We start from the raw sequence: 124,913 nt of genomic DNA on the forward strand, positions 1-124,913 counted from the left end.
AGAATTTACTTTGGATTGCTATGAAGAAAACAAAACTACACTTTAACTGCAGTTTAACTACACTGATTGCAGCTGCTGTTGGTCTGACAACTCAGGAACGTGTTTACACAGTCTCTTTAGATTATGTAGAAAGTGGATATCATCTATCTGCATGTGGAGCTTAGAGGAAATTGGTCAAAACATCCTAACTCATCTCTGAGGTCACAGAGTGCAAACACAGAACTGCTTTATACTGTAAGTCTGTGTTAAATGTTGCTCATGAAAAGCTGCCAATGTTGGTGATTGAGCCAAACTCTCATTAGACATGAAGTCACTGACCCTGAGATATGTAGTTTATTGCTTGTCTTAGTGTGAATATTTGATTTTCTGATACTGTAGGTCCTTCCACGTCTTCTTCTGAAGACGTTGTGATAGTTTTTAATTGCACATTTGTTGGAGAAAGTGAGGGCGTTGGTGAAACTCGAGTAACATGAGGATTAGAAGGAAACATTATGTCAGCCCGCTTCTAAATAATCATCATTGTTGTTGAGATAAGAAGAGATAAGAATTTAACTTATGATTACAATTGGGATGATGTTTTCATGATGATATGCATTGCCCTTATTACGTCAAATGTTGTGCTGTGTGTTATTTCCAAATAGTTCAATATAGTTTCATCAGTCCTCAAAACATTTTGCCATTACTGCTGTGGAGTGTCAATGTGCTCTCTGGCAAACTTCACGTGTGCAGCATTGTTCTTTTTAGTCAGCAGCAGCTTCCTTTGTTGTGTCCTGCCATAGACACCCTGCTTGTTCAATGTTTTACATACTGTAGACTCATGATCACAGATGTTCGCCAGTTTCATGGATGCCTTCAAATCTTCACTCTGGGTTGTTTCTTTACATCATTGGGGTCATTTTGAATGGTGCTCACTTCTTGGCCTAACTGTAGACTGGTGAATTTCTAAAGTGTTGCACATCACTTTGTAACCCATTCCAGCTTTATGTAAATCAACAATTCTTGAAAAAAGATCCTTTGAAAGCTCCTTTTGGCGAGGCATGGTTCACATGAGCGTATTCTTCTAGTGAGGAGCAAACTAAAAAGGTTTGAGTGGTTTTGTCAGTCAAAGTAGCTCTAGTCCACACCCTCAAAATAATTTTTTTTAACTTATTCTTACATCTGACTCCAATTATCTTTTTTGAGGTTATTATTTAAAGGGTTCACATACTTTATCCACTCACTTATCAATTTTCTCGCTTTTCCCACTTGTTCTCAATAAAGACATAAAAGATCAGAATTCTTTTGTGTCATTATTTTAGGCATTTTATTTGTTACGTATACTCTTGACTTAAATGTAGATCAGATCACATCTGAAGACAATTCCTAAATGTAAAATTATCCCTTAACAGGGAAGCTGAACATAATATCAATAGGTTCTTTTTCAGTGTTTTCTCTTTACTCAGAACATAGGGGCTAACATAAACTTTAAAAAATATTTTCTGCCTCAATGCCTATTTCATGACCTCAGTGCTAACGTATATTTTCCCTCCTCCTCTTCATCATGCCTGGCAGCTATCCTTCATACTGTAAAACCTGCTCACTGGTTTAATCATTACTCTGGGATATATCAAAGCTCCAATTCTTGGATGGGGTCCACGTCCAATATTTTCTGCCCGCTCAGTGTATTGTTCTGTTTGCAGAAGGGCTGTAATACTAAGTATGGACAAGGAATACCAGGGATCATGGATCAGAGAAATGTATATCAGCAATCTTAGTGATAAATGATGAGAGAATAAATCTATATCCATCTATAGGGACATTACTTACTGTCCAAATGTTCATAATATGTTTTCAATTTCCAAGCTTTAGTGTCTTTCTCAGTTTAGATCAAACTAACATCATAAAGAAGACAAAGGAGATTTTAAATAAGGGCAGAATTGTCTCATGAAGGCATATAAACTCGGAGTTATACACATCTTTGATTTCAGAATAAATCCCCTCAGCTTGCAAGGAAGCAACCAGAAGAATATTCCACTGAGCGCTGACTGATTGCTGATGACAGTGGTGATTTCAAGCCTCCTTTGTATCTGACATTAGCATGTTTCTCATGTCCAGATCGCCTCTAGATGTGGTTTGACTTAAGTAAGAGGAGAATCCTTTTCTAAGAAAGAGGTCTGTTAAGTTCAGATGTTCTCTCTGCAGCCGCGGTCAGTGTCACCACCATCCAGAGCTGGATTCAGATGTGGGAGTAGAGATTAATGGGAAAGAGCTGGTTCGGATACCATCTGAGGTCTGCTCTCCATGAGACCACAGAGCATGTGTGCCTTTGGAAAATTGTAAGAGAGGTAATGATGTCTGTTTAAAGGGATGAAGAGCATCATTCGTCTTACTGTCAGCTCTTTATTCTTAATGTAGTTATGTATATGTGGAAATGTCACTCAGTCCAGGATTGTATCGATGATTGTCCTAGAGATTATAACTATTATTTCCTGGAAGAAAAGCAGAAAAGGATCCTAAACAATTTGAAAGCCATGTGATGGGATGAAGCCAAAACGTAGGGAGACATCTTTTTGAGGCTGTAAGCTTTGTGTTAATTGTTAGCAGATAGGAACTGAGTTAGTGGGCCTCAAAGCATGAAACTTAACACAACATTTAGAGGTTCCCAGGTGAGGAAAGTTAATCTTGTAAATGAACTCATTGTAATTAACATTTTTAAAGTCCTGTTGGGCTGCATTTTGCAAAACCACCCCTGCTGCAACAGTTGTTTCCATATGGTTTAGAGCTAGTGCTCTCCCACTAGCAGAGTTACATAATATATCGTAAATCAACAGATGCACAGATATCACCCCATACACGAGTCATAAAAACATTTGATATTTACTTAATTTATGGTCAAATGTTGAGCCTGCTGTTAGACTCTGTCTGTTCCGTCATTGTTACACACTGACTGTTTTTACTTTATTTGTCTCTTGTCCCTGAAATAAAGCAGGGCAGGATTCATTTTTCCATTTTGAGCAGTCCATACATGGGGTTTAATGGTTAGATCATGTGCAGTAAAACACCAGGATACTTCAATAGGCTTCATATATAAAGAAATAGACAGAATAACCACTATATGCTTGGCCAATTTATTAAAATTTCTACATTGTCTACGTCCTATATGTTTATTCATGTTTGTGTAAACGCTGCAGCTGCTGGAAGAAAAACCTCTAGAGTCTATGTGTGCTGATGTTTCACATCCTGATTAATGGTAGTTACAGTGAACATTGCTGATCATAGTAATATAATCTCTGGAGGTGGTTCTCTACCAAATGTTATAAGTAAAAGAGAAAAATTGCTGTGTCCGTAGTTTCTGTTTTTTGGGTGTGTGTTAGGGCAGAATGAGTATTGGGTAAAGCAGGGAAAGTACTTTCAAGGGGAAATCTGATTTTATACACATCAGTTTAAATGGTGTGAGACAACCAGGCCAATGTCACCTGCTGCTTAAAGCTGTCAGCCTGAGGCTACAAACTGCTACTAGTCAAATCTAGTAAATAATATAAAAATAATTACCAGCATGATAACCCAGAGCTTTAAAATCTTGTCTATTGTCAAGACATAGGTTTAACGAAAACTGGACTTTCTGAATCATTTTTTTTTATGTCTCACCGATACCTGAAGTGACATGCCCCCACCGACACACTGAGTTGTTTTAATGGAAGGTTGTTCAGTCTGAGCGTTTGCTAAAAGAGCCTCATAGGACTTGATGTCAAACTCACACCTGCAGATAAATAGATGGTGGAGGGCGAAACTTACCCCAGACCCAAAACACCCTGTACTCCAGCCATCATCTCGAATAGAGTAAACCTCCCACACACCAAAAGATTAAAGGTTTAAGAAAGCTCTATAGAATATCTTTATTGAGGTAATTGAGGGCTTCAGTAAAGGAAAAATTACAGGACAACTGGTATACAGTAAGTACAAGATACTGCAGCAACTGCACCTTTATGTGCACATAAATAGAAACACTAAACTTGAATCACTATTTTTTTTTTCAAAGGGAGTTACTGATCCTTAAATTTTGTGCTGAAGGTTGTTCAGATCATGTTCTGTATAATGTTGCACCCTGTCTTCTTCTTTTAGGAAATTACAAAGCCCAAACTAGCCATCCAACAAAGCTTCTCGTGCGTTTTTCAGCACTTGTATTTTTTTTTCACAACTTTTTATGCCAGGATTTCTATTTCATGTGTCACACCATTTGTGTGAGTGCATCTCTACATGTGGAACCTATTTGATGTGAGCTAATGAGTTTTGCAGGTGGTTGGCGTGGTTGCGTGCTACACCGCAGTCAGGAACAGATACTGCAGTTAGCCTGAGGTAACTCTTCCCTGCATTGTTACCGAGGGCACCCATTATGTTACATGTGCACCTTAGGTTAAATCTTTCACCATCAGATGTTTTCTGCCAGCTCCCTAGTGGAACCTGCAGAAATCTGTGTTTTCATTGGAGTCTAAATCATGTCTCTTTTAATTAGATTGCTCTTTTTAAATAGAAATAATAATGTGTGTGTGTGTGTGTGTGTGTGTGTGTGTGTGTGTGTGTGTGTGTGTGTGTGTGTGCTTTCTCCAATCTATATAATGCAGGGAGCAGAGAAATCCAGAAAAAAATATTATAGCCTTTTGAGGTATACATATATAAGTGATAAACTGCTGCTGATGCGTGAATTTTCAGCTGAAGAAATGTGTGTTACACCACAGCTGTTTGAAGGCCATTGCAAAATAAATTGGCTCGCTTCAGCCTTGGGAAGGAAAAAAAAGTAAGAAATAAGAAAGGGGAAAATCGAATGTTCTGTGAATGAGTCACATTGTGATGGGCGGAGTGGTGTCGACCCACTCTTAACAGCTGACAAAGTGTGTGGGTGTGTGTTTCTTGGGGGTGGAGGGGGGGGGGGGGGGGGCACCACGAGGATCACTGGGGCCTTCTGGACCCAGCTGTTGTTCTGATCCCAGATTTTAAGAGTCATTTAAAAGAATGGGATGAATGGACGGTGTAGTGACCTTTGACCACACAAATCTAAGCAGGAGACGCCTATATACACATATACACATATAGAAATACATGGCATTTAAATTCCTTAGGATGAACATGTGAAATTCAAGTAATGCCTCTTTTAAGGAGACATGAAACTCCATTAGCATTAATTTAGACTCATCTTCACCTCTTCCTATTAACACTTTGCTCTTTAGTACTGGGCAGGAAGTGGACAGATCCATGTGTGCAAACCCTGGGGTTTCTAGATGGCTACATACCAACTGACCCACAGTCGTCTGAGAGGGCGTAGTAGCTCTGAGTTTGCCTCTTTTTGTGTGTCTGCACTGCAGACTTGTCTGTTATGTCCTGTGAAGTAGTTAAATATGACTGAAGAAGGAGCCACTGTGGCGTTCTTGGCACTCTCTGTAGGATAATTAGCCCATTCTGAAAACCTCAAAATACAGTATTTGACTTTACCAAAAATCATGTTAGATTAGGTTTTGGTCTAAGGACCATAGAAAGTCACTTCAAATACTTGACATGTTTAATATCCATCACTTGAAATTCTTCTATTCTGTGTGGACCATAATGCAGCCTATGCACACACAGAACCGGCTCTAACCGTTTTGGTGCCCTAGGCGAGATTATGGTTTCTGTATTTATGAGCATACAGTTTAGACTGAGACATAATGAGCTGGCTAACTGTAAATTGCCTTAAGATGACTTCTGTAGTGATTTGGCACTAGCGTGGGCTCAGCGGCAGCTTTGCACACACACACACACAATCCTTTTGCAGCGTGGACGCAGAGTGGTGTGGGTCTCGTCTCTGAGGCTACTGTGACTCTGGCAGCCTGTGAGTGCTTTGGGACAGGGGAGGGGTTCATGGCACCTGCTGCTCGGTGAGGACAGTAACTGCAGAACTTTCACATCAGAGTCTCTAAAACACCAGAAAAAGGTTTGTCGCTAGTCGCTTTTGACAACACAGAGCTCTGGCTCTATGCACACAGGGAGGTAGTAAAATGTAGTAAATAAGAGTCCAGCAGCAGAAATGCAAAACAGCAATCATTTGTAATATCAAGTATTCAGGAACTGGCATTAATGGGGAAATAGCTGTGAAATATGTCATTATCTCTTCTAGTATTTGTAGTGAAAACAACGACCCCCCAGTTCAGATTCAACAGCTTTTTACTGAAACACTAGCTCCAACAGAATTCAGCTTTTATAACTCGGTTTGATGGAAACAGCTGCATTTCATAAACTTACTGCGTGGCAGTGTGGTGACTTGGCTCCAGCTTTTTACTGTGAACATTGGGAGTTCTGTAGATGTCAGCTGATGCAAAAATGACGGTCAGTGATTTGTTCGGCGGTCACCAAACCACAGAACAAATTCAAACACATCCAACGTCACGTACCGGTGGCACACAGTGAGGGCATTGTGCGTTAATCTGTTGCCCTTTTTTAAGTTATCAACGACTGAAGGAAGACGGTAAAAGCAGGATATCCTCCAGGATGGTAATTACCTGCTGTAGGCATAGAAGCAGCTGCCAAAACAAAATAGCTTGAACAATATCCAGTTTTTATGCTTTTGTGGGTTTGAATGGATAATTCATTTTGTAGTCCCACTGCAACCACAGTCAATGAGTCACTTCTGAAGTGACCCACTTCTTTTTGCATGTGGTGAGCAACTCTGCCAGAGCAGCCAAGAACAGGCTGTTTCTAACCCCCAAAATTTATTTTTTTCTACCCACTCTACTCCATTTAAACAATTTCCTGTGCTTTCTTTCTGCCTAAATCCTCTTGTCATCTTTGAGAGGAAACTTGATGACATCCTAATCTCTGTCCTGCTGCTGACTTTGAATTTCATTGCTACTCTCCTGCTAATTGCTGTAATTTAAACAATAATTCTGACCTTTCTCTTATGTAAATGGAGGTTTATATTGGTTGGCCTCTTGCAGCATAGCAGTGGAAAATCTCCTTGCCACGTCTGGTTGATGCCTACTCCCCGTCTACAGATGTCTATTAACTGAACCTCAGCTACCAACTGTCAGTACCCAGTTTTAGAGATCTGCTCCCTATGTCATAGTTTCTCTGGCCTTGTGTGAAACTGTTTGCCAGCTGCTACTTTGCAGAATTGAAACAACTTTGTCTCCTGTCCAGAGTCAGTGTGTTTTGCACAGCCATTGCTCGGCTTTTTTGGCTAAAGCGAATTGTTCTGTGTGGAACTAATTAATTGTATATTGAAATTTGACTTCTGGACCAAATCAACAGGTTTCAATAGACCACATATGCCACAATCAATGATTCTCTGAGGCAACATTTGCATAATGATTCTTGCATGAGTTCAGCTTTGGTGAATGAACCAATTGTTGGTTCATTGACAGACCTCTTTGAGAATGTAACATCTGCTGGTGGTGGTTACAGCTTTATTAGGTGGTTCACAGTTTGTAGTTAGTCATGATGCGGAAGGTGATAGAACTATAACTTGGTGAATGAACTCGTAACTTACTAGCTGCTACCTGAGCATAAGAGTGTATCAGGATATTTCAGGACATCAGTCCCACAGTGGCCATTATCAAAGACACGTTTACTGAACTGAATTTACTTATGAACTCATGCACTGATGTCATCCTTTTATCTGGCACACTGGCACACATCCAGAACCACACCTGTATTGAGGGAAGACAAAGGCGTCTGCATGTTGAAAGGACCCTGAGTTGCTGTGACAACCAAAAATAAGACATCCACATCCGTTAAAATGAACTCAAATCTCTTTCTGACATACACTTTTGGCAGCCTGCCAGCCAGAGCCTGTGGGTCAATGCACTGCAGGAGTGTTGAGTGAAGCACCCTAAAAAATGAATATCCTGCTAAACGTGTTTGCACTTGATGTTGTTGCACTTGTAACTGTTTGAACTGACCTACTTGTAAAATAAACCTCTGAAGAACACAGTATGCAGCTATTCATCTGCGTCTTAAAGGATTTCTAATATAATAATTGGACCATTTTTTTATAACAGACAAAACAATGTTTCAAGCTAAATAAATGAATACAGTTTATTTAAGCCTCAGTAACATGTATTCTGTGCATTGGGACAGGATTGCTGGAAAAGAGGTGGAAATGTGCACTTGTAGCTGTGTTTGCAGAAGGGGGTCGTGACAGATTTCAACTTTGCAAAGGTGTGTTTGGATTCTGGTTTAATTTGTTTCAGAGCATGGATTTAAAGAGATCGTATCAGCTGCTTCTGTGCATCACAGTAAATTGTCTGCTGTACATGAAGTCCTTCATGATCCTAATTTGCTTGTAGAGATGTAATGGATTGTGTTAGTTTGTTGAAATTCAGTTTGTTGTCAACAGTGTCATTCATTTACAGCTACCATCTGTCGTGTAACATCCCTGTATGCTCACTCTGCAGAGGTCACAGAGCTCCTCATTGTCTGCAAAGTATCATTTCAGTATGTTATAGTTTACTTTTCAGGGGACTACATACTACTGTATTCTTTAATATTGACTTCTCAAACTATTTGAACACAAATTTATATGAATCACTTTGCATTCTTGCATGGCGTGCTTTGAGAGGGAGGAAGAGGAGGAGGACACTGATCATTGATCACAGTGAGTAAGTGTCCCAGAGCTCCACATCTCAACATTTATCTCTTAGACTTTGATGAAAACCAGATCCATGAAACCCTCTACGGGTCCAAAAGGCAGGTCTAATTTACCATGACACTACGTTATGATATTTTGTGTTCCTCGTGAGTTTGCGTTAATGTGTGTGAGTTAAGTGGAGAAATGGCAGAAGTAGCACAGTTTGGTTAATTAATGAGCAAAGTTTAACGTGGTCGATAAGATTTACTGTTGACTGACATTTATTCCCTGAGGTGTTATAAGTGCACAATACAAATGCTATTTAGCATAAAAATGCCAGAACTGCATAGATGTTGATTTGAAATAAGAAATAAAGAGGATTGTGGGTGTTGGTTTACATAGTTTCATAAGTTCAGCTATAAATTATTGCGTCCTTGTTTTGAAATGTTTTTTTTCTCCACAAGTTAGTCGAACTTAACTCACATTTTTTGTCGATGTCCAATAGAAATGCTATTAACAACATAAATTAATACAAAAAAAATGAATACTGAGATTGTGAGCTGATTTGTTTGAGTCTTGTTGATGGGAACAGGCTGGAATGTGAATTATTCAGCCACGACTACCTTTAAAACAGATATATAACCCTCTGTGTTGAGTAGGTTGCTGTGTTTTGAGAGGAAACAAAACTAGTTGTTATTGGAAATGAGTTATGTCTGTGATGAATAAATTGAAAATAGAAATCATTCAGGCATTGGATGATGTCCTTGGACAGGCAATTGGTTATACAATCTGCGAGCCATCAAAAATACCAAATGAATTAGTGAAATAAATGTTTTACATGCCATAAATCTTACCCCTTCATATATGTTTATATATTAATAAAACTGATGATGAATTGTAGTGTAGCCTTGGAGGTGCAAAGGATGCATTTGGGACAAGAAAGCGCACAAAAGGCTGAAAAATGATCAAAGAAATTCACTTTTAAAGTCACCTGCCATCTTAAATATGACATACAAAAAATGTGCACGTTCTGTGACACAAGCTTCCGGATAATTAAACATATTTTTGATACAATAAAAATCTTGTACACCTGGGCCCACAAAGCGCATGCTGGTCTCTGTGGCAAGCCAGACCATGTCGCTGGAATGTTTACTGGAATTTAAAGTCTTCAAGCAAAACAGTTTCCCAGCCCAGTGTGTCACAACCTTGACTCCAGGGACCATTCCCAGGTTCTCAGCGAAACCACAGACATCAATCATAGCTTACACTTTTAAAGAAAGCCTGGTGCATTGAAGGATCTCTGGCTATAGCTGCAATATTCTGACCACTAGACCTGCTTCTCATGGGACATTCATCAAACAGAAACGCAGTAAAAGCACAGAGGGAGACTCGCAGCTCGAGGCAAAGCTCCAAACCGCATTGTGGCCACAGTCATTTTTAATGTGGCTGGGAAGGTCCCACCAACACTCAAACACAATATCACATTAGTAATAAATATCACTTCTCAACTCATACGTTACATTTGCAGGCTTCAACTTTAATTCCCATTATCTCCTTTGAATAATGGATTTTAGAGCTGAAAGCTCAGATAAGATAAGAGTGAGGTAAGTTTCTAAAACTATAATCTTTTCAATATTAACCATCTCAGCATAACAAACAGAAATCTTCTTTGCCTGTGAGGCTAAATCAGCCAATTCATGTGCTTACTCCTCGCTTTCAAGGAGACAAATGTTATGAGACCCGTGAGTCAGAAGATTTCTTGACATAAAACAGAACATATGTCTGCACTTTGTGTGCAAAAGCGTTTTACTTTAAAAACTGTGCACTGACAGCAGTTCCACCATATCACCTCAGAGCTGGCTTTGGGATGGAGAGATAAAAGTCTATCCATAAAATCCCTGTTCACTTTCTCATGGAGCTTTATCTCCATTTTATCCACAGAAAACAGATAGACAGGCTGCAGCTGAGCTCTGCTCTGTGTCTCCTGCATCAGTGATGTTCAAACTGTGCAGCCAAAGACACGCCGTTGTAGTGGATGTACTGTAAATCATATTATTTTGTCTGGGTTGTACTATTCAAGCTTCTTTTGCAAGACTAAAGTAAACATGCATGTAGGTTTGGGCTAAGCATGAACAAATTAAAGAAAGATTAAATGTCCAACAAGAACAATCATGTTCTTGAGGCGTTCCTCACTAAAGTAGAATAAAGTCAGTTTCAGTGAAGTGGTAAAAAAAACGAAACGCTAATTTTGTTAGCACCTGAACTTCTTAAGATCTGCTGTTTCACTATAAATGACTACTAAAATGACCACTAACACCTAATTCATTCTTTCTGTTTGCCTGCCAATGGATCCATACAGTACCTACATCCAAGATGCACACACAGATCTGTTCATACGATATTCAGGACTCCACACGTGCACTCTACAAAATACAATGACAACCGTCCCACAGGGAGCTCCATTGTTTCTTGTACATATTAGTACATGTAAGTGCTACAAGTGTCAAGGACATTGAAATAAATGTAACAGTCAAGAACAGGTGTCTAAGTTACTTTTCTGGCACATGCACAGTGGGTGCACTGGCATTAAATACAGTCAGTGTGAGTCAGTCCCGACTCTCAGGATGATTTGACCTTAAGGATAACAATATGGGTTGGGCCTAAAATGAAACAGAAAAGCCAGTAGATAGCTTCACAAAAAAAGGATGGAGTCTGCATGCATTGTTTCCTGCATTCTTCATATTTTCTCCTGTTATTAATGCACGGCTGCAATGTGTTTGTAATATATCACTGTCTACTTGTGATAGTCAACAAGTAGCTCCCTTATTTTAACATATTCGTGGCAACATGTTCATACTTTCTTATTAATGTGGAAAGTCCTTCAGGTCTTCCAGTTATAATTTTGAATGTGCAGTTGTAAAACATGGAGGAGTGATCACTTACTCACACTCATGTTCTATTTGGCAGTGCACTTGGCAGTCCAGTCTCTATTCATTACAGGCCTTCGAGCAATAGGCTCATAATGTTTAATGTTTGGGCCTGTGTCCAGCTGGTGTTATTTTTCTGGACCTCGCTAACGAATGCACAGCACAAACCCATCAACATGTGGGAGTGACTGACAGAAAAACGTGGCCCTTTGTTGTTTTGCATGATAACTTGAAGATTATTGTCTTGTGACCATCTTAAGAAAACGTAACATTATGATTTATTTTCCTCATCAGTTCACCACTCCTAATCCTCCAGGTTTTCCTCTTCTTTCTTAAGTCTTTGGGATTCAATTCCAAACTCCATAAATTACCTATTATGCTCTGTCATGCTCAAACCATGCACTTATTAATAATTAATGCACTACACAATATAACAAGCATTAAATCCAGCATTGAGCTACAAGTGACAAGTACTTCTAGCTTAAAACACACAAGCATCATTTTCTATCTATCAGAACAGACAAGTGTGAGGTGAGGAGTTGTCTTATCTATCAGTGCACGCAGCATGTTGCATTGTCATATGTCTGTGAGCGTTACACATCCTGCAGGTTGAACGCTGAACTATAAAGGATTATTATAGCAATTCCTGATTTAATTACACTCCACAAATGTGCAGTCAAGTGGCTCGCGAGTCCCTGTGCCTCTATAAAAACATCACATGAAATCCCATAAAACCATGATTGTCTTCAAAACCCACACTCGCTCCTTGAAGCAGCACTGACTGTTGGACAGTTTGTTAAATGAGTAGTGCAGTTAGAAAAATAAAAGAGGGATTATCATCTCCATGTGTTGTTTTATTCTTTCTTTGTTTGTCATTAACCATAAATATATTGATGCCTCCAAGGAGTAAGTGAGCGTGTTTTAATATGTTTCGCCTGGAATGGTTCAAAAACTGCAGTGGAAACATTTGCTTTATAGCACAAACTCTCGGATTCAAACTGTAATGGTTGAGCAATTCTGGCTTCACGACCAGTGTGTTTTGGTCCCCTTTCAGTTCAGTTATGATAATCTCTTGTTTCACCATTAGCAACCTGGGTGGGGCCTGGTCCAGACTGCTCCATAACTGTTGGACGGCTTGGTAGAAATTGTCGTCAGAACATTCCTGGATCCCAGATGATGGATCCTGATGACATCAGTGATTCTGTGGCCTTTCCTGTAATTCACCATGAGGTTCGCATTTGTGGTTTTCAGTCAAATGTCTGAATAAATATTGGAAAATTTCTTATATTCATTTTATCCTTAGGATTAATTGTAGTATCCTTTGTGATCTTGCATGTATCCACTACTGTGGTTCAGGACGAAATGCCTGCAAACATAACATCCTCACTTGTACTTTGTGTTTCGTGTTTCTACATAATATAACACAATAATAATTTAATAATTGCACCATTTAATACACGAGGGCATGGCTATACTTTTGCTCTGAAACCTAGGGAACTCTGGTTGTGTTGAAAATGTGATTCTTCAACATGAGAAGCATTAAATTAGACTTCTGCCCTACATGCCTGGCACAACATGTCTGCACCTTCCTCTCTGTCCCCTTGGACCTGAGTATTTATAAGTTGTTTGTAATTCTGCACCCCAACCTTTTGGCTCTCAGCCACAATCCAGTTGTTGGCCCCCTTCAGTTGACCCAAATTATTCATCATCATCAAAACCATTACTCATGTAAGTGTTTTGCAGCTGGGGGATGATAATGTGAAGCTGGTTTGATAAATCAGAGTCTCAACACTAATTATCCATGGAGGCCAAAGCACCAAAATACAGAGGGTCCACCTGAAAATAATCTGTCAACTCCGGTGTCTCGCACTCTGACTCTCATTAAGTCTTTGCACATTTGCAACAGAAAAATAACTATCTTTTACATCTTATTAATTTTGCCACAGCTTGATGTGGTGAAGTGCATGAAAAGGCTTTGAGATCTTTATTTTTTTATTTCTGATGTGACTGGAGCTGGATCAAAAAAAAAAGAAAAAAAAAATAGAACCAGATGAATAATGAGATTGGAAACACGATGACGCCTGCCATACACTCTGGCAAAACATGAGACAGATCTGCAGGGACATTTGCTATTTATCCTCTGCAGAATTAATGACTTCACTTGCTCTGCTTTTCTGATATGAATTCCAGTTCACCCCGTGCTGACATTTAGTAGTGAACAGGAAGCACAAGCTCTGCTGCTCTTTCTCTCTTCTTATCTATTTTCTTTTTTTTTTTCACAAGGGCTACTTTCACATCAGCGTGTCGCCTTGACCTGAATATTCTCATCTGAACTTGTGCTGGTTTCTGTTCCTTGTGTCTGAAGCCACTTACTGACTGTTATGTGTACCTTTGAACAGATCTAATGTATTTTCCAGGCATCTTTAGGATGTTATGCACACAGCAGGTTTGGATTAGTGGGATCCTGACCTTAATTGCTCTTGTGAGTAAATCACGACTTATAATTAGAGCTCTGAACTGTTAATTTAGGGATTAAGGACTTACTTTTATAATGCCATGTTGTCTGTTGAACCTTGTCTACATTTCATCCAGGCAGAGATAACGTGGAATAAAATGACTTTGTTCTGGTTAAACACTCAGTTTTATAGGTTCATAGCATAACAATATGACATCATCCTCTCACTTCTGCCTTCAAAATGCTCAAACAATGAGAAATCAGTCAGGCAGATGTGGCCAACATCCAAACACACACTTACAGGCAGCAGGACTCTCACTAGGGTTGAGGTTAAAGGTGCAAATTAAAGTTTTAAATATATTAAAAACTCATATAAAGAATTTTTTGGCATTTTGTTTCCTTAAAATGCACCTTTATGATTCTCTGTTTTAACCAGGAGATGCAGAAAATAAGACACTCACAGCATAGTTGCAGAGAGAGGGAGGGTCTTTTCTGAAAGTTCCTTGCAAATGAAATTTGAACACATTATGTGATGTGTTTGTCTCCCCAGATAACTTTTTATTTAACATTCTTAAAACCAGAGAAAATGAACTACATTCATTTACAAAAACTGTAGCTATTGGTCATTCCCTGGCCAGCCACCACTGAACTCATCCCTGTCTTGCTCTGAGTTCAGGTTAAACAAAGGATCAAAAACAGCCAGACCACCCAAAATATTCAAGAGTAACACTATAAGCAGCCAAAGCACCAGCTTGTGTCCTGCACTACAGTGTTCTGTATACACTCTGTGACTTTGATCACAGCTCCATAATTGATGCCATATTTTTCATTTGCCTGGATTTGTCTTCGAGATCCAAATTATAGTGAAGACTAAATGTCAAACCACTAAAACAAGCCCCCCATTTTGGGGTTCTCACCATATTGCGTCTCATAAAGACGCACATGGTTCTACTTAATCTCGCTCTTCATTTTAGGACCTTAAAAACCTCTTGATTAGAGTAAATGGAATATAAAACCTCAGATCTAGGTCTGATGGTGTGCCTGTGGATGAGCAACTCAAATTAAACATTTAATTTTCTCATTCTTCATCTGGCTGCATGTCTGAACATCAACACATTAGATACACAGATGAGCAGGTTGGACTTAGCTGAACTTATCTATGAGCTTCCAACACACACTGTGCAATACTTTGATGCTCCTATAACACAAAATAGAAACCATAAATGAATTCATATTAAACTAATATGTACAGAAAAAAACATGACAGATCAAATTAACATTGGGGTTAAAGAGAAAAAGATACCAGTACCTGCATTGTTATGGCCTGCAGGATAGAATCTGCCTAATGCACATCCTTAATAACAGTAACACAATGTAATCCACTTGTAATCCACAAAAATACTCTTAAAGCTACATTAAGTAAGGTGTTCAGATATTTTATTAGCAGAAATAAGGTTTTTCAGTGAGACCTGCCCTTCTAACCAATCATAAAATATCATTTATTTCTCAATTATTCCTGTCTCCAAATATTTCAGTTTGGAGACAAGACAGGTAAAACATAGTTTTAGTTTATATCTGTTGTGTCTGGTGTCCTTGCTTGCACTGCCCCAGTCTCGTCAAGTAAGAAGTAATTCAACGAGTTTCTAACTTTTACAGTTGTTCCATCTAGTTGTGTCAACGGAGGTGTCAGAAGGCTTTCCTGCAGTGATCCCAGAGGTCTTTGAATGCATCAATAATGACTCTACATGTTAGCTACAAGAAATGAAAAAAGGCACTATTTTCCCAGACTCCCAGTATGTAGCCAGTAGTAGAAGCAGATTTCGTTGCCTTTGAACATGGTCTGTCTGACTCTGTGTCTTTTATTTGAGTTAGCCTCCAGCTTCATTCAGACATCAGTGGCATCAGTGTTCTCATCAAAAGTAAACACATTTCCCAAAAGTTTAGCTTTTCTTCAAGTTGCTTTTCTGGTTGATACTCAGTTCACTGGGGCAGCAGAGGAGTGAGTAATGTGTTCAGAGAATTGCTTTTGACTAACGAACCCACAACCGCACAATAAAATTGAATGTGTCAAAAAAGAGAGTGAGCAGAGGTCAGCTGTGGATCCCTCATCACTATTGTTTACAGACAGATCCTGTTCCAGCTGTAGTCAGCAGACCTCCTCAGAGATGCGCATTAATTAGGCTGCTTATAGGACCTCTCCATTCAGAATCACAAGGACTGCGTACAAAGCACTTCTCTGAGAGTGGATATCTGTAAAATGGTCTGTGGTGTGCAGTCCATCTGACTCAGCATAACTGCAAAAACAAAAATCTGCTGCTGATCAGACAGAAGACGCCACACAGAGAATTTGTCACCAGTCTCCACACTCCATAATTACCCCCAGAAACTCTGAGCTCTTCAATAAAGTAGTTTTACTTATTAGGGTTAAGCCATCGCTTGGTTGGGAAGCTATAAAATTGGCGCTAAAGAATGTGGAGTTATGTGTTATTTATTTTATACAGGAACAGCAAAGTGTTTTAACTCTAATCACTTGTTGAACTTTAACTATTAATTGTGGTTTTGTGTCAAATCCTTGCAGACACGAGTGAATCGGAACTTAAACAAAATCTATTCAATTAAAGCATCTATCTGCTTGTTTAATGTGAAGAATTGTTCTGTACATACTGTTGGAGCAGTGTTGTAGTATTTCTGTTGACAGCATTCAAACCTGGGACTTATTTTCATAGTTTTGATGATCTGTACTCACCAACGTAATTACTAAAATACACAATAGGAGCTCTCTACCGTGAAGTCTAACTAGGCAAAAAACATCATCAGATTGATTCAATCCAAGTTATGCTCCAGACCCACTCCTGTTTCCCCTTTACACAAATCTATTCACACAGAAATAAAATCTGACAAATATACATATACACTGAATCAATCATATTCACGTTGCAAAATACCCACATGGAAATTTTCAAAAGATTAACAAAAACAAACACACATGGGATTAAAGTTGGAAGTTTTGAACTTGTGGAGTAATTACGATGCCCGCAACCGCAGCCAGCTCGGTGTTATTCCTTTTTGGAAGCTACCAGCAGTACATGCAATAAGTATTTATTTTTCTTATCTCTTATTTCTTCAGGCAGTGCCCCAGCATGACTAACAATGGATTTCTTGGAAGCTTGGAACCAAATACTTTATTGTCTCCAAAGTATACCTATAGGACATGTTATGTAGGGAATGTGCGTAAATTGTTTGTCTGGAGTTTATTCTGGATACAAAAGGCTGGGTCACTTTTCCTCAATTATGTCAATTTGTAACTCATTTTCCTAATTTTGTTTAATATGAGCATGTTTGTGTCTTGACAATCTCGAATTCTACATAAATATTGTTTGACAAGGTAATTTGATTTTGTGATGTCTTCCAATTTTAGTGTTTCCAATAGGAACCATTTTTTACCCTGTTAAAATCTAGTTTTAACAGGGTAAACTCATTCAAATGTGCAATACTTGACAGATTTGACAGATCAACAGAGAGACTATATGTCAAGTATACTTCCATGTTTTTATTTTTAACCAACTGCCTAAGGCTGATTTAACATCAGTGATTACTTCTGTGGACAAACACATGGTAGTAGAGACTGACTTTCTAGAGTTTCTTCCCGTCATGTATCTGTTTTATTTGTAACTTCAAGGCCTTCAACTGACAGGCCCACTAATAATGCCTGAGGTCAGGGAGCACCAAACCACCCAAGGTTTTGGTAGCTGAAAAACCTAATTTGCCAAGTTAACCTGATGATTAAGTGAATCAGAGTTGTAAACACGTCTTTTGGTGGGTTTGGAAGAGAACTAGGCAGCTTGTTCAGTCCAATCTGCCTGATAAAGTTAGAGGCAGCAACCTGCCTAATGTGCTGTTATTTGTTTTTTTTATAACTTCATTTTGTTCTTATGTTTTATACTTTTTGTATTCTTGTCTTCATTCTGTAATACAAGTATCAGTTTTACCTAGAAACCATCTATCATTCCACCAATGATGACTCACTACAACAATGATTTTCTGTTTATAAAAAATCCACTATTTAGTTTAAAAGTGCAGGAATTTGACCTTTGATTGATTGAGAACTGTTAGATTGTGATGTGAGTGACCAGGTTTTCATGCTGTGGAAGTCTGGAAGGGTTTTTTTAGTAGGTTTGCTCAAAGTCCAAACATATTCTCCTTGTCTTCAGTTCAGTTCTCAGCATGCATATCCACACGTTGGACCCTGGAGGCATGAGTTTCAGTAATGCTTCTTCTAGTGTCACGGAACTCTTTATTCATCATCGTCTAGTCTCTTCACGGAGTGATTCAGTTTCGTACAGTCTTCTGTTGGTCTTCCTAGCTAAAACCAGTTCAGCATTTGTTCTTGAGGGCTCACTGAGTTTCTTCTTGCAACTTCATTCACTTATATCCTGATCAACTACCACTCCACCAAAATAGTAGATTTAGATGTGCGGTTCACAAAATTCATATAAAGTGCCCTTAGATGTATAGAAATGTGTTTTTACAGTATTTAACCCCCATTTGTTCATTTAAAAAAAATTATGCTATATAATAATAGGAATGTTGACCAAACTACCCAGATGTAGATTTTTTTATTGGGCAAATAACTAAATTCAACTTGTGCCATTCACTGTTTGCCCATTCTACACTGGGGAAATCATATTGCACGTTTTATGTTCTTATATAAAAGTTAGTAATGAAAGTAAGTAATTAAAATGTGATTATACTTGTTTGGACACTGAGATCATTAATCCTTAATTTTAAGGCTTCCTTACACACTGCATGTGATTTTTTTTCTCAAATCAGAAAATTATTTTTGATAAGAAGCCTGGCTCAATTAAAACCATCAAACCTGCAACAAGATATGACTATAAACCCAGACAAAAGGCAACTAGGGGAACAAGTAAATATTTCCATTGGCTCCTATCCAGATTTTCTTCTATCAACTCTAAAGTAGGTCAGACTATTCAGCCTTTTTTGACATATCGCTTCCTTCTTAAATAGTTTTAAAAAATGTCTGAAGCAAGGCCTCCCATGACCCTAACCTTTTTCCCAAAGTCCTCAGACATTAATAAGTCATCATGTCAAAGTTGCACAATTCAAAATTTCCACCTTCTCACACACAGCTGTGTTCATGGACTGGTTACAGACACAGACAGAAATAATGAGTCTACATCAACCAGTGGAAAATATCTGTAGTTGCATGTGTGAAATGTTGACCGTGACACAAATGCACGGCAAAAGAGGTTTTATGAGCTATGGTGAACTGCTACAAGGCATGCTGGCCACCCAACTATCATAAACACTAACTGTATCTTCAAAAGTATGCATTACTTTAATTGAAGAAAGTATTTTTGTATTTTAGCAATCCTGGTCCTTGAGGACTTAGCCTCTTTATTGTTATTTACACTTGATATGCCAGTTTATGTTTAAAAATGTAAATACCTAATCACAATGGCACCGTTGAATGAATCTGCACGAAACACCCGACGGGACTTAGCTGAGTTAAACCAGTAAACCACTGAAGCTAGCTAAACTAATACATCGCATATTTCTTAGATTCAATATTTTCAGTTACTGGGCATTTTCAATACTGCTACTTTTATTGCAAAAAACAAAACAAAAAAACAAACGCTGTATCAGTTATAATTGTTGAATGTCTTTATTTTTGGAATAAATACACTGAAGTCAATGACAATTACAAATGTTTGTGTATAAAAAGATTTTAAAGTATTTACAATAATTCTTAACAGAGCTGAATAAATGTATACATAGTATACAGTACAGCCCATGTAGGTCTTTGGTTTCTTTTGTTGCACAAAGTGCAAAAGCAGAAAAAACAAAAATAGTAATCCACCTAGTACAGAATCCATCCTGTAGTTGGATGCTGGACTGGCCCCTTTAAGAAACAAAACAAGAATATAATGGATTACAGGATTTCATCAAGTGGGTAGAAAGAACAGCTTGGCTCAGGCTGTGGGGCCATGAACAAGGAGATCCAGAAAAACACATCTTCTGTACAGAATAACAGAGGGCCTGCCAGTTTTTCTCCTCTCTCCTTTATCATCTCACTGATAATAAATTATCTGTGATAACTGTGCTAGACAGGCATGAGTTAACAGGCATTCACCACTGGCTGGACACTGTGAACTGAGAAGACAATGGATGTGGTCAAATGAAGGAGGCATGAAGCAAATATGCTGAATACAGACGTGTGGATTGAACACACCATGTGTGTGTGCAGCCTATTGAAATCAATGAGCTAGTGGCCACACAAACTGACAAGGAGCAAACCACTGATCCTGTTTTGTTTAGGTGTTATGAAAGCCACCTGACTGATTTCAGATTCTAGTGGGTGAGATGTGCAGAAAGTCAATGCTGAAAAGGTAGGGGATTTCTATCTAGTTATCAAGGAGGAACCTGTGAAGATGAACAATGCTGTCTCCACTGTTATGGCTCCTTTTGGTTTTTAGGAGTAAAACAGACTCAAAGGTTTACAGTTATTGCAGACATCTGTTCTTGAACACACCCACCTGGACTGATGAAAGTGTGTAGTTTTGAATTGCAAAATTGGTGCAGTGTACACAGCAATGTATGTTAACATTAGCATAGCATGAGTTCCAAGCTTTTCCCTGAAAAAAAAAAGGTAATGTAACGGATAGCCAGTGAAGTGTTGTGCAGCCCATGTGCATTACATAGTCCAGTTGATAGAAAGTTCTACATGTCAGTCTTGGTTCATTAGCTTTAGTATTTATGGGACAACCATTATGCTTCATTTATCTGTATTAAAGACACAACTACAACTTTAACATAGGTTCCAGACTCATAAGTTAAAATAGAGAGATTGTTTGCAAATGGACGTTGTGCATCTGCTGACAGTGCACGGGACATAATAAGAATTTATTTGATCTTCTGTTATGTTATTTTGCCATCATAAACCATTTCCAAATATTCACTGGAACCCTGAAGTACTTGAATAAGTTGTATGTGAGAACTCAAATGTCTGAGTTGGTCAGCTCGGACATTAACAGACATTACCCTACCAGCTCCCTAGTACAAAGTCTGAGTAGTAAACTCAGCAAGCAATCCTTTTCAGGTGATCTGCTCAGCAGAACCCCAGATATTATGGGAAATATGAACATTTGTATTTATAACAATTTAGTTTCAAATTTAACATACTTTGATATTGTTTTTCTCCTTCAGGAAAACAAGGTCTTATTTTTAACCATGTGGTCAGTACTTTGATGTGCTGTAAACAACACATGATGGTTTTTGCTGCATAGTTACGCCTTCTGCACACTCACCAGGGACCACCCTTCACCCAAACCAAACATATTGTTTCCCCAAGTGAGAATGTGTCTTCCAGAATTCATACTGCAGCTGACATGGTCCAATGTTCCCATTGTTCTTTCAAGCAAATGTCTCATAATGTAGGTAGAAATGTCTACACCTGACAGACATGGTGTGTGTGATAGTTAGCATGTGGTTTTGTTTCAGTCCATTTAAAACATTAGAAAGAGCTGTAGTCTATAGGTTTTATTCACTAGCAAGGCCTCAGACTACAGAAGTCCAGCTCCTGTGGCTTGCGTAGGCCAATGCATTGGTTCCTGGGGACCAGGTGCCCAGTTTTGGTTTTGCAGTGCAACGGTCGTCTCTTGAAGCCCTTACCACAGGTTCTGGAACAAGGTGACCACTGCCCAATATCCCACTCAGGACATGGGTCTCCACAAACCCTGATGGCTGAAGGTCTTTGTGAAGAATCACAGTCCAGTCCTGGCTTCCCATCTGGTTTTAGACACTGCACCATCCTCCTCTGGATCCCACTGCCACAGGTCACTGAGCATTCATCCCAGTTTGAGGATATCCATTTCTCAAGAGCTGGTTCCTCCTTGCTGTAAGACTTCTTCAGGTTGCCTCCTCCCTTTTCTTTAACATTATCCTCAGACAGAACGCTGTTGTGGGAGTTTAAACGACCCTCCCTCTTCACAGTCTTGTCCTCCTTTATTTGACGGGAAAGGTAGAAGGAATAGCGGATTCGTGGAGGTGTCATCTTGCCTGCACACAGAACCTCCACAGTCAAGGCTTCTCCCAAGGGCTTTACAGCCTGCAGGATCTCGGAGATGCCAGCTGTGCCGCTGTAGCGAATCAAGCTGTTCTTTACAATAATGTCCCTCTCCCCAGCTGAAACAATATAGTTCCCATTGAGCAGGTAATGGCCCTCGCTGTTCTTCACCGCCAAATAGTTGTCATCACTCATCATTCCCTTGTAGCCTCGCTGACGGATGTCTATGTTCGCTGCACCCACTGGTAGCATGACCACAAAGTTGTAGCCATGCCTACATGTCAAAACATAGTATAGTCAACAAGAATCTGTAATACTGGAATTGATTTGATAATGTTATTATGTTGAAATAGGAGTGAAAATAATGATGTAAGCAATACTCTCTAAAGACTATCCCAAGACATGGTGGGTTTTACTCACGCAGGCTTTGTGAAGAGTCCTGACACCTTCTTGCAGCCCTTGTTATCACCTCCACAGATTCCGCACTTATCAAACTTCTTGGTTGAACCAATTTTTCCATCGCAGCCAGCTTTAATGCACTTTCCTTGGACACACACTCCAGTGGAGTCTGGAGAGCATGGAGTTCCATCAACAACCTGTAGTGTACAAATGTACTCTGAAGTGAGCTTGGACAATTAAAAAAACTTTTAAAAAAAACATAATTTGTCCCCTTTAGATTATTCAACATTACATTATTTTAAAAGGTATTTGTTTGTTCCAGGTTCTTCAAATACTAAGGTATGATTTTTTTTGTTTGGGCATAAACATATAGTTGTTTTAATTTCATAGGTTGGTCATAGGTTGACAGGTTGGTTCCAATAGTTCTTTCACTACAATCTGTTGGAAACCATTTATCTTAATACATAGCACATACAGTAGGATATATTTAATATGTCTGCATGCTTCCTAAATTAAGGCAACTGAAACTTTACAGGTTTCCTCACTGTACATATAATGAAATACATAATAAATGAACAAAACGCCAGTTTAAGTTTTAGAATAAACTGGACACAGGAAAAACTATAGACTCTTTTTTATGGTTTTAAGTCTGGACTCTATAGTTACAACATCCATCTGCTCTGCAAGCAGAGCAATAGGTCCCCTGAGCACGCTTATCTACTCCTCCTCATGATGGAGTGAAGTGTGAACTCTGTCTCACTGCTGCAAAAGCTCACCCCACACTATGTTATCTGAAAGATATAAACTGCCCCCCTCCCCTTCTTCATTCCTTCCTCTACTTTTAGACCAGAGGCAGCTGGCTTATATACATGTTCGTATTCTCCCAGATGGACCCATTGTTATATTTGCCTCATATCTCAAAATCTAACCTTAATTTATTCAGACTTTTGTCTAATCCCTAATTCAATTATCTTTATAATTCTTCTGGTAAAACAGAACACAATTTTGTAGTACTTTACCTTGGATGCCAGGACATAGAAATAACCAGTGCCATTTGCTCTGCAGATGAGTTTACATCTATCATCAGGGGATATTCCAGAGTATTTAGGGATCCACACCAGAGAGGGGGAGATACGGTTACTGTTGAAATTGCGGCCACTGGTCTCACACTGCTCTTCACGATAAGTTTTACCTACACAGAGGGAAAGGAGGGAAGATAAAGAAAGTGAAAGCTGAGAACGCTATAGGGGGAAAATGTCGTTGAACCTAGTTTTCTTTTTTCTGAGTCACTCATACCTGTGTCAGGGCAGTGGTTCAGGTTGCAGGAGCGGTATTTGACTCGAACGCCTTGGCAATATTTACCCCCGTTTGACGGAACGGGATTGCTACACTCTCTTTTAGACAGTTGGATGCCACCTCCACATGTGCGTGAGCAGGAACCAAACATGCCCCACTTACCCCAGCGGCCATCCACCTGGAGACACATAAAAATAAATTCCTAATCACACTACTTTCAAGATTTATTCAATACTAAGAAATGAGGCTAAGTCGAATCTTACCTTCACAGTTTGGACTTGTTTTTCAGAGCAGACACCTCTGTCACAGACCTGTCCGTCCCCACAGTGTGTGCCATCTGCCCAGGGGAAGTGCCGAGTCATACACACTAAATGGCCATTGGACTTCCCTGTGCACCACAGACGACCGCATGGTGGTTGCATGAAGGGACAGGGCTTGGAAGCTTCTCCGAATGCAAGCTCACACTGACGGTCCAAGCTGTAGGATACTCCTGGCAGTAAATCGGGCAGGACCAAAGGTTTCTGAGGCTGATCGAGCAAACATTCCCCTATGAAAGACAAATTCACAGTGAATATATTCACAAATATATTCATGCAAAACAATGTATTCTGTACCATTAAATCCTATTTAATGTCTGTTTTGTATGTGGGTGGGATTGTGGGTTGGGGGCAGTTAACAGCCATTGCCCACATTGTAATTTGGGCTCTTTGAAGTGACAAGTAAAGCTTTCATGCATGTAATGTATGTTGTATACCACACACAAGCATGTAAACATGCTAACAAACAAGAGAATCCCACAGACAATTACAATTACCCCCATCTTCAAACCTTTGCTGTAAACCCACAAACTCATGTATGATCCCACACTTGTTGCATGACTCACAAGCATAACCTAGATAAACTAGGGTTAAACTAAAATAATATTAGACTTTAAGCTTGAAGTCTTAGTGTTTTCTGATGCTAGCAAGCAGTGCAAAGGTCAAAGTCACTGACTCATTTTACTGGAACCAGCTAGTTATCGGGAAATGTTTGATGAGGAGGGGTTTGGAAACATGAATGAACCATGTCACTGCGTAGGGAGGTTTCCAGGAGGACGAGGTTTATTTCCCCAGAAACACACTCAATTTCTCATCCGTATGGGGAATTTACACTTTCAAAAATATTTTTTACTCAAGAAATCTGACTTCCTCAGAATTATTACAATATGACATTTGTGTCATAACAGATTATAAGACAGTAAGTGAATTAGCTGGTTAGTTAGTTGTTTCCTCACATTGTAAAACAAATTTGCTTAAAGCAACACAGTGATTAACCAACAATAGGTAAACAAATTACTTTATATATAACAGCTAAACCTCACCTGTTCCTTCCTACTTATTACAAAGAGCAATTATGGAAAACAATGGCTTTTATGGTGTGTGTATGCATGTGTGCACATGAAAGCACTGCATGAAAACTGCCTCAAACATGTGGTAACATGTTTTTTGTGCATTCAGTGCATTTCCAAGTATAGATTTATGACAGATGGCAAAAAGGAACCAAGTTAAAATGTCAAAAATGTTTTTCTTCGTCTCACTGAACTTGTGTTCATTTGTTCGCAGATCAACTTTAAAACACACGCAGAAAGAAGCAAAGAGGTTTATTTGGAGTAAACCTGCATGGGAAACACTTGGAAGATATATGTTGCTGTCCAAACCACTGTGGTGACTCTCCCTCAAACAAGCCCTCTAATTTGGGACACATGTGAGGACAGTTTTAAAATAAAAGTTTAGCATTGCTAAATTGCCAGCCCTTGTGGTCTGGCCTGCTTGGCAAACAATCTGCATCCGACCAAATGAATTTCTTTTTTGGCTCTTCCAAGTATTTGCCATGAGAATGTTACTATAAGTTAGTAATAAGCAACATTTAGAGCATGATGGGCCTTTACATTAAATCAAGCTGCTCATCCTCAAGAACAGTCAAACTGTAACTTGATGCCCTGAACACTTCACTCAGCACCTAGCTACGTGTTTGTTGACTAATAGGGCCCCAGGATCCGTTAATAATTGTCTGTTTAATGTGCCTGTCTTAACTTTACCTTCACACCTCTTCAAACACACCATTAAGTTGTTTGCAGTCAAACAGAGGGGTCAGGGGTCATGGAAACTCACCATGTCCACTGTCTAGAAATTCAGTGATGATGGCAGCACTGCAGGGGGACCAGGGGCTAGTTCGGTTGATCTGAATAAGCGTTGGAGACATCATGTGGTTATCCTGCAATTTACCAAACACGTCCTCACATGCTTTCACGTTGTCATGTGGCATGTTGAACACGTGACCTGTGGACAGGGAATGACATGTCAGAAGTCTTTCATGAATAGACAGACATATTTATACATGATTGTGCACATGCGCTCACTCTACATGAACTAATACAGTAGTTATGTTAACTGAGTGATGGATGGTGTTGGCAGGGATTACCAAGCTCATGAGCAGTAGTGAAGGCTGAAGGTAGGCCATCGTCTTCGATCACAGAACAGCTCCTCTTGGGATCACACATGGTGCCAACATCTGCCATGCCAAGAGTGTCACAAGTGGAGGCTCCACATAGGTCCTGAACAGAAAACAATATTTGTAACAATGCACAGGACGTGATAAAAAAAAAAACGCTATCACAACATGGTGGTGTAACATGGGGTCACTGTATGTTCAGTTCTTTCTACATTGGACACCCTCACTGAGGCAGATGATTAAGCTTCTCCAAGACAGACAGGACAGGACTTAAATCAGCGCAACAGATGACTATAGAGGCTGTGTCAACATACAAAGTCCAAGAAACAACAGTTTTGTTGAATTAGAGCTAAAAGTAAAGCAAGAGCTCCAGAAAAGTTTGTATACATAACAAAAATGTTACAGTTCGGATAATGATTTTTCCGTTGTCTCTGGTTTTCTCTTCCAAACATTTGGTAAGGCTTTTGGTTTCTAACCTTGTCCGACTTTGGTTTGGTGAAGTCACCTTACTCCCAAACCTCAGCAATTTCTGCAACTTGAATAAGTTTTAATGAAACCTAATAAAACTAAAATGACTGACATTACAAAAATAAGACCCAAGTTGTAAAAGTTGTTAACGATTAAACATTTGAAATAATGTAATACATTTAACATTCAGTAACTCGTTTTCTTCATCAGCTATGTGTGCATGGTGTTTTGATTCAAACAATTCATGAATTGTCATCTGATTTTAAATTAAAAAATATTATTTAATCCTGATTGGTGCATAGCAGTATGTAACCTGTCCTTTTACTGGTTGAACCCTGTTAGACAATTACATTTATTAAACAGCACAGGGCAAAGAAAGAAGTAGAAATATCTCATATGAACAAATGTGCCTTAACTTGGCTTAATATTGTGTGTTTGTGTAGGAGCCCAACACTCAAAACTATGAGATAAAATGCATTTGTAGGGCTTTTAGGTTCTCAGTACCAAGATTTGTTTACTAAATAGTGTATTTTGAAAAGATCTGCTAATGCTAAGCAAGGCTTTCCACCACCCAGTGTTTAGTTCGGTTAAGTGTTTTAGTGGGCAGCAGTGTTTAGAGCACACCTTCTTCTATGAGGTCATTTAACTGTCCTCAGTCATAACATTTCCATGCCAGAACAGAGTTTCCAGATGACCTATTTCTCCACCACAAGTTTTTAAAACACAATCTTCATAAGCATTCATTTGGAGCTGAACCTCTTAATCACAGGACAACTTTGGCAGTAACTGCTACAAAGACCCTCTTATCTGCTTGGTCCCTAAACAGCAGTGTCTCTACATACCCCAAAACACAGAAATCCAATGACTGCCAGGTATTATAGATAAAGCACTGGTTTAATGTGATGCAGCCCCTACAATCATCTGTTGCGCTGAACGTACACGGTAACTTCAGGGCCAAGTGAAGACCTCGGGTGCTATGACAAATCATTCCTAGAATAAACCACAATTGTTGGTCAGTGTAAATCTAGTCCAGATGTGCTCATGTGTGCAGACAGCATCTGAACATGTGGGCCATTTCGACAATAAAAAAAGACTAAAAAGCTAGAAGAAATAGCAGTGTCAATGAGTTTGTTCTTTGCCATGACCTACTTGCTACATCTGTCATCTATCTTTGCGTTTTTTGTGTGCTTCTGCAATTTAAAACAACAAGCAAGCTACCTCAGCAAAGAAATCTTTCCATTTAATTTTGTGCACAGATTTCCAATTACTGTTACAATTGCAGTTTGTGTTTTGGGTGCAATATTCAAGTTTCATTAGTGCTTGAATATACAAACCACTGTATAAGGAGTGGAATAATAGGATTATACTGTAAGTATAATGTAAGTACAATCACCCTAGTCTTATAAAGGAATTTGTCAGATTTACAGTTAGATTTAATCATTTAGAGACTGGCTCATATAAAATTATCTTTGTTTGTAATTAAATGAAATGACTGATGTTGCAACATTTTTTACACAACATTCATGGAGGCTGAGTACAGACAATCACAGTTGCCTCTGGACAACACTGAGTTGGTCTTCATAAAACCTACAAATTACACTGTGGTCTAGTAAACAGCAGACAATGGTCGTGCCTTAAATGCCTGTTGAAAGCTATCTTAAAACATAACAATACCACTGACTGTGCTGACTCATTTTCTGAATTTCCTAACTACCTGGGTTTGGGAGGGGCGACTCTCCATCTGCATGTGAGTTTAAAGCCTGAATCTGAAAATGTTTGGTAAAAATGTGTCAGATAGATTTGATTGAACAATACATACACACTGGCACACTTGTGTTGAGATTGTGGATGTGATAATTCTTATCTGATAGATTCAATATTATGTTTATATTTATATAAAAAAATTAATGAATTGCCATTGTTCAATGCATGAAAAGTGAAAAGTAAAATGTCATTATTGGCATATGTGTGGTAGGTTCCTACAGTTGCACCTCAACAACTTGGTTTGATAGGTGGTAATAAATGAGGTGCTGAATGACTACATACTACAATTAAACACTGACAGTTTTGTTTGTCATAAACTCTAAATTCTGCCTGATTGTTTAGCCATTTATTTCAGATCTGTTTCACTATACAGTTAGGCAAGAAATTGCATCAGCAAGAGTCTATTTCCCACACATAAAGGTTAGAGCCAAGATGTTTTCTTAATTTGACCAATCATGGTAAATACAGCTGCTTCTGAAAACAGTACAAATTACATGTGTCAAACATCTGATTAAAGCAGCTTAGATCACTCAATGTAATATTAACGGTGACTGAGTTCCTTGACACCTGTAGTACTTCTTTATATAGCAAATTACAGCTTCATGACTCACCGTCCGTTGGCAGGTCTACTACAGTTGAATAGGGTCACCTACACTGGCTACAGAGTTTACATGGGGAGTTTATATGAATTTCGCATGTGGAGCTTCTGATCCCAAACATTTGTAAGACCCGAAAATTCTACCAATGTTTGAGATGATGTAGTAAACAGGAAGTGCACACTGTTCATGTGAATGAAAGAGTGAATGTGAGAGGAAGCGCATGACATAGTGAAGAATGTGTTGTAAACATGCAACTGTGCAGACTGTCTGCAGCTGTGCAGAACTGCCCCTCTGGAGCAGCTTGTTTTAGACGTAGGGAGAGCAGGTGGGGTATTAAACATGGTCTCCCTTCTGGGGCCTTTTTAACGAGGAGCAGGGAAGGTGGTGGGTAGGGCTGGAAAACCCACAGCTGGAGGAAGAATGGGGACGACTGGGAGAAACAAGACACTTCCGACCAGTGAATCCCTCAGGGCACTGACACTTAGAATATTTGGTAAAGTTATGGGTGTAACATATGTTTGTTTAAGGTCTAATGATCATGGCGTCATGTCATGTCATGTTAGCCAAAAACAATACATTACCTTATTGTGCTTTCATTGACTGCAATTGCATTAGCATCCTTGAACCCTTTGACTGCAGACTGAGCGATATCCAAACATTATGTTTCTCAGTAATTAGATATGTACTGGCTGAAACTTTTCAGCACCAAATGGAATCAACAAGGCAGACAGCTCATCATAGTTTAGTGGGTTACACACTAGCCAATGAATGTGAGTGATGACCTCATCTCTGACCCTGTGTCACTTGCCAAATATTTGGGAGTGCAGAACTCAGAGGTGGGTTCCAAGTCTATGAAACTACCCTCTGATGAGCCATTAAACGCAATCAAGACTGTTGTTCTGTTCAACATAAGTTATTGTCTTTGAGACCCAGCCTCTCTGTCAAAGCTGTGATGAGACTGGAGTGTCTGCTCTCCAAGTTCAGCAGAGGTGGAGAATATTTCAGATGAACGCAATTAACCGACACTGGAAGGAAACCTGTCACATAATGTTTACAACATAATCCAAGTTGCTGACTTATTCAAATGGGAATACATTTGCAGAGATTAATACATTTACGCATTTCTATGCGTAAACCATTCTCCCCCCTGTCGTAACACCACAGCCTGTAAAGTGAATTCAAATAAGCTTTTACCTGTCTAGTGAAGAGGATTGCTGTGTCCCAGTAATCTGGATGCTTGTCGTTGTTTTTGTTCATCTTTTTTTGCCACGTGCAAAAGTTTCGCAGCGTCATCGCTGCGTTCCCAGACACTTTGGGTCCTTTGTCCTCTTCAGATATAATCACGACCTTCACAACTACGATGCTGATGGAGTTGAGAATGCTGGGGTGTTTGTAAAGTTTCGCTGCCACAGACATCAGTGTCAAGAGGTAGTGTTTCAGGTCATCTCCGTGGAATTGCGCCATGGACTCGTCCGCCACTACGAGCGTCTCCACGTACCTGGGGAGTGAAGCGAACCTTTTGGCTCTCCCTAATCTTTTCAGCATCGTTTCAGTCACATTCTCGTAGTCCTTGAGTCGCCTGTATTTCTCCAGTGACTGAGCAACCTGGACACTCACGTCGCTGTCCACTGCGCACCTGGATGTTGAATTGAGCTTCAAGTTGCTGCTGGTTCTGCGCCGTATGATGTGCGCACTTTCTGCGCTCTTGGTGTCATTTTGCACCGGACTGATAAAATATTCCCATCCTTGAAAGCCAAATGCACCACGGTAACCTTTACAGAGGCTCAGAGCAGCATAAGAGTAGCGGTCAGCATTCACATATCCCGAGTAAAAACACCGGCTCAGGTCATTGGTGACATCGGTGTTGGAGAGCCAGAGTGCGTCTTGGTTGGAGATGGAAGGAGCAATAAAACTAGAGTCTTGGTGTAAATCAATAACAAATTCCTGCTGGAAAGCATGTATTTCTATCCTATGTTTTCCCTTAATGCTATCCACGTCGTTGTCAAAGTCGCTCCTGTCATGGTTGTGGTTATCCAATCGAATTGGAAAGCAAATGTCACTTTCCATGCATCTAGCAAGTTGTGAGAGTGAGAACACAAAGTAGAGGAGAAGAGTTGTTCTGATAAACATGACGATGCTTGCATTCAGTAAAGAATGCAGTGATCAACTCAGAAAACGATCCTGAATGTGGAAGCTCAGTGGAAGCGGTGACAGCCACAGATCAGGAGAAGGAGCATAATCCAACGCGAGGGATTCTGAGACAATGCAGCAGAGCAAACTCCTCCTGGTCATGACCCATTCCCATCCACCACCTGTGTGTGCTGAAACGGCTCCTGCCTTTTGTGGACTTTATGCATTTTCGTCATGTGTAGCTAAAACATGGAAACTCCTTTTGGAGGGGGGTGGTCTTTGGAGGAGCTCATTGGATGGACGTCTCCCCTAAAGACGTTTCTGCCGCCACTTGGCAAACACAAAGCTTATCAGCATGTTAGTGTCTCCCACTTCCAAACTTTGCGCTGAGACTGCCTGACTCCACATAATCTGCAGAACTCAATGAAGTCATTAGGACAATAATTGAATAAAAATTCAATAATTTCCCATAAATGGCAACACGCATTAGCTGCATAAATGCCACCAGATTAAACATATAAAAAGAGCATTACTTATCACCTGAGGACACATGTCACACACCTCCATCGTGTGTGTCGTTCATCAGCATATGACCCTAGACACCAGGTAGCTCAACGACCCCCAGGTAAACTCAAAAACTCCCCAGGTGTTAAGGTTATGCCTTTAATTCCCCTCTCTGAAATACAATGACTTGGATGATGAAATATCCACAGACCAAAATCACTCTAATATACACTATGAAGTCCCTGGGTATATCTTCAATCAGTTTTCATGTAATAGAGTTGCTTCTGTGCGCAAAGCTCGGATGACATCTGGTGGCCAATAGAAGAACTGGAATGAAAATTGTTATTAGGGTTCACACTCAATATATATTTTGTTATTAATCTGAGTCTGCAAGATGACTAGTTAAACGCTTCATAAGGTGGACGTACAAATACCTCAAAAGTGTACTGAAGTAGTTTTAGTAGGCCTACTTAGTTGCTCTCCACAAATGTGAATCCTTCTTCTCTATTGTTAGAGAGACGGATATGTGAAATTCACGCAAAAACTGTTTTATGGGACTTGTCTTTTGTCCCTTTCTGTAATTGCAGAGTGAGAGGCATGCTACCTCTTTATGCTCCTTTATAACTCAGGCTGTAACGTTAACCTTGTCTAGGGTAGTACCTGATGGAAGACTACCTAAATCTAAATGTAACTAAACCTCCCGTACAGTATGTGGTACGCGTTGGTTTTATTAATTAGTGATTAGTCCAGGGTGTGGCTCTCACGGCTCTTCACATGAGGTCACTTTCTTCCAGCCTGCTTTGTTTTCCGTTGTCACCCCGTTGCCAAGAACGCATCGCCGGTTGCTAAGCTAAGGACCCCTGTATATGTGTTGTCCACTGAAAAGCCTGTTTTGACTTTAGCACTAAAAAGTAAAGAAATTCTTAAAATAACAGTTCATTGTCAAAATACTCTTTTAAAAGGATATACACAAAAATATGGAGTGTAAATAAGTAGTAAGTCAAACTTTATATGATCTTTTTCTATTTTTGTGAAACGGCGGTTACACTTCCACTCTAGCGGTCATCATATTGTCACCGTATCTAAACAGTAGTGGAAGCTGTGCCGCTCTAAATCAACGCTGCAGTCGGATATTAGACATGACTTGTGAGTGTAAAGTTAGAATTTTTCAATAATAATATAACTTACATGTGCCATGTATGCTCCAGTGTGCTGTCCCAGCAGATAACTTAGCGACGCCAACAGATTGGAGAAGTTCAGTTTTAGTCAGTAACGTAAAGTTAGCCTCCAGCTGTCGATATGAATTCATATCATGTTTTGGAGCTGGTGGGAGAGGGTTCGTTTGGTCGAGTTTACAAGGGAAGAAAGAAATTTACTGGCCAAGTAAGTAGCTATTTTATATGAGCATAGTTTGGAAGTACTGTCTGCTTTGTTTGGCCACAGCGTTTGTCTGTCCATGTGCGTCCATCAGGTGGTGGCCCTGAAGTTCATGCCTAAGGTGGGTCGCTCTGAAAAGGAACTGCGAAGTCTCAAGAGAGAAATTGACATCATGAGAGGTCTTCAACATCCAAACATTGTCCAACTCTTCGACAGCTTCGAGACTGAAACTGAGGTGTGTACGTTATAACTTCCTGTTTGACACACAGAGTTTATTTTTTTACAAAACCATTTTAAAGTCCTCGCATATGAACATTGTTGTTGTTGTTGTGTAATAGGTTGTGGTTGTAACTGAGTATGCAGAGGGTCAGTTGTTCCAGATTCTTGAGGATGATGGGTTCCTACCAGAAAGCCAGGTACAGTCACTGTCACTACACAGTTGTGGCAAACATTACCTGCTCACTCTTTATGGTTTCATATAGTTAGATTTTTTTTTTCTTCCATTTTTACAAGGTTCGTGAGATTGCCTGCCAGCTGGTCTCAGCTTTGTATTATTTACACTCCCATCGCATTCTCCATCGTGACATGAAACCTCAAAATATACTATTGGAGAAAAGTGGGGTGGTGAAACTATGTGACTTTGGGTAGGTAGATGATATTTCTTTCTCTATCATAACTAATAATAATTTTTGCAATCACTTAATAATCACTGAAATAATTTTTGTTGTAGGTTTGCCAGGGCCATGAGTGTCTCCACCTTGGTACTGACATCTATCAAGGGAACACCACTATACATGTCTCCTGAGCTAGTGGAAGAGAAGCCATATGACCATACTGCTGATCTGTGGTCGTTAGGCTGCATCCTTTATGAACTCCACACGGGGGCGCCTCCGTTTTATACTAACTCCATCTTCCACCTGGTGCAACTTATTGTGGGAGACCAAGTAAAATGGCCAGACACTATGAGCGACACCTGCATGGTACAGTACAACTTCCATATAGTAGAGCTGTATTATGTTTGGATAAAACCCAGCATCTGCAATGTATGAAATGGAACGGGCTTTGAGGCAGGACTGTAGCATGGATTTTAGCTTATAAAGTCAAACATACAATTTTTGTTTGTCACATTTAGAGCTTTATAGGATACTTCATGTGAAGGTAAACTGCACCTCAGGGGCTCAAACCATCATACTGTAAACAGACATAACTCAGAATATGTCCTTGGAATCCTCAGTTATAGCAATAGGTCTTTGAAAGTTGTCAATGGAAAATAGGCATTTGGTTTTGTGTATGACACATAATATCATAGTGATTCTATGATGATTCCCTTGCAGGGTTTCCTTAAGGGTTTATTGACCAAAGATCCTCAAAAGCGGTTGTCATGGCCAGACCTCCTGCACCATCCCTTTGTTGCTGATGGTGTCCTAGGTGAAGTCTTATTTTACTGAGAAAAAATATGCATGACACTGATCTGAGATTTTTTTTTTTACATCAATTTTATTAAACAGTTTCTTCTTCTCATATTGCTGTGTTGACACAGTGCTGTCAGACACAAGCGTCAGCCCTCTGACAGTCACACCGAGCCCGGACATGGTGGCGCTGAAACTTCAGCAAGTTGCAGCAAAGACAGTACCAGCTTCTGGAGGGAGTATCTTATTACGAAAGGCCAGGGAACAGAGAGACAACAGTAATAAGGGGAAACTAGCAGAAAGTGCAAAAGTAAGTGACAGATGATTTTTTTTTTTTAAGTTAGTCATATGGTAATTTATGGAGGAGCTTTATGCATCTCTATGTACATTAACAGAAAAAAAACAATGGAGTGGAAAATGAAAGGGCCAACCCCGAAATGGCGGAAGCATCCTCTAGAGCCATGCCCCCCTCCAGTGATGTCTCTGTTATCTCTGGTCACCCATTCATGTCAGCTGACAATCAAATCCCCAAGCCAAAGATTCAAGCCTGCATGAGAGGAAAACACAGGTGCGTGGGATGGTCCTGATTAAAGATTCATTATACTATAAAAAACAGATGGTTACGGTTACTTTCTCTGCAGGGGCCAGATCAGCAGAGATTATGAACAAGAATTCCCTTCTGTAGAGGTCGGTCCGCAGCTAGTACGCAGATGCAATGAGGACAGTCAGACCACACTGCACAAGCAGGTCAGTGTGTTGTTTTGTTTTTCTGTTCCAGCTAATTCCAGCAGCGAACGTGCTGTGGAAATGAAGAAAGTGGTTGCTGTCTTAAAGGTAAATATGCCTTTCACAATCAGTACTTTCTTACAGGATGATGACAGTGAGGAGTATTGGGAGACATTGGCCCAAGAAACAGATCCAAGCAAACAGCAGAAAGAACTATTAAACTACAACACCATCATACCACAAATTAAAGCTAAGGTTCTGGCTTTTAAAGCTCAGGTAACTAGGTACAATTTTTTAAATGTGTGTAAATTATCCTAATTCATAACAATAAAACATACAGTCTTTTTCTTTTGTTTGGGCAGCTAAGGAGTGGTTTTGTTAAAGACGTGTGGCAGATTCACCAACCACTGAAGACCTTATGCAACCTGATTCTGAGCTCTGAACTTGAGAAGTTGTACCAAATTGGCCAAGAACTTACCTTACCCCATCTTCTCTTTGAGCTGATCCATGATACTGTAAAAAACCCGGATTTCATCAAGGTTAATCATTAGAATTGAAATTAAATTATATATATTGCATTTTTCTTGCAACAGTATTTTTTACTTTTTTTCTTCTACATTTTTTCTTTTTTAGCAACAATGGAGTGTGCCAGCACTTGGAGAAATTATAGTAGTACTCTTGATCTACTGGGAGAAGCACTGTGATTGGGTGGAAGAAGAACATAGGTTTGATTTTGTTCTTTTGTGAAACACTGTATACATGCACTGACTATCATGCATCATAGTCATTCAAACAAGTGCAGCTCATCATCTGTTCTCTTACTGTAGACTGGAAGAGTTTACTAAGCCCTTCCACACTATTCTGAGTCATCCAGACCTCATTGCTTTGGCAGTAAGTCCCCATTAAAGTTCGTTAATAGTTAATGTCAACCATGACTGCCACATATTGTATATTGTGTGACTGTAGCCAGTTGTATGACCAAGTTGATTTTGTTGTTTTTTTTTTTCAGCCCTTGGCCGCCTCTGTTTTGTCTCTCTTAACACAACTCATTGATATTGAGCTTGATCTGGACACTGTAACCTCCTTGCTGAGGAACCTGCTCTTGGACACATATGACGTACTGAATCTGAATATTCTGCAATAATTTGACAGCTTTTCATGCATTGGTTCACCATTGACTAAAGTCGTACACTCTCCTCTGCCTTGTCAGCCTCAACTTTCTCTTCCCTCTGGCTGGGGACACTGTGATGGTTTACTTTCTTTACTTCTACACACACTCTCTGAGGTCAGACAATAACTACAGTGTGATTCAAAAAAGTTTGATAAATGAATACCACAGACCAAACTATTTTTTTTTTTTAAATTTTACTAGCAAGAAAATGGCTCTCAGTCATCATGTTTAGATCCAGTTCTCTTCCTGGATCTATGGAAAAAAATTGGTTCTTCACTAACAGTGACTGCTGCAGATTCACGCTTCTGTACAGCAAATGGTAAATATGCATGGAGTGAAACCCACCATATTGAAAACAGGTTTACATGTCAGCGGTTGACATAGTTTTTCATTTTCTTTTTCCACCAGGGCTGTATTCATTTCTGTCCATGTCACTGCTTGTCTTCACCAAGGATCCATACTCATGCATTCCTCTGTTTTCTAAGAGTGAATCAAAATGTGTATACACTCTTGGCCGGCTGCTGGGCACTGACTGGTTAGTATACAGATTGACCTACTGTTTCACGTGTACCATGTATCTTGGAGCAGCACGTCCACTTTACCTGGAGCTAACAATAACCCATTTTATACCCTACAGTCTTCATTTGTTTGCAGAAGGCAGTCCTGGGAGACTTGAGTTGGATCTGAGTCATGACAGTGTGTCTGAGTTAAGCTGCCACTTGTTGTGTTTTCCATTTGCCTTGGACCTGTCGCCACACACCATGTCTACAGTTCTCCAGTTGTATGACAGCTGTGGTATTGTCACAAGTCTCATGCAGGTGAGGGCCTTCCTATGCTCCACTTAAAACCTCGCTGGCAAACATAATTCTCTGATGCAACACAGGATAACTCTTGCAATAGGCTCATGTCAGGCATACTACTGTACATCTTAACGTCTCTGTAATTAGGTTAGAGCATCATGTTGTTTGTTGTCAGCTGTTTGATCAATGACAGGTTGATGATTTTGTTTTATATGCCTTGGCAGGTAATTCAAACTCTTCCTCCTCCGCTACTAGAGCTGCCTCTCTCCCTGCTGAGCCGTTTGCTCCTGTGTGACCCTGAGCACTCTGTGTCCCACCTCAGAAAAGCTGCTTATGATTTTTTCATGCCACCCAGGAAGAGCCAGCTCACTGCCTCCACACACCAGACATCACTAGCGAGAACTGCCAGCTCCCTGCTCTTTAACTTGTTGCAGCTGGATATGTTGTGGGGCTCTGCTGTGGAGCTCCTGACTTTGATGTCCCAAATAGCCCGTTCTGCTCAGCATGCCTGCCTTCAGCTTCACCTGGAGGCCTCAGTACTCCACCAGGCACTGCATCACACTTATGACCAGATAAGGGTTGCCACATGCAGATTTTTGGCAAATTTGGATCCATTCAGGCCACCTAACCTGCAGCCTGATATTTTCGAAAGCATGATAAACTGTCTTCATGATCCCTGTTTGCCTCTCCGACGAATGGCTTGCAGGGCAGTTGGTAACTGGTTGGGATATATTGCAGCAGGGTCAGGGTTTAAAATAGGTAGGTCCAATGGAAAGGGCGGTGACTTTGTAGGGTGCGGCAAAGAGAAGGAACAAAATAAAAACAAGTGTTCACACAGTGGACGGGCAGGAGATTTGGCTTCTGTAGTAGAACAGGGAGTGGACAGTGAGGAGGGGAGCAGGTGGATGGCGGAAGCCAGGAGAACAGTGGCCTTGCTGGCGTCTCTGATCACTGACCCAGATGCCCTAACACGCCGTCACTGTTGTGCTGCCCTGGGAAACCTGGTAAATGTTGATGGTGCTGTGTTCATGTTGTTGGAGAAAGATGTGACGAGCTTACTTCTGAAAACTGCTTGCACGGATTCCCATAATGCAGTGAGACAAGCTGCCATAGGAACCCTGTGTCTGTACAGCCAGCAGGACACAATACGCCAGGTAATTAAACAAACAGGTTTCAGACAGGCAGATGTTAAACTTACAGAAAGCTTTCTTCATGAAAGAAAACAGTTCACAGTATTTCTTTTCATCCAATCAAGGTTTCCCAATTAATTTCATTAAGATTGTCTTCATTCATTTTTTATAGTTTTTTGCTTGTTATATATTATTGTATTTTTTAGTCATACATTTTATATAATTCAGTAATTGTGTATTTGCACTTTACACACAAATATTTGAATGAGTGACTTTCCCTTGTATTTATTTTAAAGGTCCTGATATCCCTCCATGCCAGTAAGAAACTTCTTGACGCTTCTCAACATGCACCTCCACAATGTGACTATGGTCAGCTTATTGAACTGCTGTGAGAGAGTCCAGACAGATCAGAAAGTAACTTCAGACCAAATGCCATGTGTCAGTGATTTTTCTTATCTTCAGACAATTCTTGTGGTTTCTTAGTTCCTCTTCTCTTAAGCAGTGGTATTGCACTACAGGAAATAATCATCCTCACTTCATTGCATAGTTCTGTTTTTCTGCTTCTGGACTTTTTTTAGGTGAACTAAATGTCCTGCTTAGTAAAAAAAAAACATTTTAATAGAATCAAAATAAACCTTTTCTTAAAAACTGAAGCCCTTCTCAAACTGTAGCCGTGTGCTGGGAAATAAAACCGTTTGCTTTTGCTGATTAATTTCACCACTTGCTCCACTTTGATAGGAAACTCCAACGCATCCTCTTCTGTATTTTTTACTTTAGCCTACATATATAACCGCTCTCAGCCAGAGCTGTCAGACGGTGTCGCAAATAAGTGGATTAATAAACGTGATTATTTCCATCATACATCTTCTCAGCGATGTAGTAAATCTAATATAGTTCTCTTTAGATTGACGTCTTTCCTGATCCGGATCAGTGGTCTCAGGGTGGACGGTCTGCCGGGCCAAATATTTCGAAAGACTGGCTGTTAAATTAAATGAGTCACGATTGAAAAGAAAAAGTAATATAATAATATTTATTAAAACAATAAATAACTGTCATTCATTCACGTGTCCAGGGCCGCGGGCTCGGATCACCGGGGTCTGTCGGGGTCTGTCGGGCCCTGCAGGTTTCAACCCCGGTTTGGTCAGGAACAGGAATTTATGGCATCGAAAAGCCAAGTCGGGTTTTTAATCTCCATCACACAGCGTGTGTGTATTAGTGACAGATTTTAAGAGTCGGCATGAGAAGGGAGAGTCCATTTCAGGTGGATGCTCAAAAGAAGCACAACGAACTGAGGTGATGACACACTTTATTTTCAAAGCAAAAAAGAAACTGACGACACACAGTCGATGTGTATTTATGATTAAATCAACTCGACTTTACAAAGCGTTATCATGTGCTTTTAAATGATTTGGAAATTGTGCCTTCGTTCCACATTTTTGGTTTTAACAATCGGAGTTAATTGTGCACCATTATACAATCTCGCCAAAAACTGAATAAACAATATAAATAAAAATATCCATACTTCGGCGCTTCTATTCAAGATTGTCTTAAATTACATATGCATAGAAAAAAACATCTATCCTCAGTGTAGACATGTTTAACAGTAACAGTTATTTTAGTAGAACAGCAACAAATGAATTAGAAAAAAAAAACCTCACAGTTTCCTCTTACACCAAAGCTAACTCTGCAAAAGCCTAAACAAATAATGGAATGAGGGTTTTTTTAGTTAATTTTCTACAAAGAAAAAGCTAACACACTCCACTCCCTGAATATACAAAAGTTGTTACAAATTAGTGCAGATCAGCCAGAGGCCTAGAAAACTTATTGCCTTAACAAGCAGTTTGGAGGAAGAATCTCCGATTTATTTCTGAAAACCAAAATGTTCTATTCCGGAGAGAGAGAATACATTAATGGAAAAACATGCAGAGGGAGGCTGCTAAAACTCCAATAGTTACAGTATTTGTACATAAGGAAAACCAATTTTTACATTAGGAAAAATGTCAGTCTGTGAAATATTACCATGTCTTCCGTCATGAGCAACTGAGCTATATTTTGTAGTATTTTAGGATAAACTGCATATCCTGAGCTGCAAAACAGTGTGCTTGCAATAATAACCAACTTCCAACAAGCACAACAAAATGTCAGTTTCCACCTTCCAAACAGTTCCAATATTAAATGAGTTCACTTTTGGTCATAAAAGCATCATTTGGACAATATTCGCCATCTGAAAACAACAGATAAATTGTTGCAATAAAAGTAATTAAATACCAGAAAAGTAAAACAAAAAATTAAAATGGACCAAATAGTGTTCCTAAAAAGCAGGGCAAAATGTAGATTCCCTTTAGTAAAAGGGATTGGGATCATATTAAACTTGAAGTAAATCAACTGCTTTGTCAAAAAAATTACATAAAATTTTTGCTCAGTTCGAGAAAATGTGTTTTTCTTTTCTGTACGACCAAGTTTTTTTTCCGTAAAAGTCAATACATATACAAACACAATTTAAATATTTTATAATGGTTATAAAAAATTGAAATATCATTTGCTGTTCCATGGTGGCTAGAAATTATTTTAGAAAAGTATTTGGTTTAAAAGATGAAGTGTTCAAAATGTCAAAATGAAAGGATGCTGTTTTGATTTTTGTTATAACAAAAACATATTTGACTACCTCTTCCATTTCAAGTCAAATGCATAAATAAATAATAAATAAACATAAATATAAAAAACATTAAGTTCTATTGCTGACATCAATTCCAATGTAAGGCTATTAAAAAGATTAAACCTGCATAACGAATGACATTACTTTTTCAGGAATAACTCTAATTCAATTAGAGTCACGCAGTGTGAGATCTATTAGAAATGATTGTCATTTAAAGCATTGCAATGCCACAGTGCAGGCTCAAGTGATTAGAGTGCGAAAGCAATGGAAGCATTGGATAGAGTGTTAATTTAAAATGTGAAAAATAATTCACATTAGCAAAGCATGCATTTACCCAGCCCGCAATGAAGAAAAAAAAAATAACATTCAATTCTGGACAATGACACAAAACCTTTTTCCCTGTTACATCCTCTATAAATGTACTTGCAGAAGCTTGGTGTTACGCTGTTGTGTCCTGCTTGAGCCTTTGGCTGCGGGCCTTGTACACTTCAATCAGCAGATCTTTCACATACTGGATTTCACGTTCTACAGACTCTGCCTTGTCCCGCAGCTCCCGGTTCCTCCCTTCCAGGCAGTGCAACTGTTCCTCCAAAGAATCTAACTCTGCTCTTTTTCGCTGGCGATATCTGCAATAAGCGAAAAGAAGATTTATTGAAGATGCTTACCTGTGTAATTACGTTAAAAGTTATGTTTCGTCCAGCAAAAAACTCAAACTTACCTGTGAGCGGCAGTTTTATTCTGATCTCTCTTTTTCTGTTTGCGCTCCCCGCCTTCAACTGGAATGATGTCCACTTCGTATTTCACAGCACTGTGGTCTTCTTTCAGCCTGCATGCTTGTCTGTGTCCTGAAGACTCTAAGTTCATACTCTCCCTAGCCATTAAAAGACACTCTGGGCCCTGATTCTCAAGGAAGTTACAGTGTAAATCATGTTGTCCTATCTGTAGACTCTCTGTTTTGACCTGCTCGTTGATGCTGCCTAAGAAGCCATGATAGGCCTCAGACTGTGGTGTTGCTGGAAGATAACAACCTTCATTGCTCTCACTTTTCCAAGAAACGGTGGCTTTTGTCACCTCCACACTAGTTTTGATGCTGTTCAGCACCTCGCTGTTACCAGTGCCTCCGCTGACCTCCCTCATGCTATACATCAGCAAATCCTCTTTTTTGTGTGGGACATCAAGTGATCCACCAAAGCCAAATCCTCCACCAACAACCTTTGCACCACCTATCACATCTTGACTGAAACAGCAATTTTTCTGTTCTTTGGGTAGAACGGCACATCTTCTCACCTCGACTGCACTGCCCAGACAGTAGCTTTTTCCTACCAGCTGCTCGTCCTCCACACAGCCATAATTACCTGTAAGGGTCACTGCTGAGTTACCTGAGATATTTCCTTTGGAACTCAACAAATTGGTATCATAGCCTTCACTGAACCTCATACCATCAACTCTTTTCCTACCACACCCATTGGGGCGACTGTAGCTATATGGGGTGTGTCTCGGTATTTTGGATCGCCCAATGGGCCCACCACAGATACTCAGCAGGTCCAGTTCTCCGGTTGCCAGGGTAACAAGAAGCGGGCTGGATTCTGATTGGTTGGACGAAGAGTATGATGCATATGGCAGCTGACTGAAAGGCTGAGGACCCGCCGGCAGTGGACCCCTGTCACATTTTCCCAGCCTCGGACCTTTATCTGGCAGTGGTTCAGACAGGAAGTAGTCCTCTAGTTGGGCAAGTTCCTCTTGCAGCAGAGAGGTCATGACCTCCAAGTCAGAGGGCACCTGGATATCATTCTGAAGGGGTGAAGGGGGAAGGGATGCATTGGTGGAGGAGGGAGGGGAAGGAGGGTTTGGGAGGTACGAGGAGAAATCCACTTCTTCCGTCATCCAGTCAGTGAGACCATCACCTATTTAGGAGGGTTTTAAAAAAATTCAGTCGTTAAAAGCTGTCTGGCAAAGAAAAACATTAAGGCTAAAAAATAGCAAATATAACAATATTAGTCATCCAACAGTGCAAGTAGCCGTTTCCTAAAAGCATAATCAGATCAAAAATAGTAGATGCAAAGCAAGAGTTTTTCAAAACAAAGTTAGAACATATCAGTGTTTTACATGTAGCTAGTTTATTACTTACTGTTCAAGAAGGACGAATGTGCTGCAGTGCCGAGCCCACCTGAAATGGGGAAAAATATAAAAAAGCGTACTCGCTGCAACTCACCAATTAAGTGCTGACTCTCCTCTGACACCTCCCCCCTGCACCCCTGTGATTGGCTGTGGTTAGCCTGTGGGTGAGAGAGAGCGAGGAGGTCTGCTGGGCAGACATGAAGAGTCTTCCAAACAGGAGCTGATGTTGCCATCATTTTGTCTGTTGGTGCTTTGATTCAGTCCAAGTCCAAGCATATGCTGAGAGCAAGCAGGGTCTGACAGATGGGCCACAGACAGCAGGGCTGGGTGAGCATAATGAAACCTAGACCGAAAACACAAACAGGGATCAGGAATGTGTGCAACTAAAAAAGATCGAACTTACTTATTTGACAAATGGAAACAGGAATATCGCCCTGACTGCTGTCAGTAGGTTTCCCAGAATGACTCAATCTGTTTTGACTACAATAATAAAACCACCAACAAGTTCTCGGCTTTGCAGCAAAGTGCACGTTTAAGCTCTATTAAACGTGCACTTTGCAGCAAATATCAGTTACAAAATAATATACCATCAAACAACAACCAACAAAAACGTAAAATGAAAACAACTCTATCGGTGCTGGCAGTCGGTAATACAGAAGTGAGAGCTGTGTCCACTGGGGACTGAAATGCCCCAAAGCAAAATGTGCTGTATGTTCTCAAAGCACCTGGGACCTTGTGATGCTGTACGGGCCCAACAGTTGACGAGAAGTACTCTAAGAGACACCCTGGTCATTCAATTGGATTAATGCAGATCACCTATTTCCAATGACACCATCCTCTTAAATTAATCACATCTGCTTGATCACTTAAGCAGTTTAGATTACAGTAGTGTGATATGTGCCAAAATATGTCACTGAAAGGGATGAAAACGTGATAGTCTCCAGTTTACAGGACATGGGAAGGATGCAGAAGTTATCATCATACAATCCTATAGCTTTCTAATATTAACCCTGATACACATTAATGTCAAAACAACCAAAGTCCGCATAAATCCTGGAAAGCAAGTCATTAAAGCAACATGAGTGAGAAAAAAAAAGTCTATTTGAATAAATTAAATTAGAACATCTTATGGGCTATGAAGCAGATAAATGAGGCGAGAAAATGGTCCACACCATTTCAGGTGCAACAAAGAGCTGTAGCAACAACAATAACAACAACAACAACAACACAGTAAAACTTGCACAGCTGTACAGCCAGTAGAGAGAGTTTCACTTACTCCATTCTTGCAGAAAAATAGTAGAGCACTTGAGGGTGCGTTGCTGAAGCAAAGCACGACTTCTTTTCGGTTCCAACAAGTACACGAACTTAAAGAGCCATATTTCAGCTCGGAATATCCGGACGAGTTGTTGCTTTGCTGTGGTCGACCTGTAAACTGAGGAACAGCTTAATTGTGAGAAAGCATCAGTTCACTCACACCTAGCAACCAAGTGCGTCACCAGGACAAACCGTGCCGCTCAGATCCCTCCGCCCCCACCCTCCCACCGAACGACGTCCCACCAGCCGCAGCAGTGCTGTGGCGTGAAAGTAGTGAGTACTCGTCGTTTTATAATTAACAGCAACATTTAATAAGAGTTGGAATCGTATTATTGGTCATAAACAGACGCAAACGTGGACTTTCCGGCACGTTTAAGGCAACAAAGGTCACAAAAATAAGTTCTGTTGAGTAACTATATATGTAGCGTTACACTTGGTATCTAATGGGCTACTTTTTTGGTTTTTTTGTAAAGTATTTAGGGAAAAAAGCCACGGCAGCACCATTTCAATGTCAATAATTTACCATAAATTGTGATAAATAATATTATAATAGTATTTAAGGGGTAAATCGATGAGAAATCAAGTTGCTAACTCGCGTTACAACCTCTCACTGTTTCTCTTACTGCCCATTGTTGCCATAGAGACGGGGCAGTGCCCGTGTCTTTGCCATTAGTTTAAGTACAGCGCTGCTTAAAAGCGAATATCTGCGACCTGCTGAGAGGCTTGATGTACGCGAACACGGATGTGTACAGCTCCGACGCTGAACTGACCTACGAGGCATGGTATTGTTTTGGAGGGGGACTATTTGATTCACAACGCACTTTGTTGTTCAGTACGAGACTGTTGCATGTGCGTTGCATCAGTGGTCTACGCTCCGAACGATTGGCTGCGCCTGCTCAGATTGTCCGCCTGTGATTGGTTGGACTCGGCTCCATGTGAAATGTGATTGGTCGATGGTAGGCAAGGCAGAGCATCGCTGTGCTGCTCGCCTGTGTGTTGTTGTTTTTCTTCCTGTAGTGCAGTCTGTGCACATGTTTCAGGTAAACAAACCGGGCGTGGAGATCACTGCTGCAGTTTGGGAAGCTGCGAAAAGCTTTTATATCTCGTGTTACAGGTCATTCACGAGCTCATTCACACACAGAGCCGCTTGTGGTTATCAAGGCTTTGGAGGAGAAAGTCTGACTACAGTAGCCTGTGTTATTTGATGCACTATAATCAGTTCTGTTATCATAGGCTCGCAGTCTCTTTGTGTTACTATTGGTATTGATTTAAGTTAGTTAGTCTATTGAAAGTATGTTAAATCACTTTTTCATTTTTTAAACTTATTTAATCAATAGTTAAGAGCATCATATTCAGCAGGACATTGATTGATGAAATTTCAAGGAGTGAGTGAATAATAAAAGATAAATTCTTTGTTTTGTTTATCTTAAAATACTTATTCAACAACCTTTATTTTTGTTGTTAATTGAATGAGACAAAACTGCTGGAATCAAATTAATTTTCTAGTAATGGCTGTCAATAATAATTAAATGTGGAATAAAGCTTTGTTTATCTTTTTTTAGCAAATCCCGAAGCTGAGTGAATGTGCTGTTCTCCTGTTGCTATAGTAATAACGGACACTGCCCCCTATTTTAGACTTGTTTTCTGGTTGCTGTTGCCATGGGATTTACATCTCTCTCTCTCTCCTTACCTACTGTTTTCTTTCCACCTCATTTCTGTTTTCTGTACCCCTCCCTATCCAACCATTTCTCCATCGCATATGCTGAGTTGCATCTCAGTGACAATATCACTTTGTCAAAACCATATGCTGAATTTGCATATTGATGGGACACTAGCGTCTAGCCTCTAATAGATTTGTCCACTGAGTGGCATGTCTGTGAATTAAGTAAAAGTAAAGACTCTCAAAGACACCCTCAACTTGACTGCACATAACATTATCCAGAATGACTGCAGAGGAGTTCCCACACAAAGTGAAACATGGCCTTTGTTTGTAGTGTTACTCTAGAAAGATTTGAGTGAAATGGTCTGCGTAGGACTCTGTGCAAGTCAGTCTTTGTTATTCTGAGTCATTTAAAGGGACAGCCCTGATACAGACAGGCTATTCAGCAAAATGCCCACTGTGTGGTACCGTATGAGTGGAGCTTTGAGAGGTTTGTAGAAAAGCAACCTGATGCAATCTAGATAAATGCGGTCGTAATGGAGAGCAGATTGAGATAGTAACTGCTGAAGTTGGAGGGTCTCCCAGGAAATCGCTGACTGCTCTCTCTGTCTGTATTAATTGGTCCACAGAGGGCTTCCTGTTTGCACTTCATGAGAGAAATCCAAGGTGCTGTTCATGGCAGCGTTGCTGCATTTCCCTGTCGTCTCTACTATTAAGTACAATTTACGTTATCATCATTTAGGAAAAGCTGTAAAATTAGTTAATTACACAGAAAAATACCTTCACTTCTTTCTCTTGCTTTAGATCATCCAAAGGGCTTCGTGTCTCACTGCAAAAACCTAGACCTTAAAGTTGTTGTCGAAACAACACACACACTTAGTAACTGCTGATTTAAGGACAAGCTGTCAGACAACATGAACAACTTTAGACCAACTCAAACTTCTGAAATATGTAAGGTGTTCATTATCAGTTTTCTATAGAGAGACGAGGCTGTCCATCAATTGAGACCCATATTCATTGTCTGAATATTGTGTATGAGCCGAGAAGTCAGAAAAGTCAATGCTGCATGCCAAGTACATGTATGGCATGTTAGTAAGGGTTACACCATCATTTCATCATCATCTCTCTCAGAATTTATTGTCCTCAACTTTTGCCCCTATTTGAACACATGAAGAAAACATGGAATTCACTTACAACTTGTGAATGGAAGCCTCTCAGAGGGGATTTGTGGATGTTTTTGTGTGTGTTCAGCCTACAAATTACTCATTTGTTTCTGTGTTTGGTATAAAAACTGTTAATCAAATTTCAAAAATAGCGACAAGCATACTATCATTTTTCATTCATGAATGTTAGGACTATGCTTAATTTGCATTCAGCTGTGACAGATGTGAACCAGTTAGTCACATGGCTGTTTATTTACTGTTCCTCAAGGACTTCATGGTAAATTAGAGGTGTTTGATGTAAAGGACTACAGCGTCTGTTTTGTCTTCCTTTGGGATGAAACCGCTTTTAGGAGATCACTCCTAACAGCTCCAACTCCTAAAGGCATCTTACTGAAGGCATGGCGCACAAAACTCACCTGCCATCATAAAAGAAAAACAATCCATGTTGTAAAAAAAATTACATCAATGTTAAAAATCTTACTAATTTAAAGAAATCATAGTGGAAATTAAAAAAAATCTTCCAGATGTTGAATCAGACTTTCTGTTCGTGTCACTTTTCAGCTTTTAAAATGTTTAGCTCTTTAAGCAAACATGTCAAACAGGTCCCTAATGGTTCCTCTGTGTCGATCACAGCACTCAAGCTGTGTCAAGTTGCTCTGTACAGCAATTAAAACCCCAGAGACCCAGTGTCTACCACCTCTGTGCTTTACACAGCCAGTAGTCATTCATTCAAGCCATATGTTTCATGCTCATAACGCAACTTGCACAGTGCAGTCAACAGCACTTAACCGCTCAGTTTATTTTATGTTGACCATAAATGTTAAAATCTAAAAGTGAATTCATCTGGTTAAGTTTGATATTTTAAAACTTTGCTTTATTACTGTACAAATACATATTTTATATCATATTTCCTATTTTATAAGATCAGTTTTACTTTATAAGTTGAATAGAAAGCGTTTTTATCAAGAGTTTATAGTTATTGAACTCTAAATCAGGACTAAACTTAGAAGCCAATAAGTGTACTCGGGTCAACAATATATAATAAACACATAGCTTACCAGAAATGTTAAAATTTAAAGGAGTCACAAATTATTTTTCCAATTAGAAAAATCGTTTTGAATCTAAAAATTGGGTTGTTTCAAGCAGGATGGAGCATGATACCGTGATGATATATGTATAGTGACACTTAAAACTACTTAATTTTCATGGCTGGTAGTCAATGAAATACAAGAGCATATCAAGACTAAAATCCCTCCCTGCCATGAAGCTGTGGTGTTAACACTCTATGTTTACTGTACACTGGCCTCATTAGGTCAACGCTGGTGCGTTTCCCCTCCAGATATTTTTCAGATGGCATTGTTGTGCTTGCCATGAAATCCCCAAAACATGTATCTTTTATTGTAATTTAATGATTTGCATAACATGTACCCTATTTTGACTTCATTTCTCATTCCCTTCAAAGAGAGTGAGGATGATTTGTTCAAAGTGGGAAACATTAAATATTGAACTTTCATTCTCGCATTAGATGCTTTTAGTGAAAGACGCTTTCATCTCGGGTGTATGTATGTGTGCGTGTGTGGGCATGTTCGGAGGTTGGGCAGGAGATTTTTCTCTTTAATCTCCTAAATTACTCTGAACTCACATGTGGATATGAAGCCTTATAAATTACAAATGTCTATAGTAAAAATGTTGTAAAACATGTGGGAGTAGAAGTTTTTGACAGGTGATGCTATAAAATTACCCTCTGAGCCGAGAGATATCTCTATTTCATCAGAATGTTTGAGGTTGATTTCAGACAAGGTTAAAATCGCCCATTAATATTGACAAAACCGTGCGAGAACTTTACTAATTCACTGCCTGATTAGCTTATTTGTGATCTAATGGCCTGGGGAAAAGTCCAGTCTGCAATTGTGAAAGTGAGGAGAGATCACCCCTAGCTCATTAATATTTCACCAACAATAGGGCTGGGTGTCACTCATGCTGATCACCACATAAATGAGCTCACACTGCCCTCTCAAAGATGGGTTTATTATTCAGAAGGGCTTAGCAGAGCCTCAAAGATACTGAAAGGCATGATACGTGAAAATCTCTCCCAAGGTCAGAGGAATGCAAATGTTGTGAACATTGTCAACAAAGTTGCCAAGTGTATGAGTGAAGGAAAAACATTTTTTACAGTGAATAGAGGAAGGTTGAATTATATGTTTTCACTTCAAACCATTTAAAATTAACATTTTAAGTGCTGAATCTAATTAGTGCCTGTCAGGAACAAGGTGTGTTTCCATGATTACCTACATGTGTGTTAAATATTCCAGTCATCCCTTCAATAAATTCATCACAGCTCCGTCATATATTATTATCTATCTGCATGTGCACCTCTCTTTCGTTGATTTAAACCAAGCGCATGAAAAAATATGCCCTGCGAACATATATATCCTACAGTATATTTTTTATGACAGAATTCATAAAGAACTTGTTGGCAACTTGAGGCGTCTTCTCCATGAGATGTTTTTTACATGATGCAGAATTTCTCAATGTTGAATCATGCATGTTAACATTACATGTAGTTCCAATTCAGTTTTTTTACATGCCTCTCAAGTACAGCATGAGCCATATAATTAATTATGCTAAGCCAAAAATACATATGAGGTGTGTTTTAAGTACAACTAGAACGAGCCTGTTAACCAAGTAAACCACCTGACTGTTCTTATGCAAATAGAGAACTTGTACCTATTGTGTGCTTTTAATTAAGTAGTAGTAGTAGTTGCAGTAGTAGTTCATTAGGAGAAGCTGGTAATTAATGATTTGTTTTTGAGAAACACTAATTAATGAAGCAACTGAATGTGTTCAGTTTAGCCAATTTGTCAACAAATTAGTTTATCAGACAAACAAAACAATATGCAATATTTATTTTTATTTATTACATGTGCAGTACATAATTATTGTACAATATCGTTATAGAGTTATAATTTAGTGATATTTAGTCTATAATTTGTTGTCTTTGATTTATTTATGTAAAATACAGAAATATTCATGCTGTGTTGGAAATATACAGTGTAGAGTGATATTAACATTTGTATTGTAAAAATCTGACAGAACATTACAGAAAAAATTGGCTTCAAGCCATGTTTAACTGAAGGTGTAACATATAAGTATTTAAAATAATTTTTGAATATTTGCTAATAACGTGTGCTTACTTTTTAGTTGTCTGAAATATTAAGATATTATTTTGTCTAAGAAAAGTTAACAAACCAAAAATTCAAAAAGTACAAATGTATCAAAAAGGAAAAAAAAGTCATCAGTCACTGCATGCACAGGTCGGCTTCAGAGGTGTAAACAGATTGAGCTTTTATGAAGTAAGAAATCTTCAAAGTGATAATGTAATTATTAATAATACATTTTGGTAGTAGAATATGATGCAGTTCTGTCCATACGCTTCCCTCATATATCCACTGGCAGGTTGTTGAAATTATTTTCCTTTTAAAGTGGCAGCAAGATAAATACAATAAATGCATTTTTGTTATTAATACATCGTCCCTCACTTAACAGCGTCAGACCATTTTATGAGAGCACCAGTTTGTTCATCTCTTCAGACCCCCATATTTTATACACCACGGGGTTGTGTGTCGTGGTTTTTGCTCCAACTCCGGCAGGGAGCAGCTCAGGTTGGCTTGCAGGTGTCTGGGTGCTCGCTCAGTCCCTGTCATCCTCCACATCCGTCACCCAGTGGTCCCTCAGCTCATGAACTGCGTGTAGCCCTCGGCACCTGTTACTATGACATCCATCCAGATCCTCATGGCCTCTGGGGACGGAGCCACCATGTAGTAGAGCCGGTCGTGGGTTTTAACACAGAAAGTCAAAGATGGGTTGGGGCTCTAGAGGGTCACGGAGATAAGGGGGGACATTTTAGACTAAAGACTGGAAAGCTGCACCTGTTGCATCTTTTTCTTCTGGGACATTTGTGAGAACAACAAAGCATATAATTGTATACATAGTACTGTATCTAATAGTCAGAAAAAGATCTGTTCTGCGTCGCTAAAAATATCTTCAGTCCGATCTTTATGTACAACAGACACGCAATTTGGAAGCAGGTTCTTAGTCATGATGACATGTTTACAGATAAAAGAAATGTCTGTGGATGTTTCATTGTAAAATTAGTACATGTACACTTAAAAAAAACTACATTTTAATTGTTGTTAAAGTTTATCAAAGCTAATTGTTAAAGGCAGAGCAGGTACAAGATATTTTCCTATATAGTATTTTCTAGGTAAAATACTGCACACTTTTTAAAATATGAATAAATAACCTTTTGAATATAAATCCATTGTAAACTATTTGGTTAAAAATTATAAACATTCATGCAAAACATTTAATTGCTGATGGAAGTTTGATTTATAAGTAATAAAGAAGGAGTGTTTACCTTGGTGGCACTGCGCAGATGATCATAATAAACCTCTTCAATCGCTTGAAAGTAAATGAGCCCTTTCAGCTTGGTCTCATGCTTGTCTGAGAGAAGAAACAGAAAAAAATATATTAAGAAACATTACATTACGCCTTCTACTGATGCAAGACCTCTGCCAGCCCTAACACCACACAGTACAACCAGCAAGTGATGTGGGGTTACATGTATCTGTTTGTTTTTGGTCAAATAATAGTGGACACTTTCTTATCTTTGTATTTTATTAATATTTAAATATATTTGTAAATATACAAATATTTCTTATTTGTTTTAAATCTGGGATCACAATATAGTACTCTGTCTCAAAGGACATGGCTTCATATTTTTGACACAGTCATCTGAGACATCAAAATAAGTTCAGTTTTCTATGGATCTAAAATATTAGTTTTGTTTATTAAGAATAATTAATAAACACATATATTTGCATATATAAAATGCATATGGAAATACCAGTAAATATACTGAGTAGATGATTCCTGGCAGAAGGATAAGGGGAAATAAAATTTCAACTGTAAACAAACAAAATTATTATTATCATTTTCAAATGATCAAAATGTCATTTTCTATTCTTGTGTGAGAACTGTTCTATGTCACTCTTCAGAAATTTGATTAATAAGCCAAGTGTCTTTTCTATTAGCGATGACTTCACTGAGCACAGTTTAAGCCTAAGATAGCCAGAGGGTCAGAGCAGTTCAATGGTGAATAGCTGATATATTTGAATGTATGAGGATTGTTAAATGTAGGTTAATTGGATTAATTAAGAACTTTATATCCTTTTAAATGTATTATCTTCCTTAATCTTGTTTGTTAAAATAAATCAAATCCTTCCATAAGTAAAACACAAGGACAATAATCTAGATGGAGGAGCCAGGCACAGAAACTGTTTTTAGGGGGAGAAAGGTGTTAACGTTTTTTCACAGCAACACAAAATCTATGAATAGATATGAGCACCACTGTATCAGATAAAAGTTAATTAAAAGTGCAAGTCTATTTCAAGCTATGCCTGAAGTCTTTACCATCCTATTAATCTGACTTGTTTTCTTCACTTTCACTTTGTGGATTGTCTCTGTTTTTTTAGCCCTTTCCCTGCTGGCGAGGTTGAGATGCTTTTTAAATCTTAAAAAGAAATGCCTCTTTTGAATATAGGATTTGATCTTTCAGAGCAGAATTTCCCTTCTAGCTGGTCTAACCTTGTGTCCAGTGCTTAGGATCGCTGTTCTCTGTTCACAGAATGCATTTTAGAGTCACTCTACACTGAGTTTGGAGGGAAACCTGCGGATGATGCTTATTGGACGCAGTAGCTGGACTGCTGTAGCGTTTTGCAAGGTTGAGGTTAAACTATGCACATTTAATACTTATCTTTTTCTTCCAATTTAATTTGTTCCAAAAGTGAATTCTTGTCCAAATAAACAGAGGTCTTTTCTTTTTGTCTCTTCCGTGCACGCTCAAACGCCCCGGCCAAGAAGCAAACATCCAGCAACAATTAAGGCAATGTTTTGAAATACGTCCGACACTTTCTCTTGCTTTCCCTTTTCCATAAGTCAAATCTGCTTAGTAATGAGATAAATGTTTTTGAAATGTGAGTTTCGTTTTATTAGTCACGAACAAGCCAGGAGCTAGCCTCCTCCCCAAGAAAAACACATCCAGAGAAAGTATTGCATCTTATTTCATCACCATCATCACCATCATCTTCGTCAGGAGTGAGGGGGTGAAAAGGCTAGGCAAGTGAGTGGAGGGAGAAGAGCAAAGAGAAAAGGGGCGACAGTAATGAAAAGATACTTGGATTCCATTTTGAACTTGATTGTAAAATAATGTCTCATAACATGCTTGTGGATTATTAAGAAAACCCGCTGCTCTCATTTCAAATCTAGGGGACTTCTGATAGATGTGAAGTACAAACTGAGTTTACGTTTAACAAAGACGACCAAGGAAGAAAATTCCATTTAGTGCAGCTTTAATTAGTGTTTGGATCTAGATGAGTAAATGCTGCTTGGGACAAAAAGTTGAGTTTACTATTAAGAAACACAGTAAGAGAGAGTGTACATCCCACACAAGATCCTCAGCGCTGCTGACAGGTGAAGCAGATAAATCAGCTCTTAGCCTGCTTTACAGCTGAAAAATTTTCAACATAAACTTTTTATGTATCACTTACAAGTAGATTCTTATGTCACAAAATTTAAGTAGTGTTTTTTTTTTTTTTTTTGTAAATACGGCCAAGGCTTACAGTGGACAGTATTAATGCTTTACGTCCCTTATCCTTATAGTCTTGTGGGTACAGAGGGCAGGGAGTATAAGCCTTTTATAGAGGGTGCAACTTTTTCACCCCATAGGCAAGAAGGAGAAAGAGTTTTTTTTTTGTTTTGTTACGTTGCTCTTAAACAGTGTTTGAGAATTGGTTGATTTGGAGCTAAACTTTGTCTCATATTTCAGATCCTACGATCCTCCTAAGATGTGGCGTCTGCATCTCTATATGAAGAAAACGCAACAGAGCACAGAAAACTAAAAAAAAAACAATTGCAAGAGTTCAGGTATGTACCATATAGTCCCAGTAATCCTTTTTTAGGGAAGTTCAAAATATCCTACACGTCTGCCACTATCAGTGACAAGCTCGTTCACAGGTATCTCGGACATGCTACATGAAATGATTATCCTAACATACTGCAGAAGGATTCTTAGACTTAACTATTAGTAAACCAGCAAAATAAAATTCATTAATCGCTACAGATTGACACCTGCAGTCATATATTTAATGCATTTGTATATGCTGGTTAGACAGAGAAAACAGATTATGAACTCTTTTTATTTAACGGCTTTAATAACTGTACCTTTTTGTTGAACTACATCAGTCTGAGTCAGTGATTTCATGTGGAGCATATAAGTGTTTTAAAATAAACAGCATATATTTATTTCCACACTAATCAGGAAGCTATTAGGTTGAAATCAAAACTTTGAGTCCCAGAAGAACATGTGCTTTTGTGTGCTCAGTTTTCTTCACCCAGTCTTAAACGGCACCTAAACGTTCCCTTGTCTTACCGAGTGTGAAACTGAACTGAACAATTGATATTGTCTTTTTTTAGTATCTGGGAATGTCAAACCGTACTCTTTTTTATCAAGTACACACATTAGGTCAAATTTAATTGACAATCTTAATATGTTTTTAAAAATAACTAATTAATGACCTTAATAAACTAACAAATTAGCTTTAGTTGATCAGATGTATGCTCATATCATAGATGACATGTCACTGTATTCTTACCCACGTAATAACAGAAGTTCCTCTTGAGACGGTCAAAAACGAACCAGCGTTTTTTCCAAGATTTGATTTTGCCACCCATCTTCACCAGGTGGCCCTTGCACATCTTCTCTGTGAGGATGACAAAGGGGCAGGTATCTATGCTATGGCCGGACGACTCCACATGTGCACGCAGGTCAAACTCCTCTTTGCGGTTGGGTAGATAGCGTGTCATTGGACGGGCCTGTGAAGATGTTTTGTTTTGCTTTAATGTAATGAAACAGCAGATGGCAGTTTTAGGTGCCTGAATGGTGTCCATTAGTGACATGGTATTAAGCTGATGTTTTTACATATTGTCACTATAAGCAACCTTGTTAACACTACACGTGTACACTTGAAGCACTGCTCATGTAAAAATATTGATTATAGCAGATTTAAGTTGAGCTAAGTGAATTATATTTGAGCATATTTATAGTTGGTAGACACAATCAACCAAGATGAAAGCTTGAATTATATGCATATTATACTTTTTGTTCAACCCACCCCCCACCCTCCTCTTTCTCTCTCTTCCCTGACAATCTTTGATCTTCCCATACACCCAGCCTCTCTTTAGTGTCTCGCCTCTCATCCTCTTCCCCGACTCTCCAAACCTCCTCCCTTCCCCTCCACCTCCCCTCTTCATTCTTCTTCTCAGCACCGTCTCCTCCCGCTGTTCCACTGACCTGGGAGAAGTGTTTCTCTCTCATCTTCACCTCCTCCTCCACCAGCCTCTGCCTGTGGGCCGTCTCATCCTGAAGCCTCCTCTCGGCCTCTTCTCGCCTCCTCCGCTCCTCCTCCAACATCTGCCGCCGAGTCTGCACCTCCCTCTCCTGGGAGCGTCGGGAGAGGAGAAAGAAGAACAGATGGAGAGGAGAGAATAAAAAATAACAGGGAGTACAGGGAGATGGGAGAATATGTTAATGATAGGCAAATATTGCAATACAAAGTGGGTGACTGTCAGAAGAGGCACACGAGAATTCAGGTCCCAACCCAGGGTTTTGTAAAATATATCCCTTAAGTCTGTATATAGAAGCGTAAGCTTTGCTGATGTAAAATGATCCTTTGCACCTTTCAGATATTTACACACAGGTCTATTTTGTTTCAATATGAAGAAATAATACAAAGGTAATTACACTTTGTGCAATTTCATTTCACCACACCAGTATTTTATAAAGAAAAACAAGACTTCTGCTGCAATAATTCAAAGTTATGTTTTTAAACTTTCTGCATATAAATTTGAATTCGAAAGTAAGTGAAGAAGTTTGTTTTTTTATTGAATTAAAGACAAAAGGGTGGCACATATAAATGCATTTTGCATTAATCATCAGTTTCATATTATTTTTTCAATTGTCATATCAAGACGCATGTAAAAACACGTTCCTAGTATGTACTGCATACTAGGAACTGAAACTGATAAGGCAGATGATTATTGAAGCTCTATGAAACCTAAAATTAACATGAAGGAGGTGAAGTTTTGGAAGTGATGGGAAACTGTTTTCCAGTCATGTAAAAACTCTGCAGCAGTAAAGTTGGGAACTCACTCGGTTCTCAATCAGCCTGGCTTTCTCCTGCTGTGCTTCCTTCAACATCTTCTCCATCTCTTCTATCCTCTGGGCCTCTAACCCACAGACACTACAACACACAGAGGGAAGGAGTTTCTGATAGCATGGCTATGACAAAGCTCGGGATGAGCACAGTAAACAGACCTGCCTGGAAACCAGACACTGAAAACAGCAGGAGGTGAAGACAAAGGTTCCTCCGTGAACACCAGTAGCCAAAGAGTCTTTGAACTTAAACAAAAACATGAACGAAAACTTGAAGGCGTTGGCATGGCAACAGCCAGTGTACTACTAGTCACAGGAGCAGACATGTAACAAAACATGTTGTCACTGGAACAAAGCGCAGTGACCCTTCTCCTGGGAGACGGGGCAGACTTGAGTGTTCCCATGGAAACAGAGCCAATTGCTCATTATCCAGTCTCTCACCTTTCTGGGGTACATGCAGAGTTGCCGGTGGAGACGCTGGTCTCCATGCTGTCTGAGCTCTCCAAGCTCAGTGTGTCATACGCCTGGTTTCCGCTTGGTGGCGACTGATGATGCAGGATGGAATGATGGACTGTGGGAGACACATCTGTGCAAGCAGAGAGAGTGCAGAAACAGCTGTCACAGACTCACAGTGCCCTCTGCTGATAGTGCCACCTCAGTGCTACTAATTGATTTTAAAACCAAGGCCAGTACCTGACATACTTGTGACATAGTGGTGAGACTTTTCCCACATGCATTACAGTAAGAGTCTACTGTATATTCTGCAGTCAATGTCTAAAAGTGATGTGTGCATGTGAGGTGAAACTCTGCTGTGTACTAAATACATTGAGAGTCAAGTACAGTACCTTTGCTCTGCAAAGTTATGTGCCTACTGGACTCCATGTCAAATGAGTTTGACAGGTCTCTCAGTGCTAACTGTAACCCCTGAAAAAACATGGAAAATAAAACAGACTAAATTACTCCAAATACTTAATTACAGTTTGGGGTTGTGAACTTTATATCCTTACCTTGGTGGATGAATTTTTCTCATGACTAACACTACTGGAGTGTGCAAAGGCTGCACCAATGCTGACATGAGTAGTCGGTCCTGCTAGACCAACCTCATCATCTGATTTGGACTTCAGTAGCTGAGGGTAGAGAGACATGTTAGTGCATGATTGCTTTTTTTAAGTTATGTGATAGTGACAAGCTTTTGCACCAAAAAGCGTGGGGATTCTTTCTAGAGACCAACAAATGAGAAAATCTTGGATTTAACTTCAGTTTGTGCTTCATTAGATTTTTTACCCACTTTAAATGTGTGGCGCAAATATTCTATAATATTATAGAGTGGTTAGAAGACAGATACTCTTCTCTTTCAGTTCACATTAGCAGACGAAAAACGATGATCTTGGATTTTAGCCTTGTGCCTTAAATGAGAAGCTCAGCACTGATCTGATTGCTGTCCTAACTCTCCTGGGCTATTCAGTTCAATTAATAGTTCAGTCTAGGTCATCTCTGCTCTCTCTTTACTTTTTATCTAATAGCGCTTTTCAACTGCCTCTCACCCCTTCAATTTAGTCTCCAGAGAAGCTGGAGCACTTATGTTGGCTTATTTGTATTGCTGCTTTATTTGTGCCTGTGGGCACATTTCCCAACATTTTATAGGATGCTTAAACATGCTTTCAAGTAATGAATTTTACAATAATAACACTGCGTTCCTTTTACAAAACTATTTGTCAAAGAGAATTTTCTTAGGAAGCCTTTTCGTCTCAGTACATTGTAGTACTGCTGGAGTCCATTATAGCTTTCGTGTCAACAGAAATGTCTCTTCTCGTTTTGTCCACTAGATGGACTCATTGTCATAAAAGCATGAACAGTAGAATTGTTCTTGAGAATTACCTGGATTCAAGGGTTTAAGGCACTAAAGCATCTGCCCTGCTATTTGGAGCAACACTGAATTCAAACACTGAAAAGCAGCTACTAAGACAGCATAAAGCAGTAAGCAAGAATTTACCTGCCCGTGCCTGCGTGTGGAAAAAGACTTTGCAGGCAGTGGTGGGGGACATGCCTCAGGCTCTCCAGCAGCCATGATGTCTTGGTACCAGCGTTCGAGGTTAATAGGAGCCATTGCATTCCTGCTCAGCTCAGGTTGGCTCTGACATGATGAGAAGGGATCAAGCCAAAGGAAAAAGCGAGCAGTAAAGCAACACTATCAGTAACAAAAGCATCAGGCAGGTAGGAAAGGTAAACATGGACCAGACTTTGTGCCAATTTCAAGCTCAGAAAGCCAAGATATGCTTCAGAAATTTAGAAATTCAGTGGATGGCTTTAGTGTTGAGAAAAGAAGCTCATTACTAATTACTGATAAATGCTTTTTAGAAACTGTACACTATCAAAAGACAAACTTGTGCAAAGAGACAGGAGGAAGGAAGACTTGCAGTTGAGCGGCATGAGAAGGACTCAGCGGAGGCAAGATGAAACGATGAAATGGAGGAGGAGTCAACTTTCTGCAGCCCAAAGATCTGACTTAACTGATCGACTGTGATGTATTCCTTTGTGTAAATCACCACACCATACAGACACACGGAGAAACAAGACACACACGAACATTTACAGAACAGGCAGAGAGCAGAAGGTGGAAAAGGACATTAAGAAGGTGAATGTTTAAGCCACAAAATTCTTCAGTATGATTAGTTGGGTTCACTATTTATCAGAGAAACAAATGAGAGCAAGCAGGGTGTCTACCTCACGTGGCAGACCTGGAGCTACAGCGAGGGAGAGGCATTGGAGAGCAGCAGGGGGAGAAGAATGAGGTTGCATAGAAGCATTTCCATACATCCTATAGACATCAGACAGTCTGAGGTACTCCTGCATCAGCAGCCAAAACACAGGGATAAGAATGCTGACCACAACTGGGGTTGATATTTAGAAAAGTCATGCAAAGAGTCACAATGACAACATGAGAACATCATTCATCCTTTCACTTAAAGTAAATAAGAATGACAGTGATTTCACAGTTTATTCTACCTAAAGACCTTTTACCCACTGTTACTGGAGTATGTACAAACCTCAAACAAGCATCATTTGTTGAAAAAGGCAGAAACCTGCCCCACTAACATACATACTGCAAGCCTGCTGTTTCCTGTGTTTGCTAAAACACCATCATGTCCATTTTCTATTGACACCACAGACATTTGGCATTTGTTAGGTTTTGTTGCAAATGTGATTTTGTTGAGATTTACCTCTTGTAGCCTAACAGGATAGAATTCAGTAGATTGGGTGTGAGAGGAGGAGAAGGAAGCAGAGGAGGGACAGGGGCTATGAGGATGACCATCCACATAAACAAGGTCAGGTTCGCTGATGTGAAGCAATTCCTGTTTAAAAAGTTAATCTATGTATTTAAAAGAATCCACTTTTCCACTTTTGCAGTCATTTTCCTCCAGCTTGGAAATCACACGTATCACGTCTCGCATGTTCCTGCTTACCTCTTTCATGTTGTTGGGATTTGGGAAGTTTCTCCCTCCTGTTAACGTCTCGTACCTTTTCTCCAGGGCAGACAACCTATCTTGCTCCTATGAGGCAATACCAATATTGATCATACCATACGTTTGCTTAAATAACAAACTAACATCCCTATTATCATATATGGTTGAGAGGCGAACCTTGTGTAAGATCTGCAGAGTCACTGTCCTGTCTTTGGTGATCCTCTCACTGTCTTGAGCTGCCTGTAACCCCAGCTGCTTCACCTGAGCGTCCAGAGCGGCCATCCTCTCCTGAGAATCAACATGCCACGTCATACTTATCATGTTGGTGACCATATTGTACAAACACATACATGCTTTCTGATGTACATGTATTCCCACCTTCCTCTTGGCCACGCTGCAGTGATACTCAGCTCGTTTTTGGAGAATCTGCTGGCTTTGTGTCTCCTTCTTCTCATCCAGACTGCTCTCCTCCTCCAGCTGGCAGAACTCCAGCTCCTCAAACTGCTTGGTCCCAGACTCCAGAGCTTCAGCTTTCTGTCCAAATACATATGCTGTTTTACATCTCTGAAACAAATTCTAAAGGATAAATTAATATTGTATATTTTATTACAGTTTTTCAGAAGAAAAGACCAAAACCAACAATCAGTTTAGCTGATTAAGTATTATTGTCTGTGTAGCCAGTTCCTGATATATTCCAACTTCTTTTGTTTTTCTGCGTCACAGACAGGCTAGGTAGTACTATATGAGAAGATGGACTGAAACAATGTTGATTTTTGGTGCTTTCAAGACGTGTTCACAAAAAGAAAACATGCTTTATATAAATAGAAAAATAACTGCCTTACCCCTCAAAATTAGCAAACATTTCTGCCCAAAAGTTATGTGGGTGTGGGTGATTTGTCTCATTCATAGTCAATTTTCCAATGCAAAAGGCATGCAAACTTTTTAGAGCAAAGCTGTTAATACCATTATTGATTACTAATTGCAACTGACACATTAAGGGAACAGCAGTGATAAAGCAGCAGTCTAAAATTGCTACTAAAATAGCAAAAGCATTGCCTACCATACATATAATCAGGCATACAAATGGCGTCAGCATAATAAACTTCAAATGCAGAATTTGCAGATCTATGAGAAACTCATAGTGCTTCACAACAGAGTCAGTGTTAAGTCTGTGGCTGTTTCTGTGCAGATCATACAGTATTGTTGTATTTGATATGTTATAACTCACTGTTGCCAGCCAGTGGGCTGCGTGAGAACACTGACCCTGCTGAGCTGCTCCTGTAACTGTTCCCTTAGAGACAAGGGGCATTTATCAAACTGCCTCTTCAGCTCATTGTACTCATTCCTCTGCTTTTCCAGGACCTTCCGCTCAGCCGACACATTAGCCCTGCCCTAAAAACAACATAGAAAACACACACACACACATAGTTGGGTCCACATTCACACACATAGCACCCCAGGTAGAAACAAACAAACAAAATAAAAAAAAAATCAGACAACTCAGATCCATGCAGCCATGCTTTTAGGTTAACAAGGCAATGCAGTTAAAAGATTAGAAGATTGCAGCAGAGAGGTGGAGGTTGGCAGGAGTGTTAAGGGTTAATTGCTTTACCAATTTGATAACATCAAAATTGGATAAAAATAAAAAGGTATATTCAGACTCTAAACGTTTTAGTGGTGTTGAACTCCAGCTAAAAGCCTAACACACAAACTATGTGACACTACAGACATGAGGCAGTTTGTGCTTTGTATTTCAGGACAGACATCGACTAAACAAGCAGTGCAAGTAGCCAACAAATCAGATAACAGTCCACAGATACTGTGTGTCTAGATATGGTCTAGATCATTTCCACATTCATGAAGGAGGGAGTTTTTATAGATTCAAACATCCACATGCAAACTATACAGATGAAACTAAGGACTTTGAGCAAACTGAAAGTTTAACGTATTACAATGTTTTGTCCTGGGTGCCCACCTTGTCTTTTGCTTTCTGGGTGGCCTTGTCCAGCTGGCTGAGTTTGAGCTGCAGTTGAGAGATGATTTCATTTTCAGCCTCCACCTGCTCGTGCTCTGCTCGCCTTTCTGCCTGCAGCAGGGCTTGCTCCATATCCACCTGGAGATAAATATGAACTCTGAGTCTGCAAACCACAAAGTATTTCACCGAAGATTTGTTTAAACTCATGGTGTCATAAGTACGCTTCCTCTCCTCTCACTACAAAGAGTTAATCTAGGAGTTCTGTCTAAGAAACTGCTATATTTCATAATCGATCTGTCTGCTGTGTGTGTCGACCTCTTGTTTGGTCTCTTGTAGTTGCTGCTCCAGTTCACCAACTCTGTTCTTCAAGTCTTCAACCCTGGACATTAACCTGTTCCTCTCCTCCTCCAGATAAACTTCATCATGACCAGCTAACAACTCTTCACACTGAGGGCAGATTTGAATAAAAAAAAAAAAGGTCAGACTCCTTGTTAGAGGAAGAAAATAATAAAAATTAATGACATGCTTAATCGACCCCCTTGGTGAAAATACACATTATGTAATCCACACTCGCATGCCTGCATGAATGTATTCATTACCTCTTGATGTGTGCTCTCAGTGCTGCTAGACTCCTCTATCTGGGTTTCCTCATCTGTCTCTCTCACCCTCTGGGTTCTGTCTACTCCCTGAAGGGGCATTCCCCCTCCTGTATCCAAGCTGGTTCCTGTAGTACTCCCTAGCAGCCCACTCCTCATCACCTCAGCCAGCTCCACAGCACTGTCCTCATGATTATACTCTGCACACAGGTTCAGGATGGTCTCCAGCCTCTGTCGCTCCTATAGAGGAGATGTGAGACATGAGCATGCTGTCCTACTTCAGATGTCCTTGTGTGACAATGTCCCATTTAGGCAGCTGTCCCTCTGAAACTGGCACAGGACTGTAACCTGATAACAGCAAGGCTGGAGCTCTTGCCTTTCAAGAGGGGAGGCACAGTAAAATCTGTCACATTGGGAGTAGTTTATAAAAACAAAATATGTGATGAGAAGAATAAATGGGAGCTACTGAAAGTATCTCTGATTACACTAAACTAGTTTTTCGTCTGAGAGAAGCTTTAAGCGTGTTTTTTTTTATATGTTATAGCTTGTGGCCAGTCTGCTGTCACTCTAAACAATAGGATTCTTGCTTATTCTACCAAAATGACAGTGTGAAATATGTAATCATCATTCCTGTTAAACAATAATGAGGAATCTGGCAAAACAATTAGCACAAGTACATCTAACTAAATCATTGTCTCTACAGCTAAATTCCACAGCCCACTTTTCTCTGATGTCTAAACTCTTCAGGTTGCTAAAATAACCACAACAACTCTGTATTAACTTTTATAGCAAGATTTACTTGCCATACAGTTTATCCTTGACAAAAACACCTTTAAAGTTAAACTAAAGCTTGAGTTGTACACTGGCAGGTTAAATTAATTATGAACATAGTAATAGAAATATAAATTTATAATGAACCGTTTTATTCGACAGATTGTAAAATTTAAAGCAAAACTTTTGGTATTTTTATGATAATTTCCTAGTTGTTAAGTTGAAGACAGCCATTTAGTTTAGCTTAACATAATGTCAGGAGAAGCAGCCAAGCTGGATCTGTCTGCAAAACGGTCTGACAGAATCTGCCTGATACCAAATCATGTTAACTATTTTGTTGAAACAGAAAGCATAAACAAGATCAAGAGTGGTACAACATAATAATAATAATAATAATAATAATAATAATAATAATAATAATAATAATAATAATAATAATAATAATAATAATAATAATATAATATAATTTGTTACTTACTTGTTAAGCAGTTAAAATTGCCTATCACTACATGACTGTACTTCCATCCACTATTTAAACCACTTAAGAAATCCTGGAATACTAGCATAATGTTAACAATCTCATAATAAATTCATATAAAATAAAACTCATACAATGGAGAAAATACCAACGGATCTCCGGCAAAAACACCAACTAACACATCTTCAGAGTAAGAACTATCTGCTCATTATCTGTTAATATGTTTGCAGGATGAATGGTTTACAAGGTCTACACATGGACATACTGGATGACTCAACTCAAGCCTTTAACCCAACTATGTATCCACAGCGGTCAGAGTCCTACCACCCAGCTCAGATGCACGTTGTGAGTAACTCTCTTATTTGTTACCAGAAACCTTTTGGTTCCTGAAATAGTCTGGGGACATGGAGGGCTGGTAATGACCCCCGTCTGCCTCTGTGGTCCATTCAGCTGTTAGAGGCAGGCTTGGGTGGGGGCTGAAGAATGGTTGGGGGGGTTGGGGGTGTGGATTGAGGATGGATAACAAGTATGTCTATGATCTAGTGTTGGTGTTCATAAAAAGAGCTTCCAGTCTAGTGGAGGCAGCTTTGAAAGAAAACACCGCCCGTCCTTTTGGCAAATATAGTGTTGAGCAATTACCTGCCACGCCCTCCGCTCTGGACCTGAAGACTTGTGCAGGAATGTTTACCCCGTGCCACTTGAGCCGCAGGCATCGACCATGCCAGTAATGGGGAGATGAGCTAGTGGCTGTATGCCAGCAGATTTAGACAAGATATCTGAATGCAGACATGGTGTCTGCCATGCCAGGCAGTCTCAGCACCTTCTGAACTATACTTATATCTTTTAAAATGATGCTAATTGTCTATTTTAATCAATTCTACTGTGTTGTCTTTAATATTGTGTGGTGAAGCAAATACAAAAAAAAGAAAGTTGATTAAAAAACATTTAATCATACTGTGGATATAAGCTTCCTTACTAACTAACAAACATATTACCAAATCAATTTAACATAAATTAATTCACCTGCAACAGGTAATAATTTGAACATTTAAGGAATAGCATGACATTTTGGAAAATGTTGCTCTGTCTTGCATGCAGTGGTTAGATGAGATCTCAATTATTATTGATTATTACAAGATTATTTCATCTTGTTGCCCAGATTAGCCAGCTGATGGTTAGCTTACTTTAGGAAACACAGAGGAACACTTTATCTCTGTCTGAAGGTTAAGAAATACCCCAAGATCGCTAATTAGATATTAGCTAATAAGACATTAATTAATGTTAATGTCTATTGTTTGTTAAATATGTACAAAAAATGTACAAAATGTGCTGAATCTCTAAAACTCAATATATTATATGTCATTTGTGAAACTAAGGTGCCCACACTACATTTTACATTTAATGTGGTGCTTCAACGCAGTTATCTTTATGACTACTTAATGAAGATTCACATCAACATCCAGACTTGGAATGGGCATGTTATATTGACATTATTCTCTACTCTTTATAATATATATCTATAATATAATAATATCTATGAAGTCATATGTTGCTGAAAAGCAGATCACTTACCAGTTTTTCCATTTCCTGCTCTCGCAGCCTCTCCTCTCTTTGCCAGCGGTGATATTCCAACAACTCATCCTCATTGTCACTGATCTCAGAGATGCTGTTTTTGCGTTCCCTAGTGTATGGTTTCTTAAGACTCTGCTCCTTGCTGGAAGGTCCTGCCATGGTGATGCAGGAAGTTTTTCTTTGGCTTTGAGGGCTTGCAAGAGGAGAAGAATCCAGGCCTGACGTGATGGTACTTCCTGGGCCAGGTCTCACCAGGCTTCCAGGTTGTTTCTCTAATCCAGAGATTGGTGATGGACTCTGGGCATACAGAGCCCTCATGGTTTCTGCTTTAGTTGTAAGCTTGCGGTGGCCCTGAGGGCTTCCGGGAGTAGATTTAGCAGTGAAGCCTTGTAAGGCAGGAGAGGAAGCCAAGCTCTGCAATCCTGGAGTCCCTCTCTGGGACATGTGAGGGCTAAGAGGAGGCCGTTCCCTCAGACTGGTGGATCCAGTTGACTCTGGATTCCTGAGCCTTGGAGAGACATCTACATGGCCCTGCTCTCGCATGGGGCTAGAGGATCTCTTCTGTAGGGAGGGACCTATCACTCTGCGGTTGGACGGAATTGGGGTGGAAATTTTTACAGAGGACGGTTTATGAGTGAGGCTTTCTATGCCCTGCCCTGACCCCCTGCTAGGCAGTGTGTTGCTTGACATGTTCTCTGCCCTTATGATCCTGAGAGGCTTGGGGCTCTCCTGGGCCCTCTGACCACCACTACAGCTTGAGGTGACAGAAAGTGAGGTCCATGAATGTGGGACAGGACTAGGGTTTGTATGAGTGGACCGAGCCGGTACTGGTGGGGTTTTGTTGCTGTTGGTGTTTTCATAAATAGACTCCTCTGTGGTGGCTTTGTTTCTCTCACTGACCATTTGCGGAGGTGACGGCTGAGGAACAGGTCTTCTACCAGCTGCTGATGAGGAAGCCTTTAGCACTAAAGAGTCCTGGAGTTTCTCTGTCATGTTGTTAATTTTTGAGTCTCCATTGCTGGAAAAAGACTGATGGTTCCCATTCAGTACACTTTGGGAGTCTGCAGAAGGGACACAGAAATACTTGTGGGTTACCATTCCTGTTGAGTAAATAAGGAGGTCAAGCGCACTTAAAACGACAGATGTAAAAACACACATGAACAAACACACAGCATGAAGAATCTGTCCTCTCTCATCTTTATTCTGACATCCAGCACACCTCATGTTAATACTGTAGGAGAAAGGCAGTAACCTAGAAATTATATTTAAATCATATTTAAATTCAGTGCCTCAGTGAGCTACTTTAAAAGTGATACATGTCTAAAGGCTGTTGTTCTCCTGTATTAACCAAAGAGTTTGGGATGTGGTGCTCCTCGGTTGTGTTGTAATCCTAAAGGGATCTGGAGCTGCTAAATATAAAAGCTGCAGCCGTGTACCTCATTCAGAGCAGATGAAATCAGGGTCTGGTCAGGAAAGAGTGGGCTGTGCACACTGGGCAGGGTGTGGTGCCCCTTACTGTACTGTTCAGGCATCAACAGCCAAACCAGTAAGGTCAGAGGAAAATGGATTTTAAATATCACCAACAGCTACAAGATAAGAGCTACAAGAATAGTGTAACATTACAGTAACCGTTTGAAGACAAAATTACAACAATCCTTTGTCACAGTGGGCTCAGACCTCGAGTGAAAACCACTTAAATGAACCAGATCACAATGTAGGGCACAGATAATTAGCTCTGGACAAGCTATTTCTGCATCCTGTTTTGGGTAATAATAACTAATCTCTCAGTCATACAAACCCAATCAGGCAGATATGAAGAAAAAAAAAATAAGCTGGCAACTTAGAGAAGTGAAGCAGGTTTTGTTTTTTTACATCCAATTATCTAACCATCAATCAAGCATTTACTCACATCTTACATGTTTATTGCATCTAATCATGTCCAATTTCATCACAATATGTCATCCTACCCAAAGAGAATTCAGAATTCTCTGAAAACGAACAACATTAAATTGGGAAGTTACACAACTTTTTCACTTTTACAGTAAGGTTGAGGGCACGGTTGTAACAACTTGTGTGAGCGTGTAGCAGCCCAAACTATTTGCTCTGCCCAGAATAGCTGCTGAGGAAACCGTGCAACCTTGGGCCACACAGTTGTCATTGACCAGCTCATTTCTGGAGTGTATTGTGTAAATATCAAAGTAGGGCCTTTACCTTGAGGAAGACTTTTTGTGGCTGTTGGTCCATGGCTTGCTCCTGGCAGCATGCTCTTCATCCTCAGGGCCTCCGCTGGGTGGTTGAAGCGGAAGAAGGCAGACTGACCAAAACACAGCATGCACCCTGCCAGAAGAGATGACCATGTGGGGAGAAAGTCATGAGCCATGTGTTAGTTATCATTCTCAAAGAGGAAAAATATTCACACCACTATAAATGTGTCGCTAAACGGATTGTTGACATAGCATTTTGGATATTCAAACTTTAACTTAAATCATTCAGCTAATTCCAACTAATACATGATACTAAATCAAGCCTTACAGTGGCTTAACAAATGACTATAATCATCTATAATGGCTGTAGTCCCGGTGTGCTTTTTACAGCGTAGGTGCTGTGTAGGCAAAGAATTTCATGATACCTTTCTGCTTCCTGTTGAACTATTGCATTCAATAGTCAGCACAACACTTGAGTGTATCAAGCAATTCTTCTGTGAGACTTATTTCTTATTTTCATGTTTTACCACTGAATATTTCAGCTTCAAGGTCCTATAGTGCCACATATATAACACAGAACTTAATATATGGACTGTTTGTTGTTTATTTGTAGCTACTTATTGTACTTGCAGCCAATTAGATAGTTTGGTTAATTACAACCTTTAAAAAAAAACTTTCCCTCTCATTTGGTAATTTGTAATGGCAACGTACTCCACCTCCTAAACAGTTTATTTAAGGCTAAGTGACAGAAATAAATAGAGCAGTTGAACTCACGTGTAATTAACCAGTAAGTGAAAACTCCTTTTCCTTTCCTTGCATTTCCTGTGGCTTTCAAAACTGCCTGATGTATTTCCTGAAAGCCACGCGCTACAGTTTTGTTTCCAGTTAAGGATATTCCACAGGGAGTTTAGAGCTTATTTCCTCCTTCAAAGTAAAGTCAACATCATTCCTTATTAAATAGAATGAGCTTTTTCCTCAACCCCTGTACTCTCAAATCATTTTATTCAGTAGTTACTGTCCTTGTTCAGCAGCTCTGTGTCCACGCACACCGGCCGATCACCCAGCTTCAAATGACATTCTGGTGTAGCTGCTGGCTTGGATCCCATTTAAAGGAGAGTGAGGGGGGTGGGACTGTTATGCCTTTTTTTATGGCAAGCATGCGTATTACTGGATGGACATGTCACTGTGTTGCTGTTGTGGAGCTCGATAGTATTTGTACCTAATTTGCTTAATACTAAGAAGAAGGTGGAGCATTCTTATCAAACACTACGGCCATCTTTAGTAATTTCACCTTACGTCAGTATAATCACTGTAAATATGCACAACTTTTGTTTTGATAATTGTCATTTTACAGCAGTCGTTAAGCCTGTGAATGTGCTTGTACCTTGTGTGAGGCGAAAGGGTTTGGCGATAGGAAGGCCATCTACAGAGCACTGGTTTCCACATGGGTACAACGTGATGCTGCCTGCTTGGTTTTCGATGTAACAGTGCTGAGCTGCGATGCCGGGGCCCTGCAGGGGTATATCTGTCCCCTCACTGCCCAGCGTGGTTCTCCCTGCAACAAGACAAAGCATGTTCTTAGCGTCAGTCGCTGGAAATACGTGTGGACCTGTGAATACTTTGGTGAGGTATTCTTGGGTTGCAGTTTAAAGCCACAGAGGATGGGAGCTCATCACAGAGGTCAAACCCACAGGGGCGGAGTAACTAATGGAGTCAATATGCGGGTATATGCTGAACAACAGGTGTTCGTCTAGAGGTGTTTAGCCTGGCAGATGACGGGCATCTTATCTGCAGTAATTAATATAGCTATATACAGTACTATTCACTGTAACATGATTATTGCGTCTGTTCTGTCACTGTTTGAGTGAAAGATACAGTATATAGAACCAAATACAAACACATAAACTGCATATTCTTATTTTATAGCACAGATGAGACGCAGCAAAAGGAAACTCCCAGAAGACTTTATTCTGGGATGCTACTGTCACACCCTTTCCTCTCTCTGTTGTGTCTAGGCTCAGTGGAGACAAATGGTGCAAGAATATCACAGAGGATGCACAGCTTTAACTGGGGCACAGTATAAGAAGCAATAGTAGTTTGTTATTATTGTCTTTGTCAATCACAAGTTCTGCTGCTTAATCCTTAAAGAACAATTGACTTGTTTTGAGTAATGTACTTATGAAAGAGTCCATACTTCTTTTTGTGCTTACAGTGACATACCGTAGATCACACATCCCATAGTCAGTACAGACATTGCTGTGCTGATATAAACCGCAGTGTAAAAACACAGAATAAAAAACATGTGGAGTTTTCTGATAGGGCACTTACCTTTTACAGTTACCTTTAAATGGTGCGATATGTTAAATTGAGGGCACATATTTGACAGGCTGAATGTGCATCGTTTTAAATGAATGTAATATTTAATTATGACATGGCATAATTATGTGATCAGCAAAATGTATAGCATAGTTCCTTTTTCATGAAGTTTAATTCCTACCTATTTCTCCTATACACATATACATTTAAAACTACATACCTTCCAGCAGTGGTAGTAAAGTTATGGCTGTGCTCAGTCGTCCACTTCCCAAACTAACCAGGTGGGGGCGCTCCGCCTGGACTTTCAGGGACTTGCCTGTCTCGATCAGGTCTAATGGAGTGCTCTGGCAAAGTAAATCAGTTATAAAACATCTTTACTTGGGACATCGTGATGCTATTGAGTCATTTCTACACACAGCATATCCATTTATACACACATCTGTGAATTCTCAGAGAGAAACCTGCAGTTAAACATCAAAACCTAAGTAAGCCTATTAATGCTTAGTGCTAGTCACAAATATGTGAGCTGTCAGCATTAGTGAGTGTAGTAATTGTCACATGTGCAGCATTATTCATCAGCTACATTTCATGACTGTGTGCACTTACATCATTACATTTAAATCATGTAGCACCAACACGTACTGCAAATACAGACACTATACGTAAAACTGTAAATTATTGTAGCAAGTGCTGATTGGTAGATTTGAAGCTGAAGCTAATTAACTTTACAAATGTATTATTTTTAAAAAAGGACTTACTTTACTCTTACACTCTCTTTACACTGATTAGCAAGATGACCCACAGTACCGTACAAGGTACGGACAGTACTGTTTCACACTATTTAATACCAATTCAAATGATCACAGACCCTGACGTAAAAATGGACTCACCTGTAAGACCTGGTGCATCTGTCGGCCATGCTCCATCTTGTTTTTGCTCATACTGTCCATGTTGGCTGGAGTGTCTGAATAATCTGACACATGAAGATCCTGAAGCAAACACACACATGTACAGAGAGAAAGAGGAGCAGCAGGAGATGAATGAGAGCACTGGGGATACTGCTACTACAGTTGTACTACAATGGGAACAGTGCTTTCCTTAGAAAGCCTTGTGCCCTAGTTATAGGCCCATGTGACCAAACTATTATACTGGGTAATTGTTTCTCCAGGACGAGCTAGACAAAACCATTCATCAAGATAGCTGGCATTGATTTATGCCTCAATGGGAGAGTGATTACTGATTTTACATGTAATAGAATGACTACAAACAGGCATTTGCAGCAGTATTATACTGTGTCAATATCATCACTATAGTGCTTATACATAGCAGAAGGTGTGAATGAGCTCTGCAGGTGCCCTGAACGTCAGGGGTCAGATCATTACTTCCTCTGACCAACATGAGTCACTGTGACTCACACACAGATTCTACAAACACACACACACACAGACACACGTTTGCAAACAGATGCTGCAGATTAGATCCAGCTGTCTGCTCATCACACTCACATCAAACGAGAGTGGAGCAACAACCCACTAGGACCAGACATGTCCCAAACAACCGAACACAGACACATAAGCAGGCCAGATGACTCACACCGCCCCTTCACTATCACCCACATGTGGATACCAACCTTTAACAGAAAACTGAAAATAGACACAGCTATATTGTCTGTTTTGTCTAGCACGGAAACTTAAATGAGGTATGAGATGTGGCAACAGAATGTGCTATTCACATATTCTCAATACCCATCTACCCATTTCCAGACTAACACATGGCTGCATTAAAATGTCAATGCTTGAGCTATTTGTTGCTTCATGTTGACATCAGGTATCAGTTAAAATTCTTGATTTTTTTTTTTAAATAGCCAAAATCCATCCACAGCTGGTGTGCACCAAGTTTAGCTTGTTGCTGTTTTAGACAACAGAGCGTTCAAGCTGCGTCTGATGTCACTCCAGACGAAGCTGCTGGGTGAAACCACGAACATCTGATAATCCAGTCCAGTGTGCGAGTCTCAGAGGACCCAGTTACACAGAGAACAGACCGTCCTCTTTGTTCAGTACTGACACTAGGCCCCTCACGCCTCTGCTGTCAGCCCACTGACTGTCATCACTGGCCCGCTTTCAGCCACGCACTCAGACACAGGACAGGAGAGTGGGCAGAGTAATGTGTCTCGTCTGTCTGCCTGACTTGCACACAAATACACACATATGCTTCTGCACCCACAAGCCTCAGTGATTTAACGTACACGCCCAGGCTGGAGTATAGTTTTAATGCTTGCAAATGCAGGGCCGTCCACAGTAACCTGTCATTATGGGAGCAGTTATGCCCTTCAGAGTTGCCATGAGCTTCTGAAAATAGACACCACCAGCCACACAGTCTGGGCTGCAACTTTTAAAGAGAAATTACTTCTGCTGAGAACACTGACAAAACAGAGGAAGACACTTAAAATTCAGATTTAAAATGATTAATAAAAGGAAAAACTGTGTCATTTTCTAAAGGATGACATAAAAACAGGAAGAAAACTATTTTAAAACACATGTGCTCAGTTAACGGTTGCCTTACCTCACTGAGAGACATGCAACTCTTACCATTTTCCTACTTTTACAGAGTCCAAGCAACAGCTAGATCCATGATTGTGTCCGAAGCCTAATCCACAGAGCAGTGTCCACATAATTGTTTATGTCTCGCTCCTTGCTTTTTTCATTCACTCTCCGAGTTCTCTGCTATTTCCCTCCTCCCAAGTCCTTCTCCTGCCCATCCTGGTGCAAAGTTACATCCCTGACACGCAGCAGAGGGGGACCCAGTATCAGCACAGCCCTCTAAAAGGAACCTTTATGTCTTGCTAAAGGTTCTATGTTTTGTTGACATCCTTTCTCTTCTTGGCACATAAAACCTGAGGGTAAAGACGTTCACTCTAACTATACTCTAACCCTGATCTCCCAAAACATAACATAAAACAGGCAAGTTCACATCCTCCTCAGAGGTTCCCTGAGATGTGGTTATTCCTACAGCATTTCCACTGACTGAAAAATCAGATGGACCACACCAGATGACCAGAGGAGGCAAAAAACAAGCCTTGCAATACTGTGAGTCCCCTGAGCATCATCTATAGTTAAAGCAGGTGTTAACAGTCTGACCCAGGGAGGAAACAACACGTTGTGTAGGAGTAGGAGATGGAAAAGACCTTGTGTCCCCTTCCTGCTCTGAGTTCTGTGCCACTGATGTAACAAAGTGGAAACAGGGTATTTCCACTCTGTAAAACTGTTGAATAAGAGTTAATGATAATATGACACACCACAGTGTTATAAAGTGTCCACTTGGTGCATCAGTGATCATTGGATGGAGACATATAAGTTCCACAGGAAGTGAGTGAACACGTGTGAGCTATTTTTTCAGCTGTCCCATAGGAACGAGTTGGCTTATAGACAGCCCGAGAGAGAGTTCAAGAAAGTGGGAGAAAGAATCCACTATTGATCTCTCAAGGCTTTTCCCATGGTCGGGAGCCAGAGAGGAGCGATGGAGGAAATGAAGCAGAGGATGAGTCATGAGGAAAATAAAAAACAAACAAACAGAGGCAGCTAAGTAACCAGATGGATGGTAGTTTACATATATGTTAGATACTCTCAGTGGTGATGTGGAAGTTACAGCTGAGCAGATGAGAAATCGCTGAGTGGTCTTTAAATTGTTGCTGTGAATGGAGATTAGTCACGATAGCTGTCCACCTACAGAAAATGTAAATAATATAGTGAATGAAAGGGGTGTGGGTGTCAATATGTTAATATGAAGAGATTAGCTGAGAAAATGACCCACATAGACTAATAATCTATTATATTGATTATTATCTAATATGACTGAATGCATCTTCATTTTACTGTTACACAGTTTTAGTTGTAAGCCTACATTGAAATGATGCCCCAGCATTATAAGACTGAAAGCATCTATTGTGGGAACTTCCCATATTCTTGTGATATACCCAGCCCTGAACTGAGCCTCTCAAGCAGCACTTCCTCTCAGGCCAAGCACAAATCCTGCCTCATCTCCTAACACTGACAGATCTAAACATGACCTTTGCCCTAACCTTGATTTAAACTTAAGTGGAACCATTTGAATGTTGGGTCTTGTTCTGATTGTACATAGTATGGGAGGAATGCTGCATGAGAAGCTCATCTCAGGACACGGATTGAAGACTAATTCATAGATGGAGAAGATTAAAATAATCTACAACAAGAATCCCGGCATTTGCAAATTCTCTAAGACATCAGATATACATATTGACACGATAATGCTATTGGTATCGTATGCTTTCCTCTAGTTGATGTAAAAACCACATTCTGATAAATTGCAGCAAAGACACTAATTCACTGTGTACAAGGCATGACCCCAGACGAACCAGAACCAATAAAATCTAACAACAGGAAGCTGCTCAAGTTCCCAAAACCTTCCCTTTATAGTGTTTCACCCAACATACAGTGGCAAGAAAAATTATGTGAACCAATTAATTTGTCATAAAATCATAAGATCTGATCTTCATCTAAGTCAAGAGTACTAACAAATATGATGTGCCTAAAATAATAACACCAAATAATGCTGAACTGTTGTGTCTTTTTTGAGAACAACCATAAAACCCTCATAGTGCTAGTGGAAAAGTGTGTGAAAAAGAACAGTGCTGCACGCCTGAAGTTTGCCAAAGTGCACATGGATACTCCATAGCAGTATTGGCAAAATGTTTTGTTGACTGAAAACTAAGATTGAATGATTTGGAAAGAACACACAGCACTACATCTGGCATAAAAAGGTCACTGCACATCATCATGATAAATTATGACATCCACATACTTTTTCTACTAGCACTAAGATGTTTTTATTGTTTGTCCTCAGTAAAAACATGAAAGATCAGATTCTTTGTGTTATTATTTTAGTCACATCATATTGGTTAATACACATTTTATAACAAATGAATGCAAAAAAACAAAATTTCAAAAGGTTCCCAGACTTTTTCTTGCCACTGTATGTGCATTACTCTTTCTTTTGCATGATCTGACTTCTTGTCTTGTATTAACATAATAATATTAATATTAGATAAGAAAATAAGGCATATCTATATGCAAATAAGTTATAATTGTTAAAGTAAACATACTCCGTTTTCCCAGACACACAAATGAATCACCCTGGAAGGTGTTTTAGTATTCAAACAGTTTGTTAACATACTCACTCAGGCACGTGCACAGCTCAGACTCCTGTTGAGGAAATTCTTCATCAGTCTGTAATTCCACCAAAGTACATCGCTAGACGCATGAGCCCCAAAGGCAGCCTGATCTCACACACACACACACACACACACACACACACACACACACACACACACACACACACACAGTGTCCGGTCACAGAGCCGTCTGTGTTTACCACCTAATCTCTCTCTTTCTAAAAAACAGATGTCTTCCACCTGTCCCCACTGTGTTGTAATATTTAAGGTATAAGTGGATGATAAATGACTGATAAGAACGATAATGACTATATGTAAACTCTCACACAGTTGATGGTAAGTGAGACATAAGTGTGTCACACTGGGCTGAAAACCATCATCATAAGCTGCCACAATAGCCCCATTATCTCCTTCTTTCTCTCACTTACTCTTTCTCTCTCCAAGTGACAAACAAGCATCATCAAGCAAATATTTTTTCTCATTACCGGAGCTGGCTCGGAACATCTTCTTGTCAATCAGTCCCGATATTAAAAGCACCATAGGCGAGGCGTCTCCAGGTCCTTCTTGAGGATGGAAACATGCTGTCAGTTCTTCACTGTTGGTGAGTTACTTTCAGTCGGCACATCTGCATACGTCTTTCTGCTGTGTCCACCCCTATTTCCCTCTTGACTTCATTCCTTTTCCCATTCATCTGAAAACAACCCACACTGCGTGCATGCTCTGCTTGTCATAAGGCAGATTTGTTCTTTAGATTTCTAGATTCTCAGATACAGAGCATAAGCAGAGCATACCCCCTACCTTTCATTCGTAACTCTCTGCATCATGTATAAAACCACCATGGAAAAAAAGCACATGTAAACAGAAGAAAACTGAAAAAAATACCACTGTTTGCTTTGTTTTGTCAGACAGCTGAGAAGAGCTGCTCCAGTAAATTTAGAGTCTGACAGAGTGCCAGCCAGGAAATTATAGTTATCACAGTCAGTGGATTCTCACAGTTTTCCTCTCAGGCTGGAATTTTTAGCCTGGCTCATTGTGTTGGACACGTTGTCAAGGCTCTAGTAATTGGTTCAGCCTGTTCTGGGCTCAGTTCAAACTTGGCACATCACGCTGCTTTGGCCACCAATGAAACAGCCGAAGCAGACAGAAATATCTGCATGCTGCATTAGGGTTGATTTGAGGTGCGCGTGTTTGAGACGTGATGAGAAAACACGTTAAATGGACCAGAGATTACATGAAATAACTAAATATCTTATAGATCCCACACACAAGTGTAGCTCTTAGGTGGATCCTCAAAATAGCATTTTGTTTAATTTACTATGTGTAGTCTTACTCCAAGTCTTTGATTTGCAGCGGAATGATGAGAGAACATCTCTTGGAGGAGTATCTGCAGTGAACCGGTTTCAGTTGTTAAATGAAAACATACATGGACATAAACATGTCACAAATATACCAGTTATAAGATGTGAATGAGCTGACCCCTGGTGGCAAAGACAAGGATGTTCAATCCCACCATCATAACCTACTTTTATCCATCCTTGTACCCAACATTTCTAGTTCAAAGATTTTGCAGCCTAATATCTAGCGCATATCCTTTACAGTTGTAGTACTGGGTTTGTAACTTCAGTGAGTTATTGAGGATTAAATTAATGGTGTGTCTTTATCATAGCATGTCCGTTATTCGTGTCACTGCGCTCAGGCTGCAGATGTTCCTTCACTCGTAACAGAGAAACACCTGGAGTCAAAAGCAAGATGAACCGTTACTGTGTTGTGCAGAGGCTCAAACCACACAGATGCACAAACACTGTATTTAGGTCACATTTACACAGGGCCACCTGTTTTAACGAACAAAATCCTGGTGATGGCATGAGAACACATGGGTTTATATCTAAATATACAATACCGAGTGACTGGATACTTATTTAAAAAGAAAACTAAACAAAAAACAGTCTTATTCACAGTTATTCAGTTCAGTTTAAACCATTTCGAAGCTGTGCATCCGTTTGCTTCTTTGATATAAGTGGAGTAAAAATGAAGCAGCACAACAAACTGCAAAAGACTGAGTGAACCACTCCAGTGTTGATATAACTGGGCAGGCAAAGCACTTACTAATATTACAGCTGAGCAGAAGTTGCACTTTTTTGGGGGAGTCTGACACGTTAATGCTGGAGAGTGGATTTAAACCCTGGCTTGCAGAAAGCTGCACAGTCATGCTGCAAAGACCTACATGAAGTCTGCAGGTTGTGTAAAAGGATCTGGCCCAAAGACTGATAAAGGCCATGCTGTCTGGACATTCAAAAGAGAGGCCTGCTTTAATACACAGTGTAGAATATGGAGAAGAGTCAAACCAGTGAAAACAAACTTGTATTTTAAAAAGGAGACACTTATCGAGATCTGTTAGATAAACTGATATCAGGAAACGTTGTGCCCCCAAGTAGCTTCAGTTAGCATTCCGATTAAAGGTAACGACCATTTTACAAAACAAGCCTTTATTAAATAAAAACCCATGCTGAGAGCTAAACAACGATAAAAGGAAACGCTGCTCTTTCGATGAGTGGGTGGCCCTTAAAAGGGCCTTTGGGATGAATGGGACTAGCCAGCGAGCTAATACTCCTGAGACTGAGAAGAAGCCTTCTTTCCCGCTTTGCCGGAGCTCGGTGCAGACTGGCCGGTCTTCTTGGGCAGGAGCACGGCCTGGATGTTGGGCAGGACGCCGCCCTGGGCGATGGTGACACCGCCGAGCAGCTTGTTCAGCTCCTCGTCGTTGCGGACAGCCAGCTGCAGGTGACGCGGGATGATGCGGGTCTTCTTGTTGTCCCTGGCGGCGTTGCCGGCCAACTCCAGGATCTCAGCGGTGAGGTACTCCAGCACGGCGGCCAGATAGACGGGGGCCCCGGCACCGACCCTCTCGGCATAGTTACCCTTGCGGAGAAGACGGTGGACACGACCAACGGGGAACTGCAAACCGGCGCGGGAGCTGCGGGTCTTGGCCTTAGCACGGGCCTTGGCTCCGGTTTTTCCTCTTCCAGACATTATGGGTTGTGAAGTTAGTCTTCCGAAACAAATTACACTTCTTCTACCGTAGAGTGGGAACGTAAGGAAATGCTCGACCTGGATATAAACCCCACGGTTTGTCCCGCCCCCAGACACGATTGGTTTTTGTTATGAGAATAACCAATCACGATTAGCTTTGCCAGGTCAAAGGAAACAGGAAGTCTCCGCCTATTGGTCAACCTCTGCTGTCTAACCAATCATGATGGGTCCTACAGAAGCGTCAAAGACGATTGGCTGACTAAATCGGACCAATCCACTGCTTTCCCTCCAGCTTTAAAGTTTTTGGCGCGTTTGCAAATCATGCAGTAAATAATTAAAAGTAAAAGTAAAAGTAAAAGTAAAAGTAAAGCTTCATTTAATTTAATTTATTACATCTGTATCAGTGACACTGATGAAAACCCTGGAAACAGCCTTTGCAAATGACTGAAAGATGCAGGATACAACCTAAAATAATAATTAAAATACTTTTTTAAAAAAGCACTGGAGACTCAGGTGCAGACCAAGTGATGCTTCAAAAATAATTTATTTTCAATAAATTAAACTGTTTAAATATAACAAGAGAAATACATAATTTAAATTTTGCAGTCACTTCTTCTTTCACATTCCAGCCACACACACACACACACACATATATATACATATATATATATGTGTGTGTGTGTGTGTGTGTGTGTATATATGTGTATATGTTGTGCCTTTAACCAATAAAGTGGCTTTGTTCATTTCTTCAGCATTTTGAATTGGTTGTAGCTTAGTAAAGCACAGGGTACATGTCCATTAGAGTCCCTTTGACAGTGTCCGTGATCCCCTTTTAATTGCTATCTTTAGAATGGTGCAAACAAACACGATAAGTAAATAAAAATAATTTAATTTCGTTCTTCTAAAGTCCTAAAATTAATGCAGTCTGTTAAAATGTGTTTCTTTTTTCTGACAAAACACAAATGGTCAAAAATGTATGTACATTTTTACATACTGGTTCTGTTTGCCTTTGAAGGATGCAGCAGGTTTCCTCTTATCTCTAGCTGTTACTAGCAATTTAATTTCTAACCCTGAGTACACCAACACCACTCACAATCTTGTCACAAACTTTAATGCCTCAGTAGACGTATTGCCTCCAAAAGCTGCAGCACTGTTGCAGTATTGTCACACACAAGACTTAAATATATTTAAAAAGAACTACAGTACATTATGATAACACTCCTAAATATCATAGGATAGTTTTTTACATTGACTTTATGATTATGATTAAGAGTTGATCACGTATCAGTAATCTCGCTGCACAAAAATGATAGTTATTGCAATAATAAAACTCCCATATGATAATCAACTGAAGCCTCTATAATTTGCTTAGATGCACTTTTCATTAACTGGAGTGAACAGGACACACAAGGCAAGCAGAACCAGATCACGTTTGTTTTACTCACAGAATACTACCAGAATTTAAACAGTTTGAACCTGTTGTCCGGCTTGAAGAGTCTTTTAAAGATCCTGGCTGGTTGAAGTTTTTAAAAGCCAACTGCATTCCATGTTTGAGCTGGAGTGACCGAACAGGTGATAATCTACCTGAAGTGTTCAGCTTGTCAAAAACTGGTTTAGTTGTTCTTCTGACAGTAATAACAGATGCCTTAGCACAATCCTATTGAGTCAGGAAGAGCAATCTAATGGTAATTAGTTGTCCAGTGAGCTTGCTCCTCCATTGGTAGCAGCACTTTTGCCTTTTGATTTGCCTGATGAGCGGAAAGAGAAGCGTTTGATGAGACGCCGGGAGAAGCTGCCTGACGTTTTACGGCTGCTTGTTGCCGCAGCAGCAAAGTTGTTGCCCATGTTGGAAATGTCTTCATGAGATTGGCTGAGGCAGGACTCTTTCTGTCGTTGTCTTCTGCGGAATAAGAGCTTCGTCCCACTCTGCAGAAAGCCCACTGCAGGAAGCAGAAAGGATATGTGACTCTAATTGGCAATCCATAACAGGGTCTTTGTTGAAAAACCAATATCTAATCACCCAATTACTAGTTTAAGAATTAATTCACAGATGTCATGAAATAGCTTTCTTCTCAAACTGATATTGAAACTAAATTCAGCACTAATCTGTTCATATCTACTTTAGTCTGGTTGGGTGCACACTGAAGCACGGCCACCAGAGGGAAGCAGCACACTGTCATGTTAAATACACATCAGTGATTGCTCGGTTGAAATTTTCATATTATGTAACTCTGAAGGAGATTTGTTTGCAATTGAATAATAATGTACTGTTTAATGGAATAGTGGTGAGTTATAAAAACAATCTTTTACATGAACAAAACAAATCTAAATCTATCATTTAAACTTTATTCACGTAAAGGGTGTCATATAATACAATATATAATGACTAAATACTATGTTTAAAATTAGCATTAGACTTTACTGAAGCCTTAGACTTCACTGAAGTCTAATGCTATAGAAAACTGAACCTCCAGCTGTGATGATTTTAAGGACAGACCAAGCAGCAACACTCTGAGGACCATGTTACCTTTATGGTCCTTGAGGCTGCGGGTTTCCAAGGCACCAGTAGAACCAGTATCTGATTCCACATCATCCACAGATGGACGCTCCGACACATCAGATGGTGTGGTTTCATCTGGGTCCTGGTGAAGCCCTGCCCCGAAATGATTGCCATGCATGGCTGCATCCATGGCTGCAGCGTAGTCACTTGATAACACACAGTCATCTTCGGCGAGGGGAACCTGGGGAGTGTTAGATATTGAATCAATGCACATTTATTATATGTGTATATATATATATGTTAGCATGATTAATTAAAAGGTGATTAAGACATAGAAAGAGGGATAAGTACATATTAGAATTCTAGGTCTGCTTAAGACAAAAATTTCAATGTTCTATTTAAAAATAATGCTTTACCATCCGCTATCTTATACCTTTAACCACACGCCACCTGCACATGGCAGTGATTTTAATTTCAGTTTTCACATGAAGCCTCTAAAGCTGAATATATTTCTACAGGCTTTTAGGAAAAAATCAGGTCAGAGGACTTCTGCTATAAAGTGGACCAGTGGGGGTTGTGGACTAAATTTAGATCAAGCTCATTTTGCCTGGTTTCTCATTTCTCAAGTGCAGGTTACTCAAGTTAGGTAAAGAAAATGGAAATAAACTGTAATGCATTTTTAAACCAGTGGAAAAGTGATTATATTTGTTTTGTTTTACCAGTGAAGGCACAAATTCTAACTTTCCATTTTCTGACCTTTGACACGCCCGAGATGATCAGTGTGCTCCTTTTTGTTGGCGTCTTCCGTGCTACTTTGGAGGCAGACTCCGTCAGCTGCCGAATGGCTGTCTCTGCAACAGGATCCAGACCATTAGACAGGCGGCTGCTCCCTGAGCAACGAAAATATAAATATGCAAATCAGAACTATACTAATTTAGTTTGATCTGCTGTTTTTCAAAGATTTACACAATGTTGAGATGGTTTTTGATGCAGTGCATGTCAATTTGAAAATGTATGGTTAATCAGATACAAACACAAAAAACCTTATTCTCTATAGTTACATTTGTCTAAAGTGTTAATCAGGCTTTTTTGTACTTTGCTTCATATCAGCAAGTAGCTGTGTAAACGTGTTGGTGAGGTTTGTCTTTGAACAGGAGTTCCAGCATCATGTGTGCATTCCTCTTATCTCGTGTTACACTAGAGCTTGTTGCTTATTCTACTTTGCATCTGTCATGTAAAACAATGTCTAGGCTTTCGGTCTAGAACTCACTGCTGGGGTTGGGGCTGCCTCTCCCTTCAGACAGTATGGTGGGTTTCTTCTCGGACACCTCCACTTTCGAAGGCGAACGCAAAGGGGAGTCACCTGGAAGGCATCACAACTTTTTTTATGTCATTGTCAACAGTAGAAACACTGTTTAACTCCTGCTGTACATCTCCCCTGGCTCTATGTAATACTTGACTTGGTAAATCTACCTGGGCTGCATTCCACTTTAAGTCGAGACTGGACAGTTGTCACCGTGGTGACAATGGTTCCATCTGGCATGATGGTTCGATCCACGTCCACCTTCTTGGTGGGGGTGAGTGAGGAACGAAGTGACAAAGCATTGTGGGCATTGCGAGCCTCCTCTGTTTCCCCATACAGCAGCTGGAGGAGTAAAAAAAACAATTGATCTCTGCATGGAGTCAGACGCTCCCACATGTAAATGGGCACTTGTCATTTAGCAAATGTGCAGAGGAAGTGGGCACTTCATTAAATATGAGGGCACTCTATTAAAAAGGTCGTCACTCAATTAAATCTGAGATTTGGAGCTGCACGGATCATTTCAGATGACGCACTAGTAATCAGAATAGGTTGCAAGAGGGGTACAGGATATGTGATGTGGTATCCTACACATAATCTTTACTTGAAATGTTACCATACAGAGATAAAACAGATCTTTAAAGAAGAAAAAAGAAGAATACTGTCAGAAAGAAGAAAGCAAACAATGTGGCTACTGAAAAGGTCATAAGTAATCTGAGACAGCTATTACAGGCAGGACCATGTATTAGCTGTTATACAACTCTGCCTGTGCTTTGTTGTGAATCTTTGTTTCATTCCAGCTTACCTGATGTTAGATAATAACGATGATGTAACTGTGCACTTTAAATCATGTTAATGGCTCTGAAACAGTTTTCCATAATTTCACAGAAATGTGACACATCTTATTATTCACCTCTGCTGTGATGGTAGCATTTGGCGCCAAGCCGTGGCCAGGGCTTATTGACAGAATATGTTGACCAGCAGGAGATCTGGACCGTGGGTCCAAGGCGATGGATGCGTGACCAGGCAGGAATTCTATCCAACAAAGAGACAATCTCAACACATGTACAAACAGCATAAAAGGATTTTAGCATACTAATGTTCTGAGTCTACAACAGTCCTGACATTTTATACAACCCAAAATGCTAACAAAGACCATTACAGTGAGGCTGCCAGCAGTACATTTTAGGCACTGGTGATTTTGCTTAAGCAGTCTAAACATTCCTGCTGATCAGGTTTCTGAACAGCAGCCAACAGTAAATTGCTATCAAGCAATGGCTTACGTTCCCTTTTGCCGTTCCGCTCCAGAAGTCTTATTCTCAGCTCTTTAGTTTCTGGATCCAGCTCCCTTCAACATAAAGAAAATGTTACTGTTGGCATGAATCTACACAATCCCAACACATTAATAGCAGTCTGACGTAAGGGATGACATCTTACAGAGAGATTTCCTCACTCCATTCCAGTGGTGCGTTAGGATTGTTGGGCACAGACAGGAAGCGGGTTGTCCTCTCTGTTGAGGGTTGGTCCAAACTCAGGACACAGCACAGCTCACCCGATCTAGACCACTGACCTGCAAACACACAGCCACACAGTAAAGCCTCCAGCAATCAACAGGAAGCCAGACAGAAATTATCTGATGCTGAAGGAAAATATCTGACCTTTACTTAAAGTCGCCCTAAGCTGTCGGAGCAGTAGCCGTCGCACCAAGACACTCTGGGATATAGAGTTTTGTCCCACTGATAGATGATCCATAGAGGTCTACAAGCATTCAGAAAAAAAGGTGCAGCTCAAATACAAATACAGTTTAGGTACCAGGATCTATCATATAGAATCCAATCACAGCCATTTCTTCCCTGTACATGACCTGTCCCCTTCCTGCATTGGTTGTTATTACAGAAAACAAGTTTGTTTGTCCTATTTCAGCAAAGGCCGCAAAAAACAAATCTTTCTCACCATGGGACTGGATGCACAAGACTTGAGGTTGAGGACCATGGCTGGCTGAGTGCTTAACAGAGTGTCTTCTATCAGTCCCTTAATTGTGTCCAGGTCGGCCTCACCCCCAGCGCCCTAAGAAGAAAAAGCAGGAACTGATTGCGTCCTAATGGTGAATCAATGTAGAGTGTAGCATAAGTGGTCGAGAAACTACTACTTACACTTACTACAAAATATAAAATTAGTTTTGAGATTTAGTGAGTATCCATGGTGGCTGTAGTAGTAGTTATAAATTTATTTGTGCTCAACATTTGTTTTGTCGTGACTTTATTTTCTTTGTTGTTGTCTCAGACAAAAAGCATTGAATGGCACACACATTTATGTAATGACATTAAAAAATGGCATTTTCTTCATGACTCACAAGGCATGTAATAGCTTAGAAAGTGACTCACATACAAAACATTACATGCTGCTTAAGATTTATGAAGAGAACTGATAGAAATAGCATGATGTGTGTTTCCTTGAATGAAGGTGTGCAACCTTCTAGTTTTAACTGGCATGTTTAACTCTAAACGGTTTCATAAATGAGGCCTGAGCTGAGGCAGTCATATCACACTAGTCTTATCAGTGTCAAATGCTCTTACTTGTCTCTGCAGCTTGCACTGGGACACAGTCAAAGTAAATGATGGCTGCTTGGAAAGAGTCCAGGACATCAGCAAACCCTCGTCCTCTACTTCCTCCAAACACACCCTCACCTGATACAGACAGACATAGGGAGGGACAATGGGATAACATGAGATTTTTTGTGTAAATTCACACATTTGAATAACAATGCAAATGATGCTTTGACATTCTCATTTGGTTTAGAGGCCTGCCCTCAAAAGTGCAAATTACAGAATATCCTCAAAATGTTTTTGAACCTTTGCCATCATTGGGGCTATAGTGATCTGATAGGTGTCCATGGAAACGGCAGCAGGTGACTGCTGGGTGACCGTCACAGGAAATGTCACTGTGCCCACCCAACATTTGCAGTGTAAAACCTGTGAAACAAGGAAGGGATGACAAAGGACAATGCTGAAATGTTGGAGAATGTCTTTTGCAGGAAAATCCACACATGAATACCATATATTCCCTTTGCCTATTAAATCCACGTCTTCATTGCTTGAAACAGACATTTTCAATGAAGAAATGTTTGGCACGTATTGCACCAATTAAAAATTACTGGGTGACTGACTAAAGATGCCTGCTTCAGAAGTTAATCCCTGTGTTTATATACAGCTGTAGTGAACATGGACCACAAAGATTACTCACCATTCTGTGTGGCGATTGGTCAGTGCAGCTCACACTATCTATTGCAGAGGCAGCAGCTAACTGGAGACCACTGTCAAAAGTGATCTGGATGGAGCTCTGGAAGAGAGACAGAGAAGAAATCAGAAAAAAATCCCTGAAAATTACATTAAGGAGGAGAGACACAGTGACGATGGCGTAGAGGGTTTTTTGATGCAGTACAGATTTTAACATATTCCTACAATAATCACAAATAAAATCATATAATAACATATGTTTGACTGAATTGGGTTAAGGAGCACATTCAAGTTAAAATGAGTTTTTGTACTATTGAAGAAGTCGTGGATTATCTTTCATTAGACTGCAACTGGTTCAGGCTGCTCAGACCTCAAGGCACAATGCATTATTACGACTGCATCAGTCAATGCTTAGTCATGCTTACAGTAAAGCAGCCTTTAGTGCATGAGTGAATGTTGGACTTGGAAGACAGTCCTAACAAGAAGAATCACAGATGAAAAGAACCATGGAAACACCAGTGGCCTACTATCATTGTGAGTGTATGCCAGAGGATCTGTTTCACTAGACGGCTTTAATGGGCTCAGAAAATACCAGTGAGAGAAAACAAACCCCTATTGTCAGGACATATGCTACTCTAGGTCCAAGTCCAATCTCCGTCAAACACAGCACAAGAGGGGGGGGCAGAGATGAGAGGATGATATAACAAAGTTTGTGCTGTGTCTGTACATATATGTGTGTGTGTGTTTGTGCATGTGTATGTTGGTGTTCCAGAAGGGCAGAAAGCCAAGTGCAATGCTGCAAGCTTACGTAGGCTCCCTGGATCAACACTGCAGTCACATGACTACAGACTGCAAATGGCTGCGTTTCTTTTGGTTGGCTAGAACCTCTAAAACTGCTCACTCACCCAACTGTTCATTACATTCAAAGTGCAGAACAAATAGGATGTGATGTATTTCAGACTGTGAGGCTTTAGAAAAACTCATTAATTACAAGGTTGTCGTGTGTTCGGCATACATGTGTGCTGCTAAAGGTTTGTGTCACAACAGTTAAGCAACTCTGGCATCTTTGAAATGAGGTTAAGTACAACGTTGCATGATCACAACAAAAAAGTTTTTTTTTTTTTTCCATTTCATCAAACAGTTGAGAATGTAAATATAGACCAGGGTGAGCAGGGAGGTTAAAACAGCAATTCTATAATAGTTCTGTCATTACTAGTGCATCAGATGCATCCTAGTATCATACCTAAAACTGCTCAATTCCAGGCCTCGGTCGATGATAAGTCAAAGAATTTGCAGCACAGATTTGTGTTTTTCATGTCAAACATGAAATCCATGACAAATGAAACAGACAACTTTATATTTTTCGAAATTACTTTAGGACACATGGCAGCACAGGCTTGCCAAGCTGCATCAAAATCTTGCATGCCTCAGAGAGGAGTCTGTTTTTTCTGCCAGTGGGTGCTGATATAATTTTCTGTAAACAATCCCCTTACACACTCTAAAATACCAACATCACATGTCTTAGGGTTTATCACAGTGCTAGTTTCACATTAAGAAAATATTATTATGATATAAACAATAGCATTTTTTAGGTTAAGCATTGTATATCTAACTGGTTATAGATTTGAGTTTTCTGTTCTTTCCAAAGGAGTGCCTAAAATAATACCATAAAAGATTCACACCTTTCGTTATGGAGAACAACCATAAAAACCTCATAGTGCTATTGGAAAAAGTATGTGAACCCTTGAACCCTGGAGTCTTCTTAAGTAAATTAGTTTGGACGTGTGGACTTCAGCTACTTTGACTGACAAAAACCACTCAAACTTTTTGAGTTTGTTGTGCACAAGAAGAATGTGCTTATGTGAGCCATGCCTCGCCAAAAAGGAGCTTTCCAAGGATTTACGACTTTAGAAATTCACCAGTCTACAGTTAGTTAGGGTTCACATACTTTTCCCACTAGCACTATAAGGTTTAATGGTTGTTCTTAATAAAGACACAAAAGATCAGAATATTGTTTTTGTGTTATTATTTTAGGCACATTAAATGTGTTAATACTCTTCACTTAGATGAAGATCAGATAATGTTTTATGAGAAATGAGTGCAGACACCGTATCTCCCATCCACGCGCCTCACAGTTAGCCGTCTGCTGCACCGTGGTGTGCATCCTGCTGGCAGAGGCTACACAACTCATTTCATGAGGGAGAGAGCAACGCTAGCAGTGCAACCACAGAGTTGTCCTTGTGAACCACCGCTGTTCAACTGAGTGTGTATGTGGAGGGTATTTCTGGAAAGAGACAGTTCCTGAGGACATCCATAGTGTCACTTCAGGTTTGTCAGCGTCACCCCTTTGGGTCCAAATGGCTGAACGCCTCTGAAGAGCATGTGGGTCAACTAGAAATACACTCCCCCTGTGGCTGCTGATGACCTTCATCTTCCTCTCCTGTCTTTTCTTTTAGCCACGTGTATTTGATGTTCGTGAAAAAACAGTGTGCAAGCTTTAAAAAAAAAAAACCATGATTTCTTTTTCAAACAGCTAACATGATTTAACCTATATACACACACTGGTGTGGCAATGTGAACTGACAACGACATTACAGGTTGTTTTCTCAGCCATAATCGCAGTGTGAACCGACTGTTACCATGCTAACCCTGCTAAAAACAAAAACAAATGGTATTAGCATGTTAGCACACTGCCTCACTGTGACATTAGCGTGGCTGCTGTGAGAGTCAGACACAGACCAAGCTATTGTTTTTATTGTTTTACATAGTGATCTAGAGAAATGACTCACCAAAGGTAATTTTCAATTACTCCTTGCCACATATTTAACCTACCTCAGAGTCACATCTACAGTCTATTATCACTGTTAGGATGTTATATCAGGATGGGACCAGCAAATTCTGCTTTGAGTAAACTTTGAAACCCAAACATAACATCAACTGTTAAATTTGACCCAAAGAAGCAGACCTTATGCACAAAACCTTATTTAACTGTACATTACAGAAAGTAGCAGTTCCTCTTCAAGCGATTCTGATCTAGCTTCAATTCACATTTCATTCTAAGGGTAGCGTATAAAAAGTTGCATAATGTACGTGCATCACTAGTTTTAATGTTAAGTCAGATGAGCAGACTTGGAGATGCAGGCCTACCACCCAGAGACGTTATTAATTTAGTGACTTTGCTGGAAATGTAATACTGGTGAATATTAAGCTGTGACTGACACATAAAAAGGTTAGTTTCCTGCTCTATCATAGAAAATCAGCATTGAGTGCTTAATGTCCCTGTCATTAAGAACAAATCTACTTGAGTATAATCACAGGACATTAATCATCTACCGGCAGCTCACACTCAGAGAGGGAAATAAGTGAACTCTGGCCTTAAGATAATCACCAGGCTCTTTGTAATTACATATCTTGAATGGACAGGGAGCTTCCTTCCCTGCAGATGCACACTTGTATGCTCTATAAGTCCTCCTCTTCCACCCACTAAACCCAGTGACGATGACTTGACATCATGTGTCAGCTGCAGATGCACATGCAGTCTGACGATGCTGTTGTGATGTGTCGGTCTAGAGAGGCAAATCAGTCCAGTCCTTCAAGCCTCCTCCACAAACTAATCCAGCCAGAGACATCTGAGTAGCTCCATATCAAGTATATTCTGCCAAGGCAAGATTATATCCAGAGGCTCCCACAGTAATACTGCAACAGACATTTTCTCTGAATATACAACTGAGTCATGAAAAAGCTGTATCATCGAATAACTGTGTAAAGCCAGAGGAGGGAGACTGAAATTACAGTGTGTTTCTCATGCTGCTGAACAGATTCACACAGTGTTACAAGGTGGTAGGTGTTCACTTGAACTCTCGACATGAGGTCCAAAGAGGCCATCATTAGGCTGATAAAATTAACTGGCAGCTCAGCAACAGCTAAAAGGCCTGGACGACCACACACGACAGCTGAAGTGGATGACTGCAGAACTCTGTCCATGGTGAAGAAGAGCCCTTTCACAACAGGCCGACATGTCCTTTTCAAAGTGTACAGTCGAGTTTTAAAATATGATTCTCTGGACTGATGAAATCAAGATTAACTGGAACCAGAATGATGGAACGAACATGTATGGATGCCAATGGAACCTGGTGTTTAGTATCTGTAAGTATCTGGATGAATTCTGAAAAAACTCATCTTTATTATATTATTTATGGACCTAATTGTATGTCTTTATTTTTTCAGTTCAAACCACTTGTGTTTAAATGAAACCACACTGTGGAATCCATGCTTATAGTTTGTTTAATGTGCATTAAGCTTAACTGCACAGTGTGTGGCAATAGAAGTATAAGGTCTAATTTTCATTTAACCCAGGAAAGAGGACATCCCACTGCTCATATTGATGCTTATAATCAGCTGCAACTATGCTTTGGGTCACATCCCTAGATGACAGGCAATAATAACGACACAGGAAAAGTCATTATTATCAGACTAGATGTACTGTAAATGTATAATAACATTCTTAACCCCACACAGTACGAGTAGTGAGTATGCCCATTACAAACAAAAATGATGCATTAGCTGCTGTTTATTATTTTTATGTAACAACCCCAAACTTCCTGTCTGTTTTGATCCATCTGAATCATTTTTCAGTCTCATCTCGTTGTCTCGAATAGCAGACTTCAGTGCTCAGGGTCAGGTCTTCCCTCGGGACAGAGTATTTTGCTACAAGGACACAGAAAGTGACTCCGGCTGAAAATGTGTGAGACAGCATGAACTGTTTTGTAAGCTAGCAGTGTTTACATGGTCCCACATGAGTGTTGGAGGGTTCATGGCCTACATCACTCTCTGCTGCACTGAAGTGAATATCAATAAGGACAGCCAAACCACACCTCTCAAACTAGTGTTACTCAACCCTCCAATCACTGACAGTATGAGATGGAAATGGCTTCATATATGTTGCACAGGTACAGCTTTGAAATGTTTGGTAACTCTATAAATACTGTAAAAAGGATTTCATGGAGGATTCAGAGGGATTTTTTTTTTTTTTTTTTTAGTTTCGAAATCACATTTCTTGCTCCACTTATGATGGACACAAAGTGTTGCTCTAATGTTGGACACACACCATGGGGCCTGCAGTGGAAAGTACTCTGCTGAGCCCTGTGTATTCCTCCAACAGTCCACAAAGGCTCATTGATCTTATCTGTATCTAGATAAATTTCAACATAATAATTTAAAGACCTCTGTCAGCATTCATCCTAAAGGCCCAGAGTAGTACTTAGGTTAATGCTATAAAGGATTTAAGTGCTTATCCCCACATGTTGACACTGAAGCTGTATCTTCATCGTGCTGTGTTCCTACAGGCAAGCTCATGTTTTGCCCAATGTAGAAACATAATCATGAAACGCAAGTTAGAGGAGAACGTGAGTCTTGGAGACTGTAACATGGACGGTTGCTCTAGTGTCTGTTTTCGAAGTGGCCACAGCAACCAGCCTGGCAGGTGGCAGGAGCTTACTTTACCACTCAATACTTGCATCTCCACAAACCTCCACAGCAGGTTTTTCCAGTCAGGTGCTTAGAAGGCGACAAACCCAGAATAAGGGTGAACCAAAGTACAACTCTGAGTCTAGGTAGTATGGGTGAAAGGACAATAGCCTTTGGTAATGAGCACTTTGTGCACCTATCTGATGTTACAAAGATACTATGGAGACCAGGCATGTAACCTTTAAGTTACAAGACAAGGTTGCTGTCATCAATCACGAGGCCACATTAGCTCTTGGACTAAGTCCTCCAGTTATATCTGTTTAACACGGCATGTTTGTGATTTGTTATCTGAGTGTCTGTGGTCAAACTCACCAGTGATTTGCATACTCCCCAGACGCATTTAGAAAAACAGATTTCCCTCCATGCAGACACAATGACTGGCAGATATTTAATTGTGAGTGCGTTTGAGAAGCTTTGGCTCACATTCTGAGTTCACATACCAAACACGACATGGACGGACAGACAGACATGAAAAGCATTTCTCTGTCTCCTCTACACCGACACATCTACGCAGTCTGGAGAATTTATCTTACAATAAACACCATATACCTTATCACAAAGCCTTGCTTTCACGTCTGTCACGTTCCTCTCTTGGAATTCATAAGTCTAAAGGTCATACAGACATAGACAAAACCCACAGAGAGTCATAAAGGTAAGAGGTTTTTACATGCAAGAAAATATCCATAGCAACACTTTAATGCAGCTCATCTGATTTCCAAGCCTCCCTCGTGTTCACAGTGCTGCCAAATAGTTCCATATTTAGAGTTACAAATACTAAATGTATCCCCAACTGCATCGCTGTGCTGCAAGAAGCAGCAGGAATCAGCAGCCAGGATTTACTGTGATTGAATTTTCATCACAGTTAAAGAGAAATACAGTGTACCTCATTAATTCTCACCAAACACTCCAAAGCTAACCCAAGGTTCATACTAAGAGGATGGAGTTTCCTGGCAGCTACATGCAAAAGAGTTCTTTGTACTACAACACTGTATGAATACTTTGTATTAGATTACACAGTATACAACACAATCTCAATATCAACATTTTAAAAAACAGACTTGCTGTCTTGTAGTTCCATATTTAGTGTACAGATATAAGAAAGGTACTGGTCCTCCTATTTAACCTTTTTATTAATTAACATACTTTTTTAACATGTCAAAAATATATATTTAGTTATGTGCATGTGTCATTATGGCCACATGCCACTCGTTTATATCTGATAAAATGCCAAGTGCATTTTGCTTTCCTCTTGGGGCTTGTTTGAACAGCAGAATGTTTCTAAATGAAAATACATAATTATCAAATGATCTCATATAAAATATTACTGCCCATCAAAAATGATAATACTGAATTTAGGCCCAGCTGAATTATTGGGATTCTGGGGTGAATTTTATTTTTATTCCTGTCTGCTGTGTGCTTGTTGAGTATCTAGTAGACAGACATAAAAATCAAAGATCATGCAATTTCAGTCATTTGATAACTGCTGCTGACTTCTGATGTGTGCATGTGCTGAACTCTTGTACTAGTGAACAAGTTGGACATGTTTCTAATCTGGGTGCTAAAACAGTGACCTATTAATAGCCCTGCGAGGCTAAGCTCCAAGTGTAGTTTTTCCAAACCAATATGAAACTTGCACTGTCACCCAATGAATATTTATATTACCTTAAACATCTGGAGGCATGACTTTCCAAAGGGCTAAGGTCAGGTGGGACTTATGAATCAGAGTGTTGTTTGTTGTGCACATTGACTGCGAGGATTGATCTGACCCCTTTAAACTCCCCGCCAACTCATCTGTCTCTCAACACACACGGACACACACACACACACACACACACACACACACACACAGCTTCTAAGCAGGGGGCAGAGGATCCATCTCCTCTTCCAGTGCTCATAGGAAACGTCTGACTGTGTGGCAGACTTTGATTCACACGGATCAAAGGAGCAATTTAAAAGGAAAAGGACCTTTCGAAACTTATGTTAAGCCTGTAACACGTGCCAGACGACCACATTTCTGCAGCACTGACCACACTACAAGTCCAACACGATATGTGAAGCTGTTTTGTAACTTGCTTTAATACTAACACTAAATGTTATGAGCTGAACAACCATTCTTCTGACTGTTGTTGCCTCTTCCCACTGTGATCGAACACATCCATTTTCCCCACAGGCTGGGGTATCCGACTATTTTTATGAGGTGTGGGTGGTCATACTGTGGCTACGCTTGCCTCTCCGCTCTTATCTGCATCGATTCACAGCTGTTATGCAAGGCTCTGCCCCCCATCCTCTTCCAGATTAGAGACACTCCAACTCCCACACCTCCACCTCCCTGCCTACACACACTTCCAGCACACAGGGGCACACCAACTGTATCAGCCCTTGTTTAAATATTGATGCCTCTGCTCAGTGAAGTAACCTTAGGTGTTCTCTTCTACACGGTGCCATTATGTTTATTCAGCTCAGTATGATGTGTTTTACACCTCATCGTATTCATGGTTTAAAGGTGTCAAATGAAACTCACCCCTTGCCTGCAGGCTTGCTCGTTCAGAGCTTTGACCCAAGTTCTCTGCCACTGCTCCCTGAAGGATTTGAAGCAGAACAAAGAGGTCAGAAGGCCTTTAACTCCGGCTTCAGGTGCAGGTGGTCCATGCTGGCCTGAGCGGAGCCTCATCAGGAAGCCCCAAACACCTCCAGTGTGGCTCCTGTGGGGCTGGGTGAAGAGCTGCTGCCGGGATGTGTGTGTCCTGTCCTGTTTGACTGTCTTCCTGGCTCTCCACAGCCTCAGCACGGTCTGCGAGTACTGGAACAGCCATCCCAGCACAATGAGCAAGGAGGCTAGAAAGAGACCCACCAAACACAGCCAGCACAACTCCTGGAGCTCCATCACCGCCTCCCGGAGCCTCTCACATCACCAGGTCCAGATGGATAAAACCAGGACTATCGGTCAGATCAGATCGGCTCTGTTTAGTCTGTGAGAGGCAGTAAACAGACAGTCATCTTAAAACAAGAGGCACCGAGGAACACCCCAGGATCCCCCTTCAACCTGAATTAGCTTTTATCTCCTGGGTCATGTTAAAGCACCGATCACTGCTTTAACGCTGCGTACATACCTACAAATGAATCATGCACTAGAGGACGATGCTGCGCAGGCAAACAGAGCAAACTCAGGTGATCAGCTGTAGCTACAGGCAGAGCCACCGTTTACCTCAAACAGTCCGAGCTGCAGGCTGCAGGGAATCGAAAGTAAGGCATCGGTAACATGTCGCTGGCTTCACGGCGATTTGCGGGGCTGCCAACAACAACTGTGTTTGTCCCATCTCCGAGTCAACAGCGACGTTTCGACTGGTGTCTCTCTACTGTCATCTGTCGATTCAAAAACAAACCTCCTGACCTCTGCTAGTGCATTACAGGCTCCAGTGGGTTTACAATCTCCGCCGATCGCTCCCTCCTACCCCTGGTACCTCTCTACGATCACGGTTGGACTGTAGATAGTGACAGTGGCCACGAGGGGGCGCGGCAGAAACGCAACAGGAAATAAAAACGGAGCCTTCAAGATAAAAGCACAAAGTAACACATGAAACGATTTTCGCACTCTATCACTAGAATCACAGGGCTTGATTACATGCAAACAATTGGCCACTCCGGGGCAAACGACATGGGCTATTTTGTTGAATTGTGAGGTCAGCTTGGGTGAGACGGTGGATACAAGTAAGTCAGTGCACGGTTATTTCTTGACATCATTAAGTTAGACTGACTTTCAAAAAATGTGCAAATGTTTGATCGCCCTACTAAACCTGAAATGTTGGCTACAAGGATATTTTGAGGCGTGTATAAAGATGCTGACAACAGATGGCAGGAGTGCGTCGAACCAATAACACGTGGACCACAGAAGAAGACGTCACTTCCGTGTATTGCAATAAGGATGCGAGAGCACATTTTCTTTAAAGAAAAGAAAACACTGTCATAGTTTAAAACAACAACACATGTGACACATGTTATTTTGCTTTGATTAAAGCCATGTTCGAGCATAGTGTCGATCTCTCCAGCCAGTGAGGCGTTGTAAACATTTCAATAACTTTTATTTTGAAGAGTTGCTCCGGAAGTTCCCTCTTGTCGTAATAGTTGAACTTGAAGGTTTGTCTGATGTCAGACGTGGAGTTTAGACAGTCAGACAGTTTGCAGATAATACAATCGACCACTCGTAATTATAGATGCCATGGACTTATGGACTTATTTTCACTGACATCGGGATTGCAGAGATGTATTTTGTTGAAACGTGATGGTATGACGTGTTTCCACCTCAGCGAAGAGACGGACAAACACTCGTTCACCGTCAGATTAGCTGGAAACGTGATTTGATCTGTCAAAAACAGACACACCAAAATGCCTGCGAACATGTCACCAGTGCCCGTCCTGCCGCTTGTGATGAACTGTTTCTTGTCCGTCCTCGGCTGCATGGCCACAATGAAACTAATTCCTGCTTTCAAAGACCATTTCATCTCAGCCAGATTGTTCGGGATAGACCTAAACAAAACATCCAAAAAGGAAGTGTGAGTCATCGTAATGTCTGTTCGGTTTGTTGGACTTGTTTCATGTGGTTCTAGTTAGAGGGGTACATGCATGGATATTAGACTTCCTTCCTCCAGATGATGTCACCTGGAGTAGCTAGAAACGGATAGATATTTTTAATATGTAGCTTAATACCATTCATATGCATGTACTGCTAAACTAAAAACTAAAACTATAGAAAACCAGTTGAAAATCACTCCTGATCTCACTTTGTTTCTCTTCCTGGTCACCCATCTCTGCAGTCCAGAGTCACAAGGAGTCATCAGTGGCACAGTCTTCCTCATCATCCTCTTCTTCTTCATCCCAGTGCCTTTTCTTAGCTGCTTTGTAGGAGATCAGTGCATGGGCTTCCCTCATGATGAGGTGGGTTGATGGATGTATCGTAAACTTGCTTCATTCTCTCACATCTGAAACGCAGCTCTTATATCTGTGTTGTTTTTGGTCAGTTTGTACAGCTGATAGGTGCACTTCTGGCCATCTGTTGCATGATTTTCCTGGGCTTTGCCGATGACGTGCTGAACCTACGGTGGAGACACAAACTTCTGCTTCCCACAGTGGCTTCCCTGCCACTACTCATGGTCTATTTTACCAACTTCGGCAACACGGTCATCGTGGTGCCCAAACCCTTCAGAGCCCTGCTTGGACTGCACTTGGATCTCGGTCAGTTGTGTGGTTGGTTGTTGTTGAATTGTTCACGTAGCAGCAGTAGAGTAGCCCAGAAACCCTTGTTTCACATTTCTTGATGGGTATACTTAAACAACTGTTATCTGGATACTTTGACTTTGGCCCATGCACATGTGGCAGTGCAGTTAGAAATGGCATTCCTTAATATTCACGTTCTGTAACTTAAGTTTTGATCTTCTACAGGTATTCTCTACTATGTCTACATGGGAATGCTTGCAGTATTCTGCACAAATGCCATCAACATCCTAGCAGGCATTAATGGCATTGAGTCTGGTCAAGCCCTTTTTATCTCTGGGTCTCTTATCGTCTTCAATCTGCTGGAGCTCAGTGGTGGGTAGTCGCTTTGTTTCTCATTATTTCATTATTATTGATGAAACCTGGAAGCAAGAGTGCATTGGATTTTGATATTATGCTTAGTTTGCTTTGTAGTTTGTGGAATCATTCCACCACATTTGCGGAATATTTTACACATTTTAAGACAAATCAGTAAATCAGATTCAGTTTGACTCAGTGCTCATCTGAAATTTGTTTTTTTGTGTTTTATTTATCAGGAGATTACCGTGATGATCATGTTTTTTCCCTTTACTTCATGATACCATTCTTCTTTACAACACTAGCACTATTTTACCACAACTGGTGAGTTAAACCTAGAACTGGCGGCGATGCACATTTGAAAGTGCAGTGGGATATTTTATATGTCAGTATATTTTCTGCCAACTTACAGCCTGTTTTGTCACAGGTACCCTTCATCTGTGTTTGTGGGAGACACTTTCTGTTACTTTGCTGGGATGACCTTTGCTGTCGTTGGCATCCTAGGGCACTTCAGCAAAACAATGCTTCTGTTCTTCATTCCTCAAGTAGTTAACTTTATCTACTCCTTGCCTCAACTGTTTCGCATCATCCCCTGTCCCAGACACCGGCTCCCCAGGTAACCCGTTTGCTCATGAAATTAATTTGTGATATGTTTTCATTTGTCACTTATGCTCACGGTGTGATCTCCATGTTGGGCTTTCTTCCTTTTTTTTATTTCTCCCAATGTTGCTGCCAATCAAAGACTGAATCCAGACACAGGCAAACTGGAGATGAGTTATTCTAAATTCAAAAGAAAGGATCTTTCTAAATTAGGACACCTCATAATGAAGGTAAATTAGTGTTTATTCTTTTTAAAATGTAATTCCTTTTCCCGTTGATCCCTTTTTGTGTATTTTTTTAATTTATTAAATAAATGTAATAACAAATTTATTTATTAATTTCATTTCTTTATATTACTATTTAAATAAGTGGAAAAAGGGCAGAATTTGTACCAATGTTGTCTATTAATGAAGGGCATGAAGGGAGGACACACATGGGGCAGGCTAGGCTTCCATTTGTTTTTATTTGTTTATAACAGCTAATATCTTTGTTTCGCAACAGGTTGCAGAGTTATTGAAGCTGCTCGAGGTGCGAAGACCCCAGGAGAAAGATGACGATTTTATTGAGTGCAACAACATGACCTTAATAAATCTGGTTCTGAAAATACTTGGCCCCATCCACGAGAGAAATCTCACAGTTCTCATGCTCATCATACAGGTATAACAAAACACCTTCTATAACCCTTCCTAAGCTGTGGGAAGTATTTGAGTTTATCACTTAATGACATATTTCCTCATCTCACTTTCCAGGTGATGGGCAGTGCGATTGCGTTTGGGATCCGTTATCATCTAGTGCGTCTCTTTTACGACGTCTAGCGTGTTCTCCAGAACACAGGAGAGAAGGCAGAAAATATGATTTTATCGTGGAAGTAATTTGCAGGTGTGTGGTTCATCTGCCTCTTAATAGATTCCATTACCTCACAGTTACTTTTCTGCCTCAAATGCTTTCTGCAGTAAAGATCCAGCGCAGTTTGTAAAGCTAAAATTCATATTGGTAGAATGTTTTCACAAACAAGAATAAATGGTTAAAGGTCTAGGCACAACAGCAGCACTGTTTTTTTATTCTCCTTCCACTGTGGGTTTGATTTGAATTACAAGCAGGAAAAGGTAACTGGATCTTAATAATCGTGTGTGTCCGCTTTGAAGGGCATATTTTCTACTGTGTAAGTCCAGTCAGTGGGGATGGCTTCTTGTCTTCATGTCACATCAGTAACTGAGGGCTTCTAAACGGTCATTTGACTGATTTATGAATGTGGAAGTTCTTTAAAAAGAAAAACTGATTCACATAGTTGTGCACTGTTTGACTCTGTTCTCTTCTGCTGTTGAAGTGGAAATTACTTAGTGGGGGAGACAAGTACCCACTCACCTAATTTTGCATGACTATCATTCCTTGCAATGTGGGTGGGAACATTTCTATATATTTTTTTTTACTTTTACCTCTGAAGAAATGCACACAGGATGGAGATTGTGAAGAAAAGCAGTGAAACTTTACCAGTCTGCAGAATATCATTAGTAAATGGGTGGAGGAAGGTATATAGATCGGATATTAGAGGATGTGTCTGGATTGTTGCAAAGTCTACTCAAGATCTATGGATGGTAAGTAGTGTCCTGACTGCAATAGTGAAAACTGGTTATTTTCAAATACATAACTCTGTTTTTACTGAAAACAAATGTGACATTATACTTTCACTGGACTATTTTGTTTGGGAATGTAATTACATGAGAAGCTTTACTGTTAAGGTGGAAGGCTCAAATTATGAAATTAAAGATTAGAAATTTTAAATCAAAGATTGTGTGATCATTATTATTATCTGCAAAGTATTTAGATTCCTTATGAAACATTGCAATAACCCAAGTATTTAACTGCAACTAAAACCTTCAAAAGTGTACAGGTACAGGAGTAGCAATGTTTTTTTTTTTTTTTAATAATTTCACAGATATAGTGTTTCACGTTTTAATCTGCTACAATACATAAACTACACATACATTTGGTTTTTATGTAAAATTACTTTTTAGTGTATTAGCGTTGTGTTAGCAGTTATTATTACAATTATTTATGTGTCTTTGATATGTACCAGAGAATTTTACAGTTGCATACAGTACCTAAAAACATACTTGAGTGTATTATTTGAATAAATGTGTTTAGAGACATTGCAGCAGTGATTATTCTAAAATGTAATTAAAATAAGGGGGAATTCCAAGCGGAATATTTCACACGCGGAACTATTGAACTGTACTTTGTTTCAAAGGGAATATTATGGCAGCACGCAGTCCGCGGTTCGTTTACAAAACAAGTCCGACATTTTTATCGCTTCAGTGCTTTAGAACGACACAGTTTGAAACTTTTAGTAAAATTTGTCGCTTTTCATGTTACTTACTTGCAAACTGTTCTAGGGAGATGTTTCTAAAGTTGTTTTAAACCTGTTGAACATTTTAGAGCGTCTCTGGTCACTTTTACTAACTAGCACCTGATGTTAGCTAACACCTGGTGGAGGCAAGGTGAAAATCAAACCTGGGAAGCAACATTTCTAGCTTCGGTTTTGGCATAAAACATTAAATTTAACCCCTCTGAGACACAAAGATGCCTCCTAACAAACGGATGCAGAAGAAAACACTTAAATTGGAGTGTGAATGGGGTTCATGTCAAGAGTCCTTCAATCGTATGGAAAACTTCTGTAACCATGTGGAGAGTCACCTTCATGCTTTAAATGCGGAGGAGGACGATGAAGAAACAGAAGGTAAGGAGTATTTAGCACTATCATTTACAATATATGCCTGTGGCTCGTTTTCTATTTAAATGTTTAGAGGCCATATTACTCGCAACAAGACTAAAGACGTGAATCGACAGCCCCTCACTACAGGAAGTGTGTTTACCAGGATCTGCAAATACATGAGATTACTTTTTTTTCTCTAAATTGTTATTGTGATGGTCATCTAAATAACCAAATACATCCCAAAAGTTCAGCAAATAGTTGATTCATTTTAAATCCAGTGTGCTGTTGCCTACTAATGTTAATTGTTTGCTTTTTGTCCCAAGACGAAAGGACGTGTCTCTGGAGAGACTGTGGTTTCTGCTCTGTGGAGGGTCCTGAAGAGTTGCGACGGCATCTGTTTTTTCACTGTTACCACACCAAGCTGAAGCAATTGGGCCAGCAGGTGCTTAATGCCCAGCCAGAGATTGGGAGCTGCTCCATTGGCTATCAAAACCGCAACATCATTCCTGAAATCCCAGATAATTTTATCTGCCTCTGGGAGGAATGTGAGGTACGTCTGCGTTAGACATGAGCCCTTTTCTTCCTAAACTATAAATATTTCTATGTATTAATTTGTTCTCTACATTTGTCAAAGCAACCACCCTATGAAAACCCTGAATGGTTCTACCGGCATGTGGAGATGCATAGTCTTTGTATAGATATACCAACAGGAGATTGTGAATTCCCTCTTCGCTGTGGTTGGAAAGGTAACATTTTTAGCATTGTAGTAAAGTTTTAGTTCAGATGTCAAATGAATGTATGGTAAAAGAGATTTTAAAAGAATGAGTAAATTATCTATATAATCCTAAGCATGTGGTGGTGTTGAGTTAAAGTTCTGCACTCTCCAGACTGTGAAGCCACTGCTAAGGGGCGTCCTAAGCTGAGGGAGCATCTGCGCAGCCACACCCAGGAGAAGGTAGTGGCATGTCCAGGCTGTGGGGGGATGTACGCTAGCAACACCAAGCTGTTTGACCACATCATACGACAGAGCGCCATGGAAGGTAAAGATTTGTCGGAATTATTACAGGAAGATTGAAAATAAGCTCCTTTTTTATTATAACATTTCGCTTCTATGTGCTTTAGGTCAGAGGTTCCAGTGTTCTCACTGTTCCAAACGTTTTGCAACAGAGCGACTGCTGAGAGACCACATGCGAACACACGGTTAGTTCCACCTTTAAAATTTGATCAGAACTACTAGTCATTATTACATAGTTCCCATTTATAATATGTGTAGACCGCTGCATTTTTCACCTGGATTTATCGACTTGACAAACGAGTTAATAGCAATAATAAAATTTTTGGCGACTGGGAAACTGTTATATTATTCGATGATTTAATTTCGGTTTTCTGGTTTGTCTTTCTCTTGGGGGAACAGTGAGCCACTACAAATGCCCTCTCTGTGACATGACTTGTCCATCACCGTCTTCACTGCGTAACCATATCAAGTTTCGGCACAGCAACGAGAAGCCATACAGTTGTGAATACTGTGAATACAGGTGTCACATCCTCTGAAGCTGCAGCAAATCAACATTAAATTCTTAACACACCCTTTGATTGAAATTTTCTTCTTTTTATATTTGTAGCTGTAAGAATCTAATCGACTTGCGCAAACACCTGGATACACACAGCAGCGAGCCGGCATTCCACTGTGACTTTCCTGACTGTGCTTTCACTTCCCGCACCCTTGGCACCTTGAAGATTCACCACAAAAGAGCGCATGAGGTGAAATGGAGAATCTGGAAATGTTCAAATTTTTATAATACTGTGTGGTAATTTGTACTCCTTGAGTTTTTTATGCATGTCCTCTTAATGTTTTCTTGATCAGGGGAGCTTTGTTGCTCGCTACAAGTGTCATGTGTGTGGCCAGTGCTTCACCCGGGGCAACAACCTCACTGTCCATCTGCACAAAAAGCACCAATTCAAATGGCCATCTGGACATCCCAGGTTCAGGTAAGTCTTGCATCAACCCAACTAGTAGTACTGACTTCAAGATGAAGTATTGCAGCAATGATGGTCCCTTGATCACTCTATTTATCACTCTGTCAGGTACAAGGAGCATGAGGATGGGTTCTTGCGGCTGCAGCTAATTCGCTATGAAAGTGTGGAACTGACTGAGCAGCTTATGAGGGAAAGACAAAACAGACAGGGGGAGGAGGATGAAGATAATGGTCATTCTGAACGACAGGAGCTGGAGGAAGTGTCCCCTGGTCCAGTTCCTTCAGAGCTGTCAGTCGAACTGAGAGGGGTGTTGCTTGAGGAGCAAAGAACTGAAGACCTGGAAGAGGAGGGTGGTCAGGATGAGGGCATGTTGTACGTTCTCAGTGAGGGTCTGTCACAAGCAGGGGAGGACTCTGTCATGCTGCAACTCCAGGATGCTGCTCAGCAGCAAGGAATGCAGGTGGTCTAACCACCACAACAGTCCTACATTCATCCAACAGTACATGTGTCACACATCACAGGACATTGTGTTATCAGACGTGCTGTTTGACAGATATGTGTCAAGTGTATGAAGAATCTTGTAATTTTTAAATAAGGTTGCTAGATGTAGATGTAGCTTGCATTTAAAAAAAGAAGGTGTGGCACTAATACATGATCTAAACAAAGGAATACATACTCCATGATGGCCCATCTTGACTGTACGCCTATATTAGGTACTAGATCTGTTGCTTGTGGACAACCTTGTCAGTTTTAAAGTTATTTTTAGTTCATTCATTGTATTATTCACTGAAGAAACTAATGCTGCACTTTCAAGTGAAGTGAATCCTTCGTTTCCTTTCAGAAACAGACAAGAGTCTGTATTTTTGCCATCATGGTAATGTTGCAACACAAAATGTTTGCAATTATGACCTGTGAAACTGTTTTGTCGTATTCAAATGTGTAAAATGTTGCGCAGTAAAGTGTTTTTGTTAATATTAAAGATAATTGTGCTTAATTATTCATAACGTAATCAAGAGAGAAAGAGGCATAATTAAATGTTTTTATTTGACTCTCAGGAAACAAACAACAGGTCACCCATGTCTACTGATATTATGGCACCCCCTGGTGTATTTAATTATTATAAATAGACATTTACTGCAATGGGTGTTATTAACTAAAGTAGTGAACCTTACTAGGTGACAAGGTGTAAATTGAATGTTCTCATAGCAGTTTTGGCCCATGTGTTTTATGAAATTATAAACTTTTCATACACATCATTTAGTTTGGATTTATTTTTATATATAAAATGTTAGTGACATGAAGATCTGTTTTGGTTTTTGCACAAGACAACTATCACCAGCCAAAGCCTTCTCAAATCTTTTACTACTTTATGGTGTCTGAAATCACACGTGATTCCAGTCACTGCTTGATTTACAGTAGGTAATGGCATTAGCTAGTGTGTAGAAGATTAGGCAGCACACAGAGCTTAGTTTAAGTGTTGTGTACTGCTCTCTGCTTCCTTTTTTCTCAGCTTTTGTGTATATAATGCATAGTATAATTGTGCTTGTCAGTTTTCAGATGCTTCTGCATTTTTTTTACAGAAATTGATTGTCAGGAGATGGGCATCGTGAGGTTTTATCCATTTCTGCTGTTATTAGTTGAGTCCTTCCAGGAAGCAACATCTCAAGTGCCTGGATGGATTGAAGAAAAGGAAGGTATTGGTAAGACCCATAATGCTAGAATAAAGTTGTTTTTCTATTATGTTTCATGATGGGTTAGATGTTTTTATTATGGATTCCTATATAACAGCAGTAATTCTTGATCTTCTGGTTAATATGTCAGGTTTCTTGCGGAATGGATTATGTGTATGTTTGTCCAGTTCATGTATATGAAGAAGCAAATAAAAGTGTTTTACTGTAGTTGAGACAGAATGGATTCTTCAACCAGATTTCATAGATGACACATATTGGTCCGGATCAGCACCAATTTGTGTAGGAGGCTGTAAGGCACGGCACCAGGAGCTGAGGAGAGATCCCTGTGGAGATTCAAGCTGCTGCTGGCTCGGCTATAAGTCCCTGTGCAGAGGTAATAATTAAGCAGCTATGGCGGGTATTGGGTCAACAATTGAATTTTGAAAGAAACTAAAGTTAATCTGTCTGATTAAACTCTGAAGCTTTCCCTTAGCATCTCTTTACCTTTGTGTGACAGTGAATTGTGGGAGGCCTGATGTGGACTATAACGGAGTAGTGTATGGTAATGACTGGTGGGTGGGCTCCGTGGTGAGGTACACCTGTCGCTCAGGCTTCATGTTGGTGGGAAATCCTACCAGATATTGCCAGTCTAATGGCCTCTGGACTCCAAAACCTTCCTGCCTCAGTGAGTAAACTCTGACCACATGACACAAATATTCTATGATTCTTTTTATTCATCATACAACTTCATCTACCTCTCTTGTAGGAATGTGTCAGAGGGGACGTGTTGAAATCAGCGAGAGGGAACTAAATGGCACCTGCAACTCCACCTGCAAGTTTAAGAGCTATGTCGGTCCACCCAAACAAGGCTGCACACGAATAGACAATTGTAAGAAGAAAGAGACTGGCTGGAAGAGGTTCTTTGCACAGTGTGTTCCTTGCATTTGTGACTGTGCTCTATCATGTGGTGAGTAGTTATGGGATTCAGTATGTGATAACATGCTGAAACTTGGATTACACTTGAATGTGGTTAATAGTTGTTTTATGAGAAATTCCCTGCAAAGAAATAATTACTTTTTATTTTTAGCATTTGCAGGCTAAGACATGGACATTACACTGAGTTGACTGTACAGTGACACATGAGATGATGAAGAGATACACAGACAGCTGGTACACTGCAGAGCTAAACTACGCTCCTGCCGCCTCATCCAGTTCTGTGGACAAATCAATAGCTACCAGGACTACATTACACATAATTTATTTAACATGTGTTTGTTTGCATATTTGTATTTCTAAGAGAAATGGGGAAATCGAGACGGAGGCAGAGAGAGGGGAGATTAGTGTGTGTCTCCCTCTCTCAGCTGATGTGTCCTGGAAGGAGTTGAAACCTTAATCTCGTTACAAAATAAGCTCAGAGTGAACACAAAGATTGTTGTAGACCTCACAAACAGATTGTTTTGATAGAGAATATGCTGTTTGAAACTGGAAAAATAGCACACGTATTAACTTCTGTTGCAAAAATCAAATCTTTATTTTTCTATATACTGAAATGAGTAAATGTCTGGTACATTTGAAAGAAAGAAATGATTTTGATTTGTGGTGTGCATTATATATATAATATCTATAATATATATTTATCATACTTTGCAAACCAGGAGAGTAGAGATTGAACTAGTAACTTTTGTGGAATTGTTGAATTACATTCCTCCTGAAAGCCACTAGATGCTGCTGTTTTGTTAGTTCTCATATGTCAGGTCTCAACATTTAGCACCATTTTTGCACTTTCCAGGAATTTAATAATCCAGAAATGGCCACTGAACCATAAAACTGAAAATAAAGTTTGATTCTTTTCCACATCTGAGCGTGAAGCCTCTCTGCTAAACAACGCAGCTCATCACTGTTTGGACCAGGTGCTGAACCTAAGGACGATGTGTTCATTTGCTGCAGGTGTGTAGCAGCCAATTCCTGTCAAAAAAGGGACAGGTAACGAGTTTAGATTAGACATGGTTTTATTCTAAACACAGATTCTGTGCTAATAATAATTTGTGTAGCTTCTTTTGTCAAAAACGTAAAAAAGTATTTGTAATATTGCATGATAACAACTATAATTATGTATTAGCACTGCAGACTCCACTTATTTAAGATATGATATAGATAAATAGATACACAGCAATACTGTCACAAACACAGTTTTAGAATAATCACACTAAGGGACTTCCTGTGACAACAATGGAAAGGCTAACTAATTCACCTGCCTCATTAAAGCCAATTAAGCCTCCTCCACTCCTGATGTATTGAGACTCTGGAGAGGATACTCACCCACATCCAGCCTGGTGTATTCTCCTGAGCTCTCTGACAGAATCTCCCAGTACGTCTGGTCTTGTTCATTTCCAGATACTCCATTCACACTCTCCAGAAACAGACCAAAGTTTGGATCCACCGTCACTGTGAACCTGACAGATAAACCAAGATTCAGGGCATGGATCAAACAGGACTAAACTAAGATACCTTTAACAATAAAGGATGAAATGCACATACACCAGCTGCTTGTCGTGTCATGGGTGGTCTTACTTAAAATCCTGTTGTGTTTCCTGCAGTCTCCTCAGAGCACCCAGCAGAACACCTCCCTCTACCACAGAGCTGGAATAAGACTCGGGACTCACGTTAGACAGCTCATTCTCCACAGTTAGTGTGATAGGGACAGATGCTAGACCTGCACATCAAGATATGTTAAGTCACCTGTACATTGAGGCTATGCGTGACACATACAAAAGTCAGTCTTTCAAGGTATTATTCTGCTATAAATGTACCTTCATCTGTGAGAGTCCCTCGTGTCAACAGCAGAAGAAAGCTCAGACAGAGTAGAGCAGTTGTTCTGAGTGCCATCCTGTATGACCTTTACTCTCAGATGTGTGTCAAACCACACACCAGCTCCGTATTTATACTGTACCAAACCAGGCCCAGAACACCTTTATCCCAGTCACCGTTTAAACTGGCAGCACAAGTGTTTGTTCTGTTCTCACAAATTTGACAGCCAGTCACGTTAATGTGTGGTTACTGTACATAAGCTGATAAGCATTTATCTCTGAAGTTATTCAGTGGTCAGTTAGTTCATTCATGATTGTCCTTGAAGGTTTAGAAGGGATTGTTGGTTTTAGATAATTTAGGTGAACAGTGTGTGAAATATCTGGATTGCATAACTGCAATCAGTCATTAAAGTACTGTATGTGTTCTTAAGGCAGGTTTATCACCCCAGCTTGAAAGCCTAAAAACAACCTTCATTCATCTTTATGATACTGATTTGTCTCCTTAAGACCAAAGCTGCTTTATAGAAAAAAAAAAACAAGAGCTTGGGCCAAAACCTGAGATGATTTAAAAGCCTAATCACAATCTCGAAACCTTGAAATCAGTGTTTACATGTTGTCCTTGATGAAAATAGGCTGTAAGTGTCTGTAAGGAGGAATGTGGAGACATGAGAGCTCGTTTTTAAATCGGTCTGATTAAAAGACAGGTGAGATTGGCTAAATGTGTCTTTGATTCCGTCTCTAGGGTGATGTAAGGCATGTAGGGCCCGCTTGAACGCGAGTAACCCCGTCTGTTCTACCGAAAATAACCCGGGCACTGCAGCATCAGCACCAGGCAGCTGCGCAGGTGCGGCCTTTAAAGAGACAGAGGGGCCGAAATCTCATTAAAGCCGTCCTCATCTTTATTCCCACTGTTACCAGCAGTGTAATGTCTGGTGACCGCGGTCGGCCCTCGTTTATCATCTGTAACAGAAAGCTAGTAACTACAACGCACTCTTACTCACAGCCCAGCTACATCATCCTAATTTCATCGCCCTATTCCCACTTCCCTCATTTTTCCCCCTGAGAGAACAAGTTGAGCCTGAGACTTTGGTTTGAACATCTACATTATCGAAGAGATAGGCTCTGATAATAAATGGAAGTAACTCTGAATTCAGTCCAGCTTTAGGGTTGGTGCTCCAGACTTGAAATGTGCTCTCTATTAGTAATGGATTCTGCCTTTCCAATTGTCTGCCTTATGTATATATTTATTTTAGTGTGTCAGACTTTATTGATCTGAAAACATCAGGATTAAGGGAAAACAAAACCAACTGGACGTTTTTTTTTTTTTTTTGTTTTTTTTTACCCTCTAGTCTAGTAGCATCCTGCCAGCAACGCCCTGCATCCCAGACCGGCGTGCGCACCAACCGGTAAGAGGATAACGACGGCTGCTACATATCGAGCTGCTGCTGAAGCATCTGCAGCACTGTTTGGCTGTTTTTTTTTTCTGTGTGGTGTTTGCTTCTTACCAGATGTCAGCGACTGAAGATTGTCATCGATACCTCTGCTGAGCATGTGCGTGGATATTTCGACCCGAGTTCGACACGGATGGTTTTAGCGAAAGGGAATAATAATAATAATAATAATAATAATAATACAACCGAGGAGACACATGACATGCATCCTGCTCCCCTGACGATTCTCTGGGATGCAGTCATAGTTTGAGGCCGGACATGATTTTAATCTCGGGAGTTGTTGGAGTGGATGCGGGATGATGTGCGCCGCACCCCGAGAGATACTGATAAGGGGAACACAGCTCGGTCCTTTGAAAACCTACCTCACAAGCGATCCGGATTTTTCCTGGACTGTGGCGCACAGTGAGCATCTTGTTATTTTGGCTGGCCGGGACTGTGTTGGGAGACCTTCTGATGAGGAGGGATTGCATTGTCTTGCCTGACGGGATCAACTGAGCACTGTTGCTCACACCCACAGAGGACAACCAGGTCTCAGCTGCTCACCTGGTCATTTCAACGCACAATAATAAGTATGTCCAGTACCTGCGTGCGTGCGTGTGTGTGCGTGTGCATGTGCATGTGCAGTGTAGGACTGACTGGTAAAACCACAGCTGTTGTTTGTCCTCAGAACAAGCTCATTTCTGCCACATCTGGCCCACTGCTCTGTCATTTTCCAGCCTGAACTGTGTCTCAGTTTGTTGTTAACAGGTGCTTTTTGAACCTCAGCCCTCATCACTGACAGTGCACACAGTCAGGACACCACTGCAAAGCTACACACATACATTTAACACCCATATCTCGTCCCCTGAGGAGACCTTCACTACAGCTGTGGTGCTCACATGTTCCGGCTTTGGGGGGCCGCGCACGACAGAACATGGAGGCCTTCAACTGACTGAGAGGCCATTAAAGTCTGTCAGTGTTTCACAGAGCTTATGTGTAGGCTGGTAATGGAAATTCACTAATGGCAGGATGATCAATAGGAGCCATGGTCAATTTTCCCCGCTTGTCCTCTTCACATCAGAATATTTTATTACACATACTGTACAGTAGGTCATGGATAGTAGCTGCTGGGTGCTACAAGACTACACTACATGGCAGCAGTGGATGTTTGTATACAGTGATTGTGTGTGCATGGATGATATTCATTTTCAAACATTTGAAGGTGCTGGTTTTGACTGAGGAGTAGGTTTTCTGTGCTCCATGATGCGCTCTCTCTCATCCCTTTGTCACTGAAGACATTGGTGAGTGCATCATATTTGTCAGTATTTGCGACGGTAACCTTGTTTCTGACATATACAGTGTCACAAATGATGATCTTTTTATTAGGTTGAATGTGCCTGAACTAATTACAAATAATCACAGCTCATATCATCCACCCAGATGGCCAGCTGGATGAGCCATCGATATGTTCACTAACATGTTTCTGACCCAAAGGACATTGTGCATATTTGCTCAGACTTTTCAAACCATTAGTGAAGCTTTTATTTTTACATATTGTAGTTTTGTCAGATGTTTTTTCAAGAGACAAGCAGGAGGTTTTTGTATATTAACTGTTAACATTAGCCCTTAAACACGTCTTGTATACTCTTACTGCAAAGCTTAAACACAGTCATTGAATAATAATACAATTAAATAACAATAAACATAGAAAAACAATTAAATTGTAATCATTTGATTTTTCATTTTAGACCTTTTTATAAGATAAACCATTATGAGTACTTTAAGCTCTCTTTCATTTGACTGTGGTTTCATTATGTAGAGAAAAGACAAAGAAGAATCATTTCCAATACAACACAGTCATAAAGACTATCCATAAACCTTTAACTGAGAATTACATGGTTCATTATTTAGCTGGAAACTAATTTAACTCTGGCCAAGTTATTAACTTTTGAAAACTCATTTGAATAGTAAACGTAATGCTCTAAATCATTCGCATGTATTCAGTACAGTTTTTTTATTGGGTAAATAAAAACTGACTTCCTCATTATTGCAATAACAATTTCCTTTTTACTATATTGCTTACACAAAGTATACTGCTTATACAGTGTAGTGGCATTAGGGAAACAATGTATTGTTTGGTTGGTAAGCTAATGGATCAGCAGACATGGTTTTAACAGACACCTCAGACAGGTCTTGTCTAGTGGGGAATTTTATGTGAATCAGCAGTACGAGCTTACTGCAGGGCTGAAACCAGATCCTAACTCCTCACACTCAGAATCTCATTGCCCTCAAGCAGCTAGTCCATAAAATAAACTATAATCAGATCATGTCCAGCACCTAGTTTAAGGACAGTGTCTGCAGTCCTCCTGAAATCATTCCTGCAACACATCAGACAGTCGAGCAAACATCAAACAGTTCCAATGAATAAAAGTTAGTTTACTCCTCAGTGTTGGATTTAATTTCACTTTGATCTACTGTCTAAAGACATCTCCGTCCTTCTTTGCAGACTTTCAGCATGGCTGAGAGGACACTGGAGCAGGGCTCGGTCAGCATCCCCATGGAGGAGACTAAACTCCCTGGCGGAGCACCCCAGGAGGCGCCACTGCTCACCCACCTGAAGAAAGTAGAGAACCACATCACTGAGGCTCAGCGCTTCTCCCACCTCCCGCGCCGCTCTGCTGTGGACCTGGAGTTCAATGAGCTCTCCTACACCATCCGAGAAGGTCCCTGGTGGAGGAGGAGAGGTACTGCAAGCTCAGTTGACACACTAACTATGATGGATGAGCAAGCAAGCACCACCCATGACGATCAATAGCTGGAGTTCAGAAATTTCTAGGGAAGCATTAAAAAGCCTTCTTGACATTTGTAGAAAAACATTTTTTCCTTCGGTGCTTTCTGTCTTTGTCTGTTTGGCCTTGTTCTGTTGTTCTGCCACATACAGCAGAGCCCAGCCCTGTCCTCTCTCTCTCTCACACACACACACACACACACTTAGGGACTTCCACCATGTTGTAGCAGTCAGTGTGCCTGCAAACTGTGCTGCACTCAGCAGAGTTTAGACATAGTAAATAATTTACACTTGCAGGATGGCACACTGCTTCCTCTCTTTCTCCCGTGTTGTGTGACGATGGGCAGTGGCAGTTAGTCAGGCCTGCAATCGATCTGCTCATGAAATATGGACAGTATTTAAACTCAGCATGCTGATAAATGAAGAGTTTCCCACCTTCAGTCATCTCTGCTTGACAACTAAACCACCATCTGTAAACTGTTATATTTAGCTGCTTTTGTTATGGTCTGTGTATTTAACAGGGCAGGGACTTAAGAGGAATTCTTTATATTTACAGTTTCCACATGATATCCTCAGCAGAGGCCCAACATGATACATTGCAGGTTGTCTTGTGGTATTTTCAGTCTTGTGTAATATTGATTTTCATTATGAAAGTCTGGCAGAGGAGTGCTTGATGTTCCACTGTGGAAACCTGAATGTATGGACGGTATTCATGAGGAGAATCATGGCTAGGAGGAGGAACAGTGAGGGATTCTCGTGCTGTAGTCAATAAATCAGCTTTTGCTGCATTGCATTCATGCACATGTCTCAGCTTTTACTAATTAGACGGTGTGTTTCATGAAGAGGTGCACTTGCCATTTTACTCTCCAGCCAGTCTCACTGAGCCTTCTGCCATATGCACCCTGTTCCTTGTAAGATCATTCTGTCTCTCGAATTGACTCCACTATAAAATAACAAGCAGCACCTTGTTGTATCATCTGTTTGCGACTAATATTTAACACATGCTGTAGTTCGCTCTGAGGGGCTCATTTAACCATCTAAGATTAGAGCTGTTTCTCTGCAGTCACCGTCTTTCTGATCAAAGCTGTAAACAGGTGTAATCACACAGAGCCTAGCTCTGTTGTTCTGCTGTGTGCTGCTGTGATTCTTTTTCTTTGCGAAAAAAAAACATATCATTTTATGTTTTTCTGCCGAATTATACTGAACGCAATTATATGGCTGGTGGAAAGAGAAGAGGGGGAAAAAGGATGATGTGCAGCTGGAGCCATAAGCCTTAAATCTGTGATGTCATTAGTAATTTCATGTGTTTTAGTCTTTGAGTCACTGACACACTTACTTATGAGTCATTTCCTAAAATGTCTGTGACAAACAGGAAGAGATTACGATTAAGAGAAGGCTATGTCCCATAAACTAACAGGAAGACACTGTAAATGCAATAACTGTGAGGTTGTACCTTCTATTGTAAAAGGGCTCCGGAAGTTTAGGTGATGTATGGTCTGCCCTCTGTCCGCATTTGATCATGTTGAGAATAGCTATTTATCCGTGTTGGGACGAGGCTGCTGTGACCTGCTTTCATGTTGAGGGTATTCCCATCCCAAGAGAGAGATAACTGGTGAAACACTAGCCTAGCTATGAAAAAGGGAGGAGGGGGAGCCGAAAATGTTTACATGCCTCTTAGTAGTTTCCGTTCTGCATTACTGCAAATGCTTATGTGCCCTCACATTGATGATTTTAATATTTAAGGGGGAAAAAAGTGAGGTTGTTGTTATATTACAGGAATAGTATCACAGCCTTAGCATTATGCTCTCTGTCAAGTAAAGTGATCAGAAGTGATTTAGAAAAAAAGAGTCAATAATCCGGTCTACTGGGGATTAATGCGTGCACCAGTCTGCTTGAGATATGACACCTCTAACTCTGAATATATTCAGTAAATGACAGAGACCTGTCTTAGCTATGGTACTGATATGTTTTTCAAAGTTAAACTCAGCATCAAGAATGACTCTGACCGTTACAGTGATTATTTTTAAAGATAGTGAATTTTTAAGAATCTATAAATAGTATTTCAGTATTATTGTCATTGAGCTGTAGAAAGTATTTAGACATCGAGCTCTTGATACCTTCAATAGAATTTACAAACTCACTACTGTCACTACTAATTATTACTACTACTACTATTATTTAAGTACTGTTTCTAACATATATTATATCTGTTATGTGCACATGAAGGCATTTTATATATTAGTACTTTTGCCTATACCATTTTATGGCATAATCACATTAACTCATTTGTAAGTCGCTTTGGATAAAAGCTTCTGCCAAATGACTAAATGTTAATGTGATTAAATGATGCCATAAAATGGTATAGGCAAAAGTAACTTTCCTCAAATCATTCTGGTTTATGAAAATATTATGTTCCTTGTGTGCGAATTGAGTTGTTACTTGTATCATGAGCTCCAGTTTGAGGCATGACCTCACCTCAGCCATGAAAATAATTTGCCTAACAATTACTTGGAGATCAGCCTACCAATGAGATCAGGATAGAGTTACTGAGCAAATGCTGTCACATGCTATTATCTCACTGAGTCTTTGTAGTGTTAGGAGTGGACAGTGAGGTGTGTTGCACAGTCTGTAGCTCTCATGACAGTGGGCGATCAGGATGTGCCTTCAGCCTTGCACAGATAAGACCATTGCTATGCACAGCCTACAGCACCAGGTTAGATCATCAGTATGCATCACACAACAGAACAGGCTGCTTCACTGACAGGCTTCTCTGCTGTCTGGATGGAGGTTGACTGATGAAATAATACTGCGAGGAAGGATAGGGCACTACCATAAGGCTATTTTAAGCAAGGGTTTAAGGAGGATTGGTTACGATGCTCCTCAGGATGCTTTGGTTAAACAGTGTTTTTTTTACTGTTTCCACCACGTTTCAATAACTACGGAGGTTAGGAAATGACTCGTAAAAACCTGAGCCATCTTCATTAGTGGGCCACAGACCATTTTTAAAACTATTGCAGAGGAGTAATGCCTGTGGTTTTTCTGACTGAGGGCATCATCATATTAATCAGCATATTATCTTTCTGTAGTGTTGTTGTACACCTGATTTCTATACGTATACCCTCTTACATGTATTGTGCATTTTATTTTGTTATGTGTAGAAAAAATAATCTCTTAAAATAATTTTTAATCTTCCCTAAGCTAGTCTAACTGAATTTCAATACAACATGTAACAACAATTTCCTCTCTTTGTCTTAAGATACGTTTTACTGATGTTCAAAACACAAGAATAACAAACAAACAAAAAAAGACAAAAAAACAATCACACCAATATACATCAATATAATTTTTCCTCTTTGTCAGGCTACAAAGCTCTCCTCAAATGCCTCTCAGGGAGATTCAACAGCAGAGAGCTGATTGGCATCATGGGGCCCTCTGGAGCTGGGAAGTCGACTCTTATGAATATTCTGGCTGGATACAGGTGAGTTTATAAGGGATAGATCACTAAAAGGCTTATATTTCTTGACAGTTTTTTTATTTGATATATAGTAGAGCTTATAAAATGGGTTCAATATTATTTTCTTCTCTGTTTGAAAACAGGGAGACGGGCATGAAGGGCCAGATCCTGGTGAATGGCCGACCGAGGGACCTAAGGACTTTCAGGAAGATGTCCTGCTACATCATGCAGGATGACATGCTGCTGCCACACCTCACTGCGAGGGAGGCCATGATGGTGAGGTCATCAAATGAGCTCCCAACACTTAATTTAGTGCTGCTATTGAATAATGATGTGCTTATTTTTGTCTTTCAGGTTTCTGCTAATCTGAAACTGAATGAGAGCATGCAGGTCAAAAAAGAACTTGTGAGTCTGGATATATGGATTGCATTACAGTTATACACACAGCATTAGTCATCAGTCAGGGATGGGCTTGACTTGTCTGCACCAGTAGTAGGTGGTTATCCTTTTAACACTGGTTGTATATGTCAATACTGTGTAATATGGCAATTAATCGAGCAGAATATTACTTTATGTAATACTGCCTAACACGTAGTTCACATCAATATGAAATATCTTGACTTTACTGCAGTTCAATCTACTGGATTTTATCTGTTGCAAACATAGCCTGTCACTCCACTTACAGCCATTAAAACAAGCACACTGCACTGACGCTGCAGCAACAGAAGAAAGCAGATCACTATATATGTTGTTTCTCTAACATCTGCAGCCACATTCTGCTACATCCCAACACAACATAGTTCAATAATGACATAAGGTCACTATGATACTATGATAGAAGATTTTGTGCAAATCTCCCACCTCTTGTCATAAATCATGACGTGTGTTTGTGTCTTAGGTGGATGAGATCCTGACTGCTCTTGGTCTTCAGGAGTGTGCACAAACACGTACCAACTCTCTATCCGGGGGCCAGTGTAAAAGACTGGCCATTGCCCTTGAGCTGGTCAATAATCCTCCAGTCATGTTCTTTGATGAGCCCACCAGGTAAAACATCGCTCACCCACTTTGATTGTGAGTAATGTCAACATAAATCTAGACTAAATAGTACATCTGTCTCCCTGGTTTTTTTGCCTCACCTTGCTTCCAGTGGTCTGGACAGCGCATCCTGCTTCCAGGTTGTCTCTCTCATGAAATCGCTGGCTCAGGGAGGACGGACGATCATCTGCACCATTCATCAGCCCAGTGCCAAGCTCTTTGAGATGTTTGATAAGGTAGCTAATGCGTGTAGTGCTGGACATGTCTAGCCACAGCTAAACACGGGTCAGCATAATTCATTTTATCCAGCTGGCAAGCAGTAGTCGATATCCAGGCCTGTCGTTTTGTCTGGTGTTCATGTATTATTCAGGGACTCGCTGTGTTCAAAACTATGTTGATTACTCTTCACCTGTATTCTTCCTCTGTCAGCTGTACATCCTCAGTCAGGGTCAGTGCATATACAAGGGCACGGTCCCTTACCTCATCCCATATCTGAAGAACCTGGGGCTCCACTGCCCAACGTATCACAATCCTGCTGATTTCAGTAAGTCGAACATCTCCTTGACTATAAATGAGTACATATGTGTCTGTTTTTGTCAGTGTAAATGTTCTAGCTTGTACTCTCTGTGTCCAGTCATTGAGGTGGCATCGGGGGAGTATGGAGACCTGAATCCAGTGCTGTTTGAGGCTGTTCAGGGTGGCCTGTGTTCAGATGAGGGCAAGAAGAACTCCAGAGACAAGAGTGACTCCTCCTGTCCCTCTCAATGCTACAGCGTGAGTGACACCAGCTTTTTAGACTTCTAGACTTTCCCCATCTAATTTGAGTGTCTACGACAGAGGATGTCGTCATTTACAGAAAAGATAACGGCAACGTACAAACCCAAAGTGTGTATAGTGGAAATAAAAAATTTCCCTTTGATAAAATTATACTTGATTGTTTCCTAGACAATAAAAAATTAGTACTATTAAACTGCGTAGCTTTGTACTGAATACCCTGCTGTCCATATTATTGCTATTCTTTTTTCTTTTTTATTCCTTTCTCCTCAGCCACTCTCAGCTTCTTCTAGCTAAAAGCTAAAGCTAAATGTAAACCACCAGGAGCTCTCTGTAATATCACTCCTCTAAGGTGCTAAGTGCAGTTTTGGCCTTTTACTTCTTTAAATATTTGATTAGTTTATTGATCATTTTCTGTTATTACGGCTATTACCAGTTGTCAAAGAGTTTAGTCAAGCACAAGAATAACATTATAGCCTTTAGGACGTGTCAGTTGTTTCATAAAATCACATAAAGATTTAGTTTGGGGAACATTTTTTTGTATCTGTATGTAATACAGTAAGCTTTCATAGCAAACTCTTCATTCTGTCTTTTTCCACAGGACACGGGAACACTTGAGAAACACAGCTTTGCCACTAGTACATTCACGCAGTTCTGCATCCTCTTCAAAAGAACCTTCGTCACTATATGTAGAGACATGGTAAAATAATCACCCTCTGCCTGATTCTTGCTCATATTTTATGAGAGATGAAAAGTTTAGGATTTCCATCTGTAGCCCACTTTGTGCTGACTGTTTATGTTTGTTCTTCAAGGTGCTGACCCACCTCAGGGTGATGTCCCATCTGTCTATTGGAGTGCTGATTGGCCTGCTTTATCTTAAAATTGGAAATGATGCCAGCAAGGTCTTCAACAACACTGGCTTCCTCTTTTTCTCCATGCTGTTCCTCATGTTTGCTGCCCTGATGCCCACTGTCCTAACCTGTAAGATGCTAGGTCTATAGTGAGGGAGTGGAAACATTGATTCGGTGTGTTGCTTTTCTGGTTGAAGTGGAAAGTGTTTTAACATTGTTGTTGTTCCACAGTTCCTCTTGAGATGTCTGTGTTTATAAGAGAACATCTCAACTACTGGTACAGCCTGAAGGCCTATTACTTGGCCAAAACCATGGCTGACGTACCGTTCCAGGTAGTTTTTATATTATTATCACAGTGTTTAGAATATGTATAGCATATAATTTAAATGAGTGACTCTAATAAAAATCTCCTTCATAGGTGATCTGTCCAATCATGTACTGTAGTATAGTATACTGGATGACAGAACAGCCTCCAGAGGCAGGGCGCTACCTGCTTTTCATGGCCTTGTCCACATCCACGGCCCTGGTAGCCCAATCCCTGGGTCTGCTTATAGGTGCTGCATCAACGTCTCTGCAGGTAGATGCATGTGCATACTTCAGAGAATAGTTAGGTGCCAACTTGAACATTTAAAAAATGTTTTCGTGATCACGTGCTTAAAAAATCTTTTTTTACTGTAATGATTAATATAATTACATCTTCAATACATGTATCTTCAATACATGCATCCTTTTTGATAACACATTTCGCAGCTGTTGTCCTTCTGCTGCAGAGCAGCAGAACAATTCAGTGCTCATATTGCTTATGACAATTGGACTTAAATAATTATAAGTCCGTTGTTTAAGTATCTGTTGCCAAGATATTTCACAGAGCCAGTCTTTTTTGATTAACTCTGGTTATTTGTTCCACAGGTGGCAACGTTTGTGGGTCCAGTCACAGCCATACCTGTGCTCCTCTTCTCTGGTTTCTTTGTCAATTTTGACACCATTCCCAAATACCTACAGTGGAGCTCTTATGTCTCTTATGTCAGGTACAGTCAGCTTAATAAAGTGTAAATTTTATCATTGGTCTTTGTTCACAGCCCCATCTCTGATCTGAAATGATTCTCTTTCCTGGGTTTTGTCAAAAATGTCTTCCAGGTATGGCTTTGAGGGGGTGATACTTTCTATCTATGGGATGAACCGGTCAGAGCTGGAGTGTCCAGGCCTCGTGTGTAAGTTCCAAAAACCAGAGGAGGTCCTGCAGTTGCTGGATGTGGAGGACGCCAAGCTTTATGTGGACTTCATGGTGCTGGGAGTTTTCTTCTTGGTCCTCAGACTGGCTACTTACCTGGTTCTGCGCTACAAAGTCAAGTCTGAGCGTTAAGCCATTCAGTTATAATCGCAGATGGATTTGTATGCTCGTGCATAACCCAGCAGTCTGAGATAAGCAAACAATTAGTCTCTCTTTCTCTGTCTGTACTTCAAATACATGTACAAAGATACAAATTCAGCCGAGCTGTCCTGTACTATTACCCAAAATGTACAGTAAATCATCTTTTAAACAGTTTGGTATTCACGAAAAAGAAAAGATTAAACTTTTGTTTAGACAACCTGCCCATGGTTCCCCAGGTAATATTAATTCTCAGATTACAATTACCTTCCAAAAATGTTTTGTATCTGTACTATACATAAACAAAATAATTAAAATGTGTCTGTGGAGCCATGCTATCCTTCATGGTGCAGGACTATTAAATAATTTGTAGCTTCTCAATCAATCTCCACATTAGAATCCAGTTAATTGATACTTAGCTGGACATCACCGATGGAGATGTCACTGGAACAAGATTTCAAGATGGTAACTTTCTTATTGCAGAAAAAGTGGCAACTTCCCGTGCCAGGAAACTTTAGCGCAACTCTTCTTTCACCTGTTGAATCATCTTATCAGGTGTTGCTACAAAGACAATGAACACGAAGGCTATTCTTTATGGAATAAAACCTTTTCTCGCGTTCCATTTCCTGTGTGGATCATTTTCACAGGCCTTCTGTCCTTCCACTGATGGTGAAAGGATATTTAGACTTAGATTAAATGTTTGTAAAAATGTCCAGCAGTGTGTCTCACCCTGTGACCAGTCCCACGATTCCTCATATGCGCCTCATCATAACACGTTTGTTTCTGCCATAACTGAAGAAAGCATTCAGTGGACTGGGAGCCAAATGTAAAGGCAAGCATGACTGTTGTTTCCAGCCTAACAAGAGAATGGAGTTATTGGTGACGGGCGAAACATGAAGTTTGTCTCATCAGAGTCTCTCTTTAGACACACTTCTTTGAACTGCTTGTTTCCACTTGTTGTATGACTTTTTAGCTGCCTTCTCTCCTGCTTATCTTCTTCTCTTTCTCTCTGCTTTGCTGACGTCTGACCGATGTGTGTTGTCCAAACCAATGCTAGATACTTGAAATGCTGGCTGGGCAGTTTTTGTGCCTCTGAACTAGAATGATTTGCGTTTCCTCTGCTTCATTGTTTGTATATACACCTTATTTCAACATACAGTACATGCGGGCTCTCTCTCTCTGTCTCTCTTTCTCTCTCTCTCTCTCTCACTCACACACACACACACACACACACACAAACACAAACACACACACACACACACACACACACACACACATTCACCCGGGGCAATGTTTAGAAGAGCCTCTCCTTGTCATATGGCAATGCAAATATTTTCCAATAGACTTGCTATGAAATATTTCTTACTTAAACTATGCTTCTTAGTAATCCTTATTATAATGCATAAAATAATGTGACTATATAATCAATGATTGTACAGTGAGTATGCCATGCTGTAAACAAAATGTACATTTGCACTTTTAAATGTATGTTTATTCTTTTTTATTTATTTGTATTTCATTTTATTTTTATAAATATCTATGTGACAAGTGCTGCTTGAAAGTATAACAGGAAAACAGCAACTGAATGTTGCATGTTCACTTTAGGAATGAAATTTATGAAATATTAAATTTCAGAGTATACCATGGTGATTTAATTTCCTCATGTATCCTGTCATGTCTGAGGAGATGCACATGCTCTGCTTTCTGTTGAACATTTTTAGAATATCTGGAATCAAGTGTGCGTCACTGGTGTAGATACAAAAAGAAAGAATCACGAGTGTGAAGGTAATGTGGAAGTGTGTGATATATGCCAGATGGAAGAAGGCAAAAATAAACAACAGTCAACCAAATGTCTAATTATGTAGCTATAGAGATTGGCAGCCTCTCTAGGAAGCAGCTGGATCAGACAGGAGCTTAGTTATTAGTAGTTCAGCAGGTGGAGTACTGCACAGAGAGGCTGCTGCATGTACTGTCATTAATAGCAATAGTCAGCATTTTGATGTTGATGACGATTTATCATGTGCAATAACCATCCAAAGGTTTTTTTTTACTCTATGCGACCAATTCATTAAGGGAATATGTGATGCTGCAATCCAATTTTTTCCCTCTTTTCATTGTATTTGTGTCTTTGTTGCTTCTGTGTAGCTTCAAAATAGGCTAATTTGGTGGACATGTTTATTGGATAACCCTCATAATGATTTCATTAGAGTGACAAAAGCTGAATAATAATAATAAAATGTACTGCAGATGGGTACAGGAGAAGATAATGCCCTAACTAGTTCTCAAGTGCAAAAAAATATGCAGTGTGGGAACAATATTGCATAAAGTCAGTTTTAGTGACAACATAGCAAATGTATTTTAATGTTCCTCATATCATGTCATGAGTATGACTTTCTGTTGTTGCAAATCGAAATCTAGAAACAAGAACAAACAGAAAAGAAGGAGCTTCAACATACTGTAGAGAACAAAGCAGGGGTAATTAGCAGTGTTGAAGTCATTAACCAGTCGGGGAATGTCAGTGGTACCAAAGAAAAAAACAAATCATCCTTCCTTTGCTGCAAATTGCAAGTTAGTGGGTGTACTTCTCAGTAAGATTATATTGCCCAGTGTCTAGTAATTCACAACCCACTGTTTGTGTTATTTCTGAACTTTCAATCCTCTTAAAATTGTCAGGTTTCTGAGGATTTGTTTTCCAGTGTCTCCAGGTCAGAAACATAATTATCACTGACAAACGTGATTTAGCTCTGCTGGTAATTCAATCTTCATCAAATGTAGTCAATTGTAAGCAGTATTATGAGTTTCAGGGAAGTGATTGTGAGGTCTGCAGCTGGTGAGTGTATGTTCAAATAACTCTCTTCAGACCTTTATTTATTGTGTCACTATTTCACCTGTTATGTTACATTAAGCCACCTGACTTTAATGCCCTCAGTCTTGCATAGTTAATAAAAAAATGCAGGTCATCCCCTCAGAAAGCTACAGTTGCCGGATTGTAAATCAGTAATGTAATGGAAGGCTGTTAAATGAAGATTGCTGTTTTTTGTCTGATTAATTTGTTGTTAATTTGTTTACAATTTAATTGATGAATTCTCACCACAAAAAATGCAAGTTCTCTATACTGAACGCTGTTTCAAGGATTATAATAAAGATCATTTATAACCTTTGCCCTTACTCAGTGACATCTTTTGTTTAGTTCATATTATTGTTGGTCCATATTATTTACCAGTGATGCTAAAATATGAACTTCAGTGGGGTGGTGCATGACACAGATTTTTAAACATGCCCACACGTGACATGAGACACTGGTTTGAATGTTCTTCCTGTTCCTGTGTTGGGTTTCTTCACTGTACTTCGGCTTCCTCCCACAGCCCAAAGACATGCTAGGTTAAATAATTGTTACCTGTCTCTATATGTAGCCAAGCGATAGACTGGCAACCTGTCCAATGCATCCTGCCTCTTACCCAGTGACACTTTGGATTGACTCCAGCCCTCCTACAGCCATTAACAGGCAATGTGGTTAAGATAATGGATGGATGGATGAATATGAAACCACCTCCTGTTTTGTACTGTATATATTGCTATATAGGCTATTACTGTAGCCCTCCACATGTGTATATATTATTTTTATAGACAGGTGACAGATGATCAAATGTTAGGGGGATAATGTATTCTGTAAAAATTATGTGAAGCTGGGAGAAAACATCATAAGGACTTTGTAACTGTTTACTGTTTTATAAATCAGCCGCACAGAGTTGTGGAAAAACACAAAAAAGAAGCACGATGAGAGTGATTTAAGTGCTTCCACAAATGCACATAATGACTTTATTCAGTGTGGTGAAGTAGTGCAGTCATAATTGATATTCATCATAACATGTCTCATCTCAACAAAGGCTGAGAGGATTAATTGCCTTGTTGGTGTTGCTATAGGTCTACTCTGCACTCGGTCGGCCTTCAGCTACTTTCACAGTTGTATGTAGAGTAGATGAGAAAGAAATTTGCAGAGGAAGGAATATATAAGTTAGTTGAGAGACACTGATGTTTCAGATAGATATTAAATCCCTTAATCGATAACTAAATCTTCGTAAACTGTAAATGTACTTAATGTTGTCAGTGAAAAGCCAAATACAATGGAGACAACAGGGGCCCCTGCTGGTATGACATATACATGACTATGTTCTTTGCATTTTGTAAGGCTTAACTTCAATATCACGCAGTGTCTGTGAGGTACTGGAATATTATTATGTGAATCCTGATTTCAGGTCAGCATTGTCGCATGGTTGGATTTGCTCGACACCAACTCCAACCCAGCTGGTGAAAACATAACAATACGGCAAATGCAAACTGTGTGAAAGTAAATGACTGATGTTTGTGTCAGTACAACATAGCAATTGGAACAACTGAGCTTGTTTTGATAATATGTACTCATAATACTGGAGTTACTTGAGGTCCCTACTATATTGCAAGTGTTGAGTGCATTCTAGTTAGCTTATTGGTTAAAATGCAGATGTAAGGACAGTTAGGCATGTGTTATTACAACAAGCCTCTGACTGGGCAGGAATTGTGCATTGAAGTCATTCAAGTTGAACATGCATTTGGACATTGAGACAACTAACACTTCTTTAAATAGGGTTTCTGCATTTGGTTTTCAGAAGTACCTTTAGTAAGTAAGACTTAATAAATCCACATAGACTGTAATTTAACCTGTTGCACTGTTTAAAAAAAACTAAAAAAGAAAAGCTTCATATGTTTCTATCAAAGATGTGTTGGTTTCCTATCGTTTCTAATTGGTCTCTTTCCGATTGCTCTCTCGACTTCCGCTCTGCACGGTTCTCGTAGACAACTATCTTGCCGTTTGTTCATCTTTGATGTGGACCGGCATTTTCCCACAACACCCTGCTCCTGCTCTCACAGATGACGAAAATGGCGGACAACGCATCATCGGTAGGTTCCCTAAAGATACAATTTTATTTCAGAGACATTGACCCGTTTGACAATGTAAATTAACTGATTTATTTTAACAGGTCGAAATTGTTGAGGGCTGTCGCCTCCCCGTTCTGCGTAAAAATCAAGAACATGAGGACGAGTGGCGTAAGTATTGTCCGGTTTTTCCAGTGCTAAGCTAGCTGACGCTCATGCTAACTAGCTCAGCTGTTGTTAACAGACGCCTCGGCCTCTGGTTAAAGAGCTGTAAACACAGCACTCACAGGGGGCACAAGTAGTTTATAATGTGACTGGGTGTAACCTAAATACTTGCTAAAACCCCCTGTCAACTCAATGACAATTTAAGTAGTCAAGTCCCGTAGACAGTTTTATAAAATACACTTTATCTTGGCAGACGAACAGAAAAAGATTTGTTTAACGGTTAGAGAAAGTCAAACCATGATTAGATGATGCTTGAATTCACATTGGTTGACTTATAAGATGTAGGTTTGGGGCTAAAGTGGTGGAGAATGGACAAAATAAAAACACAATAAAATAAACTAAAGGAACTGGGCATCCCAGTGACACTTGCTTAAGATGTTATTTATAAAGCTTATTATATCTCAGCACACATAAACAACGTTTATGACATGTTCAGACTCATATTCAAGTTGATATGGTGCAGTGAAGGAAAGTCAGAACTGTATAAAGTCTTCAGATTACTTTTCTAAAAATGCAAAACCAAGTAAAATGCAAGTTGTCACTTTTGGCTAATTGAATTTTTTATTATTAATCTTTTCTTTATCTGTCATTCAACTAATCAATTAGTCAGCTGATCATTTCAGCAATTATCTAGTTTGGTGAAAAATGAATGTATTTGACACTATGTCTGTCAGTTGTTATGGATGTTAGTAAAGCTGTAATATTTTAGTACTCCTTTCTCGCTACAACTTATGTTGATTTGAATAGATTATTTAACTTCTGCTATTCTTGCAGCATTGGCTGAAATTCTAAGTGTGAAGGAAGTCTCTGGGAGAAAACTTTTCTATGTGCACTACATTGACTGTGAGTATAATTATTCCTCTTGTTTTTTGTTGACAGCTGAACTGTAGTAATCACTTTGAAGACTGAAATATATTGCTCAAAAACATCAGCGCATTTGTTCTTGTTTGTGTAAACTTTTTGTGTGTTTAAAGTCAACAAGCGCCTGGATGAGTGGGTCACAGCCGACAGGCTGGACATGAAGAAGCTTCAGTTTCCTAAGAAAGAAGCTAAAACACCAACAAAGAATGGTCTACCAACCTCCCGTCCCAGTTCTCCAGAGAGAGAAGTGGTAAGTGTATACTGCACTACTAAATGTTTATCTCAACTAAATTTGAGGATAATTCTAGTAGAAAATGCAGGAGTGCACCTTACAGAGAAACATTAAGTATTTATCTAGTTTTATTCAGGTCTAATTTGATTCCATTTACTGCCAGAGAAGATGTTGTATTTTAATTACATGTTAATCATTCAAAATATAAATTAGATTGTGTGTACAGTGGTTACCTGAGTATTATGTCAGGGTTAACATGAATGTGAGTTAACTCCTTTCCTTCTCTTCCTTTCTGTTCAATGCAGAGGAAGAGTCTAGATCTCAATCTACCACCTGCCACAGCTCCTTCCAGAGGCAAAACCCTTCCCACACTGGTACAACTTGAATTTACCCATTCATGAAATGACTGAGACTTTGTGTAACCCTGGTATTAACATGCATCTTCTGTGATCATGCAGCTCTTGGATCACGCTGAACTGCATCAAATAAAATAAAATAGCCATAATGTAATAAAGTAATGATGATCCAGGCATGCTGGTCAAATCTGGAAATGGTTTAGTGCACAGTTCATCCAAATGTTTGTCAATGTTTGTATGCACTGAACTTGTCGAGCTGTATTTGATCTTTCAAAGTAGCTGGTATACTTAATAATCTTTGTTATGTCTAACAATGCTTGTTTGCAGCAGAAAAGGAAAGTAGAGCCGGTCCCCTTGGCGACTCAGGTATCCCCAGCCACCCCCGTCCCCTCCTTGCCAAGTTCAGCTGAAGCCACTCAGGCATCTGTTTTTCCTGCTGTGAGGGAGCCCACCCCCTTTAAGGCTCGCGAAGAACATGAGCAGCTCACCACACTCACAACGGTAAAGAAAAGCCCCCTGGAATCTTAAATACTCGAGTTAAATTCCTGTCTCGCGGATTAATGCATCATGTTTTATATCTCTACAGCAACAGAATGGCACTGCTCGACGACTCATCCCTGCACAACCTGG

At 40.1% G+C, this 124,913-nt stretch overlaps 11 protein-coding genes across 22 annotated transcripts in view; 6 read left to right on the forward strand and 5 right to left on the reverse strand.

Moving 5' to 3' along the window:
* Nucleotides 1-19,647: 19,647 nt before the first annotated feature.
* On the reverse strand, nucleotides 19,648-31,387 carry adamts15a (ADAM metallopeptidase with thrombospondin type 1 motif, 15a). The gene is made up of 8 exons (XM_026371500.1): nucleotides 30,254-31,387; nucleotides 26,199-26,331; nucleotides 25,889-26,056; nucleotides 24,002-24,285; nucleotides 23,739-23,916; nucleotides 23,462-23,634; nucleotides 22,464-22,639; nucleotides 19,648-22,317 (listed from the first exon to the last, which is right to left on the reverse strand). Exons 1-8 carry the CDS (start codon nucleotides 31,187-31,189, stop codon nucleotides 21,525-21,527), a joined length of 2,841 nt encoding a protein of 946 aa, XP_026227285.1. The 5' UTR covers nucleotides 31,190-31,387; the 3' UTR covers nucleotides 19,648-21,524.
* Nucleotides 31,388-32,770: 1,383 nt separating this feature from the next.
* Nucleotides 32,771-55,636, forward strand: stk36 (serine/threonine kinase 36 (fused homolog, Drosophila)). 2 transcript variants are annotated; one of them, XR_003299583.1, is made up of 22 exons: nucleotides 32,771-33,076; nucleotides 33,165-33,305; nucleotides 33,409-33,486; nucleotides 33,584-33,714; nucleotides 33,801-34,050; nucleotides 34,405-34,498; nucleotides 34,611-34,789; nucleotides 34,875-35,047; nucleotides 35,121-35,226; nucleotides 35,350-35,481; nucleotides 35,568-35,744; nucleotides 35,839-35,930; nucleotides 36,033-36,096; nucleotides 36,215-36,322; nucleotides 36,416-36,490; nucleotides 36,578-36,695; nucleotides 36,785-36,911; nucleotides 37,014-37,194; nucleotides 37,401-38,330; nucleotides 38,603-38,694; nucleotides 52,904-54,201; nucleotides 55,508-55,636. XR_003299583.1 is itself a non-coding variant. In XM_026371499.1 (21 exons), the coding sequence occupies exons 1-21, from the start codon at nucleotides 32,993-32,995 to the stop codon at nucleotides 52,929-52,931; spliced, it is 3,360 nt and encodes a 1,119-aa protein (XP_026227284.1). In that variant the 5' UTR covers nucleotides 32,771-32,992; the 3' UTR covers nucleotides 52,932-54,923. The 2 variants fall into 2 exon arrangements, 1 of the variants encoding a protein (XP_026227284.1); XM_026371499.1 differs by lacking the exon at nucleotides 55,508-55,636 and having other exon boundaries at nucleotides 52,904-54,923.
* Nucleotides 39,596-44,661, reverse strand: atf5a (activating transcription factor 5a). The gene is made up of 4 exons (XM_026371502.1): nucleotides 44,357-44,661; nucleotides 43,175-43,423; nucleotides 41,681-42,866; nucleotides 39,596-41,588 (listed from the first exon to the last, which is right to left on the reverse strand). Exons 2-4 carry the CDS (start codon nucleotides 43,314-43,316, stop codon nucleotides 41,402-41,404), a joined length of 1,515 nt encoding a protein of 504 aa, XP_026227287.1. The 5' UTR covers nucleotides 43,317-43,423; nucleotides 44,357-44,661; the 3' UTR covers nucleotides 39,596-41,401.
* On the reverse strand, nucleotides 50,862-75,766 carry phldb1a (pleckstrin homology-like domain, family B, member 1a). Of its 8 annotated transcripts, XM_026371493.1 has the most exons (25): nucleotides 75,556-75,766; nucleotides 75,077-75,175; nucleotides 70,755-70,853; nucleotides 70,085-70,208; nucleotides 68,933-69,103; nucleotides 67,556-67,681; nucleotides 65,345-66,405; nucleotides 62,527-62,763; nucleotides 62,243-62,374; nucleotides 61,928-62,065; nucleotides 61,216-61,344; nucleotides 60,331-60,486; nucleotides 60,130-60,240; nucleotides 59,953-60,039; nucleotides 59,710-59,841; nucleotides 59,213-59,335; nucleotides 58,482-58,622; nucleotides 57,496-57,615; nucleotides 57,334-57,412; nucleotides 56,930-57,074; nucleotides 56,486-56,576; nucleotides 55,628-55,774; nucleotides 54,930-55,149; nucleotides 51,635-51,720; nucleotides 50,862-51,089 (listed from the first exon to the last, which is right to left on the reverse strand). In XM_026371493.1, the coding sequence occupies exons 3-25, from the start codon at nucleotides 70,812-70,814 to the stop codon at nucleotides 50,949-50,951; spliced, it is 3,957 nt and encodes a 1,318-aa protein (XP_026227278.1). In that variant the 5' UTR covers nucleotides 70,815-70,853; nucleotides 75,077-75,175; nucleotides 75,556-75,766; the 3' UTR covers nucleotides 50,862-50,948. The 8 variants fall into 8 exon arrangements, with proteins under 8 accessions (XP_026227278.1, XP_026227279.1, XP_026227277.1 ...); XM_026371494.1 differs by lacking the exon at nucleotides 75,077-75,175; XM_026371492.1 differs by lacking the exons at nucleotides 75,077-75,175; nucleotides 75,556-75,766 and adding an exon at nucleotides 72,453-72,622.
* Nucleotides 75,767-77,539: 1,773 nt separating this feature from the next.
* On the reverse strand, nucleotides 77,540-78,205 carry LOC113169794 (histone H2AX). Its single transcript, XM_026371503.1, has one exon. It carries the CDS (start codon nucleotides 78,098-78,100, stop codon nucleotides 77,672-77,674), a length of 429 nt encoding a protein of 142 aa, XP_026227288.1. The 5' UTR covers nucleotides 78,101-78,205; the 3' UTR covers nucleotides 77,540-77,671.
* Nucleotides 78,206-78,763: 558 nt separating this feature from the next.
* c2cd2l (c2cd2 like) lies at nucleotides 78,764-94,168 on the reverse strand. Of its 3 annotated transcripts, none has more exons than XM_026370465.1 (15): nucleotides 93,868-94,168; nucleotides 93,184-93,631; nucleotides 85,144-85,239; nucleotides 84,753-84,872; nucleotides 84,477-84,587; nucleotides 83,854-83,967; nucleotides 83,559-83,658; nucleotides 83,338-83,470; nucleotides 83,184-83,248; nucleotides 82,814-82,935; nucleotides 82,074-82,245; nucleotides 81,871-81,963; nucleotides 81,357-81,490; nucleotides 80,628-80,841; nucleotides 78,764-80,040 (listed from the first exon to the last, which is right to left on the reverse strand). In XM_026370465.1, exons 2-15 carry the CDS (start codon nucleotides 93,544-93,546, stop codon nucleotides 79,790-79,792), a joined length of 2,088 nt encoding a protein of 695 aa, XP_026226250.1. In that variant the 5' UTR covers nucleotides 93,547-93,631; nucleotides 93,868-94,168; the 3' UTR covers nucleotides 78,764-79,789. The 3 variants fall into 3 exon arrangements, with proteins under 3 accessions (XP_026226250.1, XP_026226251.1, XP_026226249.1); XM_026370466.1 differs by having other exon boundaries at nucleotides 81,357-81,451; nucleotides 93,773-94,168; XM_026370464.1 differs by having other exon boundaries at nucleotides 93,773-94,168.
* Nucleotides 94,169-94,768: 600 nt separating this feature from the next.
* On the forward strand, nucleotides 94,769-98,614 carry dpagt1 (dolichyl-phosphate (UDP-N-acetylglucosamine) N-acetylglucosaminephosphotransferase 1 (GlcNAc-1-P transferase)). Its single transcript, XM_026370470.1, has 9 exons — nucleotides 94,769-95,212; nucleotides 95,474-95,594; nucleotides 95,678-95,891; nucleotides 96,099-96,245; nucleotides 96,467-96,551; nucleotides 96,655-96,843; nucleotides 96,970-97,057; nucleotides 97,329-97,484; nucleotides 97,577-98,614. The coding sequence occupies exons 1-9, from the start codon at nucleotides 95,046-95,048 to the stop codon at nucleotides 97,640-97,642; spliced, it is 1,233 nt and encodes a 410-aa protein (XP_026226255.1). The 5' UTR covers nucleotides 94,769-95,045; the 3' UTR covers nucleotides 97,643-98,614.
* Nucleotides 98,615-99,098: 484 nt separating this feature from the next.
* hinfp (histone H4 transcription factor) lies at nucleotides 99,099-102,496 on the forward strand. Its single transcript, XM_026370469.1, has 9 exons — nucleotides 99,099-99,564; nucleotides 99,864-100,090; nucleotides 100,175-100,286; nucleotides 100,428-100,580; nucleotides 100,663-100,740; nucleotides 100,955-101,075; nucleotides 101,163-101,301; nucleotides 101,405-101,529; nucleotides 101,626-102,496. The coding sequence occupies exons 1-9, from the start codon at nucleotides 99,408-99,410 to the stop codon at nucleotides 101,984-101,986; spliced, it is 1,473 nt and encodes a 490-aa protein (XP_026226254.1). The 5' UTR covers nucleotides 99,099-99,407; the 3' UTR covers nucleotides 101,987-102,496.
* A 618-nt stretch (nucleotides 102,497-103,114) lies between these two features.
* si:ch211-117m20.4 (sushi, von Willebrand factor type A, EGF and pentraxin domain-containing protein 1) lies at nucleotides 103,115-104,294 on the forward strand. The gene is made up of 5 exons (XM_026373308.1): nucleotides 103,115-103,217; nucleotides 103,492-103,581; nucleotides 103,705-103,872; nucleotides 103,954-104,154; nucleotides 104,275-104,294. Exons 1-5 carry the CDS (start codon nucleotides 103,115-103,117, stop codon nucleotides 104,286-104,288), a joined length of 576 nt encoding a protein of 191 aa, XP_026229093.1. The 3' UTR covers nucleotides 104,289-104,294.
* A 3,218-nt stretch (nucleotides 104,295-107,512) lies between these two features.
* abcg4a (ATP-binding cassette, sub-family G (WHITE), member 4a) lies at nucleotides 107,513-120,805 on the forward strand. Its single transcript, XM_026370468.1, has 15 exons — nucleotides 107,513-108,014; nucleotides 109,931-110,168; nucleotides 113,573-113,690; nucleotides 113,810-113,942; nucleotides 114,021-114,071; nucleotides 114,565-114,710; nucleotides 114,814-114,937; nucleotides 115,131-115,245; nucleotides 115,336-115,475; nucleotides 116,077-116,175; nucleotides 116,288-116,456; nucleotides 116,558-116,658; nucleotides 116,745-116,903; nucleotides 117,236-117,354; nucleotides 117,464-120,805. The coding sequence occupies exons 2-15, from the start codon at nucleotides 109,940-109,942 to the stop codon at nucleotides 117,687-117,689; spliced, it is 1,929 nt and encodes a 642-aa protein (XP_026226253.1). The 5' UTR covers nucleotides 107,513-108,014; nucleotides 109,931-109,939; the 3' UTR covers nucleotides 117,690-120,805.
* A 1,788-nt stretch (nucleotides 120,806-122,593) lies between these two features.
* Nucleotides 122,594-124,913, forward strand: part of LOC113170421 (histone acetyltransferase KAT5) — a 7,789-nt gene continuing 5,469 nt past the window's right edge. The window contains exons 1-7 of one of the 2 annotated variants that reach the window (XM_026372509.1): nucleotides 122,594-122,633; nucleotides 122,714-122,780; nucleotides 123,609-123,677; nucleotides 123,809-123,945; nucleotides 124,233-124,301; nucleotides 124,611-124,784; nucleotides 124,870-124,913. The exon at nucleotides 124,870-124,913 is cut by the window's right edge and continues 37 nt beyond it. In XM_026372509.1, the coding sequence (XP_026228294.1) occupies nucleotides 122,604-122,633; nucleotides 122,714-122,780; nucleotides 123,609-123,677; nucleotides 123,809-123,945; nucleotides 124,233-124,301; nucleotides 124,611-124,784; nucleotides 124,870-124,913 (590 nt within the window). In that variant the 5' untranslated portion in view covers nucleotides 122,594-122,603. The remainder of the gene's footprint in view (nucleotides 122,634-122,713; nucleotides 122,781-123,608; nucleotides 123,678-123,808; nucleotides 123,946-124,232; nucleotides 124,302-124,610; nucleotides 124,785-124,869) is intronic. The other variant, XM_026372510.1, reaches the window with a different exon arrangement.

This window comes from Anabas testudineus, chromosome 14, assembly GCF_900324465.2.
Source record: "Anabas testudineus chromosome 14, fAnaTes1.2, whole genome shotgun sequence".
NCBI lineage: Eukaryota > Metazoa > Chordata > Actinopteri > Anabantiformes > Anabantidae > Anabas > Anabas testudineus.

Coding starts and splice junctions, on each gene's coding strand:
- stk36 (XM_026371499.1), top strand. CDS start 32,993: ATGAATTCATATCATGTTTTGGAGCTGGTGGGAGAGGGTTCGTTTGGT. Junction 34,499..34,610: donor TGTTGCTGATGGTGTCCTAG/GTGAAGTCTTAT, acceptor GTGTTGACACAG/TGCTGTCAGACACAAGCGTC. Junction 37,195..37,400: donor TTGTCACAAGTCTCATGCAG/GTGAGGGCCTTC, acceptor ATGCCTTGGCAG/GTAATTCAAACTCTTCCTCC.
- dpagt1 (XM_026370470.1), top strand. CDS start 95,046: ATGCCTGCGAACATGTCACCAGTGCCCGTCCTGCCGCTTGTGATGAAC. Junction 95,892..96,098: donor TGGACTGCACTTGGATCTCG/GTCAGTTGTGTG, acceptor GATCTTCTACAG/GTATTCTCTACTATGTCTAC. Junction 97,485..97,576: donor TTCTCATGCTCATCATACAG/GTATAACAAAAC, acceptor CTCACTTTCCAG/GTGATGGGCAGTGCGATTGC.
- phldb1a (XM_026371489.1), bottom strand. Junction 62,066..62,242: donor TACAAGAGACCAAACAAGAG/GTCGACACACAC, acceptor ATTTATCTCCAG/GTGGATATGGAGCAAGCCCT. Junction 58,623..59,212: donor CTCCAGGTCTGCCACGTGAG/GTAGACACCCTG, acceptor TCATCATGTCAG/AGCCAACCTGAGCTGAGCAG.
- abcg4a (XM_026370468.1), top strand. CDS start 109,940: ATGGCTGAGAGGACACTGGAGCAGGGCTCGGTCAGCATCCCCATGGAG. Junction 115,476..116,076: donor GTCCCTCTCAATGCTACAGC/GTGAGTGACACC, acceptor CTTTTTCCACAG/GACACGGGAACACTTGAGAA. Junction 116,659..116,744: donor TGGCTGACGTACCGTTCCAG/GTAGTTTTTATA, acceptor TCTCCTTCATAG/GTGATCTGTCCAATCATGTA.
- adamts15a (XM_026371500.1), bottom strand. CDS start 31,189: ATGTTTATCAGAACAACTCTTCTCCTCTACTTTGTGTTCTCACTCTCA. Junction 26,332..30,253: donor CAATCCTCTTCACTAGACAG/GTAAAAGCTTAT, acceptor TTTTCTGTTCAG/GACCTATGTGGAGCCTCCAC. Junction 22,640..23,461: donor TCTATGTCCTGGCATCCAAG/GTAAAGTACTAC, acceptor TGTACACTACAG/GTTGTTGATGGAACTCCATG.
- hinfp (XM_026370469.1), top strand. CDS start 99,408: ATGCCTCCTAACAAACGGATGCAGAAGAAAACACTTAAATTGGAGTGT. Junction 100,091..100,174: donor GCCTCTGGGAGGAATGTGAG/GTACGTCTGCGT, acceptor CATTTGTCAAAG/CAACCACCCTATGAAAACCC. Junction 101,302..101,404: donor ACCACAAAAGAGCGCATGAG/GTGAAATGGAGA, acceptor TTTCTTGATCAG/GGGAGCTTTGTTGCTCGCTA.
- LOC113169794 (XM_026371503.1), bottom strand. CDS start 78,100: ATGTCTGGAAGAGGAAAAACCGGAGCCAAGGCCCGTGCTAAGGCCAAG.
- c2cd2l (XM_026370465.1), bottom strand. CDS start 93,546: ATGGAGCTCCAGGAGTTGTGCTGGCTGTGTTTGGTGGGTCTCTTTCTA. Junction 83,249..83,337: donor TGGAGTGAGGAAATCTCTCT/GTAAGATGTCAT, acceptor TTTATGTTGAAG/GGAGCTGGATCCAGAAACTA. Junction 81,964..82,073: donor TAAAGTGGAATGCAGCCCAG/GTAGATTTACCA, acceptor GATGCCTTCCAG/GTGACTCCCCTTTGCGTTCG.
- atf5a (XM_026371502.1), bottom strand. CDS start 43,316: ATGATGGCAACATCAGCTCCTGTTTGGAAGACTCTTCATGTCTGCCCA. Junction 42,867..43,174: donor GGAGAGTCAGCACTTAATTG/GTGAGTTGCAGC, acceptor CCTCCTAAATAG/GTGATGGTCTCACTGACTGG. Junction 41,589..41,680: donor AATAAAACTGCCGCTCACAG/GTAAGTTTGAGT, acceptor CGCTTATTGCAG/ATATCGCCAGCGAAAAAGAG.
- si:ch211-117m20.4 (XM_026373308.1), top strand. CDS start 103,115: ATGGGCATCGTGAGGTTTTATCCATTTCTGCTGTTATTAGTTGAGTCC. Junction 103,218..103,491: donor TGAAGAAAAGGAAGGTATTG/GTAAGACCCATA, acceptor CAATTTGTGTAG/GAGGCTGTAAGGCACGGCAC. Junction 103,873..103,953: donor TCCAAAACCTTCCTGCCTCA/GTGAGTAAACTC, acceptor CCTCTCTTGTAG/GAATGTGTCAGAGGGGACGT.